Source organism: Pyrus communis, chromosome 12 (genome assembly GCF_963583255.1).
Source record: "Pyrus communis chromosome 12, drPyrComm1.1, whole genome shotgun sequence".
NCBI lineage: Eukaryota > Viridiplantae > Streptophyta > Magnoliopsida > Rosales > Rosaceae > Pyrus > Pyrus communis.
In genome coordinates this window covers 3,701,551-3,841,648 of record NC_084814.1, presented here as the reverse complement: position 1 = coordinate 3,841,648, position 140,098 = coordinate 3,701,551, and the positions used below count along the sequence as shown (strand labels likewise).

The 140,098-nt window shown below is 37.9% G+C and overlaps 14 protein-coding genes and 1 pseudogene across 22 annotated transcripts; 9 read left to right on the top strand and 6 right to left on the bottom strand.

Annotated features, from left to right (window-relative positions):
• Nucleotides 1–8,589: 8,589 nt before the first annotated feature.
• On the top strand, nucleotides 8,590–9,024 carry LOC137711331 (uncharacterized). Its single transcript, XM_068450561.1, has one exon. The coding sequence runs from the start codon at nucleotides 8,590–8,592 to the stop codon at nucleotides 9,022–9,024; it is 435 nt and encodes a 144-aa protein (XP_068306662.1).
• Nucleotides 9,025–26,062: 17,038 nt separating this feature from the next.
• LOC137711235 (tobamovirus multiplication protein 2A-like) lies at nucleotides 26,063–31,782 on the top strand. 3 transcript variants are annotated; one of them, XM_068450460.1, is made up of 7 exons: nucleotides 26,063–26,220; nucleotides 26,759–27,018; nucleotides 28,262–28,361; nucleotides 28,536–28,616; nucleotides 28,703–28,807; nucleotides 30,868–31,083; nucleotides 31,378–31,782. In XM_068450460.1, the coding sequence occupies exons 2-7, from the start codon at nucleotides 26,780–26,782 to the stop codon at nucleotides 31,477–31,479; spliced, it is 843 nt and encodes a 280-aa protein (XP_068306561.1). In that variant the 5' UTR covers nucleotides 26,063–26,220; nucleotides 26,759–26,779; the 3' UTR covers nucleotides 31,480–31,782. The 3 variants fall into 3 exon arrangements, with proteins under 3 accessions (XP_068306561.1, XP_068306563.1, XP_068306564.1); XM_068450462.1 differs by having other exon boundaries at nucleotides 26,065–26,220; nucleotides 26,704–27,018; XM_068450463.1 differs by having other exon boundaries at nucleotides 26,083–26,220; nucleotides 26,700–27,018.
• A 15,863-nt stretch (nucleotides 31,783–47,645) lies between these two features.
• Nucleotides 47,646–52,696, top strand: LOC137710983 (type I inositol polyphosphate 5-phosphatase 2). Of its 4 annotated transcripts, none has more exons than XM_068450168.1 (12): nucleotides 47,652–47,854; nucleotides 47,928–48,073; nucleotides 48,204–48,321; nucleotides 48,423–48,509; nucleotides 48,634–48,721; nucleotides 48,820–48,924; nucleotides 49,614–50,427; nucleotides 50,556–50,743; nucleotides 50,933–51,041; nucleotides 51,528–51,676; nucleotides 51,893–52,120; nucleotides 52,293–52,696. In XM_068450168.1, the coding sequence occupies exons 2-11, from the start codon at nucleotides 48,044–48,046 to the stop codon at nucleotides 52,104–52,106; spliced, it is 1,902 nt and encodes a 633-aa protein (XP_068306269.1). In that variant the 5' UTR covers nucleotides 47,652–47,854; nucleotides 47,928–48,043; the 3' UTR covers nucleotides 52,107–52,120; nucleotides 52,293–52,696. The 4 variants fall into 4 exon arrangements, 3 of the variants coding, with proteins under 3 accessions (XP_068306269.1, XP_068306268.1, XP_068306270.1); XM_068450167.1 differs by having other exon boundaries at nucleotides 47,654–47,854; nucleotides 52,349–52,696; XM_068450169.1 differs by having other exon boundaries at nucleotides 47,658–47,854; nucleotides 50,559–50,743; nucleotides 52,349–52,696.
• Nucleotides 52,697–53,696: 1,000 nt separating this feature from the next.
• LOC137710984 (peroxidase 20) lies at nucleotides 53,697–55,268 on the top strand. The gene is made up of 3 exons (XM_068450171.1): nucleotides 53,697–54,002; nucleotides 54,159–54,350; nucleotides 54,517–55,268. The coding sequence occupies exons 1-3, from the start codon at nucleotides 53,781–53,783 to the stop codon at nucleotides 55,111–55,113; spliced, it is 1,011 nt and encodes a 336-aa protein (XP_068306272.1). The 5' UTR covers nucleotides 53,697–53,780; the 3' UTR covers nucleotides 55,114–55,268.
• A 353-nt stretch (nucleotides 55,269–55,621) lies between these two features.
• LOC137711330 (S-norcoclaurine synthase 1-like) lies at nucleotides 55,622–57,373 on the top strand. Its single transcript, XM_068450560.1, has 4 exons — nucleotides 55,622–55,879; nucleotides 56,069–56,316; nucleotides 56,562–56,886; nucleotides 57,040–57,373. Exons 1-4 carry the CDS (start codon nucleotides 55,622–55,624, stop codon nucleotides 57,283–57,285), a joined length of 1,077 nt encoding a protein of 358 aa, XP_068306661.1. The 3' UTR covers nucleotides 57,286–57,373.
• A 4,043-nt stretch (nucleotides 57,374–61,416) lies between these two features.
• Nucleotides 61,417–67,266, top strand: LOC137711643 (uncharacterized). The gene is made up of 5 exons (XM_068450895.1): nucleotides 61,417–62,251; nucleotides 62,846–62,882; nucleotides 63,348–63,584; nucleotides 63,764–63,811; nucleotides 66,430–67,266. Exons 1-5 carry the CDS (start codon nucleotides 61,911–61,913, stop codon nucleotides 66,880–66,882), a joined length of 1,116 nt encoding a protein of 371 aa, XP_068306996.1. The 5' UTR covers nucleotides 61,417–61,910; the 3' UTR covers nucleotides 66,883–67,266.
• Nucleotides 67,267–68,759: 1,493 nt separating this feature from the next.
• On the bottom strand, nucleotides 68,760–86,147 carry LOC137709917 (ATP-dependent zinc metalloprotease FTSH 11, chloroplastic/mitochondrial). The gene is made up of 17 exons (XM_068448900.1): nucleotides 85,302–86,147; nucleotides 84,179–84,332; nucleotides 82,152–82,244; nucleotides 81,863–81,948; nucleotides 81,635–81,758; nucleotides 81,094–81,213; nucleotides 80,609–80,659; nucleotides 79,895–79,956; nucleotides 79,166–79,223; nucleotides 78,362–78,487; nucleotides 77,744–77,824; nucleotides 74,117–74,246; nucleotides 73,838–73,986; nucleotides 70,671–70,952; nucleotides 70,238–70,327; nucleotides 70,099–70,152; nucleotides 68,760–69,170 (listed from the first exon to the last, which is right to left on the bottom strand). The coding sequence occupies exons 1-17, from the start codon at nucleotides 85,964–85,966 to the stop codon at nucleotides 69,018–69,020; spliced, it is 2,478 nt and encodes an 825-aa protein (XP_068305001.1). The 5' UTR covers nucleotides 85,967–86,147; the 3' UTR covers nucleotides 68,760–69,017.
• Nucleotides 86,148–91,589: 5,442 nt separating this feature from the next.
• Nucleotides 91,590–95,621, top strand: LOC137710684 (protein IWS1 homolog 1-like). 2 transcript variants are annotated; one of them, XR_011064998.1, is made up of 12 exons: nucleotides 91,590–91,863; nucleotides 91,944–92,349; nucleotides 92,610–92,729; nucleotides 92,905–93,125; nucleotides 93,222–93,351; nucleotides 93,438–93,500; nucleotides 93,585–93,662; nucleotides 94,042–94,133; nucleotides 94,278–94,334; nucleotides 94,475–94,628; nucleotides 95,093–95,435; nucleotides 95,469–95,618. XR_011064998.1 is itself a non-coding variant. In XM_068449783.1 (11 exons), exons 1-11 carry the CDS (start codon nucleotides 91,844–91,846, stop codon nucleotides 95,189–95,191), a joined length of 1,440 nt encoding a protein of 479 aa, XP_068305884.1. In that variant the 5' UTR covers nucleotides 91,590–91,843; the 3' UTR covers nucleotides 95,192–95,621. The 2 variants fall into 2 exon arrangements, 1 of the variants encoding a protein (XP_068305884.1); XM_068449783.1 differs by having other exon boundaries at nucleotides 95,093–95,621.
• Nucleotides 95,622–98,334: 2,713 nt separating this feature from the next.
• On the top strand, nucleotides 98,335–102,198 carry LOC137710296 (syntaxin-22-like). 2 transcript variants are annotated; one of them, XM_068449228.1, is made up of 7 exons: nucleotides 98,335–98,898; nucleotides 99,393–99,486; nucleotides 99,689–99,828; nucleotides 99,996–100,070; nucleotides 101,356–101,513; nucleotides 101,597–101,697; nucleotides 101,903–102,198. In XM_068449228.1, the coding sequence occupies exons 1-7, from the start codon at nucleotides 98,705–98,707 to the stop codon at nucleotides 101,921–101,923; spliced, it is 783 nt and encodes a 260-aa protein (XP_068305329.1). In that variant the 5' UTR covers nucleotides 98,335–98,704; the 3' UTR covers nucleotides 101,924–102,198. The 2 variants fall into 2 exon arrangements, with proteins under 2 accessions (XP_068305329.1, XP_068305328.1); XM_068449227.1 differs by having other exon boundaries at nucleotides 98,337–98,898; nucleotides 101,842–102,198.
• Nucleotides 102,199–103,065: 867 nt separating this feature from the next.
• Nucleotides 103,066–107,033, bottom strand: LOC137710297 (uncharacterized). Its single transcript, XM_068449229.1, has 5 exons — nucleotides 106,926–107,033; nucleotides 106,568–106,693; nucleotides 105,496–105,585; nucleotides 104,410–104,677; nucleotides 103,066–103,471 (listed from the first exon to the last, which is right to left on the bottom strand). Exons 2-5 carry the CDS (start codon nucleotides 106,608–106,610, stop codon nucleotides 103,198–103,200), a joined length of 675 nt encoding a protein of 224 aa, XP_068305330.1. The 5' UTR covers nucleotides 106,611–106,693; nucleotides 106,926–107,033; the 3' UTR covers nucleotides 103,066–103,197.
• Nucleotides 107,034–111,964: 4,931 nt separating this feature from the next.
• Nucleotides 111,965–114,047, bottom strand: LOC137710826 (uncharacterized). Its single transcript, XM_068449961.1, has 4 exons — nucleotides 113,655–114,047; nucleotides 112,939–113,329; nucleotides 112,647–112,813; nucleotides 111,965–112,407 (listed from the first exon to the last, which is right to left on the bottom strand). Exons 1-4 carry the CDS (start codon nucleotides 113,817–113,819, stop codon nucleotides 112,111–112,113), a joined length of 1,020 nt encoding a protein of 339 aa, XP_068306062.1. The 5' UTR covers nucleotides 113,820–114,047; the 3' UTR covers nucleotides 111,965–112,110.
• Nucleotides 114,048–114,184: 137 nt separating this feature from the next.
• LOC137710827 (protein SAMBA) lies at nucleotides 114,185–117,223 on the top strand. 2 transcript variants are annotated; one of them, XM_068449962.1, is made up of 3 exons: nucleotides 114,185–114,406; nucleotides 114,633–114,751; nucleotides 116,711–117,223. In XM_068449962.1, the coding sequence occupies exons 1-3, from the start codon at nucleotides 114,235–114,237 to the stop codon at nucleotides 116,951–116,953; spliced, it is 534 nt and encodes a 177-aa protein (XP_068306063.1). In that variant the 5' UTR covers nucleotides 114,185–114,234; the 3' UTR covers nucleotides 116,954–117,223. The 2 variants fall into 2 exon arrangements, with proteins under 2 accessions (XP_068306063.1, XP_068306064.1); XM_068449963.1 differs by having other exon boundaries at nucleotides 114,633–114,743; nucleotides 116,711–117,219.
• A 1,991-nt stretch (nucleotides 117,224–119,214) lies between these two features.
• LOC137711455 (heat shock factor protein HSF8-like) lies at nucleotides 119,215–124,649 on the bottom strand. Its single transcript, XM_068450699.1, has 2 exons — nucleotides 123,967–124,649; nucleotides 119,215–120,568 (listed from the first exon to the last, which is right to left on the bottom strand). Exons 1-2 carry the CDS (start codon nucleotides 124,267–124,269, stop codon nucleotides 119,324–119,326), a joined length of 1,548 nt encoding a protein of 515 aa, XP_068306800.1. The 5' UTR covers nucleotides 124,270–124,649; the 3' UTR covers nucleotides 119,215–119,323.
• A 4,940-nt stretch (nucleotides 124,650–129,589) lies between these two features.
• LOC137711610 (uncharacterized) lies at nucleotides 129,590–132,030 on the bottom strand. Its single transcript, XM_068450867.1, has 6 exons — nucleotides 131,759–132,030; nucleotides 131,577–131,659; nucleotides 130,985–131,071; nucleotides 130,678–130,814; nucleotides 130,283–130,414; nucleotides 129,590–129,911 (listed from the first exon to the last, which is right to left on the bottom strand). The coding sequence occupies exons 1-6, from the start codon at nucleotides 131,796–131,798 to the stop codon at nucleotides 129,722–129,724; spliced, it is 669 nt and encodes a 222-aa protein (XP_068306968.1). The 5' UTR covers nucleotides 131,799–132,030; the 3' UTR covers nucleotides 129,590–129,721.
• A 1,816-nt stretch (nucleotides 132,031–133,846) lies between these two features.
• On the bottom strand, nucleotides 133,847–139,790 carry LOC137711329 (E3 ubiquitin-protein ligase COP1-like; annotated as a pseudogene).
• Between the last annotated feature and the right edge of the window lie 308 nt (nucleotides 139,791–140,098).

Genomic DNA, 140,098 nt, shown 5'->3' with positions numbered 1-140,098 from the left:
ACCATAGGGTCGGCAGCCGAACTCCTTACTTACAGAAGCAGATGAGTCTGCGTGACCACTTGGTTGTTAACCTTGGCTTTCTTTAATCCTTTGAACTGTGTGACCTACATTACAACATACTAAAGATTTTTGGGTCATGAAATTTGCTAATCTTTCGTATGAAAAGTGTAAGGAATTTTGTAAGTAAAGGTTTGAGATAACTCCTTGCTCTTATGTAACCAATTTTGTGGGTTATATAGCAAGTATCACAACACTTTGGGAATTAATGTAGATCTAATTACTCATTCCACACTTGGCAGAGGTGAAGCTTATCGACTACGTAGCATGTTGACACTGGATAAAGCTTCGTATATGCATGGTAGCTTGTTTAACCTTTCATAAGAATGTGCGGTTATATAAGTCTAGCGCGGCTTTACTGCTCAAAGGGCAAGCTGTAGGTAGTTTTCTGGAAACCGTAGGCTACCTTAGTGCACTCGGTAGCAGCTTTAAGGTTCTAGGGCAGCCATCCATGAGGCATATTAGGTAATGTGCCTCCTCCGTCTTTGAGGCTTGATTCCCCGCGAATTAGGCCAAGAGACCCAAAATCCTCTAGTTAGCTAAGCTTTGAAAAAGACCATTGTGGCTTTTTGGAATCCCGGCGTAAGCCATTGTGCACCTAGTTATACCAGGGCAGCCCGGCTCATCCACGTCTGGATATTCAAGGTGTAAGTTTATCCTCCCGCCTTGAAGAGCAGACCCATATGAGTGTCAGGGAATTGGTTTACCCTTTTGCACTGGAGAGCAATTAGTTTATCCTCTTACACTAGAGAGCAGACCCAGATGGGTGTCGGGGAAATTGTTTACACTCTCGCACTAGAGAGCATAGTTGGTCCTTCGGGGAGCGCAATTCCTGCAATGAGTCCCTAAGAAGGTCGCTGTCTCTTTTTAAAATGCAGGAATGATCAATTGTTGTAAACATGTAGCCGAGCCAAGTTGTAGATTACTTCTGAATGCCTCATTGAAAAATGAGTGAAACGAACAAGAACTTAGTTGTACGGTAGGAACTGCATAACAAGTCGATAGTCATCGACTTGCAAGGTGGTGTCTGTCACGCTGCTTGAGGCGGGCTTAGATGTGGCGGAAGGTCACACATGGTACTTCTTGTAGGCGTTCCACTACTTTTCGATCTCTTTGTCGTTCATAGTGGCAAACGTGTAACCACCCTTGCCGTCTGCTTTCTTGATCTTGTACGAACCTTCCCAGATGGGATCTATCTTTTTGGAGCCTTCTTGGCGAGTAGTGATGAAAGCTTTTCTTAGGACTAGATCTCCGGGTTGAAACTGCCGGATCTTGGCATTTTTGTTGTAGCTGGAGAAGAACTGATGCTGGTAGGCTGCGATAGGGGTGATGGTTTGCTCACGCTTCTCCTCTGCCAGATCTAAGTTTGTGGCCTTCTCCTTACTATTCTGCTAAATGTTTGGCAATGGAGTACTGATACTTGGCATGATGACATTTGGAATGAATGATTGTTTCTGAACCAAATGCCAAAGAGAAACGAGTTTCACTGGTGGCTCGTCGTTTGGTCGTACGATATGCCCATAGACATCCAAGGAGTTCGTCTAGCCACTTTCCCTTCTTATCAGAGAGGGATTTCTTAAGGCGGTCGAGAATCATCTTGTTAGATGGTTCGGCCTACCCATTGCTTTGATGATATCTCGGCATAGACATGTATTGCTTGATGTCATACTTTTGGTAGAACTTCGCCAAATCTTAGTCCATGAATTACGGTCCGTTATTAGTGATGATGGATTTGGGATGCCAAATCGGCAAATAATGTTCCTCTATATGAAACGCTATATGTTCACCGGAGTCGTGGTTGTCATGGGCTCTGTTTCTACCCATTTAGTAAAGTAATCAGTTACCACAATCATCATGCCTCTGCCCCCAGTAGCGGGCGGCATTGGCCCTACCAAGTCGATTGCCCACTACATGAATGGTGAATGACTCGTCCGTGGATGTAGCTCGCTATCAAACAGTGTTAGTACCGGCTTGTAGCATTGGTAGCGGTCGCATTTTTGCACTAACTCCTTAGCGTCTTCATGCATGGTAGGCCAGTAATAGCTTGCGTTAAGAGCCTTATGCGCTAAGGATCAGCCTCTAGAGTGATTTCCAGAAATGCCTTCATGAATTAAGCTTATAACCTTTAGGTCGTTGGGAGACGCTAGTAGGATCTTCGGGCGATAATGTCATTCCACATGTAAGATCTTTGGACGAGAATGTCTTTCCATATGTAGTAGTGTGCTACTTTTATTTGGAGCTTTCTAGACTCTAACCTTTATGTGGGGAATGTGCCATTGATTAGGTAGCCTATAATAGAACTTTGCCAGTTTGGAGTTATACTAACCTGTGACACTTCGACTGCCAGCTCCGCCTTAATGCTTGGTTTGTCTAGATACCTCATCGAGCCATTCTAGAGCTGAATTATGGAGCAAGGGTCGGTTGGGACCGTGTGACGCGCAGCAGGAACTGATGCCTAACTGCTTCCGAGTGTCCTTCTAGTGTTCGTCTACCCTTGGAGTGCCTTTTGGGTTAAGTTATTACGTTCGTAAAAAAACTTTGCACCATTAGTGTTTGCGCATTTGTCATCGTGCGTCTAGATTAGGTAAAATAGTGCATCATGAGGATGACTACGTGCGTGTAAATGTATAACTTAAGCTTTTGGGTTGCAACAACTGTCACCAAAGTTAGGTTTTGAATTTCTGGTAGTTGGTTTCCTCATCGAGGATAGCTTTTGAACTATAGAATACAGGTAGTTAGGCCCTCAACTCTTCTCGTATGAAGGTAGAGCTTATTGCTGCTTTAAATATGGATGCTCATCCAATCAGACCTTAAATCTCCTTCAGAGTAGTGGGGGACTTCATATTCAAAGTCGCTCAGATTTGCTTTGAATGTGCATCGGCGAGCCTCGTCCCAAATGACTATCTTTGCCTTCTCTGTTTTAAACCTATTCATATAGTCACAAAGTGACTCATTTGGGTTCTTTTTGACGTTTAAACAAATGGTCAGACTTCTTCTTAAATTTGCCTTTGTTTGGGGTAGCAGAGGCTGCCCCTAATCATGACCTTCTGGTCTAGGTTTCTTTTTCATATGTTTGACTTGTCTATGCCATAGTTGCAGTGCATGGGGTATGTTCATAGCAGGCGAGCGAGTTTTTCGTAGGGTGCCGGTTGAAGTTGAGTCGGCTTGAGTGGCTGATTCTCTCTGTTTGTCATGCTGCCTACCCCGATGTGAGATCGATGATGCTTTTTGGGGGCCTAGCTGTGAATGAACACTTCGCCTGGAAGGTTACTCATGTTGATTATCAGAGTGTGACCCCAACCGTGAGTGTATGCTCATCGGAGAGTGCACGCTCCTCCACGTGCTAAGACAAGAGTATATGCTATCTCGGGGACTTAGGAATGTACACCGTCAAAACACTCGATTTGTGACTGGTCGAGTGGTTGCTTTCCAGGACGCTCTTGGAAAGGTTTATCGTCTGCCCTTGTCCTATTTCGGGACATTTTCTTTGGGGCACAGTGCATCTCGGTACGTTGTAAGAACTGATTCACCAAGGTCGTCTGCTGCGCAAGGGTGCTTGTCAACTCTATAACTTGTCGAGACAAGTGTTGTTCTCCATTTAGGTTAGAAGAGCTTAAACGATATATGTCTCTTTGAGTAGTGAAGATGTAGTGGACTCTGAGACCGAGATTTAAGTTGGGATACGTCAAATTTATGGAAAAATAAGTGAAAATACGCCTGATTCAATCGTTGGTCTAGAAAGATGAAGTCGAGACGGTTGAACTGGTCTTGGATTGCTTGGATGGCCACAAGAGTGGGTTGGATCTCAAATTGGGCTACAGGAGCAGGTTGGGCCACTGACGTGGGCTAGGCCACGTGTATATGTTGTTCGCGTGCAATGCATATGGGCGCCAAGCCTGCTTCATCCTCAGCGCGGCTTGGGCCAGCTATTGTGCGAAGTGGGCCTGGGCCATGCTTTGAAAAATGGCACGAGCTTAGGTTTGGCACTGCTCTGTGGCGTGGGCCTGGGCGTGCCAGGCTTCGGCTGTTAGCGTCTAGGCCTAGGTTACTGAAGTGGCAGCAAGCTAGGCTGCCTTCAAGGCTTGCACCTAGGGTTGGGTTTAAAAAATCGAACACCAAACCGAAGTAGAAAAAAACTGAACCAAACTAGGTGAACCGAATTGAATTGAAATAGGTTGGTTCAGTTTTGATTTTCGTGGTCCAGAAACCGAACCGGACCAAACCGAACAGATTTATATTTAATTATTTAATATAATTAATTATATATTAAATATACAAATACTCAAAAATCTGAAGGCTAAAGGTTTCGAACCCCTTACACCTCTTGGTTGAGGGCGTTTGCTTGCTTGCTTCAGCCAACTTAACAGTAAGAATCTCTCTGACTTCTCACTCTCAGCATTTCATCTTCTCTGACTTCTCACTCTCAGCATTTCTCTCTCCCACCGTCAAGGATCTCTCTTCCACTGTCGAATTCTTGCAGCTCGAATAATTTCTTCTTTGAAAGCTCGAATGTCTGCAACTGTAAGTGATTTATACAAGGATTTACAACAATCTTCATCATTTTTAGGTGGGTCACCACTACAATGCCTGTTTCAAGAAGTTCAGGTTCGAAAACGATGTTCTTGTTATATCAATTTCATCGATTTTCTTCCCAATCTTGTAAATTTGTTTAATTTATGATTGAATGATTGGGTTCCGAATCGTTACCCTCTTCTCCATAACCCGCAGTAGCCCTCCCTTCACCAAAGATCCCTAATCTCTCTTATTTATCTGTTGATTTATGGGTTTTTATGCTCTTGTTTTTCTTGATTATGCATGGTAGTAAAAGGGTGAAATGGTAGATGTCAGCTGTAATGTATAATTCAAATTTCTTGAATGTAATTTGATTCACTTGGAAATTAAGAAATGCAAGGATTGTTGTTTAATTGCTGATGAGCAGCTTAAATCTCATTTATTTCCCAATGGTGCACTTAAATTTCTTGATTGGTTTAGATGTAATTTGCCAACAACCAGTTGCATATGTTTGTTTTTAAGGTATCTTATTAAGTGCATTTGAAGACCGATTGAAGAATGTATTCAATTTTTTCGACAATTCGGAATTCTTTTTGCAACTGAAGAAGAAGACGAAGAACGAAAGAAAAAAAAAAAAAAAAAAAAGAAAAATCGAACCAGACTGAAACCGAACCGAAAAAAAATTGAACCCAACCGAAATTTCGGTTTGGTTTCTGTTTTGGCAAAAAACCAAACCATTTCGAACCGAACCCAGCCCTACTTGCACCTTTTGGGCCGTGGCTTACTCATTCTAAGTTGGCTGCCTTGTGGCAAGGGCTTGGGCCTGTTGCTGCAAGGTGGCCTGCTCACCATGAGCAGTAGGCTCGTCGAGGGTTGATGTCGTGGCTGCTACCATGGTGGTTATACGGTGGTGCCCAACGGGGGTGGTGGCGCTCCACTCGTCATCGTGTTGAGCCTCGTAGATCACCATGGTCCAAATTCTTGAACATTGGAAATTCCGTTCGTCGTGGTTTCCAAATCTCTAATCATTGTACTTTTCTTCTACGTTTATTCAAAGAATTTTATAAAAAAAAATTCTAGGATTAAGAACATACGAAAAATCTACAAATGAACAAGAAATTAAAAACGTTGAATGCGAGAGTCTTCTTCGAGCATGTGAATCAAACTCTCTATGAAAGCACTAATTTGTGGATGCAAATATCCGCCTTCTCCCTCTTGGATGAAAATGCACCTACAAAACAATTAACACCTAAGGTCAAGGCCAAAAGCCTCACGCACCCACGATGATTTTTTTTTTGGGGGGGGGGGGGGGAGGTGGGGTTGGGGAGGGCTTTAGCTGAAGAACCTACGATGCTAATGTGAGAGATTAGGGAGAAAGTGTTTAGAGAAATTTCGAGAATTTTAGAAGAAAATTGGACTTAGGTTTTGCAAAAAGTGAGGGGCTATATATAGGGGTGTGGCCGGCCCCTATTTGGAGAAAAAGAGTCCAGCCACTTATGGTGGTTTTTGGGTGTAAGTGCAAAATAGTATATCAAAATAATATCTTGCAATCAATTAGGAAATTAATTAATTAATTAGGAAATTAATCAATTAATTTAGGTAATTAATCCTAATTTGAATGAATAATTGAGAGTTACCTTGTGGGGATGATATGATGAGGATGGATGAAATAGTTTTTGAATAAATACCTATTTTGACCACTTTTGACCTTGATTGAGTCATGATTGTCCACTGCTTGCGCGTAGGAGTCCTGGTGTGCTTCAAGGGTAATTTTATTTTTTTCACCCAAGAATCCATGTATTGCCTCCACATTTTTCTTGACCATTTTTTGCTCCACACCGACTACAACCAAATAGCCATGTACGAGCCCAACAAGTAGAAAACCATGTTCGTGATCGAGCGAGGCACCTACTATTACAACGTCATGCCCTTTGGCCTCAACAACGCATGAGCCATTTACCAAAAGTTAGTAAACATGATGTTCAAGAAGCAAATTGGAGTAACCATGAAGGTCTATGTTGACGACATCATGGTGAAGGGCAAGTAGCAATCAAACCACATTGGTAACTTGGCGGAAACTTTCAACATCTTTAAAAGATACAAGATGAAGCTCAATCCCGCCAGATGCATAGTTGGAGTATCTTTAGGAAGATTCATAGGGTACCTAGTAACCCCACAAGGAATCGAAGCACATCCCAAACAAATTCGAGCAATCCTAGAGATAAAGTCTTCAACTACCTTAAAGGAGATCCAAAGTTTGACTAGACCAGAAGCCACCCTCAACCGTTTTCTCCAGTGATCCACCGATCGATGTAAGCCTTTTATCAAGGCCATCAAGAGGGCACAACGAGACAAATAGGATGATGAGTACGAAAGAGCTTTCCAAGACCTAAAGAAGTATCTCACATCACCTCTCTTACTATCTAAGCCGGAAGTAGCGGAGGATTTATACATTTACTTAGCAGTCTCAGAAGTAGCAGTAAGCTCTGCCCTCATATGAGAAGAGCTAGAGGCCCAACTGCCAATATTCTACACTTCTAAAGCTCTTCTTGATGAGGAAACAAAATACCTAAAGATCGAGAAATTAATTTTCGCGCTAGTTATTGCTACTTGGAAGCTTAAACCATATTTTCAAGCTCACACAATCATCGTCATGACTACGATCAATCATATATAGACCAGATGCTTCTCAATGAGTTATGAAATGGGTGTTGGAACTTGGCCAATACGGCTTAGTTTTTCGACCCCGCATGGCGATAAAGGCCCAAGCTTTAGCGGACTTTATAACAGAATTCACGCCTAGCCTAGGCAATGCAACAGGGCAACCTAATGACGCCCCAGAGGCAACTAAGCACACCTTAGCCGCATCTGCTTCATCTAATGGAGATTTCTGGCATTTGCATGTCGACGGCACATCTAACTACAAGGGTTAAGGAGCAGGCGTGGTCCTTGTCGCCCTAAACAGTTCGATGTTCGAGCAGGTAATCACTCTATGCTTCAAAACATCCAACAACGAAACAGAGTATGAGGCCTTACTAGTAGGCCTCAGAATGGCAAAAGACTTGAGTGTGAAGAAGCTAGCAATTCATTTCGATTCTCAACTAATCATTAGCTATATTACTGGGGAGTACACAGCGAAACATCCAAGAATGGCGCAATACCTAGAGAATGTGCAAAAGCAAGTTGAGGCATTTCAAAGTTATACTCACTCAACTTCCTTGGGCAGACAACACTCAAGTAAATGCGCTTCCTAGCATAGGCTCCACCCTTAACCACCAACTCAATCGCTCTATTCCGGTGGAGTATCTAGACAAGCCAAGCATAAAAGTGGAGTCGGCAACCAAGGTGTCACAGGTTAGTGTAACTCCAAACTGGCAAAGTTCCATTATAGACTACCTGGTTAATAGCACACTTCCCATGGAAAAGTTGAAGTCTAAAAAGCTCTAAACGAAGGCAGCACGCTACTACATATGGAACGACATTCTCGTCCGAATATCCTACACAGGTCCACATCTTCGCTACCTAGCACCAGTCGACGACCTAAAGGTTCTAAGTTTAATCCACAAAAGGGTATGTGGAAATCACTCCAGAGGCCGATCCTTAGCATAGAAGACTCTTAACACAAGCTACTAGTTGTCTACTATGCATCAAGATGCTAAGGAATTAGTACAAAAGTTCAACAGCTGCCAACGCTAAAAGCCGATACCAACACTGCCTGCCAGTGAACTACATCCGCAGACGAGTCCTTGGCCGTTCATGCAGTGGGCAATCGAATTGGTAGGGTTGATGCCGCACACTATTAGGGGCAGATGCATGATGATCATAGCAACTGGTTACTTCACCAAACGAGTAGAAGCATAACCTATGACAAAAACAATTTAGACGGAGATAAAACATTTCATATGAAGGAACATCATTTATCGATTTAGCATCTCTCAATCCATCATCACAGACAACGGTATGCAATTCGTAGGCAAAGATTTGGCGAAGTTCTTCCAAAAATATGGCATCAAACAACACATGTCAACACCGAGGTATCCTCAAGGCAATGGGCATGCCGAAGCATCCAACAAGACAATCCTCGATTGCCTCAAGAAATCCTTCTCCGACAAGAAGGGAAAATGGCCAAATGAACTCCCTGGATACCTTTGGGTGTATCGCACAACTAAACGACAAGCAACCGGTGAGACTTTCTTCTTTTTGGCATTTGGTTCAGAAGCAATCATTCCTCCCAATGTCATCGTGCCAAGTATCAGCACTTTACTCCCAAGCGTCGAGCAAAATGAAAAGAAGATGACGACTAATCTAGATCTGGCAGAGGAGAAATGCGAAAGGGTCATCACCCACATCACAGCTTACCAGCAGCAGCTCATCTCTAGCTACAACAAAAAGGCCAAGATTCGACAATTCCAGCCCAAAGATTTAGTCCTAAGAAAAGTCTTCACCACCGCCTGAAGAGAAGGTTCCAAAAAGATGGATCCTATCTGGGAAGGTCCGTACAAGATCAACAGAGTAGGCAACAAGGGTAGCTACACCATCGCCACCATGAATGATAAAGAGATTGAAAAGCAATGGAACGCCTACAATCTAAGGAAGTACCATGTGTGATCTCCTGCTACATCAAAACCCGAAGACTTAAGCAATTTAACGGGCACCATCTCGTAAGCTGAGGACTATCCAGTTGTTATGCAGTTTCTACTTTACAGCTAAGTTTTTGTTCGTTTCACTTTTTTTTCAATGAGGAATTCAGAAGTAATTTACAACTTGGCTCGACTGCATGCTTCAACAATTGATCACTTATGTACAGCTCAAACGATTAAAGAAAGCCAAGGTTAACAGACTAGTGGTCACGCAAACCTTTGCTTACGAAATTCCATACAACCGTGTATTTTTTATACGAAAGGTTAGTGAATTTCATAACCCAAAAATCTTTAGTACGTTGTGATGCAGACCACACAGCTCAAAGGATTGAAGAAAGCCAAGGTTAACAGCCTAGTGGTCACGCGGACTTGTCTACTTTTGTAAGTAAGATGTCTGGTTGCTGATCCTATGGCTAACAACTTTGCAAAGTTCTACACCAACACCCATGGCTGCATATGCTATGCGAGCCTGTCTGCTTATTAAAAAGTAGCACGTCTACCACTAATCTAAAAGTTAAAGGTTGAGTATGAACAAAAGAATCGAAGATGAAGAAAAGCGAATGAGGCAAGTTTATTAAATTTTCTAGCAAAATTGATAAACAACTAGCAAAGGTCGAAAAAGTTCAAGCAAAGCAAAAAGTAACAAGGAAAACAAAGAAAATCTTAAAGACTATCTAAGAAGACTACTCTTCAGCAGCTTGGATATCCCACGACTACTTGGTCGCCACACCTTCAGCAGCAGTGACGTTCTCAGCAGTGGTATCATCCGGCGCTTCACCCCCAGCTGCTCCAGCTTGGGCACCAACTTCTCCGACTACTTCACCAATGGAAGCCTCAAAAGTAAAAGCAAACAAGTCTTCCGGAGAAATAAAAAATGTCTTAAAGTCTTTCCCAGCAAACTCAAAGCCAAATGGCAAGAGATAGTCTACATAACCCAGCTTGTAGAAATCGGCTTGACTCTGAGCAAGCGAGGTCTCTTACCTAACCTTATCACTCTTCAGCTGCCCATTCTCCTTGAGCAGGCTAACACGGACGCGTTGCAGCTCTTCCACTTCCTTCTTTAGACTCTTGTTGATCTTCAAAGCACCTTGGAGTTCCAACACTTGGGGTTCAAGCCTATCAATAACCTTTTTGAAGTGGATCACTTGATTATAAGTAGAGATCAGCTCTTCATCCTTTACGTAAGTAGTAGAACGAATCTCATAAATTGCACGCTCAAGGTCTTGAATCTAAGGCATATAACACCCATTCTCATTCTCTGCACTTTTATACTTAACTTGGATCACGTCAAGCCTAGTCTTTAAATCTATGATCTCTTGGCAAGCGGTCTCAAGCTGCAGAGAAGTGAGGGCAGAGATATTAGACCCCTTCAAAGCAGCAAGCTCAGATTCCAACTTCTTGATCTTCTCGACTAAGAAATAGGCTTGGGCCGTCATAGTCTTTGCCACCCCCTTGGTAACCTTGTTATCCTCTTGATCAAGGAATATAGTCTCAGCTGCCAGATCACCGTTTTTTGCATCATGGCAAGCAAAGCAGTCTTCCCATACTTGGTCATATGTTTCACAAAGGAACTTGGGCAGACAACCCCTTTAACGCCATCAATAAACATGGTATATGCATTTATGCCTTCAAGCAGATCTGGTTTCAAGAGTGCACAAACCTCAATAGCTTCCCCGGGAGCGGGCTTGGTTGATTTCTCATAATTTCCTGCATAAGCAGTCTCCTCACTCTTAACAGGCTAATCAATCTCAGCAACAAGATGAGTGGGTTTTGGTGCCACTTTAGTATATGAGTTCACCTTGCTGCTCTTCATAGTAGCAAGTCTCTCCAAAGATGAACCAAACTTAGCCCTAGACAGATGTTTTTGCACAAACTTCAAAACTGGGGGCACGGTGGAACTTCTACGCTAAGCAATCCTATCAGCAATCTAACTCGCCACCTTTGGAACAGCAGACATCAATGGCACAAATCCAGCAGCCTCATCTTTCTCTCCTTTGGAAAAAGTCAAGTTAATCACAAGCCTGAGGGCAGCCGGGGAACCCTCGCGAGCAGCAGAAAAAGTCTTTAGTTTCTTCTCAGCCGGCATCTCTTGAGTAGGCGGGGAAAATCTCTTTTTCCCACCTTCATTTGTTACAGGCTCCACAACGGTGATCGGGCAAGCTAATGCCTCTACCTTGATCCGATTTACCTCCTCTCTCAGGAGCAACCTATCTTTCTCCCGACGAAGAGGACTAAGCAGCCAATGACACTCACGATATTCAGAAGGGATACCTAGTGTAACATACACCTTCTTCATATATGGAGAAGTTTTAGGAGTTAAGCCGAATTCCAAATCCACAAGAGCAGAGGAAGACAATTAGTAAATCAGAAAGTAGCTTAGCGAAAATGCAAAGCAGCTGAGAGATTGAGCAGTATACTTACCGAAGATAAAAATTGTCGAAACGCGCAGCTCTAGGGAAGAATTAGACTCTCATTCTCCACTTATCTCCAAAGTCTCCTTGGCCCAGTCATGATCTACCTTGCTCGAGTGATCAAAAAGCCTATGACGAGAACGTAGCTGCTCAACCCCTTCAATGTGGCCTATATCGAAGAAGTACCTAAACTCGTTGACGGTCAAATCCAAGTCAAAGAATTGGCTTAGATTAAAGAATCCCACCATCACATAGATCGCATTGGGAGAACATTGAGCAGGGGCACATTTCATGGAGCAAAGCACCTTTTGGAAGAAACGCGGCATAGGAAAAGTAAATCCCAACACAAAGTAGTAGGGTTGAAATTTGATGGCTCTTCGAGCCCTACTACATGGCTCATAGCTGTTACCTTCCTTTACACACTTCACGTGCACCCCCGATGGAATGGCATACCTATAAGCCTCAAGAAAGTCTTTAAACGAGTCATCAAAGCTAATTTTGAAGTGAGCAGCCTTGAAATAGCCCACCTTACTCAAGGACCCACCTTGACTATACAACGGCGGTACACCATCATCACCTTTATGACTTGAAAAAGACATGCTCAAAGAAATTCTACAAAGACGCAAGGAAAATTTGTTAGACGGTTGCATAAAAAAAATTTAAAAAAAAGTTGAAGAGCTCAGTGCGATAGGCTCCTTAGCCCAAGATAATTCCAGCCCGCAGCTCTCCCTCTTCTCTCATGCACGGGCTCGAGCCCAGCATTAAAAAAAAACAGATAAAGGAAAGGAGGCCCGTGCCTCATCAGCCCAACCACCACACTGGCATGGGTCCAAGCCCAACGTCCCAATCCGAATGAAGGGGGCGCGTCCAAGCCCAACGGCCCAATTTTAGTACCCCAACAACTCACACACCTGGCCCATACCAGGCCTGACCCCGCGACCCACGCCACTGCACTTGAACCTTGGCTCGTGCCGAGTTGCCACTGCACCAAGCCAATGGCAGCCAACCACCCACGATAGCCATGCCGTGGCCTCCTCCAACCAACTTTTCACATATCCTCGACCCCCAGCAAGCCAAATTTCAAGCCTCGAGGCTCCCAAAAATTACGAAGACAAGGAAAAATCATCTTTTCTTACCTTGGTGCGGCATGAAGATGAAGAAAACAATGAAAAATGGTCATTTGCACTGGTAACTGTAGAAGATTGCTAGGGGAAAATGAATAAATATCCTCTAGCTTTCTCTCTCTTGTAGGGTAGAATAAATTGCTCTCTGAAGTTTATTTAATAATCTACTTAAGGTAGACTTAAATAAACTTTAGAAGTAATTTATTTCCCTTTCCTAGAAGGATCTAATTTCTAATTGAAGAGGGAATCTACATCAAAATAGGAAACAATCCTATGTTTCCTAAAGAAGAGAAGATCTCCACACTTGTTGCCCTTTCCTACGAGTAGCCCAACATGTGTGGAGGCATTTGTGGAGCTAAAAATAATCAAGAAAAATATGGAGGTAACACATGGACTTTTGGGTAAAAAGACAAAAGTACCCTTGAGGCACACCAAGACTCACACGTGCATGCAACGGATAATAACGGCTAAATCAAGGTTAAAGGTCATCAAAATGGTATTTATTCAAAACCTTTTTCATCAATCCTCATCAAATCTTCCCCACAAGGTAACCCCCAAATTATTCTTTTCAAATTAGGATTGATTAGCTAATTAATTGATTAATTACCTAATTGATTGCAATTACACTCAAATCACCACCATAAGTGGCCGGTCCCTATTTCTCCAAATTAGGTCAGTCACACCTTTATATATACCCTATCATTTCTCCAAAAACCTAAGTCCAATTCTCTTCTAAAATTATCCAAATTTCTCTAAACAACTTTGGCATCGAAGGTTCTTCAGCCAAACCCTCCCCTCCCCCCCCTAAAATTCATTATGGGCACGTGAGGCTCTTGGCCTTGACCTAAGGTGTTAATTGTTTTGCAGGTGTATTTTCTTCCAAGAAGAAGAAGGCAGAAATTTGCATCTACAGTTGACGTCTCTGTCATCACACGAGGTGGAGGATGGGCTGCTGGTATCGGTGAGGGCGGCGTTGTCATGCCTAGGCTTGTGGTCAATAGGGTCGTCGCCATGGTTACTAACAGCAATAGAGATACTAAACTGTGACCAATTTGTCAATTGCCAAATGGAGATTCCAGCTTTTTCTTCTCAATTGAGGAAGGCAGCATCAGTCATCAATTATTTTATAAGGATCAATAGTCAGTCATGAGCAATACAACTAGAGGCTACTGTTGTCGATGTGGACCCGTTTGATATTCTTAAAAGATAGCATCTCCAACAAAACAGATTTTTCAATGTAGTGGGTTTCGGTAGAGTCCAGATCCTCTTTGCGAGGATCCTAGAGATCCATGAATCGTGTCCGTTCATCATACATTGTGCGGTCAAAAATCATTTTAAATATTTTTATTTAAAAATAAACATAAACAGTACTTGACAAAAATTGACCATACGATGAACAAACACGATTCGCAGATGTAACGACCCATCCCCAAATATTTCAGTTTTTATAATTTTAAAGTGTGAATTTACAAAATTACCCTTCGAGGCAAAACATTGACTTTTGTTGATCGTTTTGCCATGTCGCGTAAGATTCTTTTCCTTGGCGTATCTTTGTAGTACTTGTCGTTACAAACACGTGGGCGCAAGCAGAATTGAATTTGGAGCTAAAACGAAGATTGTATGAAATTCAAAACATAGGGGCATTTTGGTAATTTTCCTAGTAAAGATATTTTCCACCATGGATCACTCTCGGGCTAACATGTGGTAGTTTCTCCCCATTTTCTGGAGTGTTCTTTTTGGCCCATGTGTCCCCCTCCTATGACATCTCTCTCTAGAACCATTTCTCTCTCTCAAACTCTCCATCCCTCTTATTATTCTCTCTTTTTCCGTGAGAGTGGCCGAATCACCATCACTGTCAAGAACTCGCCACTCCGACGAGCTCTGCCACTATAACCCAAACTACCACCTCATCCTTCACCTTGCCATCTTCCTTCACTCACTTACTTTCTCGTCTTTTTCCTTCTTGGTTCACTGATACACAACACCACCGCCACTCAATCTCGCAAACTCCGGTGAGATTTCCAATTCTATGATCAAAGTAAGCTGCGAATCACCTTTGCCGTTCTTCCTTCATAAGTTAGAAACAATGTTAGGATGCAAAGTTTCTGATTTAAGGATATTGGACACAGAAGCAACAAAGGTGGAAACTTTTCTAGTTTCCAGCGAGGGACCGTGAGGTTGCAAGCATTTTTCTGGCCATTTTTCGGCCACCGCTGTGAATCAAAATGGTATAAACTGAATCTCTATCCTCCTAGTTGGTTTTTAAATGGTGAATTTTAGTTGAGATGTGAAGCTAAACGGAGCTCGGGAGTTTCCTGACCATTTTTCCAGAATTTAGCAAACCCATAACCTAAAATTGGGTCGACCTAACCTATAGCCTAATCAGATCTAACCAAGCCCAACCCAAAACAAGTCCAACCTAGTAACCAGACCCGGTCCAAACCCCTGGGCCATTAACCCTAACCTAACCCAACCTACACGTGGGTCCACGTGGTGGCCGGCGCATGGTGCACACGTGCCTCCTCCACCGTGGCGACAACTTTTCTGGCAAAATTTTTGGCGACCCATCTCGACGCATAACGGCACGTGCAGTGGCCCTATGGCGGCGTATAGGGGAACCCAAGGTCCTTCTTTATGTTTTTCGACGTGCCGAATTTGAATCCACTATCCGTTTTCCCAAATTCTATCGTTTTGGTAGAGTTTTATTAAATGATCTCTATTTGTGTTTAGGTGTGTCGATTGGAAGTGACCCATCCTCCCTAGTTTGAACGGCTCCCCGGGCAATGGAATACAATGAATGGATCCCTTCTCAAATTGCATGTTTTTATAAAATATTAGGCTTGCATGCATTTCATATTTCATGAATCAAATATGTGTTATAGTATGTTTTACGGATTTTTATAAGTTATGATTTATTTAAATTGCTTGTACGAAATAGTTATGATTTATTGAATTTATGTTTTACTAAAGGCTATGAATTATGGAATTTTCATCTATGAAATTCTATGGATTTACGAATATGGATTAACATGGATTTATGAGATAAGACTTTGAGCTTTTAAGCTTCAGATTTGTGATAGGAGCATATTTATGCGACTTAAATGGCTTGTTCTCGTACATTTACGTTATGTTTCTTTAGTTATTTTAGTACTTTAAGCTATTTTCGTGTGTTTGTAGGTCCAAAGGGCTAAAGGAGCAAAAAGATGCATTTTGGAGACTTTTGGAGCACTTTTGGGCTAAGGACGGATAGCTTATGCTTGAAGCCAAAGTGTTGGACGAAATTGAAGACCTAATTGGAGCCAAAGTGTTGGAACCTTGTTCTCTTTAGTTTTAGGACATTTAAACCTTTCCTAATCCCAATCATGCCATGCATAACACACATCCATTCTAACACATTGTCATTGCACATGCATTTCCTTCATTAGTTAACCCACATGCACTTATCACTTATCATCACCACATATCATATCACTTAATCACTTATCACTTATCATCACCACTTAACCACTTATCATATCATAACCACATATCATATCACTTATCACTTATCACTTAACATATCATCCACCTACTTCACCTACAACATCCACCTACTTCACCTACAACATCCACTTCACCTACAACATCCACCTACTTCACCTACAACATCCACCTACTTCACCTACAACATCCACTTCACCTACAACATCCACCTACTTCACCTACAAATGACATAGCCATATGTTCCCTCCACTACTCCTATAAATACCCTTGCATTCATTCATTCATGAACATCTCATTTTCATACACAACACACCACAAACACTTCCATTCCCTCATTGCCGTGAGTCCCCCTTCCCTTATAATCCAAACACCAATCCTCTTCCAATTACACCACTCCTCATCCACTTCCATACTTCCCCAATCCATTCAACACACCAACAACATTCCTTAGACCTTGTGCTACAATAAAGAGGAAGATAAGAGGGTCTAAACGTTCATACAATTCAAGTTTGAGTTGTTGTAATGTTTAGGCGTTTCTTTGATTTCAATGTTTAATTTCAATTCTCTTTGTTTTATACGTATGAGGAACTAAACCCCCCTTAGCTAGGGGGTGATTCGAAATATATGTTTATGTTTGCATTTTGATTTGATTACTTCTAATTGCGTTTCATAAGTTGTGGATTCAATTTGTTTAACCGTTTGATTGATAACTTATTTATGTATGTTTATTGAGAATGCACACTTAATTTTCATGCATGAATATGACGCTAGAATACAAGTGAGTTTCACCTAATAGTTACGAACTTATATTCACAAGTAGTGGAGGTTGCTTATAAACAATCGCGTTAAACGAATTCTTGGCATAAGTTTCATGCGTATTCCATAGTAACGAATGCCTCGTCAAAACTTATAATCTTCATAGAGCGTAATGATTCTTGCTTGTATCTCTATTATGCAATCATGTAGGGGACTTGTGGGGAATGTTTTGGGTTGTCGTATGCAATCATCCAATTCAATAACGTTAGGAAGATTTGAAGGTTAATTTAAGCGGATCTAATTAACTTGGAGTGTTGAGAATTAATGATTTATTGAAACGCAATTGGAAATCATTTTATTATGCAAGTGTAACATGTGTGGAGATGAACCCCTTGGCTAGCATCCATTCATCCATACTTTCATCATATTCATATTTACATTCTGTCTAGTTTATTAACTTGTTTCGTTATTTCAATTTTCGTCAAGTCCTAAACCCCCCTTTACTTTCTTGTTCTTTAATGCGTAGAATCTGTTTAGTTTATGTTTTAAAGTATTTTTGAATTCTTTGAGTCTAGTATAGTGTTTTATATTGTGTTTTTACGTTTTTGAGTCAAATCCAAGTGATTAACAATCCCTCCTAATCCCCGGTCCAGAACGATCCCTACTTATACTTATACTACAATTGTCAAAAAGAGGGTTTAATTTGTGCGCGTATAAATCACGCATCAATTTGATATGAGACTTTTGAGATACGTTTTCGATGTTTATCTAATGGGTTATCATACAGCACATACACACAACTGGGTATGTAGACGTCTATGGCCATAGGACACAGTTGAGGATATTTATGACATACCCCTAGCTTCACTAGCCCTGGGCTAATGTCGGTGTGATTTGTTATATGTATATGTTTCTTCTCTAGCGTAACCCAAAGTTGTACAGCTTCACCTTCAGGTGATAAACCCTATGTTTCTTCTCTGGTGTAACCTGGAGTTGTACAGCTTCATCTTTGGGTGATGAACCCAGTACATATACATATATATACATATATCTCTTCTCTAACGTAACCCAAAGTCTTACAGCTTCACCTTCGAATGATGGACCATGATTTCTTCACTGGCGTAACCCAGTGTCGTACAACTTCACCTTTGGTGATGGTTATGCCTTCAGGCCACTATGATACCCCTAGTTGAGTACATCACTGATGTGATTTACGGAGATTTACGGATTTGCCTTCATGCGGCTATATTTCCATTACTGAGTACTGGTTTATACATACTTGTTTTATGAACGTTTTTCATAGCATGCTAGAGTTTTCAAAAAACCTACTATGTAGTACTATATATGTGTTTTTAGAACAGGGGGTTAGTATATTCAGAAAAACAATGGTTTTCTTATTATTAGTATTATTATTATAAACTTTGGTCCACTTAGCCTTTTGTTTTGCACCACCTTCAAGAGTTAGAATCGAGGCACACAATCCCGGCGTCAAGGCACTTCCGTGTTGGTATCTTCGAACTCCCATCTTGTAATAAGACTCACTTTCTTCATAATCTCATTTATTTTAAAATATTCATTTCGTACTTTTCTTGATTAATTGTATGCTCTAAACATATTCATGCAAACGCCTATTTCATTATATTCAAATTTACACATTTTGTTTATGTTCGTTCTTTCTTTATAACTTGCATGCATGTTTAAAATGGCTTCGTCACCCTCGTGTGTCGGCCAGCACGTGCCTATCTTGGTATTTGGACATATCGGAGTTGGAGTGTGTATACAAATCCCCATGATCCTCACCAAAGGGATCCGGAAAGGATCCTATTGGGTTCCGGTATACCAAATTTTATAAAATAAGTGATTGAGTACTTAAAAATAAAAAAAATGAAATAAAACTTTAATCACTTTTATTATAACACTTGGTATATAGACCATATTTGTGGAGACAAAAATAATCTCAAAAATCATGGAGGTGACACGTGGATTTTTGGATAAGAATGAGCACACCGGAATTCTCACTCGCATGCAACGGACAATAACGGCTCAATCAAGGAAGGGTCAAAAGTGATCAATATAGTATTTATTCAAATCAATCAAGGAAGGGTCAAAAGTGATCAATATAGTATTTATTCAAATCCCTCTCATCACTCCTCATCAATCCCTTATTGATTTTATTCAAAATGTAACACCCAAAACTTCCTATTTAATTTAGGAATAATTGCCATGTTAATTACAAAATATTATTTCACATAATATCTTGCAATTATTCTTCAATTACCACCATATATGATCGGCCACTCCTCACCCTAAGGGCCGGCAATTCCCCTATTAATAGCCCTATTATTCCACTAAAAATCTAAGCCATTTGCTACCCATAAACTCCGAAACACATTCTTTTCATAATTTTAATTTTGGCATCGAAGATTCTTCGGCCAAAACCCTCCCCGCCCCCCGCCCCCCCCAAAATTCATCGTGGGTGCGTGAGGCTTTTGGCCTTAATCTTAAGTGCTATTATTTTGCAGGTGCATTTTCGTCAAAGGAGAAAATGGCAAAAATTTGCATCCACAATATGTTTGCCGCATTGAAAAATTTATCCTCCAACATTTTCTTTAATGTGACTCTTGTAATACAAATTTGTTACCCACATTGCAATTTGAAAACTAATATTTACTAATTCATAATCTTGCTCCGACAAACTTTAAAAATCTTAGTAACTTTGTTAGTTTTCATCATATGAACTTTTTTCAATTTTTCATTTTTGAGAAAAATTTGACAAAACACATTATTGAAGAGTAAGATGGAGAGTCTCTAAATAACGGTTGTCTTGGGGATATATAGCTCAATGAAATGAGATGCATTACACCCCTTGGGGTTATTGAGTGCTTGGTCTAGGCCATTGATGTGACATCCCACATCGCCCAGGAGAGTGATCCTTATATGTATATTCCCATCCCTACCTAGTACGAGGCCTTTTGGGAGCTCACTGGCTTCGGGTTCCGTAGGAACTCCGAAGTTAAGCGAGAAGGGAGCTAGAGCAATCCCATGATGGGTGACCCACTGGGAAGTTGCTCGTGAGTTCCCAAAAACAAAACCGTAAGGGCGTGGTCGGGGCCCAGAGCGGACAATATCGTGCTACGGTGGTGGAGCGGGCCTGGGAAGTGATCCGCCCCGGGCCTGGGAAGTGATCCGCCCCGAGCCGAGATGTGACAATTGGTATCAGAGCCTAACCCTGGTCGCGTGTGTGCCGACGAGGACGTCGGGCCCCTAAGGGGGGTGGATTGTGACATCCCACATCGCCCAGGGGAATGATCCTTATATGTATATTCCCATCCCTACCTAGCACGAGGCCTTTTGGGAGCTCACTGGCTTCGGGTTTCATAGGAACTCCGAAGTTAAGCGAGAAGGGGGCTAGAGCAATCCCATGATGGGTGACTCACTGGGAAGTTGCTCATGAGTTCCCAAAAACAAAACCGTGAGGGCGTGGTCGGGGCCTAGAGCGGACAATATCGTGCTACGGTGGTGGAGTGGGCCTGGGAAGTGATCCGCCCCGGCCCGAGATGTGACAATTGATCTATTCATAGAGGCAAGTGACCGTACAATAAGGAATCTCTAAGCTTTACATTACAGGGAAAATGCTCTTTCGGGATGATTCATATGTCTTTGGCGAGAGCATATAACTAAATGAATCAATGGAATGTGGTTTACGCAAAGTGACATGGAATACCCTAAACAAATGACTAAAAATTGAGATGGACTACATTGCATTGTAATAATTGCAATAGATTCTCTCCTTTAGTTCTCTATTGACTTGGGAGCTATGACATGCGTCAAGATGTCACTTATAATCTGTGGGGCCCTTGTTTCACTACCTCATTAATTAGAACATTACGGATCATGCAGCCTAATTTAGAATCAAGGATTATAAAGTTTATACAATGATGGAATAAGTAATTTGATAATTATGTTGAGATTGAAATTAATTAATATTTATTAATTAATTTTTGGGTGCCTGTAATTTTTAAGTTTTAAATGGGCGTTGGAATGGTTTTGAATTCAAGTGGGCTCATTGGGCTTATACCCATTTAGAGAACTTAAGTCACTAAAGTGACTTAGCAGTAACCTGAAAGAAAGAAAAAAGGTGACCTGAAAGTATGATGGAGCCCAATTAAGGGATTAAAGGCCTAATGGCCGGATATAGGAGAGAGAGAGGTGAGTGAGGGTTGTTTTAGAATAGATAGTTGAAGTTCGATGTGGAATAGGCCTCACAGCTAAAATCTATTTTTTGGAAAAAAACTGAAATTCTCCTCCCTTAAAGGTCTTCTATATATATAACGTACTTACTCCTTTTGAGAGCAAGAAGAAAGAGAAATAGAAAACGTCTCTCGATCTCTTTACACCGAAATAAACCAACCCTCTAATAGCAAGAGTGTACTAGCCTCTCTCTCTTGTTCAACATCCATCATCCTTGTTTCTAGGTGTTGAAAGTAAAGGCACCATCACTTTGGTGTGAGGGAGTTCACAGATTCATTGGTTTGGAATTTTGATTTGCATGTGTGTATTTGCTTCCGCCCTCTAAATTTATTTTTGCATGCAATTGTTGGACCAAAATCATTGTGAAATTTCAATTTTTAAACCCAAGACCAACATACCGGCACCGAACCCCCATCAAGACTCAAGCCCTGGCAAACTTCATAGCGGAGTTTACTCCTTCTAGAATAAATGATCATCCAACTCTGGTCGGCTAACATGTGGTCAAAGAATGCCCAACGAAGGATCCAAAGATGACAATCTCAACCAAGTAGACTGTTTGCGCGACATGTTACGATTGCATGTAGATGGATCTTCTAACAAAAAGGTGCATACGCAAGACAGGTACTAGTCACCCCCGATAGATCTATGCTTTAACAGTCACTCTCGCTTGGATTTCAATGCCTCAAACAAAGTTAGAGTATGAAGCATTGCTTGCAAGTTCAAGGCTAGCAAAAGAAATATGAGTAAGATAGATAGCCATCCATTCCGATTCCCCCCTGATCACCAATCAAACAATCCACCGAATACATGGAAAAGCACATGAGGATGATTCGATACTTAGAAAAAGTTCAAGAGCTTCTCGAAGCCTTTCCAGTCTCCACTTTAACCAAATTCCCCGAGCAGATAACTTTCATGTTCACATCTTTGTCAACCTTTGATCTACCCTGAACCACAATTTTGAAGGTCAATCACTGTCGAGGACCTCGAATGAACTAGCATCGACAAGGTCGAACCTGAAGTAATGTAGATTGACCCTTCGCCTTGCTGGCAAGACCCTGTTATCAAAGGTTGGAAGATCGCAAACTGCAAAACGAAGCATCCATCTTTTACATGAGAAACAACACCTTATGTCGTTGAGGATTCACTGGTCCCGTCTTGAAATGTGTCTAAGGCCCACATAATCCGAAGTTCTATACATGATGACGACAATGGCAACCATCAGTGTGCAGATTAGGTAACACTCTGTTAACAGTTCAACGAACTTGGACTCTAGGGTTAACCCCTCAATTCTCTATAAGTAACCAAGACCAACCACTTTATTCTAGTAATCAAGAACTCTCACTAGACTCTTCGTACTTCCGACAATCTTTCTGAATTAAGCATTAGAGGCCCTTTGGTTAACACCACACTAGTGTTAGTCTAACTTTGTTGTCTCTTGTCTTTGATGTATAGGTTTTCGTCAATTAAACCATGACGAAAATTTGCTCTAACAAGTACAGTTTGACATACCAAATGAGGCCTTAGTATTGTTTAGAGTAGAAACATTGCTTATATTTAAAAAAAAAATAGCGATGAAAGCTACTTATCTTGTAGAAAATACTAGTTCACTGAAAAAAGAACAAATAACATGCCAATTTGCCACTGTGCCATTTCATACATGTTTTTTTTTTTTAATCTAATGTGTTTCGAGCTCAAACTATTCTCTCCTTTTAGTCTCGTTTAGAATCTATTTTAAAACCTAGTATCCCAAGTTGATATCACATGGTGCAACTAACAGTCATCTTATACATGCATCAATTCAAGCTTGTCGTGCAATGTTACTGTGTGACTGAGAATGTAATATTCGGCTTATCTATCTTGAGATGAATTTCATTCCTGATTGACAAGCTCCATCTTTTTGTAAGCATATATTATTGTCTGATTTTTCTAAAGTCTCTCAATCTCATGATATTATTTTGTAATTTCTATTTTGTCAAAATATTAGCCCCTTTTTTAACCAAAAAAACAAAAAAAAAATTGCACGTAAGAAAAAAAATTATTTTAAAATTAATTAAACTTTTTTTACAAGAGAGCATTATTCTAAAAATCTCCGCCTAGCCGCTTAGGCACTAGGCAGTTGGCCACCGCCTCGATTAATGCATATGTGTTTGAAAATTAAGAAACGGTGCCTAGACCTACTGAGGCGCCTACCTAGACAGCCTAGGCACCCACCTAGCCCGTCTAGACCCGCCTAGGTTGTGACTCACTTAGACAAAAAATAGATAACTTTTATTTTGTATTTTATTTTTTTCAATAAATTGTAAGGGACTTGTTGAATACTTAAATGAATACACATTATATGCATGTTTTCATTATGTTCCAATACTTCCTAATATATATGTCATTCTATTTTGTAGTTTATAATGAAATTATATATATTTTAAGTATAAACAAACACTTATTTACACGAAATATAACAGGTTTACTTAAATCCGCCAAGGCACTAGTCCCTAGCTCGCCGCCCGATTAGCACTTAGCATCTTTTAGAACCTTGCAAGAGAGTATTCTAAATTAGTATTGTTCAAGAAAAATGGAATCGAATTTAGATTAGAGGAGGCATATTGGCATCGTAAACTCTAATTGGAAGAGAAGAGATCCTCTCCAGATCGCTTCCACCAAGGTCACCGGATCAAGTGATCTGGACCTTTGAAATTTCATTTAACGGCCAAAAATTATTATAGCTATTAAGAGGTCAAAACAGGTGGGCCGTTGGATAAAATTTCAAAAATCCAGATCACTTGATTCGGTGGTCTTGATAGAAGAGATCCGGAGAGGATCTCTTATCTGATTGGAATTTGATAGAATGTAGTACTGGTAGGTAGGATTCCTACCTTCTATTAATTTGACCAATCTTGTGTTGACCTGTGGTTGATTGTGTCTTGAACGTCAGTTAGATTTAGGTCTTAGTATTGTACTACACTAGTAGCTTTTTTATTTTTTATTTTTCTCTTTAAAAAAAAGAACAACTAATGACAAATCACGGTTATTCATTTTTTTCAGGTGCGAAAAAGGCTATGGGAAATTAAACTTTGTCTGCGGCCACTCACCATTTTGAAGCCTAGAACCCGGAACCTCTCACATTTTTTTATTTATAAGATAGTCGCAATTCGCACCCTTATCATTGGATCACTGGAAGCATTGTTAGTGCCATTAACTTATTATACCAAATAATAAGAAAATTGACGGAAATATATATATATATATATATATATATATATATATATATTTTGTAAAAAGGGGGAAGGTATGACTTTTCTTATGGGTGATATCAAAAGCATTTCCATCTACTTTTTTGGGTGTGCCTCCCGGTTAGAGGAGTTTGTTTTTTTTTTTTTTTTTTTTTTTTATATATATTTTTTTTGGGAAAAAATAAATTTATTCAAAAAGAAATTTCAAGTTCAACCATTTTTAATACAATTGAACAAAAAGACATTTTTAGCAATAGTTGGTAAAGACATATCCCAAATAAAAGTATCATGAATGTAGTGTCCAATGCTAGTAATGACATTAGCAAGAAAATTTGCCTCCTAAATAATATGAGTCCAGAATATAAAAGAAATTGATCGTGCAAGTAATCCGATACCCAATGCTAGTAGTCTGATGTCGTAAGAAAATTCACCAACATACAGACATCTCTAAAACTTTTGATTTTTGCCAATTTCAGCACATCACATAAGACAAATGCTTTAGCAACAAATATAACGCGGCCCAACCAATAATAGTAGACCCATTAGTTGGAGAAGTTACTGTTTGCATGAATAGTGAACTGCCTTAACAATGATTAATTCACTCTCCAAACATTATCAATTACTATTCACTATAATATTTTATTTTTCATGTGTGATTTATAAAATTAGGTTAGAATCTCTACTAATTAATAAAATACTTATTGTCAATTAAAACTTTATGAAATTACCACTTTAACTCTCTAATTAAAACAGAACATGAATAAGAAATATGGGCAGAAATGTAATTTCACACAACCAAATTTTGCTATTTTTTTCAAAGTGTCACATCCGGTCTGGGTTGTGACACAAAGCTTCATTTACATGTAATCCTAACATATCTCTAATTAAAAAAATAAAAAATAAAAATAACTTCCCACTCCCGCATTATCTATCACTCTATTCCACTCTCCTTCTACTTCAAGAAAGAAAAAAAAAAGAATTATTGCACACTTTGTGTGTGCTCATATGCTAGTACGTAATTATAATTGTACTACATGTCCACATTTTATTTTCAATTAAATGAAATAAGATACATTTTTAATAGGTTTTTTTTTTTTCAAATTACAAGGTCAGAAAAATGTTACGTGGCAAAGATTGTGGCACCCTCACTAGTAGGAAAGATTTTTCAATTTAACCGAAACACGGGATGATACACTATATGTTATTATATAAATAGTGGAACATGTGTGTTAAAAAATTAATAACTTAAAAAATAAAAAATTTCATTACTTATATAAAAAAAATGTAATATACCAACTGCATTTCAATCACAATAAAAAATTTATCGACGAGGAGGCCATAGTGGTTGACGATCGTGATTTGTATTTATCGTTTCCTTTCTGTTCAAACTTTTCTGGTTTTTTAAATTCCATTTTCTCACAATAAAAAAAAAATTATGTTTTAAAAACCTATTAGTATGTGATTTGACCATATCATCCCTTAACGTCCCAACGGATAATGGATAAGTTCATTAACGTCATTCAGCAAATAGAAAACAAAACGGTGACACAGCACAAATGGGGAGGTGTGGGGTACAAATAAAAAAACGCCAGCTGGCATTTAGAAGAAAAAAAAAACAATAAAAAACCAACAACCTCACCGCCCTTCCTCCTTTGGCTGAGATCGTCTCTGTTCCTCTTCCTCTTCCTCTGTGGCTGATATCAGAATCCGAAGAAGCTCGAAACCCGACAAGCTCCTCGTACTCGTGACTTCTAAATCTGTAAGTCTTTCGATTTCTGCTCATATTTTGATCTCTTTAAGATTTCCAAACCATCATGAAACTATTCTTTTGGTTTTTTTTTGTTTTTTTTTTTCGTATTAAATCTGATATTTTGCTAGTCTGGATGGGTTAAAATTTCAGTTTTTGAAAAAATTAGATAGTTGAATAGGTTGGGAAATTGAGGTGATTACGTATCTAGGAAAGACTGGAATTTTTTGATGAGCTTGAGCTGAATTGCATAGATAGTTTTGGTTTTCTATTTTTTAAAAATAATTTAAGTTGATTTATTACCCTGATCTTAGAAAATGCATAATGTTGGAGAGATGGTTTATATGTGTAGTTTTTCTACACTTTCTAAGCAACCAAACACAACTCGATGTGTGAATTATGGAATTAATTGCGAACTTGTGGTAGTTAGTAATCAAAACTGTGTGATTGAGTTACTGATCTTCGGGCCAAATGTGGGTCTTTTGTCGAAGGTAGTCGGCTAAGTGATAAAATAGAAGAGACCCATTTGATTTGAATTCGGAAATTGAAGGGGTCGAAGAAGTTGTTGAGGATGGCCTGCAGGGGGTGCTTGGAGTGCCTGTTAAAGCTGTTGAACTTTGTTTTGACCCTTGTGGGGCTGGCCATGGTGGGCTATGGGATCTACTTGCTGGTCGAATACTTGAGAGCTTCGGACTCAACCGTTATGTCTTCAGCTGTAGGCGACGATCATGATTTGGTACAGTTGAGCCGACCTTTGCTCATGACTGTGTCTCTTTCAACTAGTACCTTTGATAATTTGCCAAAAGCTTGGTATGTCTACTACCTAATTCACTAAAATTGTTTTTTGACTTTTGAGTTATAGCTAGTTACACATTTATTTTATTCTGATTGAGGAAATCTGTTGTTTATTTTGATATTTGATGTGGCTGTAAACAGATAAGAAGTAACAAGTATTCTTGTGTTAGACTTACCTTCTTGCATTTGATTAATATTTTTATTTTTCATCAGGTGTTGTATCCCTTATGTGATTTTAGACAAATAGAAAGATAAAGAAAATGATCGAAATTCTTAGGAATGAAATCATTTCCTTCCTTTTTCTTTTTTTTTCTCCTCCTTTAAAACAACTGAAATTTACACTAAATTAGCTATCCTATTATCTAAAGAAGAGTTTGGATGTGAAATGAATGTTTAATTTAGAAACTTAGCTTTTGTCTGAGTAAAATTTAGATGTACACAAAATCTTGGACATTCTGCAAGGGCTTACTGCATTTCTGGATCGACATGGCTTCCTAATTTCTATTTAAACCAATCACCAAAATGACGTTAGGAACCTCACTCTCTCCCAAAACTCCACCACCACCACTCGCCAATAGTAAATAACCTCCTATCCTTTCCACAAACTATCCACAAGACAGTCATTCTGCAGTAACCCCACAAAATTCTACCCTCTTTTCGTCTACAGGTAACTTGTACCATCAGTCTTCTGTTTTGTATGTGATTTGCATTCTTTAATAGTTCAAGTTGTATAATGAAGGGTTGAGGTCCCATCAATATAGTAATCGGTTGCTGGTTGGCATCTCTAGAGCATTGAAGTAAATTTTTAGGACCTTCTGATGATTCTACTTGATAAATCTAATTGATCTAAAAGGCTAGATCTAATCAACTATTCAGTGCCAACCCCAACTATTTCTGGAAGCGATGTTCTTATCACTAAGTTAGCTGATGCACAGTGAAGATTGAGCTGACTTTTATTGCATTAAGTTCTCCATTTTATTTTTCTGAGTTTCCCATATTATCTTTTACAATCATTGTTTTACGTTTTTTCCCTATGCTTGCACTTTTCTTGAAGGAACCTATGCCTTACGTATGCTAGATCAATCCATAATCCCATATTAATGAATTTATTTGCATATATATATATATGTATATATGTATATTAATTATAAAGACCCGTTAAGGATTACACTCATATTGTTTGTTTTACATGTTGAGTTCAAGCTGCTATTTCTTCTTTCTTTTTTCCTCCAATTTTTTACACCGTATTCTTTTTCAGGTTCATATACTTGTTTATTGGCATTGGAGCGATTATATTTATCATCTCTTGTTTTGGTTGCGTGGGTGCAATGACACGGAATGGCTGCTGCCTGAGTTGTGTATCCTAATTACTCAATTCTTCTTGTCTAAAAGTATCTCTGATAATAGTGTCATAGCATATCTGTTATGTGATAATAGTATGCCTGTCATACTAAAACATGAATGTGCATGCACCTATGCTTTCTTCATTTTGGTTTTAAATTTAACAAAATGGGGTCCTTAAGTCAGCATAGTATTCGGTCCTGGTGATCCTTTTGATCTTGGTAGAGCTGGGAGCTGCCGCCTTTATATTCTTTGACAAAAGCTGGGAAGATGTAAGTGTTGTATCAACTGATGTTTTGAAATTTAAATTGTAATGGTATGATTGGCTATCTAATCAGTGTCATAAGTTTCTCTTTAGGAAATACCAACGGATTCAAGTGGAGATTTTGAGATGATATATGCATTTCTGAAAGCTCACTGGACCATTGTCAGATGGGTTGCTCTTGGAGCTGTTGTCTTCGAGGTAATTCTCACAATTCCAGAATCTCGTCTTGGCATCTTCTGTTTTGACATCTTTTTGTATGATTTTTATTAAATATTTTTTTGGGTGGATTTATGGCTATATCCTTTAATCATTTAAAGGAAGATTGCTTGGCATGACAGTCTCGTTTCTGGATGAAGTTCCCTCCCTTCCCCTTACTTTATTTGGAATTATATTTCTAACTCTTCATACCCGTATAGAAAGATATAAGATGAATAGAAGGTGGTGGACATGTTTTAGCAAGCAGTGCAGACACTGAAAGGGAAGCAAAATTATACTTAAGAGGCAAAAAAAATATCTTACCTGAAGTTTCTGCAGAGAATTTACCTCTGGTTTTCATTGACTAGATTTGAGTGCTTGCCACCATTTAGTTGGTTCTGGCTTGGCCTAATCAACATGTAGCATTAGAAGGAAAGTTCTATGCTTTGGATCTTAGCTCGTATTGTGTCTTATATGTTTGAGTTTCACTTTTTGGCTATCAGTTTTCAGTTTTTAGTTTTTTTTTTTTTCTTTTTTTCTTTTTGAAAACTAAAAGCAGTTATCGAATGAGTTTTCAGATTTCATAAAAGTGAAAACAGAAACTGAAAATGAAATAGTTATCAAAAAGCCCAAGAGTGAATAGTTAAGAATAAAATAGAAAATAGGAAGAAAAAGAAACTCCCTCACCTTTAAGTGTTAATGTCACTTGCAAAATAGTCAAGCGCAATAACAGTTGATTTCAGGGGGGATTTCCCTCTTCAAAATGGGGTTTCAAGTGTTTTTCACTATGAAAAGGAGTTTTGACTGGTTCATGCGTGAAAGCCTGTCCCTTTTTATAATGGCATTGGCATTATTCCTACATGACAATGATATTGAAGAAACTTTCTTTATAGATCAGTGCTCTAGAAGAATTGTGGAGATCTTGTCGCTGCTTCTTAACATTCTTCTTTTCTGTAATGAAATTATCTTTCTTACCACAAAAAAAAAAAAAAAAAAAATTATCTTTCTTACCACAAAAAATAAAAAAACATTGAGTTGTGTTTTTAAAAACGCCCCCCAAGGCGCGCCTAGGCGGCTTTTGAGGTGGGCCGTCGGTGAAATCGCCTCTGCCCAGTGGGAGAAGGCGAAAACTCGTTTAGACGCGGTCGAGGCACGGTGGTCAATTGGGCGTCTTTTTTGTGTAAGAGCTTTTGGAATCTGGATAATTTCGCTTGAATATGGAAGTTGCAGACGCACCAATGCCGCTTGAAGAATATGAATAGCACCGCGTAGTTTGCCACGCTTTCATTTGCTTACTTTTTATTTTTTTTAATATTATTTTTTTGGCTGAATCTATTTCTCTTTAAAGTGACTTCCAGTTGTCCAGCATCCTAATTTCCAACTTCCATCATCTCAAAGCATATTCTCCCAACATATCTATAAAATTTAATATTATTTTATAAAAATAATATTCATTAATAAGTAAGTGGCCAGCAAGAAAAATCAGCAATTATTTGTTTTTGTTTTTGTGTAATGCTATATTTTTTTTCTTCTTAAAAATTTATTCTTGTTTTTTCTTGTAAGACTCTTTAAGTATTCCACCAAAATATTATAATATACGTAATTATAAACAGTTTATACTAAAAATCTTAAGTCTTGTGAGGCCTCAAGGTTTTCACCTAGGCGGAGCTATCCGTAGAACACCTCACCTACGCCTTCGCCTTTTAATATATTGATTGAGAGAAATGTTTGCATGAGAGTCAAGAACAAAACCATTGAAATGTGATATTAATGTTGGTTCCAGAGACAAGGAAAATGACAGCAAGCTCCTTCTTGTTGTTAAAATTTTCTCGTGAACCTCTACTGCTTTGCCAGATATTGGTTCACTTCTCCCTCCTTATCTGGATAAGGGTTTTGTGCATTCTGTGTTTAGCTGCTGCACAAAAGCACTGCTAAGATGAGTGTTCTTGTGTTGTGATTCTTGAATCTAGTTTTAGTGGTTTGGATATCATCAGTTAAAGGTTTTTTCGGTTTTTTCTTGTGCCGATATGTTGCATATATAACGATTCTCCATGGAATTTCAGGCTCTACTTTTCTTGCTCGCTCTAGTGGTTAGGGCAGCAAACAGACCAGCAGAATATGACAGTGATGATGAGCTCATTGCTCCAAGGCAACAAATTAGGCAGCCATTGATTGCCAACAGGCAAGCTGTTCCAGCAACTGGTGCACCTGTTGCTGGGGCTCTTGATCAGCGACCACCAAACAGAAATGATGCGTGGAGTACACGCATGAGGGAAAAGGTGAGAGATTCCGGCAAAAAAATTTCCCTAAAAGTTTGTATGAGATGGTAGTGTAGAAATATAGCTATTGAAGTCTCAAAGTAAGACCAGCGTGTTAGTGTGCACGCTTTAGACTTTTTGCTGATTGTTCCAGTACTATCATTTTACCACATTTTGGTGATTAGGCAAATTCCGTTTGTCATTTTATTTTTCCTATCGAAAACATAAATTTGAGTCTATTTTTTGCTACAATCTCTTCGCCTATGATTCTGATGCCTGTGCTCTGTTTTGTCTGGTGACTTGCACGTAAATCAGTATGGGCTTAATACAGCTGAGTTTACATACAACCCATCAGAGTCACAGAGTCAAGTTTCAGCTCAACCACAAGAAGAAAGGAGCCGATGCATCATCATGTGATAAGGTGGAGTTAACCACAATTTAAACTTGGGTTCGGTTTCTGAAGGCCACTTCTTCGACCATGTTAGAACTGCAGCATTTCCAAAGGATGGTCTTTTCCTTTTTGTTGGGTTTGTGTACAATCATGAGCTTTACTTAATTCCCCGCGGAAGCGTGTTCTCTTTATATGTATTACCAGTTGGTGTGTAATTGTACTGCTAGTTAGTGATTACGGAGTGAGTAGTTTTATGAACGGAGTTACTTGAGACATTCTGGCAGTTACAATGATGTACTTGATCTATTGGTTTTAAGTTCTTTTACCTAGCATGGTCCGCATATTATTAGTTATCGTACTTAAGTGCTGATGAGCGCATTAAACTATCCGTGTGGTTGAGAGCCCTTACAGCTCAGTGGTAACGACACAATTGTTAGGGGAGTGCTCAGTATTGAGCTAATAGCCCGCGGGCGGGCCTCTCGTTGGATGCCCACCCGCGTCGCCATAGGCCACGTGTTGGGAGGATTTTGGATTATCCGAATGTGTTGGCAGGTATTCCAAGGTCTTTAGTGATCAGTGCAAAAGGGACCAGGGATGGGACCGGAGCTGAGTTGACGCATCATTCAGCGCTCGAGCTTCCCAGGAATGGCGCGCCCCGGCCCGGGTCAGGTACTATTTTATCAGCGATGTTATTATATTGTCGGCGATGAAGTTAATGTGGTATGTGACTATGTTATAAATCATTCGGAAAATGTAGAAGCTTTCAAACTTATTGCCTTAATACCCAAAAGGTCACTCTTGCTCTCCTAAAGTCGTCGTAAGAATCTGTGAGGATCAAATTGGTATTATTCACAAGATTATATTAATTTTAAATTCAAAAACTTATAATATTTGACAATTTAACAATGCAAAACAAGAAAATGAGTTTTCTAATGGTTCATGGGTTTTAGGTTGGTTTTGCATTATTAACAAATATTTCAAATCTTTTGATATAAACTAATATAATCATGTAGTTAATATGCATTCGGTCCTATCAAATTCTCAAAATAGACGGTTCTCTTATCGCCAATTATTGGGCAAGCTAGTGGATTTGGATCCTCTCCGAGGCAACTGGTCGGAATCCTCTTGACCAGTGTTAGTGGACATCCAACGGCTACAATTATTATAACTTTTAGCCTCCTGTTTGTAGCCGTTGGAAAAATCCAACGGTCCACTAACAGAGGATCCCAACTAGTTACCTCGGAAAGGATCCAAATCCCAAGCTAGTGTTTAGAGGCTAGTCCATAGCTTTTGGTCGAGGCTTCTTGTGCTCGGTTAGGCAGTCACGATAGCGAGAGATACACAGTTGTCTAGTGGTTAAATTGTCCGCGTGTGCGTGAGCGCGCGCGTTTGTGGTCCATAAATTTATGGAAAGTGAAAGTTATAGGAGACCGACAGTCGGATTGGGGTTTTGCTGCTTGTTTTAGTATTTTTTTTTTCTTTTTAGTTTTTGGTTGCTGGATTCACTGGATAGTGACGTGCCCTTTGAATTCTTCAGTGCGTTTCGTTTTAGGGGTTTCCTTTTTTTTCTTTCCTCCCATGCTTATGAGAGCTCCCTTTCAAACACTATTAATTTCACGTCTGTGTTACCCCGCCCCAAAGTCAAAAGATGTTTTTCTTTTTCAATCTTCAGACAAGGCTAATTATGATTTTTTTATCATCTAGTGCATGTAAATTTCAATTTTCTTTTTTGTTTTACGCATAAGCAACGACACTTGCATATTTGACGTGTATGTGAGCTCTTACCTTCATTTCTTGCTAAAGGTTTTGATCCACGTTATTTCTAGCTGATTACGAGATTTAACCACTTTCTCTCCTTCTTAATGTTAATATTATCGTTTATTAAAAAAAAAAATTACATAATCAATGTTATTGTCTTTTATCATTTTCATTATATTAATGGACAAAAAATAAGCCACTTAATATTATAATTTAGTGTTATTCTTCACATATATGTAAAATTTTAAAATTTGAATCTAGCTAAAAGTGGGTTCAAAACTAATCTATTTCTACACTAAAAGTGTAGCTATATATATTTTTGTATAAAAATTAAAAATAGGATGAGAAGAAATAATATCTGTAGATTTTTTAATAATAAATTAAGTGGTATAAGAACAAAGAACAACATTGTTGGAGATAGAGACAACTCGGGGGTTGGAAGGAATGGAATTGAAAATTTCACTGTTAAAATTGTGAAACATGTCCGTCGAAAACAATGTTATCCAGTCATTTTAATTAATTAATTAATCTCTGTCGACAAGAGGAGGAGAAGTGGCCAGTAGCCAAGTAGGGAATAGGCAGTACCCATTAAGATAGCGACATTGGATTCCGTCCGAATCCAGTTGGTGGGAATTCTAGAAATTCTTATATTTTAGTCATTTGTATAGTGCGGTTAGAAATTATGTAATTTTTTTTATTTAAAATTAAACATAAATAATATCTGACGAAAACTAATTTTACGATATACGATTAATAGTTAAGATGTGAGGATTTCTAAGATCTCTATAAAATGGATCGAGAGACGATCATTTTCCTAAGATAAACACAATATGAGGAGGAGCACCGCCAGTCAGAGTCATTCCTATTCTAAATACTTTGTAAAGGTCTTTTCTATAAAACAAAATAAAGAAATTAAAACTAAGGTAAGTATGTCAATCAAACTGTAGTAATAGATAGACGGTTTGTAATATTTTTATCGTTATTATCCATCTGTTCTTATACAGTTTGATAATTAAACAATTTTAGTTTTAATTGATTTTTTGCATACATGACTTTTATAAAGTGCTTTATAATATGAACGATTCTGATCATAAACACGAAATTCTGTGAATTGAATGCGAAGAAATTTTAGTAGAAGCTCCTATTCATACTTTGAGTAATCAAGTATTATTCAATTTTTTTTGTGCATTCAGAACAGAACCGCGAGTTAGCAGTATTCAATAGCCAATATGATAACAAAAACATTAGGAGAAAGAGCACTGCCAGTAATTTTAGAATAGGAATTTTTTTTTACATGTACTTAGAACCGAACCACAAATTAACGTGTAGCTAATAGCCAACAGGATAACAAAAATAGTAGGAGCCGTTGCCACCATCAATCATTTTAAAATGCAAAAATTTTACGTGTACTCAAAACAGAACCATAAATTAACGAGTGACCAGTAGTTTGTAGGATAACAAAAACTATAAGAACCGTCGTCACTACCAATCATTTTAATATAAGAAATTTTTTTACGTGTATTCAGAACAGAACCACAAATTAACAAGTAGCTAGTAGCTAGTAGGGTAACAAAAACAATAGGAGTGCTCGCACCGCCATTCATTTAGAGCAAAAGGATACACTCCCTAGTTTCCAAAAAAAAAAAGGATACACTCCCTCCATGTAATGAGTTCTTGCGTCGTGAGAAATGAGTGGCAATAAAATTAATGGGGAGTCCTCCTCCCTTCCATGGGAAAAGTCAAAAAGTCAATGCGAGCTGACTCTCCCACAGCTGCGACTCCACCTATAAAGTTGCATGATTACTAATGGATGAGTGAGTGGGTGAGGCCGAGCTGCAGTGCCGGTGACTCTTCTGTTTGTCTGTAACGTATTATACTGAGCTGGCCAGCTTAATTTCCAACCATTGCTAATCAAACCTTAATCCTAAACTACAGTAAGAAAACAAAATCATTAGCTTAAAAGTATGCATAAACAACTCCAATAGTAAATAATTTTCACGCTAAAAAAAGTTGACCAAATTAAATATATCTTATAAATATATTGAGTGGTAAGAGAAGTATAAAGTAGATAATTTTATAATAATAAGGCACTTATTTTTCACAATTATGCTGGATAATTAAATTCATTAACATAATTAGAGTGTTGTGGCACAATTGTAAATAGTTTGAAAATAATATGTATTTATTTGTTTACATGGTAATCTACTTCAAATTTGAGTTTTATTTGGATGTTTAAAATGAGATGAGTTTTTGTCAATAAAATAAAAGTTGTATGGACTTATATCTAAAAAACCCTAAAATTATCTACTTTATACTTCTCTTACCATCGTATGTTTCATTTCTTTTATTTGTTTGACATTCATTGTAGGTAAATTATTTTGCATGTATCAGGCACATTTTGTTAAAATTATATATATGCATGCAAATAATTTATCTATATTTTTTATGTAAAATAACATGTAATTAATTAATTTTGAATCAATTGGCTAAAAACATTTATTTATTTTACATGTATACTAGCCACATTTTGTTATTATTATATCGAGTGTGCAATCAATCGATATTCTTTTATTTTGTAGGTAAATTATTTTGCATGTAGGTAAATTGTATATTGTTATTGTATATATCTTGTGCAAAATAATTTACCTATGTTATATTTAAAATATTGATAATTTTGAATAAAATAACTTTTTTATTTGTAGGATATACTAATTGAATTGAATGAAATAATGTAAAATAAATGTAGATAATAAGTGAGAAACCCAAAGTAAGTGTTATTAGAGGTAATTTAGACATCCAAAAATAAAAATTTTGCCAAGTCAAACTTAATTATGGATATTGCTTAGTTGGAGCCTAGTCATTGGGTTTTTATTAGAGAAATTTACCATGATGGGTTTTAGTTAAAGAAAATTGAATTCCAAGGGGTGTACTCATATTTTCAGAAAATTTTATAATAATAAGGCACTTATTTCCCACAATTATGCTAGATAATTAAATTCATTAACATAATTAGTGTTGTGGCACAATTGTAAATAGTTTGAAAATAATATGTATTTATTTGTTTACATGACAGTCTATTTCAAATTTGAGTTTTATTTGGATATTTAAAATGAGATGAGTTTTTATCAATAAAATAAAGGTTGTATGGGCTTATATCTAAAAAATCTTTATTTTTATGTTGCTGCCTCGAGATCGAGTCATATATCTTGGTTAATATATAAAGACTAGATATATCTTGTTGCTTTTACCATGCCAAATGCCTGCCTATCTCAATTGAATCCTCATTACTTTTCCGTTGGTGTTCTTTGTTCGTCCTTTTCCTCCTTCTATCAACGTGAGGTGCCACCAACAAAAAAAGTAAGCAGCTGGCCAGTACAAGGTTAGCCCCTTAAATGTAAGGACGATGGAATATTGTATGAATGCACGCGAATATATTCCAAAGATAAGAATCTTCAAATAAGCTTACACCGACATCTTTAACTTGGAGAATGATTCTCTTCTTTCTTTTCTTTCATCTTCTTCCTTCTTCTCTTATTTAAACAGTCATGATTAAGCCACGTCAACATCTTATATTAATTTTTTTATAAAAAGAGAAAAATAAAATAAAGAATACAAGAGAAGGGAATAAAAGGGAATAGAAAGAGAATGGGAGAGAATCATAATCCTTTTAACTTTCCAATATGAGACAAAACACTTCGCATCCTTGTACACGGAATTGGATCATCTCCTGAGCCCAAGGAGAAGATCATCCTGACCAAAGATTTTGGACCGTTAAATTTTTATCTAACAGTTACAAACAGAGAGTCCTTTTAAAATTATAATATAATCGTTAGATGAAAATTCAACAATCCAAAATCCTTGATCAGGAGGATCTCTCCTTGGGCTCAGGAGAATATCCAATTCCCTTGCACACCAGTTGTTTGACATAGATACATCCTCGCATACCAGTTGTTTGACATAGATGAACGGTCATGTCACGAGTCTCCCACCCACGGTAAAGTAAAGCTGATTTGTGATGTTCACATTTCCATTCCCCAGAGGAGATTGATGCAAACTTCCACTACCTAGCCAGTAGCTAGCTAGCTGTCTTTATTCTGATTGCATGGAGGCCTTTTCATGCTCTCAAAAAGTCCATTTCCAAAAGTTCAATCCGATTTGTACGATTCTCCAGTTCGATAACTTCATTAGTGTTAAACTAGGGCTGGAATTTTTTTTCGAAAATTCTAAATCAAACAAAAAATATTTCGATTTCATATCGAAAAATTTCAAATCGATAAGATTCAAATTTTCAAGACTACATACTGAATCGATCCCAAATCTTTTGTTACAAGAATCGAGATTACATATTCAATAGTTAAGGAATTCTGAAATGAACTGAATATATATATATATATATAGGTTGCATGCATGTTAATGTTAAATTTAAGTAGTTTGATAGTATACTAAATATGAAATTAAGTAGTTTGGAATTTTGGAACGTCAATTTGACTTGGGATGAATGAATTGGTAGTCCAATTTGTGTGAAATTTCAAATTGGTATGAAGTAAAAAACTTAAATTTCAATTGATATCAAAATTAGACAACAAATTACAGGCTAAAAGGGTAAATTTCAGCTTACAATCCAAAAATCTCAAATTTTAGCCTAAAAGCTCAAAAGCCAAAATCCAATCCCAATATACCGAAGATATTTTAGGAATCCCAAAAATTGAAATACCAAAATTTCGGTTCAAACTAGTCTTCAAATTCCCATCCAAAAATCTTCGATTTGAGATTCAAGATCCCCTTTTCGATTTGAGACAAGGGATGCATTTTTTGTTTGGGATCTCATACCCCTACGTTAAACTGGATTGTCAAATTTAAACTGCTAATTTTTTATCTTTCTCTATCTGACATAGCACGTTATTTTTTTTTCTTAATCAGAAAAGATGTCATTTTCTTTTCTTTTCTGAAGTTGTGATTGGACAAACATAGAAAATAAAAACAAATTCAGAAAGAAATAATTAAAGAAGAAGTAGCTAGTGGGGTGGAGAATGCACATATTGCATGGCATTCAGTAATTTCAGTTCACATATAGTGCGGCAGAGTCCTTCCACACAGTGGTCCCTAAATGATAGAGATATATTCTTAAAGTGGGTGTCCTTCTCCTTCCCTGCATTTCCAAATTTCCATTTCCATTTCCCTCCCTCGCCTTATTAATATATATACACTTCCTTCCAGATTTTGCAGAAAAATAACAGTTTATGGTCACATGTCCCATCCCATCCCATCCTTCGTCCCGTGGTTCTACACACTACAGCTGGCTTGACTTCCTAACAAGCATGGATACGTGACTTTGTAGCGTATCTGATACCGAAAAAAAAAAAGAATATGTCCGCATTGAATATGACTCGATACAGACATAACATGAAATTATTTCAAATCTTTATGGTTATGGATCACTAAGTGTTGGGTACGAGAGATTAGGAAGTGCATCATAGACCATTAGAAAGGCATATAAAAGGGATTAGCAACTTCTTCTTGGAATATATCATTTGCAAATTCATCTTATATGCTCTTGTAGTGCTTTATGATGCATTTCCTAATCCCCTTATAATTTGGCTTTCAACCACGTAACTTACTTTCCTGATATAAATTTCAATTTCATATTTTAGTAACAACTATCTAGGTTAATCAATGGCAAATTTCATAATTTAACAACGTAAGTATTTCCTTTAGGTTCTTTAAAGATAGACTCTTACAACTTTAATTTTAGGCATATACCCACCCAATTCCAACCTTTAAACAAAATTCAATATTCAAATAGATTGTAGACAGTGACCTATTTTTATAAATTGTTTACAAGTTTCAAATCAATTATAGGCAAATAAGTGACCTATCATTATAAATTATTTACAAGTTATGCCACGACACCCTAACCAACTATTCACACTTTCATTACCCACCCTATTGGTTAACCCTTGCCCTAACGTTTGTGCCTTCAATATAATGCTAATTTAATTACCTAATAATATGTATATACAATATTTTGTTAGTTTACCTACACGTAAAGTAATTGATTTATATTTTACCAATTCACATATATTGCAAAGGAAATGTTGTTGCAAATACATTTGCTAACATGGACTTGTCTTCTCCAACTTTGGTGTGGTATTACTTTCCTCCCCAGCAGCTCATGCTGCTTTGTTTTCAGACTATGTTGGCTTGCTCAACTTCCACACCTCAAACTAATGTACATCTCGCCACGAAGGTATGTCTCCCTTTCTTTTCAAGTATGTCTCCATTTCTTGTTTTTTTTTTTTTTCCTAACCTTGTGGCGTTGTTTGACTTGTTCTGCAGGTTAGGTTTGACTGTAGAGGGGTTAGGCTTCATGTCCCCCCTTTTTTCCTTCTATCATTTTTGTTTTCATTTCTAGAAGAGTAAGATTTATGTCCCCCCTTCTTATTTAAAGATTTATGTCCCCCCTTCTTATTCATGTTCTTTTTCTCCTTTTCTTGGTATTATGAGGGGTAAAGTTTATGTCCTCCACTAACTAGGTATAACTTCTTTTTTTCGTTATTAATAAAATATCTCTTGTACATTCGAGATTTTCTTAAAAAATATATATGTAAAATATTTTACCTATATTTGGTTGAGGATTATCTTAACTTACATAATTACATGTACATTAATTAACCTACATTTTTATATTAATTTGCCTATATTTTCATGTACAATAATTTACCTAGCGGCAAACATATAGGTAATTTCATATAAAAATATAAGGAGCAAGAACATATTAGATACAACAACAAAAAAAACCTTATCCTATTAAGTGGGGTTCTGTTGACCCTAAAAACTATCAAGCCTATGTGGCGCCCAGGCCGAGTAATTAATAAGCTAACTACGTCCTTCAATTGTGTGCCGGGCGTGCCAACTTGTCGGCCGAGCTCGGTCGAGTAGTAAAATGTGTTGATGTCGCGTTGGGCGAGCTGCTGGCTTGATGACTTTGCGACTACGGCTGAGGAAGGAACACGTCTCGACCTTCGGGTTCTAGAGCCTGAAGACAAGGCTACTAGTTCTGCAAAGTTCAATATCAAATTCGGCTTTCAATTTGCCGAATGTAGTAACCTGTAACACCTCACTTCACCGAGAAGGCTAATAAGATGACCTCTGCTAATGAGGATTCGAAAATCTTTTTCGACCGAGGCTTGGATAGATAACTAGTCGGCCTCGACGCAGTGCTATTTATCTAAACTGAAGTTATTCCGTGGTCGGCTGATTCTACAGCAACAGTGCTGTTTATCCAAACTGAAGATGTGTTGGCGGGAAAAAGAAAATAAAAATCTCAAGGTTGTTAAAAGGTTTCGCGTAGAGCTAGAGTTTGCGTAGGGCAATTTGTGTGTTGAATTGAAGGGCTTTTCAATGATGCACCCTTATCTTATTTATAGCAGCCAACCTCGTCATGACCGAACCAGAACTATAATTGGGTAAGGATTCCTCATCTTAATCTAAACAGATCTCAGCCAATCCTTCCTCCATTAGGACTTTGAACCAACCTCTTTATCCGGCCACATTCACTTCTCAAACCTCAACATCTTCATTCCATTGAGACTCCTTGTACTACTAGGATTCGTCTCATTCGCTCCTACCATGATTAATCCTTCTTGTAACAGGACTTGGCCAACCTGACTGGGCGTCTTATGACCACTGGATGGCCTATAGTATTTTTGGAAAAGCTTTGGGCCGAACATAAACTTAAGCTCAGCCCAATAATATTATTTTGGGCCTAAACATTGCCCCCTCGCTTCTGAGGTCTTAGGCCTATAATTCTTTGGCCAAGTTTCGACCTTGAAGAAGTGAAATCAAACCCTCGACGTATCTCTGGAAGACAACGAAAAGTCCCGAATATACCATCCACTAGGGTGCATTTATGAAGCACGATTGCACGATTGAAATTTTGTCAAACACCCTACCACATGGCATCCTTTGAGCATGTTTTCTTTACTTGACATTGAAACGCCCACGCCATCATTATAACATTGATCCTCGAATTTTTGGTCTCTTTGAGATGTGCAGATACTCAAACGTCTCTTCCTAATTAAACTCGCCATCAAACACCATCGTGCAGTCTTGATTTGCGAGTTTCTCGATCCCTTCACCTGGATTCTTTGAATATTCATCATGATTACTAAATCCCGATTGGTCTTATCCTTTATTTGAAACTTTAAACCGTTAGGTCTTCCCCCAAAACGCCTGTAAATACTGATATCTCTTCATTCAAACCTTTGCGCTTTCAGAAATCTCAAATCCCTTTGTCATCAAATCTCTTTGCCATTTTCTCTCGAAAACCAGAAAACCCAAAAACTCTCAACCCAAAAACTCTTCGAGCCCTCATCAATGGCTTCCTTCATTTCCAAGCTTTTCGACGAGTGCAACAAATGCCAGGGCTTCATCAATCGAAGCACCATCAAGACTCTGTGCTGCGAAGGTGATTTGATCGCTTCCTATCAGATCTTGGGTCCACTCTTCAAGGACGTCGTGCCATTATCCATCACCACCCTCCTCAAGGCCCATTGCCTGGCACCTTTGTTGCAAAGGTTTGATTGGTCGAAGTGGGACCTAACCAAGCCCCAAAAAACCTGGCCTTTGACCACCGCAACCTGGGTAGCTTGGGTCAAACGGATGGAAAAGATATTTGGCCAAGAATGGAAGACTCTTGATACCTATAATGCCATTAAACTTTCGATCGTGGAAATCGCAATGAACAAATAGCTTCTTATGGCAGCTTTGAGCTTCTGGTGCTCAGCCACCAACACCATGGTCATCCCCATTGGCTCTACTATCCTCGACGTCTCAGCCATCCTTGGGACCTCCCCTTCTAGCTTCCCAATTGACGCCGCCCTTTCTAGGTACCTGTCTAATCTCGACCTCAAAGCATTATACGACGAATAGGCTGTCGAGACGCTGAGCAAAAAATGCCAAAAACCTTTAAGAGAAGAAATTCAGAAGCTACGCAAGAATTTCTTCAACTACAATAGCCTCATCCTCTATTTTGCTGACCTAGGGGAAGAAAACCTTCGGAATGGGGAGCATGAGGCCTTTCTATTTTACTGGTATAACAAATTTATTTATTGTACCAGGTCGAATAAGTGCTTGGTCGAGAATATGCTGGTGGCTAAAGCCCTGGCAAATGGTCACACCTTGGCCCTTAGTTCAACCATCCTCATCAACCTCCTGCGCTGCCTGGCCAAAATGACCATCAACAAAATCAATCTGCACCAATACGACCCTCTCTAGGTTTTCTAACTCTGGCTGCAAGTCTATTTTGCCACCCTTCGACCAGAGATCCCCAACTTCCAATCCATTGAAAACTCGGTCTTCAATTAGCATTTCAACCGGTACATCCTCATCGAGTCGAATAAGTTTTCAAATACCTCTTCGGCCTAGAAGACCTCTCTGACGACGAATTTCTAATATGTCGTTGTCAAGAGTACCCATCTTCTATTAGGCTTCCATCATCAGCATAGAGCAAAACTAAAGATGTTGATCTTCATCAAAGCTAGGGGTCGTTCGTGTTAACACGCGACCTTCCATTCGGCTGCGATGCTTGTTGAGCAAGCTGGGAAGTCTACCACCCTCATTTCACTGCTCGGCAACTTAGCTACCTCCAAGGTTGCCCAGTGCCTCTGCTCACTTCCCGCTCCCTCTTAAGCCAAAGACGCTTCTCTGGTTCTTTGGAGAGAGAATGCAAGAAGACAACACGTGAATTTCAAGAGAGGTGCAAAAAATTCCATCTCCGGCCGAATATCCGTGAAACCCTCAGTACCGACACCTTTGCCAACTAGTGGGAAACATACATTCATAACTTCTTTCACACACCGGTTGAGGACGCCATCAAAAAGGTTTTCGGCGACCACCAAAAGAGAGCCTTTGCCCCAAAATCCAAAGAGACAGCTCAAGGTATTTTTCCGTGTCTATTGTTTCACTTTAGCCGTTTGTTTGAACTCTCTTCTGATTTGATTTTAGATTTTTCAGGCAGTCATACGGATGCGGCAGCTGTGGCCAAGAAAAAACTTGACATTTCGCGAAAGAAAACCGCAACTGCACTGCCGACCTTACCGAGCAAACGGTCTTGCCCAGAGGCCGAAAAAGCTGGTGATGCTTCCCACTCTAAAATGCGCGTCAAGAACTTGACGAGAAAAAAAGAGCAAGAGATTCATGTTATCTCCAGCCAAACCACAGGAGCAACCCCTGAGTCTCATTGCGTTCCTATCGTTCAAACCTCGACAAACATGCAACCAAACCCTTCCACTGGTCAAGCACCTGAGTTCGTCCTATTCCCCACGTCGTGGTCAAGCTAACCGTTGCTCTGGTGGTTAAGGAAACTGCAGCTCCAGGGCCAGCCGTCGCTCTTGTCTTGGAGGAAGTGGCTACCTTAGCCCAGAAAAATCTCCCCCAGATCCAAAAAAAAAAAAAACCAATGGTTGTTCTGGAGGAAGATGTATGATTATGTTTCCGAAATATATATATATATATGATTATGTTTCCGAATGCTAACAATTCTTATTTCAGGACGACGACAACGATGAAATCCCACTAATGAGTCGTCATCGACCAACTAACCCTCTGCCACTAATCCCTCACCTGTGGTGGAAACGACTGACCAGGTCGATCCTCCTGCAACCGATCGCGGAAAAATGCCTCTTGTCGAGCCTGAAACGATGACAGAGACACCAATCCATCCGCAGGATCAAGACCTTGGCATTCCTCCTCAAGAAGTTACTTCGACTTTCGCAAGACTCGATTCCTTTCTCTTGTTATTTTTTTACTATTAGAAGTCTGAACTGAAAAATATTAAATACCAAGTGCCCGAATTTTCGTTTCACCGAAAGTTTTATGCGCCAAATGGTGTTATCTATATTTCCTGGCCACCTCAATGGCCGTCGAACATAGATAACCTTCATCGGCCACGTGAAATAAGAAGCAGCCTTAAACACTGGGCTCGGCCATTAAGCTCTCCAAGTTCTAGCAATGAACCAGGAGACATGGCTGAAGTCTCTTCTCGACAGGTGTAAAACAAATTCTATCTGCTATATTCCTTGGTGATTTTTCTCTTGCCTAAAATCATTTCGTGTGCAGCTTTTGTGGGAAGTCGAACTTGACGCTCTCATCTCAAGTACTTCTGGGACGGTTGGACACTTAACCACATCGGCCGAACCTGCTGTAACTACGATGGAACTGCTCTTAGGAACCACTTCAAGTGCTTTTTGAATCCAAAAACATTTTTGCTAAAAACGTTTTCATTAATTTAAAAAGCAGTTGTAAACAAGTTCTCAGTCGTCAAACAATGAACAAAATTGTTTAAGCGAAATCTAGTCATTAGGTTTTAGTACAAAAAATAGAGAGAAGATCCTTGATGGATCCTCTTTATGTTGATCCCGAGAATCCTCCAATCACATTCGTTCATCATGCATCGTACAGTTAGTTTTCGGTAAATACTGTTTATATTCAATTTTAAATAAAAAAATTTACAATGATTATGATCGCACAATATACGACAAACATATATAATTTGAGAATTCTCGGAATCCTCACAAAAACAAATCCGGCAAGAATCCTCACTCAAAAAAATAAACTATGCTTTGTCAAATTTTATGTAAAGACCATTTTAGAAGTAAAGTCATATTTTCATATTGTTAGGTTAGACAATGGATCGTTGACTGCCATAATCTAAGTGCCACGCGCCAACCCTATTTTGTTCAACTTGGTTGTTGAGTGATGGTTCTGTCAACTTTAATTGGTGTCTTAATTGTATTAATGAGATAAAAAAAATTAGCACATATTTCAAGCTCAATATAAATTGCCTGCAAGTTTCGCAACAAATTACGGCTTTCAAATTAATTAGTCAAATAGAAAATTGAATCATATTATTATTAGTTTATTAGTATAAATAATATCATTTGTTTAAAAATAAAAAAGAAATAAAAACTAATTAGTTGTATAATATGGTATTAGAGCAAGACTCGAAAAGCATTGTTAGCTAATTTCATGACAAATTAGAATTTTTGAATTTAACTAGTTGTCTAACATGGTTTCGGAACCAGAGTCTCAGCAGAAGCACTTGTTTAATGATTTGCAAAGTGAAGGGTGAGCCTAAAGCTTGTATAGTTGGAAGTCTTAATCAATGCTGTATCTTGGTTGATTTGTTATCATGCTTTATTAGTTTCTGCTTTGAGCAATGATTTGTGGTGGGAAATAGGCAATACCCATTACTGTTGTATTTTGTTGGTGATTGGTGAAGGCCCCTGTTTGCTTAAATGTCTCAACTAAAACTCTGTAAACCACCACAGGGTGGCAAGAGGTTGGAATGAATTGTAAGCCCATATTCCACACGACATATCTTGGGTTCAATTCTTGACGCTAATGAATCGCACGATGGTGGCCAGGAAGAGGTTGGTGCCTCTGTGAGTCTTTTCAACCTCCGAAAGGGTAGACTGCTGTGATAAAGCCATAAGCTGGTCCATTTTTAAAAATTAAAAATAAATAAATAAATAGCTGTTGGAATTTTCGTACTTTCTTTTTCTTAATTAGGAGCTTTATCTATAAAGGCAAAATATATTTTATAAATAGAACTTCACTAATTTTGAATCATTTTACAGAGAGACAAACAAATTTCAACAAACCTAATCCAAAAACAACCGAACCAAAATTTTGAAATTCCAACCATGCCCCCATTAGACTTGTCCGAAACCACACTATCTATAGAAACTTCAAAATTTGATTTTAGATTGCACTTATTCAAGATCAGTTTCAAAATTCTAGCAATCTTGCAAGACCATTTTCAAAATTCAAACAATTCTGCAATATTAGTTTCAAAATTCCAGCAATTATACAAGATCTTTTAAGAGTTTCAAACATAATAGGAAAAAATTGTAAATACAAAGGCAACCAGAACAACTCTAACATCACCTGCAACATAGATAAGCTTTCTCCATATATGAAATAAATAAATAAATTTGTCTCTCCACAATATAACTTAACTTTTAAGGGTGATTTAATTATGCACATTAGCAATATTAATTTAATTCACTAAAGGATAAATTACACAAAACTACCTCAACTATTGGTCGAACCACAATCTCATACCTCGTATTTTAAACATTCCAATGTCGTATCTCAACTTATGAATTTGTTGCACTGTCGGATCTCTATTAAATTTTTTGTCCATTTGACTATTAAATAATAACTTGGCAAAAAGGGGACCCGCTCTGTTGCCAACTGGAATAAAAAATTAATTAATTATTAATTTTATTTAATAATTAAAATTAATTGAAAAACTGAATTAATTATTAATTTTTTATTTAATAATTAAAATTAATTAAGAAATCTCTCTCTCTCTCTCTCTTTCTCTCCCCACATCGCCGGTCGTCTCCTCCCCTCGCTCCCTCCTCCTCCTTCACTACCTCTTCCTCATACCATTATTCCATCCCTAACTCAGAAAATATAAAATTAAACCACCTACCCACCCGAAACCGTCTCCTCCACCTATTCTCTTCGGCCAATTCCCCATCCTCACCTCACTCTCTTCCCGGGCCACCACTCACAGATCGGACAAACCCAAACTCCTTGGTCGACGGCTTTGTTTTGCGGCATGGAATGGACTTTCTCCTTCCCAATTTCATGAGCTTCCGCGCCTCTTTCCCTGCAAAACCAGAATTACAAGGGATCGGCGCTGGGCTCGAGCAATTTGTCGAGGATGCCGTCGACGATCAGAGTTCCCGGGGAAAAGAAGAAAGAGGCTGCGAGTCAGAGTAGGATTGAGTTTGGGATGGGATGGTATGAGGAGGAGGGAGTGAGGGGAGGAGATTGGGAATCTGAGAAGAAAGGGGTGAGAGAGGTTTCATTTAATTAATTTTAATTATTAATTAAAAAATCAATAATTTATTAGTAATTAATTAGTTTTTTATTCCAGTTGGCAAAGTAGTTGGCTCACTCCTGCCCCATCATCATTTAACAATTGAATCAACAAAAAATTTAACGGATATCTAATATTGCAACGAATTCAAAAATTAAGTTATGACATTGTTATGTTTAAAACATGAGATATGAAATTGTAATTCGATTCATAATTAAGGTAGTTTTGTGTAATTTATTTCTAACTAAACTATTCTATCATTTGGCACCATCTTCTTATTTTTAAATGAATTGTTTTTTTGTCATGAAAATTTGTATTATTGTTATTTTTTTATCCTTTACTCTTCTGTTTTGTATTATCCGCCCATTTTACAATCTGAAAATAATGGCTGCAGCATGTTTGTTGGTCTTCTTATGACTACAAGTTTGTCATCATGAAAATGACATCAGTCTCGTGGGTATCTTTATCGGGATTTAAGATTTTTCAGTATATATACGCATATATACGATATATATATATATATATTTATATTATATATATATATTTATATTATATATAAATATTCTGCTGTTTTACGAACCAGAAAAAATAAAAAAATACTGGCATGATGTGAGAGAAGATGAAGTGGGAGGGCCGTTGCGTATAGTAATCCTGTTTTACAAGTTGAGAAGAAGAGATCGTGGAAGTCTGATAAATATGTCTTCACCTTCTCTGTCCTTTTTGCTTTGTGCCTGGAATCAAACAAACTTGTAAACTACTTTACATTTTAATGGTTTTGAAAATATTTTTTTTTATTTTTATAATTAGTTTTAATATATATAGGAACGGAGGCACTTGGATTCCGTTGGAAAGCACGCGGCTTCCATAAGTGCTTCTGCCTTCAAAGTCTGTAGTAGGTATATATAAGTAGTCATTTGTAGAGTTTTTAGCTGGCAAGTATGAAAAGCAGAAGAGGAAAGCCCTCTGAGGTATGCTTTTCTCATGAACAAATTATGCTTTTTTATTCTGCTGTTGAATATATACTTTTATGAATCTCAAGATCGAGGACATGGTTTTCAACCGAGTTATTGATCTCGTTGAGTTGCATTTTTGTTGCAGGCCTTTTGGCCTTCACTTATGATGAAGAAATGGTTAAACATCAAGCCTAAGGAATATGACTTCAGTGCGGACGAGGTTGAAACCGAAACCGAAACCGAAACTGAAACCGAAGATGACGGTATGGTTTCTGGATTCGGCTTCCTACTTCCAACATTATATTGTTTCTCAAGTATCCTGTGGTTGCTTCATCATGTTTTTGCTGCTTTTCTTTTCTTCCAGCTTACTCTCATAGAGATGCAAGAACGCACACACGCAAGGATCATGGTCTTCGGGAGAAGCATTCGCTTGGCCAAAGTCCGATTTCAGGTAATACTTATCGCTCTTTCAGTAAATTGTTCATGTTATGAGTATATAATTACTACAATCTGTGCCTTGTGCTTCATACTTTCATAATCTCAACAAGAATTTAACCACTGTTTGATTGGCTCAGATCTACCGTCTATGGGTTATCAGTTAAAACACCGGAGAGGAAAATCAGAAACCGTGCGTGCTCAGTACATAAACACAAAGGATGTGAGGTTCGGCTGTTATTCTTATACACTGGGAACATTAGCCTAGAAGTGGTATCGGTATGTTTCTTACTCGAATGTACCTCCGGGGACATTGTTTTGTGTAGGGTGACAATAGGCACTTGGAATGTTGGTGGAAGACTTCCGGATCAAGATCTTGATATTGATGATTGGTTATGTAACGAAGAATCTGCGGACGTTTACATTCTTGGGTGAGTACTTTCTCAATTTGTTGGCCCTATGTCATTCTTTTGTCCTTGACATAATATCCTCTTAGGATCAGGGATCTTTCCTCTCTTTACCCCATCCCCAACAACTGCATTTTTCTGCTTCTATTTGGTGGCACGCTGTCTAAAGTTCTTGGAAGTAGCACTTCAACGTAAATTGCATGCTTCAAAACAACATGCCGCACCTAAAATATATGCATTCTGCTAATCAGCAGCAACCGATGGATTGAAGAATTCAGCTTTTTATTATTATTTCAAATTCCTGGTATTTGTGATAAATGAAATGGCAGTAGAGCAGAATTGGTGAAACTACTGATCCCGTACATCCTTAAGCGTTTTCAGCATTAAATCTCTAGTCAATTTTCTTTATTTTTGTCGCAGTTCTAATGTTTGGCATAGGTTTCCGGTGGTTTCTTCTTTTTGATAAGTGGTTTGCCTGGTATATGCTTGAGGCAGGCTCTCACCTATTCTATTCTATCTGCAAGTTCATTTTCTCCGATAGTATGTGCATCGTGTATTCTATTGCCAATTATTGTCTAAGCATGAAAACAGTTTGCATATACTTGACATCAAAATTGCAGCCTATCTGAAGGTTAATGCTGCAGTTATAACAAAAAGTTTTTGCTGCAGAGAAAATTTAAATGTCAATTTGATTGGTACTAATCATCGTTCAGTTTTCAAGAGGTTGTCCCTTTGAATGCTGGGAATGTACTGGGAGCAGAGGATAATAAACCAATACCAAAATGGGAGACAATCATCCGAAGAACTCTGAACAGATCCTTGGAACCCGAAAGTAAACACATAAGCTACAGTGCTCCACATTCTCCGGTTGCAAGAACTTCTTCTGTCCCTGATGTTCCGTTAGGCTTGCTGGGTAAGGAATATGTTGGAGCTACTGATGGTAGCAACTTGAAACAAGGTGAATTGACCAGAGCACTCAGTATTGGAAAGAGTTTACACTGGAAGAGAACTTATGGCCTTGATTGTGACAGTAGACTAGAGTGGCCTGAACTTTCGTTAGATGCAACCCCTCAAATTGTCTTAACCAATTCCAAATTGCGGCGGGTGCTGAGCAGTTCTGCAAGAATTGGAATAGGTTTGGTGGATAATCCTTTAATATTCAGTCCTCAAAGTTTTGCACCAAAATATGGTGGATTGAAACAATCGCATGGGAACCTGCTGAGGTCAATTTCAGTGGAGCAGCAAGGGATGCGTCCATTTTTTGACAATCTGTCTGATGTGTCTGACAGTTTTGGGGAAGAGGAAGATGATGATACTTTTCATGAATTACCATATGAACTAGAGAAAAATGGACTTATTGACGATGATGAGGGCGCGAAATTACCTTCTACGTATGTGCGAATTGTGAGCAAGCAAATGGTCGGGATATATGTGTCTGTATGGGTACGTAAGAAGTTGAGGAGACATGTCAACAATATGAAAGTATCTCCAGTTGGGGTTGGTCTAATGGGCTACATGGGAAACAAGGTAGTTCCACTTCTGCTTATGTTTATTTTTCGATCACGAATAATCTGGAGCAGATTGCATCGTGTTGCATCAATGTTGAATGTTCTTGCCTTAATGCAACTGACCATCTTAATTCATGGTTGCTGAAGCAGGGATCAGTTTCTGTTAGCTTGTCACTTTACCAATCGCGAATGTGCTTTGTTTGTTCTCATCTGACCTCTGGTCAGAAGGAGGGGGCTGAGCAAAGGCGGAACTCAGATGTGTATGAAATTGTACGGCGTACCTGTTTCTCATCTGTCTTTGATACGGATCAACCACTGACAATTCCATCTCATGAGTAAGCACACAGATTAACCACTGAATATGCCATCTCATGACATTTTCTGTTTGTCAATCTAATTGAAGCACACACGTTTTTGATGCCATCTCTTGATAGTGAATTTGGTGTAATCTCTTTATACACATATCTTTTGTCACAAAGTGCTTGAACCGTGATTTGATGTGATCGGGGTGCTTTTGTTGGCAGTCAGATTTTCTGGTTTGGGGATTTGAACTATCGGCTCAATATGTCGGACACGAAGGCAAGGAGGCTCATTGCTCTCAAACGATGGGATGAACTTATCAACAATGATCAGGTGTGCTCATCATTCTCTTTACACGATCATGTTCAGTATTCCAACATAGTTCATTTTTCCCCAGTATGTGAAACATCTGAATTCATTTTACCCTGGCAAGGATACAGGAATTGTGTCCAAAACTCAACAGTTTCTGTAAATGTTTGGGATTGATGTCTTCTGAGCCAAATACGAGATAGTTTCCCAACATTTTAGTCGAAATGTGGATTTCCTCTTTCGTATCTGTGACATACTGCAAACTGATGTTCATGGGACATTAACAGTTAAGTTGTCCACATATGAACTTAACTTTCTAGGGTTGATAAAGACTCTACTACGTATGAACATTATACATTCTCTTTTCTAGTATTTTCTGAAATTGCTTAAGAGTTTTTTTCATGAATAAGCTCCGCACCCTTCTGTCTTCTCTATTTTTTGAATGTTCAAGAAACAGCCCCAGTTTCTTGTATAATACACTGGCCCTTGATGCAACCGCTAAATGTGCAGCTAATCATAGAACTTCGTAGTGGGCATGTATTCGAAGGATGGAAAGAGGGATTGATACAATTCCCCCCAACCTACAAGTATGAAAACAACTCTGACAGATATTTTGGAGAGAATCCAAAAGAAGGAGAGAAGAAAAGAACACCAGCATGGTAAGTACAACTTCTGTCAAAATTTAAGCACACATAGCTGCTGGTGTTCTTAGGATATTTCATACAGTTCGTAATTCTGATCGTATATTTAGCTTCCGAAATTGTTCCTTCTTGTTTCTTTTCGTTGGGGAGGGGGGCGTTGTAAAGACCCTACTATTAATCTGAATCAAACAATTGATGAGTGTTTCCTATTATGTACTTGGTATAATACGACAGGTGTGATCGCGTACTATGGCTGGGAAAAGGCATCAAACAACTTTCTTATAAGCGGGCAGAACTAAAGCTTTCAGATCATCGACCGGTTAGCTCAACCTTCATGGTTGAAGTTGAAGTCCTAGATCACTGGAAGCTGCAACGAGCTCTCAATTGTACTAGCGTAGCAGTACATCCTGAGATATTCCTGGACGAATATGAGGATTTAGAATCTTAATTATAAGAGACCAGGTAACTTGCTCGAGAATGTCTTATTTTCTTCTTTTCTGAAGAGTATTGGTAACTCAGTCAATATGAACCAAGGAAATACTTAAAATCTTTTGTTCTGTAAACTGGTAAAGAAGTTTTAACCAAATGGTTGCTGACCGAACATCTTTCAGTTCTTGCTTTTTTGCGGTACAAGAAACATAATGTCATTGGTGTTGCACGCCCATTTTAACAGACATATCTTTCGAGCAGGGAATTGGGGATCATGCTGACAAGGTTGAAAAGTTGACACCTTTTTGGACACACTGGATTCAAGATGCTGCTCGCAAACACCATTACTGTCATACCAGTGTGCAAAAGTAAAACAATAGCTAGGATAACACCAAGTTACAGATATATACATCAAACATCAACGTAAAAAAAAAAGCGTATTTCTTTCTTAGATATTGAACTTAAACAGTGGTGTTTTTTTGTTCGATTTTGTGTAGATTGATTGGTCTACAGAGTGTCTGCGGATGTTTGTTTGTTCTCTCTTTTTCGATCGTTTATGTGTAGTTTGAACATTTGGGTTGTGATTAATAGAACATGGAAGTTGCACTATGTTTTTTCGGTTTGGATGCGTATCTTGGCTTTTCAAATCACCCGAATGTAAGAGGTCAACTGAGAAGCTGGGAATTCGAACCTGACCGTCGGGTGTGGGGGTAATTACTCGCTGCCACTTGAGCTACAAGTCGGTAAAGAATCATGCTTCTCTTCAATCAGGCACAAAAGAGCTACTGGTGACAGTACTAGGAATAGTATTCCACGCGTACTATTTGCTATTAGTGGGCTTAAACTTAATTGGTAGATCTAGGCATAGTCCAAAGTGCAAACGTAAAGTTGACGGTGTTCCAAATCAATCACACAATGTCATGTGAGAAAGTTAAAATACAAAGCAATCTTCGTCTAGGTTTCTTGGACACTCCGAAACCCTGAAGTGTCGGAGTGTCAGACACCGCGACATGCCTCAAACACATCCCCAACATGGTTTGGACATGGTCAAGACACATTAGGGGCATTTTTGTAAAATTAACAACATATTTTGGGGCATTTTTATAAATATCAAAACTTCTAAAACCTGAAGACGACCCCAACCCCTGCTCTAGACTTCAATCCTCTTTTAGTCTTCCTCTCTCGCAGCGCCTCCACTCAAGTCCTCTGTCCAGTCATCTTTTTAGTCCTCTCTTCAGTCTTCTTTCTCTCTATTTACTTTGTTGTATTATGATTTGAAATATTGTTTTGAGTATATGTAATATTTATTATATTTTATTCACAATGTCCTAGTTGTGTCTGTGTCTTTATTTTTTAAAATTTAACGAATCATCGTATTGCGTGTGATAATATCCTTGTTCGTGTCCGTGCAACCTAGACCTTAGGCGACCTTTGGAAGACCCTTGAAACAACTTGCCTAATGAGATTTGTTAAATCTTATGGGATACAATTAGGTAGAGTCGTTGCATCAACTTTTAACAAAACCTAAAAAGGGAATGTTTTTTATTGTTAAGTTGGTTTGAAAATATGGATAAGAAACATCTTGAAAAAAAGTAGAGTAAAACGTCACTGAAAGACCTAGCCACCGATTAAGCTAGTATATACATATATGCATATAGATGATGTTACTTGAACATTAATCCTGTTTTTTTCAATGATGTGGAGGATTTTCTTGAGTTTAGTACTGGCAGCAGTAGTTTTGCAGGGCACTGAACCGCTGAATGACGAAGATGGACCTCTTGTTCTTGACTACTATAGAGAACAGTGCCCTTTGGCGGAAGAGATTGTGAGCCGTAGTGTTGCGGTTGCAGTGGCTAAAGATCCTCGAATGGCTGCTTCCCTCCTTCGACTGCACTTTCATGATTGTTTTGTCATGGTTACACCTCTCTCTCTTCCTCCCTCTTTCCATCTCTTTCGCGGAGTTAAATATATGTGATGAGAGACATAGCAAATTACATGCATAAGGAAAGACAAAATGTTTACGTACTTTTTGCCTTCTTTCTATTTTTCGTTAATGTTTTCGATTCTTTAGGGGTGCGATGCATCTGTTCTTTTGGATAGCTATGGAGGCATAACAAGTGAGAAACAAGCCGGCCCCAACCACAAGTCTTTACGAGGATTTAAGGTTGTTGATGAGATAAAGTATCTCCTGGAAGAGGCTTGTCCAGGAACAGTTTCATGTGCTGACATTCTAGCCTTGGCTGCCCGTGATGCTGTTGCACTGGTACGTTCCTCTCTTGAACAAATGTTGTAATACGTAACAACTTGCAGTAAATTTTAGCGTGACCGATCAAAAAATATAGTCAGTAAATGTGGTACATGTAGCATTACACTGTTTCTCAAACTGTATTTCTTTCGTTACACATTTTCCTTTTTCTTCTCATGAAAAGAGAGGCGGACCACGGTGGAATGTGTGGCTAGGCAGGAGAGACTCGCTGGAAGCAAGCTTCAGCGGTGCCAACCAGTTCATCCCTTCTCCGAATTCCTCTCTAGAAACTCTCATTGCCAATTTCAAACAACAGGGCCTTGATATAGGAGACTTGGTTGCCTTATCAGGTAGCCACACAATGGGAGAGGCACAATGTTTGAGTTTCAGGCAGAGGGTGTATGATGTGCAGCTGAGAGGAGAATATGAATTGCACGATAAATACAAGCGATATACAACCTTTCGAAGAATCTTAAGGTCCATATGCCCTGAATCGGGGAGGGACCACGACCTAGCACCGCTTGATCATCAAACACCAACCAGATTTGACAACCATTATTACATCAACTTACTCCAAGGAAAGGGCTTGCTGGGGTCTGATAATGTGTTGGTCACACAAGATGATGAAGGGGAGATAGTAAAGCAGGTGTGGGCTTACGCATCCAATGAGAAATTGTTCTTCGCTTCGTTTGCAGAGTCGATGATCAAGATGGGAAATATCAATGTACTCACTGGAAGCCATGGAGAGATCAGAAAGAATTGTAGGTTCGTCAACACCTAATTAATAAGAAATGCATGGAGGTTGAGGGAGCTCAGAGGCTCAAGAGTGTTTAATATTAGTTTACGTTGTATTTCTACTATTTCATGCTGATCTATGACTGTGTTTATGACTTCTTAGCCCCTTACAACATTTAAATAATACTCGAATTATAATGATGTCAATCGTGTGGTCCGACTTGTAGGGTCATCTGGTAAGAAATATATTGCCACGCTGCCGTAAGTGTGGTCGAATTAACAAAAATGTTGGGGTTGTATGTGTTTGCGAAAGAGACAGGCCGGAGAAATTGTCGTTTTTGGCCGAATATAGATTCTTTTTCTGTGTTGTTTTTGTTTGAAGCATCTTTGTTTCTTTCATGAAAACAAACTAGCAATCCACGAATTGCAGGCCATATGTAGACAAGCTTTCACAAATTAAATAAAAAGATCCAAATAAATTATAAATGCCGTCCACAAAGTACATAATTTATATACACAACAGAATTTGAGAGTTTCAGATTAGTGGTGTGAGAATGGAAACTGATGAGGTAGTATTCAGCAGAAAAGACTTGGGCGGTTCTCTACCAGTTGAGAATGTTCAAGCTCTTGCTTCCAACACCTTGAAAGAAATACCACCCCGATACATCCGGCCTGAAATCGAACATGAGCCAGCTTCCGTTGAGGACTCGCTTCAAATTCCAGTTGTTGATATGAACAAGCTTAATGATGATGATGATGATGATGAATTAGCTAAACTTCATTTGGCTTGTAAGGAATGGGGTTTCTTTCAGGTATACATATTCTACAATTCCCATCTTTAAATTCATCATGATGCAAGTAGTTGAAAAGCATTCACTCTTGCATCTAAGATCATATGTTCAATACTCCGTTAAAACCAAAACTTGAGTTGTCTTGTATTACTCGTAAGGTTTTACAATCGCAATTCAATTCATTGATATAAAATTGCGTCGTTGATGCAGTTGATCAATCATGATGTACCAGAAGAAGTGATTAAGAAAATGAAGAGTGACACTGAGGAGTTCTTCCAGCTGCCACTAGAAGTAAAGAAGACTTATGCACAGCTGCCAAATCATATTGAAGGTTATGGCCAAGCCTTTGTAGTTTCTGAAGACCAAAAACTTGACTGGGGAGACATGCTCTTCCTACTCTCACAACCGCTCTCCGTCAGAAATCTCACATTCTGGCCTACCCTCCCCACTTCTTTCAGGTAAATCGTGTAAATCTACAAGCAATTTTGACCTAATCAAACATTCAATCACGAAACCTTCGGTGTAGTGGTAAATGCTCTTATTTAACCACTTGAGCTACGAGCCTCTTGCATCTATATTTCGTTAAGACTCCATCAAACTTCAAAACCTGAAACAGAAGAACATTCAACTCTTTTACTTTTACTTTAGGTTTTTTATCCATTGAACTAAATGTACTTCTTCCTGGTCATATTGCTAACTTTAGGGAGACACTGGATAAGTACTCGGAGGAACTTCAACAAATCACACTCTATCTATGGAAGTTGATAAGTAAGAATCTGGGGCTCGATTCAGAGGAGCTGGCAAGCATGTTCGAGGATGGAACGCAAGGTCTAAGGATGAATTATTATCCACCCTGTCAGCAAGCTAGCAGGGTTATGGGTCTCACTCCACATTCAGATTCTGTGGGTTTGACTCTATTAGTTCAAGTTAACGAAGTTCAAGGTTTACAAATCAAGAAAAATGGCAGATGGGTACCCGTTAAACCGGTACCCGGTGCATTCATCGTCAACATTGGCGACATCATTGAGGTATACGATGAATATTGAGTGGAATACTATTATACGACACATGAAACACATTTCTTTACTGCATTATAGGACGAGTTATGTGTAACTGAATGTATAACTACTGATTTAACGAGTAGATTTCACTTAGCATATAATATTACTTTGTTATTGCAGATAATGAGTAATGGAGAGTATAAGAGCATAGAGCACAGAGCTGTGGTGAACACAGAAAGGGAACGGCTTTCAATTGCAGCGTTTCACAGCCCGAATATGAGGACCGCGATTGGTCCCTTGGCAGATCTTGTCAAGGATAATGCAGCAAACTACAAGACCGTAAGCAGCGAGGAGTATATTAAACACGTCGTAACCAGCAAACTCGACGGTAAAAACCTACTGGAACATATGAAATTGAAGGTGTGACATACTCAAGACAGCAAAAGGAGTGAACTAGATAATCTTGTAAGAATGACTTTTGAGTGTCATTAAACCATAATGTAGATGTAAATATATTAAGTAAAAAGATTGTATTTCATATGGACTCAATAATATGGAATACACCGGATTAATACCATATTAGAGGGAAACTTAAGGTGGTTATCAATTTGAAACTACAGCAGTTGAAACCCAAGCAAACTGATGGCAACCGCATCTTTGAAAGGAAGATGTAATTGTGAAATACATACATACATACATACATTCATACATACATATATATATATATACACACACACACACGCACACAAGCAATTGCCTACACACTTTGTGTGTATAAACATATTTTTTTAGAAACTAAGGAGGGAATGAGAGAGAGAGAGCACGTGGGGTGAGTGGAAGGTTTTTTTTTTTTTTTTTTTTTTTAATATTGAAGATATTTTAACATCATCTGTAGGTGAGACTTCAATAAAAAATAGTAAAATTTGGACATGTGAAATTACATTATTGCCCATCATTTTTTTGTGCGATAAAAGACTAAGTAGTCTTTTCATCCTATTTTGATTGACAAATAGGGTTTCATTAATTAATAGAAAAGAGATGATTGGTCTCTCCTATCGGGGTTGTTGGTTCTTACTGTGATATACTAGTCCTACTGAGAATATAGAGATCCTTTTTCGAATCCAAGAGAAAAGGAGACAAAATCATGGCTTCGATGTCTTCTACTACAAGTAAGTGATCTCCATTAGAGTTATAAACCCTAATATGCATGCACTGCAATAAATGCTACAGTATATGAGTTCTATCATCCTCTGCTGTATATATAATTTTCCATGGTTTGGTTGTATTCGATCCGTAATATGGGTTTACAAATCCTTCCGTTAGTCCACACTCCACAGTCCGGAGGTAAACTATATGAAAGTTATTAAATAGTCAATCACACATTGGAGGAAACGAAAGAGTTAAAAATACAAGGAAACTGCTCTCTCATATTGTGGGTGGCCAAACCTCTTCTCATTTCATTTTGTGCTGCGAGCCACATTGATCCCTTTTTAATCTCAAACTACATGGAATAAATAAGTTAATCAAATTCCACTGACTGCTAAGAAAGGAAAATGCCTGCTCTCTTGTGATCGTTTCCTGGCTTTTTCTGCTGCCTCTATTTTTCCGTCCCTTTTCTTTTTCTTCTTTGTTGCCTTATCATTGAACAAATCTAGCTAGTCCCCTCCTCCATCCTCCCCCATCTCTGATCTCCTCCTCTCAGTCCCTCTTAACCTAGCTTGTCCACTCCCTATTTGCACCAAATCGCTCACTTGGAAGACCTATACTTTCATCTCTCCTCTCGTCATGGAGTCACCCACCAATGGGGTGGGCGTAAAAGCCGTGGAACCGTGAATCGAATCGCAACAAAATAAAGCGTAAAAAGCCACGTTGACAAAAAAAAAAAAAATTCAACTTAGTTTCTAGAACCGAACCGTTCAAATCAGTTTCAGTCCCGGTTCATGCATTGTGAAAACTGTATGAACCGTGTATTACTTATTTGTTATTATTTTAATATTCAATTAATTTAAACCCATCTTATACCATAATTAGGCCCAATATCAATAAAACTCAATTTAAGGCCAACAATCCAACACCAACACAACCCCAAAAACCAAAAATCTCTTTTTAGGACAACACTCTGGCTTAGCGCTCGAGGTACATCGTTATATCTGGACTCATCGAGAAAACCGGCCACTTTTTCTTTATAGCTCATGGGGCTTTGCTTGGGTTGAAGTGGTGTTCTACATCTTTTTGGGGTGATGGTCTAATTGCTCATAGTAGGACTTTATTGATTTTTAATGATCTTAAAACGATCTCGTATTAACATGTTGATATTTGTACAATTTGCTGTATTTATTTAATTTATATTGAATAAAACTTAGTTCCGATTGTTGTTTCATCAACAATATGAAAATTGACATGTAACGCTGAAGATAAAAGGTACAACGTCAACAACATTCTAATTGAAAATATAGAGTTGCTCATGAACTGATATGTGTCACTCTAAATCACATATGAAAAATGATTAAAGGAGAAGATTTGGCACGTTGACAAAATCTAAATAGGAAATCTAGAAAGTTCATGAACTAGCACATGTCACTCGAAATCATATTGATAAGTTGTAATACCATGATTATTTTTAAATATGTAATTTAGTTATGACATTCAAATTAATTGATGATTATGAAATCCAAGTGAAGGGAAATGTGAAATCTCGTCCCTGGATTTTATTATTAAATTAAGTATTTTGTAGTTGTATTCGGAGTTAGGACGCATTTATATTACGGCTTAAGTTTGTTTGATAAGTGAAAAAGACAAAAATGTCCCTAGTTCGCTAAACAAAATTATACAAGGACGTAATTTATCCTTATATGTTTCACCGTTTTTCTTGGCATATTTGGATAGAGGTCGATCCTATGAGCATGTAGGCAAAAACCGTTCGCCAAACGGAGTTATAACGAAAGAGATCTAAACGAGCAAAGATAAGGGTAAAATGGTCATTTGACCATTAATCTAAAAGGCTTCTGCTTTGTTTGAGCAGCCATCTAGGGCGCCACATGTGTGGCTATGATGGAAAAAGGAGGAGAGAAAAGAAGGAAATGAGAGAGTCGTTTGCCCAGTAGGAAGAAAAGGAAAAAAGGGAGAAGGAGAGAACCAGATCCACCCTCGACCTATTTCCCCGTGCGACTCAACCTGACAACAGCCATGAAATCCAACATTTTCCTGGGCTAATTGCATCGAGCCACCACCTAGAACCAAACTCCACAACCCTCCCTTTTCCATTTCCACCCAAACCCGACTAGGTTTGGCTTCCATTTTGAGAAAAGAACGCAGTCAGTGGCTCTGAGGGTTTCATGGCGGCGATTCGCTGTACCTACAACCTTCACCGTTGATCACCACCACCAAAGGACTCCCCTTAACTTCAAGAACAAGACCCATGCACTAGTTGAGGCGTTGGAGTTTGTTTTGGCGTTGAATCGGGAACACCTATTTCTAGGGTTTTCAATAGATCAAGGGCAATTTCAGGTATTTCCTGGGCGAATTGGACTTTGGCCTAGATATGAAAATTTTTCCCCTTGACTTGTTCTACAATCCTATAAATTTTGGTAATTTTTGGAGTTAGTCGGAAAATTGAGTTTCCGTTTGTCGGAAACCGCCGCACGCCAGTGAGTTGAGTTTGCCTTTTTAAGTTAATTTCGATAGTCTTATTTCATATTTGATGTTCGATTGATGTGATTCGATTGTTTGAATCTCGTATTGTAAAAGTTCGCCACTTGAATATTTAAGTGATAAACGGTTTAAATATGATTGTGAACGACTAATGGCTTGATCTCGTTTGAGGGTACGTAGGCAGTCTAATAAGAAGATTAGATGCAACAATAAAGTAATCGAAATAAATTTTATGAGAAATCAATTATAGACACTAATATAATTAGATCTGTTCTTCATAGACAAACTTGGGATTTGCGATCCCAAGTAAGATCGATTCAGGATTATAATTGTCGAATAATAAAATTTATTGTGGTTAATAGTGTAAAGGTTAACCATGGTTGTATGTTTGGTGTATCCCCATAATTAGCTTCCAATTATTTTGGGTCATTACATAAATGATAAAGATGCAATTTATGAAAAATGTGTCACTTGGACTAAAATTTTATACGAAATCTTACTACATAACTCTCAATGTTACACATGTCAATTTAAAATATTTGTCTCCAACAATAGGTGCTAAAAGTATGGATCTTATAAATTTATTCCAAAAATTATATTTAAATAGTACAAAATTGTAAATTAATCATATAAATAAGTTAAATGTGCGATAGATCATAGATGTGTCATAATATTTTTCTTTTAGTAAAGTATCGAAAAGGTAATAAAAATGTAGGCGGGCACCATTGGTCAACTTAGATAAGGGATTACAAATCTAAACAAACAATAACGAGCATGGGAGCCGTGTAAAATTTTCAAATTATTTTTTTACGAGTAATAAAAAGAAGAGAAAAAAAATTTTGAATCCAAAAAAATAAATTAAATAAATAACTTTAACCACCAGAACAATTTACAGTTTGAGCCGTATCAACTTAAAAGAGAGAATAAGCACGAGTCCTCAAAATTGACCGAAAAACGAGATGTCGTGTAGCGAGCAAGCAAACCAGTTGAGATACAATATTGACCTCTTTCGCTGCCACTGCAGACAACAGTGTCCAGCTGACAAGCAATGAAGTCATGCAATTTAATTTGACTCAGCTTTTTTAACTTCATCTCTATCTCTCTCTCTCTCTCTCTCTCTCTCTCTCAAGTGTGTTGTGTACTGTATCAAACAGAAACCCCCAACTAAGTTTGCACTATTATGTACTGCCCCACCACCACTACCACAACCACCGCCACCCACCACCACTTCCACCACCTTAGGCCTTTATCATTCCCTCTCCACCTTAGCTTCAAAAACTAGTTCAGATAGAACCTGGGTGGGTGGGAGTCTCTTCACACATGCATTGGATTGGATTAGATTCATAGTAAAGAGGGTTGGGGGTGGACTGTGATTGGAATTTGGAATATTGTTGAATGGAATGGGGTGCATGTTGTCTCAGGTAGCAGCGAAATTTGCCTTCTTTCCGCCATCTCCACCGACCTACAAGATCCAAAAGCGGGAGCGCGACGGCAAGCTCAGCGCAGTAGCAGCATCGGCCACCACCAACACCACGTCGTTGCCGGCTGTTCCGCCTGATAACAAATCCTTGGACGTGTTGGTGATTGACACAAAGCGGGGGAACAAGATCGTTGCTTTTTATCTGCGAAACCCTTACGCCCGCCTCACTCTGCTTTACTCCCATGGCAATGCTGCTGACCTCGGCCAGCTCTATGACCTCTTTCTCCAGCTCAACCTCTCTCTGCGCGTCAATCTCATTGGGTCTCTCTCTCTCTCTCTCTCTCTCTCTCTCTCTCTCTCTACACTTTTTTTTCTTCACTTTTTGTGGGGTTTTTATTTATTTTGAGGCTAAAACAACAATAACACTTGAATCAATTACTTTTATTTACTGCCTTGCCTTTCCTGCAATCAAATTTATTTACTTCCATATGGTAAATAATTTTTTTTTTTTTTTTCTGGGAGTGATTTCTGGATGGGGTTTTAGATCTCTAGCTATTACCTTTTCCCTTTCTATAAAGTCATTAATTTGTTTTGTTTGGATGGATTGGATGGAGACGCAGCAGCCAGCTGTACTGGTTTTTTCTTGTTGGCTTTTTGTGCCTTGTCTTTCCGGCACTTGAGATTTATGATCTATCAATATCATTGGGTTTCTTTATTTTAATCTCTGTGTTAAAAGGGAATTGCTTTCTGTGATTTTCATTGACGAATTATCTGCGTTTTCTTCGCAATTATAAGACCGTGAGAGATGGGATTTTCAGATTTTTAATGCCCATTTCATCAACTCTTGTTTTTTTTTTTTTTTTTTTTTTTTTTCCCCCCCTTTAATCGCTCATCTGATGTAATTTTTTTATGCAGGTATGACTATTCTGGCTATGGAGCCTCTACTGGCAAGGTACTGCAGTCATTTATGTGAAATTTGTTCTTGTTCCTCCTTGTTATTAAATTCTAATGCCAATAGTTTGGGATTCATTTATCGCCCGAGGAATCGGATATATCAATAATTTCAAAAACAGTTTGGGATTCAGTTATCTGTGACCATCATTAGTATGGCTTAGCAATGTTGCATTGTACATGTACCTACATTCAATTATTTATATTTATGCATACATGAGAGTTGGTAGCCACAATATTTAACTATTGATGTATTAGAGTGGATTGATCTTCTGGATTTTGTTATGCTTTTGTTTCTTTCTTTGGAACTTATGGGTTATGCCAACCCCACTTAGTGAGATAAGGCCTTGTTAGTTCAGTTGTTCTAGATTTGCTTGTCATCTTATATAAATCCCGAAAAGCTCATATTCGTTGAGTGTTTGTCAGCACAAATATTTAATTGTTTCTTCTTACAAATGTAATCCAGCCTAGTGAAACAAATACATATGCTGACATAGAGGCAGTATATGAGTGCCTTGAGACCGAGTATGGAGTTAGCCAGGAAGATTTGATCTTGTATGGGCAGTCAGTTGGAAGTGGACCAACATTGCACTTGGCAGCTAAGTTGCCAAGGCTGAGGGGTGTCGTTCTGCACAGTGCAATTCTTTCCGGCCTCCGTGTTCTTTGCCATGTGAAATTCAAATTCTGCTTTGACATTTACAAGGTACAGATTATATCTTGCTTAACAGTCTATCAACTATCAACTATGCTATTTTTAACTTATTATAATGACTCACTGACGTGGTGACGTCCTCATAGACTGTTAGAGTGATTTAATACTATGTATTGCTAAAGCTCGTTCTGTTTCTATTCTAAGCTGTTCACTATTCTAATGGTGTGCAGAACATCAATAAAATTAAGAAAGTGAAGTGCCCCGTGCTAGTAATACATGTAAGTATTTCTTGTCTTCTTGAAATGTTCAAAAATTATATTAATCAAAGATCCCTTTCAGTTTTCCATTGTTCTTGTCTGTTTGAATTTCTGTGAAACAAAACTATGTGAATGCATATTGTTCGTGTGCCTAAAACAGTAGTAAGCTAGATCTTTTTTGAAGGCCTGGCCCGCTGAAGTTACAATATCCTTCCACTTGAATTTATTCATTTGTTTATTTTTTGTATTAGCATATTTTGCAGCACACCATCATTTACTTGAAAAATAAAATTAGGTTATATGCTAGTACCTCACTGACCTCTGACCCCATTGTCATTTAGCTGAGTAAGGACCTTTTCTCCCCTTAATCAAATATGTCAATGCTTTTGAGCAAATATGGACTTTTCTCCCCTTAATCAAATATGTCACTGCCTTGTTTTTTGGGCCTGGAAAACCCTATTTGGCTGGTCAACCACTCTTCTTGGTAGTGTAGGACTCCTCCGGAATCAGATCGTCAAATTGTTTGGTATAATCTGAACTTCTGGCTTTATGTGGTGATTCTTGATTTTAAAGGAAAGATGCACTCTTTTAGTTGTATACCTTGGATTTTTACCTCTTCATTGTGTGTCATGGCTTAAATTTAACAGTTGCAAGCCTGAATGAAGGACGTTGTACTTTATACATCATAGGCCAGTGCAAAACTTAGCTCCTTTGACAATGCTCTGAGAAAATAAAAGCCTCTTTGGTATCCTTCTTGGATCCTAAACCCAATTCGTCATAAATGAAATACCGAACAACCTCTAAACAGCTTAGGTAGAGCCGACCCCAATTAGTTGATATTAAAATGTATTTGAGATAAGTTTGTGGGCATTTAAAATATATTCAAATTTAGTTGGTAGTTATATGGAACATCAGATAATAGATTTGATTGGCAACCTGCAAAATATTCAATACCAACACAGCTTTGGTTCGGATACGATGCAAGGGTCTGATACTGGTATACAGGACTAATAGAGAACTATCAGAGAATGCATGGGAGGTAGAAAGTTGTAGATAGAAATTATGTGTCCTCATGGCTCTCGTGATCTCATCTAACTGATGCACAAAACTTTTTTTCTGGTAAAGATAAGAAGTTTATTAGAGGTAATGGGACAATTTTGAGTGAAAGTCTGTGCAGCATTTAGCGTATAAGAAAGCGATCTACTGCAGTTAGGCACATCAAACACTTAGGGTTTTTGGGGTATAAGTTGATAAATCCAATTTCTTGATGATCTGTGAAGGACAGTATAGTAAGTGCTCAATGAAGTTTGAGGACTTAAGAAGGCAAAACATGGAAGCTAGAATGAATTTATTCCAGGAGTTTAAAAACTTCTCAAGAAATCCAATTTTATGCGCCATTTTTCATTTAGATGCATTGAGTATTATTTAATGTATATAAAATCGTAGTTCCTCTTCTATCATGCTCCTTTTTTGAATTGCATCTTTATTTAGTTCCTCTTCGACTATGTAACCTCTGATCATTGGCCATGTGTGATAATTTTCTCTTTGTGAGTTTCTTACATTTTCTCTCTTTAAAATATGCTAAAAACTCGATGAAATAACCTAGCTTCTTAAGGACCAAATAAACATGTCCAATTAGTCTTGCTTCCGTTTCCTCAACGGAGCTGTTGAATTACTTGAAAAAAGAGCTTTTCAAATCACCAGCAGATTAAACAAGTGAATATGACCTTTTTAAGATTAATATGTCATGTCTATTTGGACCTGTTCTTGAGGTTCTATTTTTATCAGAACACTATTAACTTGTTTGTTTAAAGCAAAAACTGAGTGTCCAATGAAGAAGGAGATGCTTCTGTGTGCCCTACACTCCTACTGTGTTGATAATATACAGGGAAAGTGTGGTTAAAATGATGTGATCCGTATGTAGATACGTATTTATTCCCACATCGGAAAGGTCCGTCTAGTGGTTAAGGCAACTTGGAGAGGATCCCAAGCTATCAAGGTATGGAGATTGTGATACCCTGAATCTTGTACCGGAAATGAAATATTGGTACTTAAGTAAGGTCCATGAGTTTAATAGTCACCTCCAGCTAGCACTTTTGGGTTAGGTCTTGGGTTTTTACAACGTTCGTATTCTAGATATATTTGGGTTAAGCAGATGAAAGGATGGGAATACAAGGGACACGTCAGCGACTCAGCATGGAGTGCAAGCATTGGGTTTGTCCCCAAATTTACTTGGTATTTGATATTTGCTTTTAGCTTTTCCCCTTAGACATAAAGGGATGTGATTTCTTTTCATTTTAGAGGGTATATAGAACCAAAGCCATTGTATGTATTAACTCGTGTTTACTACATTTAACAGTGGTATCGGATCTAAGACTGGTCATTGTTCTTGACTTTTTCCACCCTCAGTTGATTTTTCCCTCGCGCATACATTCCTCCGCTGAATTTTCTTTGATTGTCTGCTAATTCTGTTCTGGCTCTCTCGTGTATGTTCACAATCTTTGTACCTTTTAAAGTAAGCTTCTCACTATTTGTGTGCCGCATATGATTATCCAACTAGTGCTTTAACTCAACTGAACTCATCTGATTTGTTTTATTATGATTATAATTTGAAATGTGTCGAAAAATTCGTCTTCCAGGGTACAGACGATGATATTGTGAATTGGTTACATGGCAATGCGCTGTGGAAAATGGCAAGGGATCCGTATGAGCCTTTGTGGATTAAAGGAGGTGGACACTGCAACTTGGAGCTTTACCCTGATTACATCCGCCATCTTTGCAGGTTTATCCTAGAAATGGAGAACATGACCACAGAAATCCGTCTCAAAAAGATTCGGCAGAATATGCGTTTGCAGAAGAAGAGATCATGTGCAATGTGTGCAAGCATGTGTTGTAGTATAAAACTCTGCCGACCTAAATGCCCTGAATGTTCAAGACCAAGGTGTCTAAAATGTCCTACATGCTGGAAGCCAAAGTGCGTAAAATGTTGTTGGCGACCTAAATGCCCAAAATGTGCAGGATCAAGCTGCTGCTTTAGAAACGTTAACTGGCGGTGCTGTGGTAGTGGTTTAAACGGCGAGCAGGATGGATGATGGTAACAATGTGCTTGTATAGGTTTCTGAACTGCTAACACCCCATCTCTTGTGCAGTTTTGTTAGGAACAGGAGCAAGTAGCTGTCAGGTTTTGGTAGTACGATTAATTGTCTCTTGATTCGGATCTTTTTATTTTATTTTGGGATTCAGACTTGTTTTTGGATCAATGACGGAGGGTGACGAACTTGGAACCTCTTTTAACGTCACGGTAAGTCAAGTACGACTAGACCAAAAGGTAGTTGGTTATGCGTGCTTTCGTAGAACCTATTTAAACGTCGGGAAGTTAAGTACGACTAGACCAAAGAGTAGTTGATTTGTGTCCTTTCTTGAGAGATTTTGAGAGTTTATATGATATACATCCGCATGTCAATGGTGGCTGAGTGATTTTGGGAGTTTATATGATATACATTCGTACTACAACCTGTTGGCCGTGTTGGCTGTATGCCCAAAGGTCAATCATCAAACGACAAACCTTTGACAATCGTAATTAATAACGTGGTCCGAGACCACCAATTGGGGATTAAGAAACTAATACGGAATAGTGGATCCATAATACCAACTCAGTTGGAGAACTCATAGGAATTCTGGTGATAGAGACCCTCTTAAGTATGTGCAATCCTAAACTATTGGCGATGATAGGATTATATTTGTGGATATCTTTATTTCAGATAGATCGATACGTACTATATCCTCTCGAATAAAGAATGGTGGGTCTCTTGCCATTAGTGTTATACACTAAGATAAGTATGTAAGTGCTCAATGGAGATTGAGTACACCAAACGCGATCAAACTAGCCAAGTTCTTGCATAGAGTTCTATCGACATGTCAAATGTGTAAACTAGACCTATAAATGGGTCGGGTTTATTGGGTTTGAGTTTAGTTTAACCCGACCCTTCAATTTAACGGATCATTCAAACCCAACCCGTTAAGCTAATGGGTCATCTGTATCACCAGTTGAACATTTTTTTTTATTTTCAATCGACGACAGGTTGACCCCGAGCTCCTCCGCCTTGGACAAAAGCCCAGCCTTCTCGATGTTGCTGAGGACCTTCCGCTTCTCCAGCTTCTTGAAATTTACGAAATTCACATTTGCAAACAAACAAAAGGGTATTTGTAAATTAACCAAAAAACAAAACGGTATTCGTAATTTTATATAAAGATACTTTCTTGGTAGCCAAACAGAAGTTACGAAGCATGAGTGTACCGTTCATAACTTTGTGATTAGCCAAATAGAAGATATTTTTTAACGTCATCCTGGACCTCAAAAATCTCTAAACCGGCCCTGCATATGAATAAGTCCATAACTTTGTGATTATGCACTACGCCTCTAAGTGTACGAGTGTATCGTTCGGGTCATCCACTTATTCGTGATGACATGTGAAGGTCCAAAACTTCGTTACTATGATCCTGAAATTCTTCGGCCAGAATGTCAAGTGTTTTCGGTAATAATTATCTAATTGACTTGAGTTTGGATCACGAAAGTAAAGCGATTAATCACACTAGGGGTTTCACATTATTATCCGCACCTATTAAGAAGAATCATATTGCATTATAATTTCCATTGAATAAGTTCTATGTACTTGTTTTACATTAACTTCGGAAATAAGATATACAGCTAGGTATCACTCATAGTCGTGAATTATCCTTGAGCAGTGAGTTATCATTCTCACTATAAGGTGGTGAAGCCATATGAACTCTGTTGATACAGACCTTTTACCATATGTTACCCTCAATTGTTCCAAAGCAATTGATTGAGAATACAATCGGTACATATTGTTTTCTCAATCATCCAAAGCAATCAACATAGCTTAGTACAAAATAATGCATTTCATTGTACAAAATTCAAAGTATAAAAACAATTCTGCCAAGATTGTGGAAATATTCTTTATTTGTGTTTATTTGTATCCTCCTTCAATTGAAGTCGAGAGTAAAAGTGATGTTCCAAACTAAATGGGCACAATTCCTAAAACGCAGTGTGGATGCTATCGGAAAAGTTTCGTAAGCAGTACTGCATCAGATACACTATACAACCCCCGCCGCCGCTCCGCCCGCCCCAAACCCCACCCCTCCTTTTCCCCTTTTTCCCGAAAAAAAAAAAGAGGATAAAATTACATCAAAGAAAAGGAGATGAAGTTTAAACCAGTACAAGATCCCCCTCTTGTTGCTCCTCTTGTTGCTCGGGTAGCAAGCCATCCTGATACGGAAGAAGAATACGCTTGATTTCTTCTGCACCAAGGGTTTCGTACTCTAAAAGTGCATTTGCCAATGTATGCAATGCCTCTTCATGCTGAAAAATGTTATTAAAAAAAAAAAGGAGAGTCAGCCAAGTCCAAGCAAAGTAACAAAGCAACAAACAAGAGGTGCAATTTTCAAGTGTAAAGGCAACATAAAATGCTTAACGCATCAAACTATCTTGTGCGGTAATGTTTCTAGTGCCAAGGCAACAGAATGACTGCATCATAAAAGATTTTGTACAGATATAAAATGTTCCCCGAAAGAAGTATCTGGATATATGCCATGTAACTTCTTGACATACTAGAATTTCAAGTATCGCTAGGAATCAACTAGAAGAATAGATGATGGATACAGTCAGGATACCGTAAGGGTTTTCGTAATTTTTTTAAGTGAAGCTCTATAGACTCCTCTAAATCTGCTGAAATCACTCCCCACCTACAAAATATCATCAAAATTCCTGTTTTATCCATATCCCTTGTTAAAGCCACCCACTGAAATTAAACCCCCCAAAACATGGCCACCCAATCCACCCACTACAACCTCCACAACAGCTCTCCCACCGGCAACCTCCTTTCCTTGTCCATCTTTCTTTCTTTCTGCTCCACTCTCCTCCCCTTCTCTTCTACCAAAAACAAAAGAGGCAGGGTCTGAACTATAAAATTGCATTATAAAATTGAAAAGCATCAATCAACTTTTTTATTTTTTATTTTTTGCTTCCCTTATCCACCATCTGCATCTATTTGATTGATATGAATTTCTAGATTGGAAGCCTCGTCTCATGATGACATATCCAAATTTCAAATCGGGTTTACCATTTGTGTGTGTGTGTGTGTGTGTGTGTGTGTGAGAGAGAGAGAGAGAGAGAGAGAGAGAGAGAGATTTCCAGTTTTTGGAGATGTTCATATTGTTTTATGGGACCATATCCCATATCCTGTTCTACGCATCTAGTGCAAAATAAATCAATAAAATATCGTACAAACCTTCTTCAGAAGTGCTTTTACACGATCGTATGCTTCTCTTAACAGTTTCACCACCTGTAGAACAATTTAAACCAAATTTAGGTCCCAAACTAATATCATAATCATTTCATAATGATCACCCAGGATTCCGAGAACATACTTCAGCGTCAATACGAGATTGCATTTCTGGACTCGGACGATCTTTGATATGAACTGGCCCAATGATGTTGCTCATGCCACAGTTTGATACCTTAATCACAAAGTTGACAACAGCATTAGGCGATTAACATAAAAGTGCTTATTTCTGAGCAAAAGATGAAATTGAGAAAGGACTAGTGCTTCAGTCACCACAAGATGGAAATTCTGAAGGCAAACATTACAAAAGCAGAGCATATATTTAATAACTAAGCAAAAGATGAAGAAAGGCCATTTCAAACATACAATTGCATTGACTGAACAATTTGCAAAGCTATCCAAGGAGCAGATAAAATTAATTTGGAGGAATATTAACGTGTTTACATCAATACTTTTAAGGGAATGAATACTGGATTTGAAAAATATGAATTTTTACATAAGAGGAAAAATAGAAATACCATATAATGGGCAAGCTCTGTAGCTGTGTGAAGATCACTGCTTGCTCCAGTTGTGATATAATCCTGACCGAAGATGATCTCTTCTGCCACTCTTCCTCCCATACAGACATCAAGACGGGCTAACAACTGCCTCTTGCTAACTGATGTCTCATCATTTGATGGGAGCTGGGTGACCATTCCTAAAGCAGACCCACGAGGCATAATTGTTGCCTTGTGAATTGGATGTGCCCCCTCAGTATTCAAAGCAACAATTGCATGACCACTTTCATGATATGCCGTGAGCTGAACGATGGGTAAGCATATTAGCAAATAACAATGCAAGGTCAAACTGTAAGCAGACTATTTGTAATAACTAAAACGTTTCTGGACGCAATGGTCCAAATTAGAATCTGCACTAGAATATAGAGGCAAAACAGATGACAATATGACTACATCACCTACATACATATATTTAAACTCTTTACTATCACTGAAAAAACCAAACCAGGAAAAAGGAGGCTGCTATCACAATCACTGACTCACTACTGCCATTCCCACAACAACATATGAACAAACTCACAAATTCAATCTGTTTTGCACATCCAACTTCATTCTCTTCTCAGCTAAGTCCGACAACCCTTACTAATATTCCGTCTACAATAACATTTGTCCGTTCTTTATTTAAAGCTGGCATCAATAATTTGTCATGATCATTGTCACCAACATAACGTATCAATTTGATGCATCCATTGACACGCTATTGATGCATTATTGATATAAGGTCAAAGCACGTCCATTCCAAAGATAGACAAATATATACATTATGTATATACATGTTTTCTAAGATATGGGAGACTAGTTGTGGGGCCACTCCACATTGAATTTCAACGATCCGAACTATCTATTCAAGTTTCACTTCACGGAACACCCTTGCAAATATTAGCAAAATCAGGTGTGACTGAGGTATCTAATTGTGCTCAAAGAAATTGACGAACATTGTGTTCAAAGAAACATTCAAATTTGCTCATAAGAATAAAAAAGGTAATGGTTTCAAATTGATTTGATTTCTTGCAAGGATAATCTATGAATGGAGATTTGAAAAATAAATGGTTCGCATCAATGTAAAAGAACATGGAGTGTACCCCAAAACTAGTCCCCATCTATATTGTATTTCAATAATTTGAACCATCTATTTTTACGTCTTCCCTCAAAGATCATCCTTGGAAAAATACTCAACCCCGAAACCATTAACCCACTTAATTAGATGATTGTCCTTTCAGGGTTCTTGAAACACCTTATTTGTCTATGTTTTTGGGGGTACAAATAGATGGCTTAGTGGTTTTGGATTTGTCTAATTTGCAAGATTCATCGTTAAGGGATACCTAAAAAAATAAATTAGATTGTTGAAACTTGAAATAAAATCTGGAGTGAGTACACAAGGTGACAAGGTGTCCCTTAAAATAATTATTCAAGGGATTATCCAATGTGAAAGATTACAGGTTCAGTGGCTTCAAAAACTTCGTTCTATTGTAACAGTGAATTGAGGTTCCCTCACTTGGATGACCTCACTTCTTGAGTTAATACTTAAATGATCAGATTCAGAGCTAAATTGATGTAAACAGTATAACAATGGCTAGGGAAACTAATGGATTCCTAACATGAGAGTTGAAGTAGAAAAGAGAGAAACAAGAAGAGAAAAATTAAGACAGGTAAAATTAGGGCACGGCAATCGAGGAAAGAGAGAGAAGAATGCAACTATCAACTGTCAAATTGTTATGGTAATTTGAATTACTTTATGATAATGGGTTCAATCTCAACCATTGAAAGTACTTTAATCCAACAGTCTAAAATGTCTGTTAAGATGTGTCAAAAAATGTCTCCCGATCATGTCTGTTAAGATGTGTCAAAAAATGTCTCCCGATCATGTGTGTGTGTGTATAAATACAACACACACACACACATATATATATGGTAGTTCCCAATCCATTCCATAATGGACAATTCATCATTCATGATCATCCTAGCAAAAAATTAGACAGATTCAAAACCGTTTAGACATTCATTTGTAGTGAAGAAAATGGCTGCCACTAGTTTCGGGTTTGGGTTATTATTAGCAGAGATGATCTGAAAGAGATCTAAAAGATAGACAGTTGGGCTGTTGAAATACCTTAGGGTGTACGACCTAAGAAAGTGTCAAAATGTGTGTCAAGCTACTGCCTTCTTCAGACTGAAACATAGAAGAGAAGATATACGTGGCATTAACTGGTAGGTCTCAAGAGAAAATAGAGTTTCGAAACACTTAAATTGTGGGCTTGGTTCTCTATCAGGTGGGAGAGGGAAAAAGGGGCTGGATCATTACAGTAAACAAAACAGCAGTCTTTTTTTTATTTTTCTTTTTTCCCAAAGCATGACTAGATAAAATGCAGCCCTTAATTAAAGTGCAAAGAATGTTAAAACCAATAAACAACAAGGCACTTTTGTCGAAATTGTTTGTGAGGCATCCGTAAAGCAGACCCTTTTTCTTTCCTAATTAGTGAATATACTAATGACTACAACAAGGGCATCCCCTCTAGAAGGGTGCCCAGTGTACATGTTTTTAAACAGATGCTCCAATCATTTAAACAAAGCTCCTTGTCCTTTGAAGCTTCTTTTTCCTTGCCCAATTAGGCTTCAGGTTCAGTTAGGTTATGGGTATCGGGGTAAAAAGTATAGCCTAACACTGGACGCCACACTCTAAAATATAAACCATGTCCCAACAGTTAAGAAGCAAGTCCTAAGCAAAGATCTGTTTTAGATTGTCACACATGTGAATGTGTGATGCTCGGGCCATAATCTTTATCTTTGTTCTACTCATATAAATTCTCATACCGTTACCGTTATCATATGCCGTATCTCCTAAAGAAAATCTGTGTCCTTAGATCTTTTCCAATTATACTATTCTAGTCTTTTCAATCACATGTGTGGTCAGAGTACCCAGATTTCAAGAATGATTTCAAAAGCAGCACAGGTTTGAACTGGTTCTCAACATGAAATTGAACTTTAAGAACACAGTTTTATCATCATGCACGTGTAAACTGAACTTTAAGAACACAAACAATCATCAAGCATAACTTCAAAATGAACAAAACGTTCAATACAAACGGAGGTTGTAACATTAAATTCAATTTACATGTGAAGGATATGAATACCTTTTTCGAATCCTCAGATATGAACATTGTTTTCCTTTCAGTACCCATAACAATCCTGTCCTTCGCAAACTCCAACTGTGAAGCAGTCAGCTTCTCAGCGCCATCAACAGCAGCTTTAATGGCAGCAATATTTACCAAGTTTGCAAGATCTGACCAAGTAGAGAACGAAAAAAGAAAATACAGAAATGGAGAGGTTCAGGCCAGCAGACACAAACATTGAGACAAAAACACAATTTTCTATGAAAGAAATGCTAATTTAATAGAATGAAAGGACTTGACCTGCCCCATTGAATCCTGGTGTCCCACGAGCAATAGCTTTAACATCTATATCATCACCCAATGGTTTGTCCTGTAGATAGAGCTCCAATATTTCTTGACGACCTCGCACATCCGGATTAGGAACAACAATCTATTCAATAATATTTGTCAGTCTACTATCTTTCAAAGCCAAACAAAAATTTCTACGGATAAATTGATTATAAAACCTACATAAATCTAAAACAAATGTCATGAACTGATTTTCTAAGCAGACTGAATTTCTTTTACTGAGAAAAGATGAAAATTATACGTGCTCATGAAAACTGTCACCAAACTTGCATATCAGAGTAAGCCTGGACAACAACTAAGAATAAGCTAATCTACTGCAGCATTTCAATAAAGCTAAGGGCAAGGAGGGCGATAGATGAAAAGATTAGTTCCTAAACATGGAACAATCCCAATGCAGCAAGGATGGCAATTGTTGAACTCTCTCCCATTGGTCGTTCAAGTTCTGGAATGTACAACTTTAAAAGTTCTCCTATTCCTCTCCAACCAAATAGCCCAATGTATTGCCAGCACAGCCTATCTTCCTAGCACCAAACCCCTTTTCTATCTTCAAGAAAACTTTAATTCTTCAGTTAATAATACATCGCAAGTAGATGGAATTGCCAAACTAAAAGTGGCCTCCAAAGCAGCATTAACATTAACCACAACGAAAATACAACTCAAAAGTGAGAAGAAGTGGTTGGTTCAAACATTTCAGATCACTTTTGCACGTTGCACATGATTGAATATAAAGGCACCAATAAGGTGAGGAAACCTTATTGGTGCCTTTATATTCAATCATGTGCAACATGCAAAGAACAATCCCAATGCAGCAAGGATGCCAATTGTTGAACTCTCTCCCATTGGTCGTTCAAGTTCTGGACTGTACAACTTTAAAAATTCTCCTATTCCTCTCCAACCAAACAGCCCAACGTATTGCCAGCCCAGCCTATCTTCCTAGCTCCAAACCCCTTTTCTATCTTCAAGAAAACTTTAATTCTTCAGTTAATAATACATCGCAAGTAGATGGAATTGCCAAACTAAAAGTGGCCTCCAAAGCAGCATTAACATTAACCACAACGAAAATACAACTCAAAAGTGAGAAGAAGTGGTTGATTCAAACATTTCAGATCACTTTTGCACGTTGCACATGATTGAATATAAAGGCACCAATAAGGTTTCCTCACCGATACCAAAAGGTATTCACCTTCCTTTGAGCAATAACCCAAACTAGAACCTTGACCTCAGGTGGTACTTTAGCCTTGTCCATTAGCCTTTGACTTACAAGAAGAATCTTCTGAAGATTCCAATTCATTCTTTATCCTGTCTAGATGGATCAGCACAATAATTTCTCATAGAGAAAATAGCTCAGTTAGCTCCTCCTGCTCTACGTCATTCAAATTACTGCGCCCCAAAATCCAAAGATAAAAGGAAAGGGGATGAAATACAAACCAGCCATGGAAGTATTAAAAGATTCAGCCTTTTTTTCCAAGCATAGTTTTTTTCCTCTTCGCCAAGTTTCCCACCCCTAAGACACCCGTCGTTTACTTGAGCTATCACATTCCATCTTACCACATGATCCTTGTTTCTTTCATTTACCCATCCCACAGAAAATTTTGCATCATACTCAAGCCTTTTAGCCACATTTATAGGAATCCTAACAATGAAAAACAATAGATTGGCATGCTACTTCCCATAACACAACCCAAAGGCAATGGTAAATTTCCACCTTTAGAAAGAAAAAAAAATTCACCATCTCCACCCTAATGGAAGACCGAAGTATTTATAATGCCATCTTCCCATAACACAAACCAAAGGCAATGGTAATTCATAAACCAAAACTCCGGTATGTTATCCCTGCAATTGAACAATTTTTCTTATTCATTTTCATCCCATAAAAAATACCAAAAACTTTCAGAATCATGAATAAGTTCCAAACTCCTGCTCCTTCACAAGTAGAAAATATATAGTGTCATCTGCAAAGTGTAAATGTGAGATCTCCACCTCATCCCTATACAAAGTGTTCCCAAAAATTGAATTGTATAAAATAATATAGCAGTGACTTTGGGACTGCCTGGTGCACAAAGAGGAGTGGAATCTTTTCTTGAGGTATTCGAATATGGCACATTTATTCCTCATAGAAGACTGCTGATACATCAAACAAAGCAAGGTTGTTCATTTGAGAAGTGGTCATATTACATAGACTTCCTCAATTACATCTGGTCATGATAAAAAGTTTCTTGGCCTTTTCTTACCTTATGGAAGGTGTTTGGCATTACGCATCCTAAAACCAATAGCGTCACCAGTTTATGTTTCTGTTCCTAAGCATGTTGTAGATTTAATGAAGCTTCCCAAAGTCCATGGATTTAGTTTGACAGCTAAAACCTTTGGAAAGGTGTAAAAGTAATCCAAGAGGATGTTAAAAAGAAGTTAGAGGACATGAATGTAAAGTATAAAACCGGTGCAAATTTACATATGAAAAAGCCAAGGTGTTCATTGAAGGGACCATGTGATGATTGAATGATTCCTCTAAGGAATGAGAGATTCCCTGTTGGTACTTACAATAAGTTGAAGTCTAGTAATTATGGCCCTTACAAAATCCTCAAGAAGATTAATGACAATACCCATGTCATTTACCTGCCATATTATTGGGATGCCATTGTATGCAGTAGGGAATTTGAGGTCAAGCTTTTCCCTAGTGGAGGTGGTGATGGACTACAAGCTCGATTAAGATGATTATCCTATAAAGACTTCATTAGTTTTCCTTTTCCTATTTGGTTTTTCTTTCCCCTTTATTAATTAGGATTTTTCATTCCAATTCCACTGTCCTTGTTATATTACCAAGAAGGATTAGGTTATGGTGGCATTTTAAAAGCCTAGTTTTCTGTTGTAATATTCAAATTCCAGTCCATCATTACAAAGTTTGAGAGTTTAATTAGTATGATGGATTCAAATTGTTGTGTTCTTTGGTTTAGATGCTGCTCTATGGCGTTCCTATATTTTCCGCTGTGTTAGATATTGGGAATTGGTACTTCTAGAGAGATCTTGGTTGGAAGTTGATGTTGAAGGATTACGAATTTACAAGCCATGTTTCTGGTTTGCGTGTCAACCTAGTGTTTAAGTGGTCTTGATTAACAAGGCTTTCAACATCTTATAGGTGATTGGAAGTGGAAATTAGCAAGGAGACCTTGATCGTTGCTAGAAGAAAGTTTTGTTGCTCACTAATTTTTGTGGCTTCAGTTTCTACAAATTTAAAGGAAGTAGTAGAAATAATGGACAACATGTTTACCGGAGCAGAGATCTAGGATGCTCTAAAACAGGAAACCAAACTGCATCACCAACCTTAATTACAAAAAGAAAACCAGTAAAGAATACCACAAACAATAAACAACAGGTATATTCAAATTCAGAAAATTCTCAAAGAAAGAGCTATCCCTAAGTGATCTTACTATAATGCCAACATAACAAAAGGCTTTCATCTGCACTTGCAATCTCCAAACCATTTCCCAAGATAAAAGATAGTGTAATGAATTGATGCTTATAAAATGAAATGAAATCATAAAAATAAAATAGTGTAATCAATAGATGATATAAATAACTTACATGCCTATCAAATCTACCAGGCCTTGTCAATGCTGGATCAAGAATATCAGGCAAGTTTGTTGCAGCCATCAGAATTATTCCCTTCACAAATTATAACAATTTAGATATATCAAATATGAAACCATCAATACAGGTAATGGCTGATGTAGGACAGTAACAAGAGATGGGAATAAATATAGGTTCGGACTCGCTCCAGCCTTTGGCATCACCAAAGGTGTATCAAAATAATTCCATACAGAAATTAGAAAAATTCCGGCATCATACCGACCACACCGAAGGTGCCTTGGAATCACTCCAAGTCAACTGATGCCGCACAAACAAGCAGGAAATAACAGACCTTGGTTTACTAATTCAAAATTTATAAGCTTACAACCTTTTCTAGGCTAATTGGTAAGAAACAGGAAAGATCCACATTAATATTCTTAGGAACTCTGACATATCCACACTAATACACTTACGAACTCTAAGACATATTTAATGACACCTTATACATTAATCTTATAGAGAAACCCCAAACAATAAATCTGCAGATAAAGGTGTAACTACCTTTAAACTATATAAACTAGAAAGACTTCAATTATTAAACCTTGAACTATGCTTGACAGTGCTTTAATATACCTCATTCTGCTCAAAACCATCCATTTCTACAAGTAGTTGATGCAGCGTTTTCTTCGTATGCCCTTCCCATTGTTTCCTAGTGGACCCAACAGCATCTATTTCATCAATAAAGATGATGCAAGGAGCCTGTGACATTTTGAAATCTTACAATAAATAATAAGAAACACGTGCAAAGAACATAACAAATCATTTGTATGGCAGCGTGCACAATTTTAGAAAATAATAATAACAAATTCTGAGGAATGCTATTACCCTATGAAAACAAAATGAAGACTATTGTGTGAGCGAAATGGGGGTTAAATGACGAGGAGCATGAGAATATTTTATGGTTTCATTATGGAGGCTGAGGCTGGATTGGTTCCTCTTCTCTCCTTTATGGGCCCTCGCAACAACTGTGTCGAGAATCAAGAACATTGCTGTCAGTTGAATTTCGTGGAATAACTTATCCATTTATTTGGCTATGTGATTCTCATTTCTCATCATCCCACCTCTAGAAGCCTTACCTACCATACTAAGATCCTTTTCTAAGTGCTTGTAACTCCATCTCTGTAGTCTCTTCTCTTAATCTCACATAGTTTCTTTCCCTAGCCTGTCCCGCTTTACACAGGGAATACCATATGGGCACAGTTGTGATCATTTTGTCTCTATTTTATGTATGTGCATGCCAAATTATTTCATCTTTTTTATTGCGGTTCTTTCATGATGACTAGTTGCCTCAATTAAAAGTTTCCAATCCATATTCTAATAAAAAAGTTTTCCATGCGTGCCAAATTTTCACCAAAGAATGCCTCATCAACCACAAACCTTTTTTTTGGCTGCTTGGAATAAGGACCTTACACGGCGAGCACCAACTCCAACAAACCTGTCATTCAAATAACATGAGATCACTATGGACATGGTAATATTAAGTAATTCCCATATCAAAGCAATATCAGTTCACACAAGATAACTAAGGAAAGAAAAAAAAATACTTAAAAAAAGTACTGAAACAATTTAAATAATGAGCAAGGGCTACAATTCAATTTTCAGGTACTGACCTCATAATAATGGGTTAGATAACAAACAGTGCAGGAAAAGGTTTACAGAGATGAAATTTTAAAAATAAATATATAAAACATTTAATAGATAAATGGTATTTCATTGGTGAGAAATATTACAAGGAAATTATGTTTTTAAAAAACCTGAGATAGATGACAGAATATAACTTATGATGAACATATGAGTTGTACTGCATAGGATAATTGATTTTAACCATCTCCAATAAATAGTATAAATTATTTCACCAGTCCAAAACACCAGTACTTCAAATTATTCTCAGTAGAATCTAGCTTAATAGTAAGCAAACCTACTTATATAAATAAAAGAAAATTGTTTCTTACACTTTTTAGTGCATCCTACAACCCAAGCAGAGAAAAAGTGTCGGAGACACCAAAAAAGAAATATGGGAAACCATAAAGCTTAAAAAAAAAAAACACACTTAAGGTTGACATATTTTTTTATGGAAAAAAAAAAATAAAGTCAAAGATGACTTACATTTCTTCAAATTCAGATCCTGCTCTATAGAAAAATGGTACACCAGCTTCTCCAGCAATAGCCTTCAAGGTCCAACATAAATCAGATTATACATAATTTGCACATTACAAGAAAAATAAACTATCACAATAAACATTTAAGATAGGTGTTGATGCACAAAACCGGGTTGACTTTGGAACAGCGGCAAGTGTCAAGATATGACCCTTGCTAGGTTGCTTTAGTCACCTAGTGAGGATAGTATGTAAAGAGACAAGAGATAAGGGAAGCAAACACAAGATGCATGTGGTTCACCCTAAGTTAGGCTATGTCTACCAGCATAGAGGAGTTCCCATTATGTAGAATTTACATGAACAAGGGTTTAGACATCATCATCATTTAGTGAGTTCTAATAATGGATTAAGTAGAATAAGATAATCCCGGGTAAATTGTGGGAGAAAGATCTCCTTTTGTAGATGAGGAGAGTCCCCTGTTTTCGTCTGCGGTCGATAAGGGACTCTAGAAGCTTTATTCTGGTGTTAACATGTGTTACATTAAAACCAAATTTAAAACATCTTAACAAAATGCTTGTCATTTGGCAGCAGGAGAAGTTTGGATATGAATTCTAAGGAGCATATTAATTTATAAGTGTCAAAAAGCATTACTGGGATCAAATATAACATTTGATAACTCCAACCATAAATTTTCAAGAAAATTGAGGATAATAAATCAACTTACCTTAGCAAGTAAAGTCTTTCCAGTTCCTGGTGCTCCTGTCAAAAGAATTCCCTGCAATTTAAGTATATCTTAGACCCGTATGTTATATCAAGCAAAAAATGAATAAATAAATAAAAATCGCTCATGCATGATCCCGATTAAATTGTCGATGAAATATATATGGGTCGAAATTTACAGATAAATCAGTGGAAATATTGACATCAATGAAACTTTCGTTTAAAGCATGAAGGGCCTGAATAAGACTTCGGATGTTAAACCAATCAATAATTCATCAATGACACATGCAAAATTAGAATACAACAACAAAGTATGTGATTTTAGTTAAAACATGAAAAAAGTATGTGTATGTGTTGGAGGGACAAATACTAATGTATTACAGCAATTCTAAGGAAACAAGATTCTCCTTGCAGCTTTTGAGTAGCAAAGAATATAAAAGTATATCTACCGAGAAGAATGAAACATACAATCCAAAATCTAACACAAACCTTAGGTAACTTGCCCCCAAGGCGAGTAAACTTAGTTGGGTTTTTCAGGTACTCCACAACCTCTTCAAGTTCCTTCTTTGCATCATCACAACCTTTTACATCTTTAAATGTTTTAACATTCTGCAAGAAAACAATGAAAATGGTTTGTCAACCAGTTTGAACTCCATGACTGATTCATAGGCCCCTCCAAACCAAAAAGAAAACCTCAATTAATGCATAGACTACCAAATTTTTAACTACAAAATCATGACAGTAACAATTTGAGCATTCATTTTTGTCTTGATGAGTACCAATCTAGTTACTAAATAGCACACAACTCGCAGCAAAACATGAGACTAATTATCCCATTTAAAAGGTTAGCTTCTCTTTATTAAATTCTATGTTAAATTTTCTTTGCAGACTTTAAGCAATCAGCGTATATTACAACATTAATTCCTGATTCATGGAACCAAAAGAGAAGAGAAGAGAAGAGAGAGAGAAACTAATTGTAGAAAGTCTTAGATACTATCAATAATCTGATTGCAGAACATTAAGCATCTACCTTCTCGGGAGTCACTTCTTTATTCAACTCTTTTGGGGCATAGGAAGAACTTGAGCCAACACCAGATGTACCTATCCCACCCAAGCTCCCTATGTACTTTTGAAGAGCAGCAGCACCCACGAACCTTACCAAGTTCCACATTAAAGAGCATGAACACTTGAGATTAAATGCAAGCAACCAGTAAATACACAGAGAGGGAGAGAGACTACGAAAATGAAATGTTCATACCACACTAATCCAACAGCAACTGTGAACAAGATAGTTGATATAATCTCTTGTGCAAAACGAGATTTATTTGATACTTTAGGTTCAACCTAATAAATGAGATGTGTATTAGGATTCAGGAATAAGGATTAAAAGAGAAGCAAGGGGGCGGGGAGAGAGAGGGAGAGGGAGAGGGCGAGAGAGAGAGGGAGAGAGTATGTAATGAAAATCAAAACAATGCAAACCAGTACAAAAGAACACAACGCTGACAACCTTTGTCTGCACCAAGATTACAGTTCGAACTGAAACTTACCATCACCACATGCAATGGCTGCTTCTCATTTATGCCAGGGCTCAGAAAGGGATCGTCCATGTTGCCTGATGCACGCTGCTTCAGCTCTTGTAGCTGCATATATACTCACTCATTCAAATAAAACTACTATATCACAGGGGACACAAAAAGAAGATAAAGGCATGTCCAGAGAATGAAAGTACCAAACAAAGGGAAATATGCCACAAAAATAAAAATTAGGAAGAAATTAAATGTTGCAAGAGCACAGTTAAGAGTAATAGAAAGGTGTGGGGAGCTTTTTTTCCCTGAGGTTACTCGAGTACAGCAGGAAATATGAGTACAATTCTAATAAAAAAATGGGAACTTTAACGAAAAGCTCCCAGTATTGTTCACTTAAACAAAAAACCAAATTTTAAAACTAAAAAGTCAATCATGGTACTATTCACTTTACCCTTTATTTTGTCCTTATCATTAAAACTTAAAAGTTTTCGAGCCCTTTTCATTAGTTTTCCTTAAAAAAATTTGATACGGAGAGAATTTTATTAGGAGAAAGAAAAAGGCACATGGAGAGGGTAGTCCAGCAGACCAGCCCAAACACCACAACAAAAACAAAGAACAGAAAACCAACTAACAGATCTATTAATGATTGACATTATGTAGTTAACAAAAAGTTTCATTCTGTTTTGCCTAAATGTCTCTACTGAGGTTCAATAAAGATATCTAACTATTTCTTGAAAACAAGAAGAAGATGCTTGTTGTGTGGACCTACTCTGCATTGATTGTATTGCTTTAATCTCTCTAATTTCCGATGCTAATCATTTGGAATCTGTTCCTACTGTGATTAAAGAATCGGTCTTCCAGTCATAATATCGGTGCATCAAGAGCTTCTAATTTTATCTATTGTGCAGGAAGTGACATAGAACCATTACAATCTTGTCTTGGTAACATTCCAACTAAAATGTACAGACAAGTTACTGTACATATCATTCTTATACAATGACTGAGTTTATGCAGTGCTTTATTTTGGCAACACACACTCATCTCACGTAGAATCTGAATGCATGGAACACCGTATGAATAGCAAGTGTCCATGGGAAGCTCCTGGGGTTAAAATAACAATCCTACTTCCGCATTAATGAAATGAGCTTATATATGCTTTGACCCATTTTCCAATCTTTTCAAGCCTACTCTAATATATATATATATATATATATATATATATATATTTTTTTAAACTAGTGCCTCCGAGTCTTTGACCCGACTAATCACTAGGCCCCCCCGCTAGACCCCACAACATTTGGGGAGCAAGAAACTCTAGCATTTGCTAGGTGGGTACCATGGGAGAGAGTCAAACCCCAGACCACTTGGGAGCAAACCAAGGGCCTGACCAATAGATTAAATACCCTTAGGTAGCCTACTATAATATATGGATCTACAACTACATAACCATCAGGACATTTATTTACCCATTAAATATTTCGATCCGAATTAATTTCATAGGCTAAGGCCTTTCACAGTAAGACAAAAAAAGTGAGTGTAATACCAATATATTGAACTCATATAGGAATCACCGCCTACATTTGGCCAAAAAATTTGAGTGTGATACCAATGTATTGAACTCATGATCATTATATTAAACTCATGAGTTTGATACTTATAATTATGCAAAATCTAATTTTATAAAAAAGAATATGACTCTTACAGTTATTGAACTTGCACTAGTGTAGCAGTAGTGTTATAAGTAAAACTCAGGCTGCCTGATTCCTATATATAGTTATAACACTCACTCAAACTACTGTGAAAGGCCTTAGTGCCTCTTTTCGTTTCTCCTCTAGTATATTAGTGGTTCATTCATATAATTTGGACTTTTATTAAACCACGAAAGGAAGTGACACACTAAAGGATCAGTACGTAAGAACTAAGAACCCAAAACAGGAAGATAAGGGATGTGATATTATAGTAGATAAAAACAATAAAGAAGAGTTTTTTTCCTTTTAAGAGAGGACAGGGAAGAGCTACAAAAAAATAATGCAGGACAACATGATTACCAATAAAGGAAGGCTAGACGGCTTTCCGGATTCGTCGTCTGGAAGATAATCAGAAATAGCATCAGTGACCACAAGAGCTCGAAGATACTCAGCAACTCCTTTACTGTCCACACTATGATCCCTTTGTTCAAAGCGCTTGATGACAGACTGAGGACTGAAAGAAAATACCAAAAGATTAATTAACTGGAACAGTGCTAGGCAGGGGGGAGAATACCCAAAGGTTGACTAACAAATAAATCAAACCAATTGCTCATGTGTTAGTCCTCCAAGGAAGATGAAAAATTACAATTATGCATAAGTATTTCGTATATATATTGAAATATGAAACCAAATCTATTTTGATAGAATCAAACATGACGCGGAAGTAGAATTAACTAAATGGTAACTAAAGTGTATAAACATGAAATCATCTTTGGATTGCCAAAAATTGAAAATCTATCCTATTCATTCAACAAAGAAAAAGGTTTTATATTTTAATCTCCAGAGATATGAATAAAAAGTTAAATCAATTTGAAGCCTCTTAAGTAATTAGTTAAGAACTTCATTCTCTTTTCCTTTACCAAGTTTCCTATCAATCAGTAAACATGAATAAAGAACAAATTCAAAAATTGCATGCCCAAAGAAAGGACAAATTCAAAACACTGATTAAGTCTAAGTTAACTCCCAGTCAGAAACTTCCACTCCAAAAATTACGCCTACTGCTTTCCAACCAATGAGAGCACAAAAAGTACCCAAGAGGATAATCTTTCAAGACTTCCAACAGCCCTATTATTCCTCTTCACAAAACCTCCACTCCATGAGCATAGCCACTCAACAAAGAATATGAAACTATCAAAGGGAACACCAAACAAAGAAAGGACATAACCGCACAGCTCTTGGAACACCAAACTACCTTTTGTAGTTTAATGAGAATATTTACACAGTTGAAATCTTTCCATAGCAAATGGTTTCCTTCCACTATTGACTGAGACTAATACAGTCGTATGGTTCACTTGAATTGGTTATCCCATTATATACGAACAGCAACATAACATTATAAACTTTAGAAAATGGAAAACTTATCTTTTCACGAGTTAATAGAAATTATAACACAAAGTATAATTATTATACTCTATGGCTTAACCTGTGCTTGTTGAGCTCAGCCAGCAAAGCACTCTGCTTTACAGCGTCCTTGGGATTGGCATCAGCCTCTGCAATCAAACGCTCCAACCGCTTTTCCTGCTGCGAAAATGGCCACCAACTGAACCAATCGGAAGCCAACACCTTCGAGAACCCACTTCTTGTAGTTGCCCACAACCCCATCAAGAACACCACCAATGGCATCCCATTTCCATTCTTCTGCCCAACCAAATTCCCACTCTTTCCCTCCATTTCCGCCACCTTCTCACTCTTTCCGTCCCCATTCTCCAAACCCATTTCCCCAGACGTACTCTCCACCTCAAAATCCAACCTTTCTCCGCCAAATTCCTCAGTTTCCGGCTTACCCACATTGGATACTGAATTATTCCCACCACTAAATTCATTCAAACTCGATTCTTCAACTTCAGAACTCACCGCCAAGTCCGATTCTTGATTCGTACTGGCATTGTCAGGGTGCAATGTGCAAGAAATCGATAAAGTACGATGGACAAATCCGAAACTTTGACAACTTGGAGGCGCAGCTTGATAAAGATTAGGGGTCCAAGTAAAAGAGGCGGAGGAGCGGGAGAGCTGAAAACGTTTGAATTTAGAAGAAGGTGTTGGAGAGAGTGAAAGGCTGAGAAGAAGCGAAGCTTGTAGAGTAGTCATGGTTTAGGGTTTATCAGAATGGCTTTGTTTCTCTCCCCCTCTCTCCTCTTTCTCTTCAGAACAGAAGGGCGTGGGTGGTATATCAAGGAAGGAGATTGAGAGCCACAAAATTGCGCGAGAGAGGATTAGAAGAGGGAAATAGAGAACGCAAGAACCTTATCTTGGGATTGAAATTGGCGCCGTCTTCTTTTGTTTTTGGTCGGACGGCTGGCCCTCTAGTCCATTTGTCTCATGCGGTAACAATGACAACAATTTTGAGCCTATGACGCTGTCACATGTGAAAAATTAACCGAGTTGTTAATGAATACTCGTTAAAATCTATTTAGTTTAATTTTATCTTATTTTATCAATCTCAGTTTTATATTATGTCATAACGTCATGGGCTGAAAAATCTCTACTGTTAATGGCAACTCATTAACATCTTAATGGGTTGATATGTCACTAACATATTATAGGACAGTGAAGTCATTCCATAAAAGTTACTCACCTTATGCATTTTTTTATTTTGTTCTATGAACTGAAAGAGAAATTTATAACTCTTTAAAAAGACAAAATGGTTGTCACTCAGTACAATGGTCTATTAGTATTCCTCAAGTGAGAAGTATTAAGTTCAAATCTCATATATGGCGAATTTGATACCAAATTAGGTTGTCTATTATGTGGCTTAGCCGAACTCCCCTTCCTCTTAATGTAAAATATCGTTCTACTCAGAAAAAGACAAAATGGTTGAAAAACCCCAAAAGGTCCCTGGTTAGTAAAAATCTCAACAAGAAGCAACTAAATATAATAGGGCCAAATTAGTCATCCTAATAATAGTTTGAAAATTCCAAAATTGCCATTGACTAATGAAAACCTCATGAACTAAATATGTTAGAGATAAATTAGTCATTTCAATAATAAGTTGTTGGGCTTTTTTTGTTCGAGGACTTTGTTGGACTTGTTTAAAGAACTAGACGAAGCTTTCGTGCCCTCTGCTGTGAGTTTCCAAAAACTAGGCCCAAAGCATTCCGGTTAGAGAACAAGTCCTAGGCAACGCTTTTCTCCGTTGGGATGCTATGTTGTTCTTCTAGCGGCTCTAAATGGTTGGTATCGGTTTTGTTGAAATGCTTCTGATGGGGCAGTTGTGGATTGAAGAGCTTCCCGCGTGAATTAAAATAAATCATACGGCGGCTTAAAAATAATAAAGTTGACACAGTTTGTAATTTATAATAATTGAGAAATGTATTTAAGCAATAATATAATCCGACAAATGTATTCAACCTAAGATATAAATGATCTAAGTTAGATTAATGAGATCTCTCTTATGTTCATTCGTAAAATGTTCCTAGCCATAAGATTGTCAATTGGGCATTGACAAGCTATTAAGGTTAGTATGTGTTATGTTAACTTAAGTGGGAGTATGACTAGTATCAAGTCATTACATGTTAGACACTAAGACAAACACATAGGTACTCGAAAGGCTATTGAGTACACTGAACAACAATCAAGAGAGAGTTCGAACATTCATGTCAAGTAAGGACTCATAAGTTGCAATAACGCAAAGTAGTCCTTTGACCTAAGGCATTAGGCCATCTTCAACCGGGCCGATCATAGGGCCATAGGCCAAATGATAGCCCTTTTTGACACAAAACTCATCTCCAATTGAGGTCTGGGCCAAAAAACCCAATCCAGCCATATGGGCAACGGGTTGGCCATTCTTAGCTAGCCAACTAGCCCATTCAGTTGGGCCCAACTGGATTTTTTAATTTTTTTTTAAAGACAAATTTTTTAAAAAAATTATAATTTTTTTCGTATAAATACCTAAGACATTTCTACACCATTTCTCATATCATTTTCACCCTTTCATACTATCTTACCTCATTTTATTTCAATTCTTCTAATTCTATTCACCTCAAACACTCTTTTCCTACACACCCATCTCTTACCTCTTCGAATAATCTTTCCTTTAATTTTTTTTCAATAATTTTCAAATGACCACATCTTCAAGTGGCACTAAAAATATGTACGAAAATATTATTTTAATATAGTAGTTTAATTCAATTAACTAGTAAAATTAGAGAACAAACTTAAAATAATAAATTATTGAAGGGGCTAAAAAATAGCCCATTTCGATTAGAGATGGTATATAAATATGGCTTGGCAATGTTTTTTAAAAAATAATTTCATGCAAAGCTATAAATATGTTTGTACCATACTTGACCAATCCTGAAACTACCGAGCACCGGTCAACATCATACCTTCAAGGACCCACTGAAGGGTTTATGTTGAGGCACCCTGCCGAAGCACAAAAGTTTCCCTCTAACCAAGAGGTCAATCACAGCAACCAAGAGGTCATTCATAGCGCGACACATGTCAACGTCAGAAAAAAGCTCATAAAGTCCCACATCGACCTCAAACAAAAGCTAAAAACTCTCCTCAACTATAAAAGGAGACCATTCTCCTACAATTAATCCCTTACTGTACTTAAACTAGTCATTAGAACTCACTAATGATGATTATATTTGAACCTATGTATTTGTGTAAACCCTTCACTATTAATGAGAACTCCTCTACTCCATGGACATAACCGCCAAACTTAGGGTGAACCACATACATCTTGTGTTTGCTTCCCTATCTCTATCTCTTTACATATTTATCCTCACTAGTGACCGGAGCAACCGAGTGAAGGTCACAAACTTGACACTTTATGGTTTTCCAAAGTCTCACTGATTTTGTGCATCAACAATTGAGGGGGCTAAAAAATAGCCCATCTCGGTTGGAGATGGTATATAAATATGGCTTGGCAATGTTCATTAAAAAATAATTTCTTGCAAAGCTATAATCTAGACGGAGGCTAAACATAGCCCAGTCGGTTGGAGATGGCCTTATCGTTGTCTAATGGTTAAGCTACCTGATCATGTAGGCATGTGAATACACAACAAAATATCTTTAACCTTCCATGGTGGAAGGAGAATACTTTGAGATATGGTTCAAGAGTCTTTGGTCCAAACATATGAATGACATTTAGGAAGTACATTCCAAATCACATTCAATAGAATCATATAGAGAAGTATCATATTAGATAGTAAACATGAAAAAAACTATCTAGTTTCAATTCACAATCAATTGTTAAGAGTTACAATCGCACACTGCCTCGATTATTGGGATAATATGAGATGGATAAGCAATTAAATAGTTTAATTGATCATGGTCAAGATTAATTGCTCAGCTAATTAATCATATGAAAAGTTTGTAAAGGCTTTTAAGTTAGTTTAAGGTTTCAGGACCTAAACGGGTTTTGGTCCACTTAGCACAGTTGTATGACAACTAAAATGAAATGAGCAATTAGGCCAGCTAAACAAGGATGGTCACCCAAGGTAAGAGGAGTGGACTTATTACAAGTTTGCCAATCAAATGAAGGGATGTATAAAAGTGACTATAGCATTTCCTTCATTAAGGTTTCTTCAGGGCAAAGAGAAACATTTTCTCTCTCTACATAGAGGTTGGCCACTTTAAGGAGTTTTACTAGCATCAAAGCTCATCCAAGTAATCCATATCTTCTCACACCATATCCTTGGTGTGGAGACTTAGAGGTTTGCAACCTTGCAAACTTTGGAGTTCCTTTCCTTAAATCCTTAAGGAGCAAATAAGAAGCAAAGAAGCAATCATCAAAGGAGAGAAGAACACAAACACAAGGAAACATTCGAGGAGTTAGGAGTGAACTTGAAGGTCATCCACTTGGGTGAATCTCTTTTGTAATCAAGGACAAGCTTCAAGGGTAATGAAAGCTCTAACTCTCTTTTCTCTTTAATTGGTAAAGAGTTTTATGGTTCACCATTCGCTAGACTTCGAAAGTCATGAGTTATAGAATTGTTTAGAGTGCATGCCTTTTTTAAAGTGTTAATACTTGTATGCCAATACTTTTGGATGTTTTTACTTAGGACATAATTTTTCCTTCATGACTCTTCCAAGTTTCCTTATGGCTTGAAGCCCATGAGTCACTCGTCAAGCATCCACTATATGTCTTCAAATTGGATGGGTTATCTTCTTGCTTGCGCCTATGTCGCTCTGCGGTTTTGCGGTGATCTGCATTTCGCTTCCTCCAACAGTTGGATTAGAGAATTAGTGGAGCCTGCTTCCACTGAATCGACGTGCTACCTCATATTCCTAGATGGTTCAATGACTTAAGCCTTTTTCATTACGAACACTTCCTTCGAGATTGAGCCGAGTTTGGACACTTGCCTTGGACTTAAGAAAGGTAGGCACGTCGGAGTGGAGTCCTAGCTTGGAATAAACACTTATGGATGTTTCGTTACTCGATCTCCTTCTCTGTCTGTTGGAAGTTCTTTAAGCTCTTGCTTCTATTGTTGATAAATGAGAACTATGTCGTCAGCGACTTATTTTCCTGGACTTCAGCAAAATGGGGACTCCTACTCAAACTCTTTTGAATTTGGTAAGCCAAGATCAAGGTCACTAACGAGATTAGAATAAGCAATGATTTGATTGAGAATCCTCGTTGCTAATGAGCGCCAAGTCTACAACTTGCAAAGAAATAATTTCCAGATGGGTAGATCCCAAATGTTCTGCTCTGGTGCAAGTCTACTAGTAAACACAAGATACACTGTGGGCAAAAATCCACCGAAGGTTGCAATGATGTGCTAAAGCCCATGAGAGCTAGGGTTTCTAAATCAACGGGCTTGACCGCGAAATTGATTTAGTTAGAACCACCCTATAAAAAAAAATTCAGCTGAACCAGTGGCAGCACATCGGTAAATGGTTACCTAACTGGTGGTGGCTGTTCGTCGGTAGCCGGTCGAACCAACTAATATCGTAGTGACCACGGTGGTGGCAAGATGACCATTGCGGTAATAATCATAATGGCCATTTGGGCCTCGACGAAATCGTGGCAATCCCGTCTCATGGTTAAAGTGGCTACAATCCTCGAATAAAAGGTTTTGGTGGGGTCAATAATCAATGAAAGCTCCAGATTCACGTTTTAAGGCCTCATAGACTGCATGACAATCCCATCTTGCTAGGATTGGTCATTATTGTTCTTGCTCGCAGTTCTTCGCGTATCCACCTTAGGTGTTTGATGTGAACAAGAACAATGAGCGAATAACAGAGAACACTGAAGAAAGCCTTTTAGGGTTTAGCTTGTTTACTCAAATCTTTAAGCACGCATTAAGTATGTCTTAATTTTTCACTCAATGAAAGTTCCAACTTGTAGATGCAAATTCTTACACAAATTGAACTGACGAAAATCCACTTTCAAGAGAATAAACACCGTTAGCTTAATTAACTAACCCCCCGAAAAATGGAGCACAATGTCCGCCAAATGGTCTCCGATGCCTGAGTTAGAAAAGTAGTAGATAGAAGAAAACTTGAGAGAGTTATGAGCAGTAAGTGACGATTACCGTTTCCTTTGATTGACTTGGCTATTTACAAGGAAAAACCGTAGTAGGTATCTAAAAACGGAAGTTGAAGAGCATACTTGGAAGGCCTGGATGATGCAAACCAGTCTCCGCAATCCTGCCAACTAATAGTCGTGAAGGTCATTGTTAGTAAGAGCAGATGTGTACCAAACACCACAAGACGGGTTATGGGTGGCTTGGAGAGTCCAATTATGTGTAATGGACGGCCCGAAGAGCTCATGATCCGCACCGTGGGTGGCCCGGACAGCCCATGGTAAAAAATTCTCGGTTTTCTTTTCAGGCGTTAGATTTTAATCTAACGGTAGCCAAATTTTCTATCGGCTCATGTGTGTGCGCACGAGAGAACAACTCAAAGAGAAGGAGATCGGTCGTGCAATTTGGGGGTTCATGTTCTGGTAATCACTTTTCCATCGCTCGTGAAATCTCAATCTCGCAGTTGGGGGATCCTGATTCCTGACACCGCACAATGGCGTACGAAGACAATCCGTAAGCCCCTCTCTCGCAAACTCACGATTAGGTTAGGGTTTTGTTCGATTCCCTGCACCTAATCATCCTTATTGTTTCAGGTACCGTGACGAAGATGGGGAGCCATTGATGGACTACGACGACTTTGGAGCTGGTCGCGACCCGTCCCCCGAGCCCCTCCAAGATGACGTCCTGGAAGATAACGACGATTGGCCCGACCGAGGTCGGTCCCAGACCCCCGTCCACGACGATCCATCGTCGTTGAAATCGAAGCCGAGGAAGCGGCTGATCAAGAAGGGCCACGTGGGAAAACTGCCTGTGAGCTCTGATTTGGTGGATGATGACGGCGATGGCGACGAGGGCAATCGGAAGAGGTTGAAGAAGGAGAAGAGGCATAAGGGGGAGAAGAGGGGGTCCAAATTTCCCAGGAGATCCTCATCTGAAAAGGCGGCAACGGATGGTGAGGTCAAGGAGATGTGGGACACCATCGCCGGAGGCGATTCTGAGGTTGTCATAAATAGCAATTTGTTTTACATACTTGTTCGATTGTTTGTTTTTAATTTATTTTATGTTTGAATTTTATGCACTTTTGCAAGATTAATTGTTTATATAGAAAAATGTATTGGTTCTTGCTTTGCCATTTTCAACTGAAATTTTTTCCATTCGAAGTGCGCTAAACGCAATTTGTCAGTATGAATCTGAATTTATAGCTGTATTATGCTTCCTATCGGAACTTCCTAAATGTTTTCTGCTCTTTAATGGAATAGGATGATCAAGAGGGTGTCAGGAATTATGATGACGACAACTTTATAGATGACACTGGTGTGCATCCTTCTGATCGGTATGGAAGTGACAATGAACCACGTTCTCCTAGTCACCATCCTCAGGTTTGTCTTTTTTTCTTTTCTTTTTTCCCACTTGTTCTTCTATCTATATGTAATGAAACAATGCCGTGTCATGGAATTTAAATGCAAGATGCAGTAGAGCTTCGGTTAATTGATTATTCCCATATGTTTACCAGATTGTGTAATTCCCATATGTTTATTGTTTTAATTTTTCTAGGCTGAAGAGGGTGAGGAAGATGATGAAATTAAGGATATGTTTAAGATGGGTAAGAAAAGGAAGAAGAATGAAAAAAGTCCCGCAGAGGTAGCTTTCCTGGTTGAGAAAGTCATGGCTGAGCTCGAAGTTACAGCAGAAGAGGATGCAGATTTAAATAGACAGGGAAAACCTGCCATTAGTAAGCTCAAGAAGTTGCCTCTTCTTACAGAGGTCCTGTCAAAGTAAGCTGGCTGCACGTGATCTCTCTCTATCCAGACTTGCACCACATATATTTATAATTAGTAAGAATATCCCCTTAAATTTTACTGTTTGTACAGGAAGCAGCTTCAACAGGAGTTTTTAGACCATGGAGTGTTAACTCTACTGAAGAATTGGCTTGAACCTCTCCCAGATGGAAGTTTACCAAACATAAATATACGTGCAGCAATTTTACAGATTTTGACTGATGTATACACTTCTGTCGCCTTTGTAGTATGTGAAATTTTGTAAAGGTTGTCAACAGTAGGACCTTAATTCTTGTATCTGTTGTGCAGTTCCCTATAGATCTAGAGCAGTATGATAGAAGGGAACAACTGAAAAAGAGTGGTCTCGGAAAGGTTAGATCATTTTGCGTTGAAAAAGCATATAAAGATTTGTCAATCCGTGTGACAACTTTGATTTATTTACTTTGTTCTTGGCAGGTTATTATGTTTTTGTCAAAATCTGATGAAGAAACAACTTCCAACAGAAAACTTGCCAAGGAATTGGTTGACAAATGGGTAATTTACTAATTTTATTCGTCCTCTAGTACTTACCTTCTGTTGTTCTACAATTTTATCTTTCTCTTACAAATATGTGGCAATCACCCCCTCCCTTTTCTACAAACTTATTCTCCTTAGTAACACTGCATTAAAAGAAATATATGTGTGTGTGTGTGGGGCACTAATCTGATATATCCTACTGGAAGGGGCAGTGATTGAATAGTTTTTCTCCTTGCCCGAGGATCATATATAGGAGATCTCATTTCCATTATTTGTTGATAAATTTGCCTCGAGATTCTAATTCTTATTCCTTTCTTAGTTAATGCTTACAAAATGAAATTCTTTTGTACTGCCTTGAAAGACTTTGACATTTTTTTTTTATTGCACATGACTGCAGAGTCGACCTATATTTAATAAAAGTACAAGGTTTGAGGATATGAGAAACGTTGACGATGAGAGGGTTCCATTTAGAAGGCCAACAATGAAAAAGTACTGAGACTATTTTTTTCATCACAATATCTTATTGCTACTATGGATTTACACAAATCCATGGTGAACTCAATATAAATTTCTCTAAATTTAGCTCATTACTGGTTGGTTTTCATATATTATCCTTTGTATTTTGTTACACAGGCCAGTGAGTAATGGCACAGGAATGGAATCTAGAGATGATGTGGATGAATTTTCAAGGTAAATTTTGAGGATAGATTAGGCATGCTTCAGTGTTCATTTTATTCCCGGTGAATTCAGCTTCTATTGCTGGCTTATTTGCTATGCCAGTTCTGTCTAAGGTGCATTTCGTTCAAATTTTAATTTTGACTTTGGTACAGGGAAAGAAAATCTGGCCAATCATCTTCTCGGCAACATGCCTCAAGGCCAGAAGCGACGCCAATGGATTTCCTGGTGCGGCCACAATCCAAGATCGATCCTGATGAAATTAGGGCCCGTGCTAAACAAGGGATACAAGATCAGCACCGTATGAAGGTACGTTTTTTTTCTTTTTTCTGATTGGTAACTATCTGAAAATTTTGAATAAAAAGGATGTGCTGATTAGTTGGCATTTGAGTGCGCATTATTCTATACATTTACTAGTGCTGCCAACGATCTGAAATGGAAATCTTTTATGTATAAAAACTTTTCATTTTAGTGGTTGAAGTTGATGCTTGAGGTTTTTATTCATATTGCGCTGAAGTTAAAATTGAATGGAGCTTCAATTGTAATTTTCTCCCAATTAGTTTAAATTTTGGAGACGAGCTTTTGCCCTTGTTTGAAATTTTCTTTGAGCTTCAATCTTCATTCTTTCAACGGCCGAAGGATTTTCCCCCATCTTTGTTTGTTGGTTTATCTCAGTTTTTCTTAAATGATTTTCCTTTCTGTTTTGAACTTTTCTTTGAAAAATCTTCATTGATATAATAATTGAAAAAAGGTTATTTTTATTTATTTGGCAGATGAATAGGAAGTTGCAGCAGTTGAAAGCACCAAAGAAGAAGCAGCTACAGGCCACAAGATTAAGCGTGGAGGGTCGTGGTATGGTCAAGTATTTGTGATTTTACCAAACATTCAGATATATTGCTTTACTCCGCCACCGTCCAGGGTGCAGTACAATACTGCAAAGTGCATTGTGCCTACATACTTTTATATGTCACAAATATTCGCATTTCATTCGCTTGAAGGTACAAAGTTATTGATTAATCTTTTTAACTGCGAAGTTTCTAGTTCTTTTTCGCTTTTCAAGTTTTTATCCAAGCCAGATGATTTATCCACTGGCAAGTAATTTGCCAAGACAAAGCTGTGTAGCGGCGTAGAAACTCCCTCGTACTCCAGGTATAGGGCTCATGATGGGTGTTTCCGGTCAGTTCATTCCTAGTGTAATGACAGGTTTCAAAGAAACCCCACTTTCTGGTCAATTAAACCTGTTTCTATCTTTTCTTTCGTAGTGATTTATGCTGTACTTTTCAAGGCCTAGCTCATCTCTTGGACTTTTTAAGATCTAGCACTTATCTGGGCAGATAATTCAAATGAGAGCTGGGGAAAAGTATCCAGTCGTAGATAGACTTGAAAATTAAACCCTACGCGGGTTCCATGTAACCAAGTTGATCAGGGCAATGAATTGTGAATCCACGTCGTTCGTTCTCTATTTATAGGTTTTTTTCTCTCATTGTGATGGTAACTCTTAGTAAGTCAAGTAAAGATTAATAATGAACCACCACGGGGTGGTCTAGTGGTTGCAGACGAATTCTAGGACGGTACTCGCACGGCACATCCTGGGTTCTATACCTGTTGCTGGTGAATTATACGATGGTGGTCAAGGGAAGGTTGAAATGCCTTTGTGGTGTATTTTCGGCCCTTGGAAGGTGGACTATTGTAGCAAAGCTACTAGCTGGTCATTTGAAAATAAATAAATAAAAGTAAAGATTAATAATGAAGCTGATGGAGCTTGCTTGTTAAGCAATCAACCATTTTCTATAGTCACCAACTCCCATTTCTTTCCTTTTAGTTTGGTTGTTCATCGAAACACTTGTGCTAGATTTCTTGCTAGATTGAGCATGCAACGCGCATAGGCTTAAGTTTAAGAGGAAGTTGTCTTCTCACTCTAACAAGTAACAAAGTAAGCTGCTTTTGTTGGTGAATCGTTAAATATCTTCTACTTTATTATTGTTGGTGAAATGTATAAAGCTTCTAGTTCTATATTATTGTTAAGCAACCTAACATTGGAACTGCACCAGCAGTGCCTATCAATGGTGGATCTAGGAAAAATTTATTGGAGGGTTACGTGTAAAAATTCGTAAACATTTTAGAGACAAATGACGTCACTCATAATTTTGAAATAAAAAACATTACAAGTTACAATTGTCTCGATGGCCTCCATCTCCTTCAAATTGGATTAAAATCGAATGCTGCCTTTGAGGATGCTGGAGCCGTGGGTGGTTTAGGAGGTGTTTACACCATTTGCAAATCTTGTTTGGGCCTGCTCGGGCGGGGTTGGGGGTTGGGTTATTTTGGAAGAGAGAGAATTATGAAGAGAAGAGATGAACAAAGTGACTTGCATATATGTCAACTTTGCGCATATCAAAAGTATCCTGGCAAGTAAAAACAAATTTGCAAAAAAGTAACTTGGCAAATAAAAATTTTGAAAATAAAATAAAATTTGTAAGTTGCACATGATTAGAAATGGGTGCAAAGTGGCTAGTTTAAATGAAAACAAAATTAGTTTTTTGCTACAACGATATATTCATACTATAGGAGTAGATAAATAAATTGGTTACGAACTCATCATTCTTGCAATTTGAACTTTTATTTTGAACAAATGATATTATCTACACTAAGGTGGAGAGATGAGCTTAGCCTCACAATGGGGGAAGAAGAATATCATTAGACCATAATACTAAATGATTGAAATTCGAATTTAAGACATTTCATTTACAAATAAAAATACTTCCCCATAATACCCTCACACCTCACATTCTCAATATACACCTTACATTTTCTACATGCACCTCATATTTTCTATGTACCCCACATTTTCAAATCTTATAAAGCTTTTAATTTGGACAAAAAATGTCGACTGGAATTTTGACAAAAGATGCCATCTGGGATTTAAAGCATATGTGGGTTGTTTTCAATTCCACCATTAAACCCATTTCGTATGTTTTTAATATTTGGTGGTAATTTTAGGTGTTTAATTTTTCATGTAATTCATTTGATCCCTAAAAGTTGAATACGAACATAGAAGCATGAATAACGCAACAAAAATAAGATTAAATAATTATCGATGTCATCAAAATCACTAAAACAATAGAAAAATATGAAGTCAAAATCACTAAAACAATAAAAAATATGAAGTCTTATCTCATGTGCAGCTTTCGAAACATTGATTTCATGTTTTATTCGTTAAAAATAATTTTTCTCAATCAACATGTTTGTAGTTTCATTGGTTAGGGTTTTGTTCAACAATGGAGGGTCGGAGGGATTTTAATAGTCGAAGAAGATAAATAATACGTTAAAAGTGATTTAGGGTGCATTTAGAATTTTTTTTTATTTTTTTTAACCTAATAAGGTCAAAATTATCATTGCATAGTAGGGTAAATAAATTATTTAATATTAAATTTTAATGTGGGATGCATTCAATATTTTGTGGGGTGTTAATATTAAAGGCCAATAAATAAAGAAGAATATCACTAAGAGCATTTTTAAAATAGATGTCAAAATATCCAAATAAGCAATAACGAAAAAAAAAAAAACAACAATGTTTTCCCACTGAGAAGCCAAATCTAACGTGGCATCACATGGAATGACATCTCTCTCCCTTCACTACCAAGTTTGACAGCAACTTCAATTTTTTTTAAAATTAATTAGTAAATACTTTTTTATAACTTTTTATTGGTTTAAAGCCTTACCTTTTAATTTATTTTCATTACCAATACAATGGTTAAATATTTTTATACCTTTTAATTCATTGTATTTTTAGCAATGCAAAGAAAATAAATATGAATTTTTACTTTTTTGTTTTAATTTGAATTTTATATTTAAAATTAAAAATAAGCTGTCAAATTTAAATTTCTTGTTTAAAATCGAAGATGGTCGAAAACGACAAATAAAAAAAAAATATATCAATAAGACTAAGCAGATAAAGAAGAATATTATGAAAAAAATAGTTGAGCCGTACCAATTATGTGCACATGAAGAATGTTCTTGTTGGTAGATAACTATACAGGAATTGAACTCAGCGTTCCCTTCAAAAGTTTGACCTATGAGCGCCACCCACGTGTAGTACAATCAACGTGCCGGCACCGGCTTCCCTTCCATAGCTCCACCAGGTAAAACCACCTCACCGCGTCAATAATACCTTCTCTCTCTCCTCTCTCTCTCTCCCCTTTCTCTCCCTCCCTCCCCAAAAATCGCCTGGTGCATAGCTGCCCTTTTCGCCCCAATTCTCAATTCGCATCGAGGTCCTTGAAGATCCCTGTACCCAAACACCAACTTTCCTTCTACGTCCTCGAAATTCGCGTTGGGATTTTCTCGGGAAAGTAAGGGCTAGGGTTTGGGAGGGAAGCAACAAGATGAGCTTTCGCGATCTGGAAGCGGGTCGGGGTTCCAATTATTCCCGGCGAGGAGACCTCGGCAATGGAAAGCAGGACCCCACCCAAGCTGTGGCCTCCGGCATTTTCCAGATCAACACCGCCGTATCCACCTTCCAGAGGCTCGTCAACACCATCGGCACCCCCAAGGACACGCCCGAGCTCCGCGAAAAGCTGTGAGTTGTTTCTTCACTTTCATTTGTCAATTTTGTATCGTTTCTTGATTTCTGTTTGAATTGTGGGGTTTTGATTTTCTGTTCCATGATTGAGTTATTGATGATTTTGTGTTATCAAGGTTGAATTAATTGCGAGTATCATAATAATAAGCTGGATTTGATTGTTTGGAATTATGGGTTTCTGGATGCTGTGTAATTCCATGGATTAGGATTATCTGTTTCGCTATCGTTTTCGGGGGTGCATGTAGGATTACTTAAAATTTGAAATATTTAAGAAAAAATAGCTTAAGGGCTGCTATACAACTTGATTGTGACCCGATAATAAGGAAGAGCGACATCCTGGATAGCAACAACGATTACTTCTTTCAAGTTGTAAAATGTCATTTCTGGTCATTATTCATTCTCTTTTCTTGTGAAAGGTTTCAACAAAATACCTGCTTGCATGATAAATTCCATTGTCTAATGCTCTCCGTATTGACTTTTCCTGATTGCAGGCACAAGACGAGACTACATATTGGGCAATTGGTGAAGGATACTTCAGAAAAACTTAAACAAGTCAGCGAAAGAGATCATCATACTGAAGCTAATGTAAGTCTCTGTCACTTTCATCCCTTCTTCTTCCATCCGTCCCTCACACAGACACACACACCCAAAATTAGAGAGCATGTCTATGGTATTTGTTACAAATACGAACATTTATTCCTTGACAATCGTGCAAACGATAGGGTTGGTCTTTGAAAATTCAAACTTTTTGGTGTGATGATCTTGGATGTCATCAACTTAATTGCAGGCAAGCAAGAAGATTACAGATGCTAAGCTCGCAAAAGATTTTCAAGCAGTGCTGAAAGAATTTCAGAAGGCTCAACGACTTGCAGCTGAGAGGGAAACAGCATATGCTCCTTTTGTTCCTCAAGCTGTTCTTCCTTCCAGGTAAATTTTGTTGGAGGAAATATACAATCAATTCCCGTCTTTTATTTGTCTGCACTATTTATGTGATATCTTCCAGAAGATATTTTTGTTTTGTTTAGTTTGCATTACATCTAGTGTTGGAGGCCCTCAATCTTAACTTGTATAATTATTCTTAATGTTTCACGCAGTTACACCGCTAGCGAGATAGATGTAAACTCAGAAAAGAGTCCGGAACAGCGTGCTCTCCTTGTGGAATCTAGAAGGTGAGTTTTACTTGATTTTGATACGGAATTTTAACTGTTCTGCATTAGTCGAATTGCCGTTGAAAATGAAGAAAAGACAAGGGACAAACCAGTGGAATCTTGCATTTTCAAGTAGAAGGAAATTGAATGAAATTATGTTTAATGGGAAGACAATGAGTTATCTACCATAATTTGGAGTCAATCAATGATATATAAATGAATGTTTTTCCAAGTCCAGTTTTAGGCTTATGGTGGAGGGATAGAGCCTTTGGTGGGAAGTGGTGAAGTGTAATATGGTTCATAGAAAATGGGTATTTTATCGGTAGTCATGGGATAGGGTGTCAGAGACTATTATTGGTGGGTTGCAATCCCTTTGGAACAAAGTGCAGGTCAGACCATGAGATTGAGTGAAGTGTTTGATGTGTGCTGTGGTGTCGGAGCCGTGTCTTGGTTCTTCTTGTCTTTTGGTCTAGGAGCTGTCTTTGAAATTTTTTGTGTCTTCATTGTCTAGTCTAGATTTAATACTCTCTCTTCTTCAAAAAAGACAAAACATAAAAAACATAATCATCTCTTTTCAAGGTCGAAAAACTTAAAAATGGTGGAACCACTGTAACCTTTTCAAAACTGCCATAAAAAAGTGAACTGCATCAGCACTAACCTCATTGCACCTTCATTTCTTACTAGAAAAAAATTAGATACCAGAAGACATCTATTCCTTTCTTAGTAGAAAGGCCATATGATATTTAGGAGTTAGGAAACGATATTGTGGCATTTGCAATGACGAAGGAAACGACAGAGGAGAACAGTCGGCCAATTTCAACTTTTAATTAGCAAGGGAAAAAGTTTATGAAGACTTATTACATTTAAGATGGTAATTTGGAAAACAAAATTTAATTAATTTAAGCATAAAATGCATAAGTTTAGGTACAAGAAAATTGACACATGGCATGAGGAAAAGTGAGAAGGTACATATGAGAATGTGGCTAGCATTCCTCCTCCAAATTATTAAAATTCGTGACATCCGAAGCTCACATTAATCATGCCACACCCAGCATGTGGTTTTCTACATCAAAATGCTAATGCCTTTTTCCTGTCCTGAAAGATTCTCTTGTGCACAAAAATAGTTGGCACCGGGAGCCTTAGCATCAGTAGTCTTTGGTTTCGTTGCCAATTGAGAGAGCAGATCTGATACCTTCTGCTAGTTGTTTCCAAAATTTTTATTGTTTAATTTATCTACTTCAGTTTTAAACTCTTTTCAAGGTTGGATTTGCCATATATCTTTGGTTCTAAGTGAGCTTTGCTGCAGACAAGAGGTTGTGCTATTGGACAACGAGATTGCCTTCAATGAGGCTATCATTGAGGAAAGAGAACAGGGAATACAAGAAATCCAGCAGCAAATTGGTGAAGTGAATGATATTTTTAAAGATCTTGCTATACTGGTTCATGAGCAAGGAACCATGATTGGTAACTTACCTTCTCCTTACTCTCTTGAAGGCACTTATACTTATCTGGCTTGTGTTTTCTTATCGGTGATATCTGCTTTGTAGATGACATTGGCTCCAATATTGAGGGTGCTCATGCTGCAACTGGGCAGGCGAAGTCTCAACTTGTGAAGGCGTCAAAGACCCAAAGATCAAATTCGTCTCTGGTAATTTATTCACATTTATTTTATGACATTTTACATATATTTGTATATATATTTTTCCAAATGTTCTCTCAGTTCCTTTACAAATATTTTAACTAATCACTTTTAAGTTTGTTTAATCATAGTTGTCTTTTTTATTTTTTGCAGAGTTGCTTGCTCTTGGTAATATTCGGAATTGTGCTTCTCATCGTGATAGTAGTACTTGCAGCTTAATCAGAAGATTGTCTAAACTCAATGACAGCGAACTCAAGATTGTGCTACGCATCCCTCTGCTATTTCTGCGATGCCTGACTTGAGTTTGCCGTTGTATTCCATGTTCATATATCCTTTGCAATTTCTGGTTGCTGTTGGGTGAGGTGTCTGTTCTGTTCTGTAAGTTGGTGTCTGGGGCTTCTGATGGCGTTCTGTGTGCGTGTTGTTTTTTGTTTCTTCTTCTTTAAATATTACGGTGTTCGTTTACACATATACAAGTTAAAATAAAAGTCATAATTCTTTGGGTTTTCACTATTTGCTCATATGTAGTTTTCTGCTGTTTGAACTTGGTTAATCGGTCGGTCTTGGAGCTGAAAAGGTATTCTTTCGACTAACCGATCAAGGTTAGGGTCGGTTTCTCCATCGATTTTTTGTGGAGGGGCAAACACATTCTGGTTAGCATCTTGTTCTATTAATCTTCTCACATGTTGCCAGATTGGCCAGTTTAACGAAACTCTCCCAGATCGTACTGAAATCGAACAGGTACCCACCTTCGGTTCCACCCCATACCGTACTGCACTGGTACCGGACTTTTGTCGAGTTCAGATTCGGTTCCACCCCTATCCTGAACCGTACTGTACTGTGTTCGCCTCTAATATTATGAATGATGAATTGAAATATAGATAGTTCCGATTCTTGAAAAAAGTCTGAGCAGACGTACAAAATGTGTGAAAAAATTGAGTGTCTCCCATATCTTATTATTTTAATTATAAATAAGAAATACGCAAAAAGCCTACTTACGCCTTCGCCTCTAAAACATTAATTTGTATGCATGAAATTATTGTATCCTTAATGGGTGAGACGTCAAAACCCACAGGCGAAATTTCAATGACATCCACCACCTGAATTTCCCTGCTGCCAATCATCACTTTTTGTGAACTCCCTTCAATTGGTCCTCTCTCCTCACTTCCAACACCATCTAATCTAAGCCTTCCATTACCCTCCCGGTTTTCAGTCCCAGCAGACTTCACATTTCTCAGCATCAAGACGAATTACGAATTGTGTAAATCTCCTGCCCAGGTTTCTTTTCGTCTTCTGGGTTTAGAGCCAAGTAGCGGCTTCAAGAGGATGAGCATTTAACCAGGAGCATATTAGCTCAAGAGATGAACTTGATATGAGTAGGCAAGTTGATAAACTCACTAGTAGTAAAGCGAAACCGGAACCAACATGTTAGATTCTGCATGATTTACAATGAAATGACTTATCTCCATCAAATCTTGGAGGAAAAGATTACACAAAAGCCTTGACATATCATTCGGCGTCGGAACCATGTCTTCTCTTCTCCTTGTGTTTCTTGTCTTTCCTCCTCTCATCTGAGGGGCGTTTCCCATGCTTTTCACGCCTCTCATGTTTCTCCTGCTTTCTCTCATCACGCCTCCTCTTCTTTCGACTGCTTTCATCCTCTAGCTCCTCTTCAACTTTTTCTTTTGGTGGTGAATTAGGAACATCCGACTTTCCCATTTCAGGTGGAACATCCTTCGCTGTTGGATGAAGAGAACTTGACTCATCCCAAGGGCAGGGTGCTCTGCAGTAAGATTATAAATTAATTTATTTTTGGACAAAATGGATCAAGCAAAATTACGCTAAGCAAAGAAAAAGATTATGGGAGGGAGGCAAAACATAAATTAGTAATCATAGATCACAAACAAACTACACAGCAGGCTATTCGCACTAAGTACGAATATAAATATATATATATATATATAGACACACACACACACACTACAAGCTCATTAATTACTACATTAATCACGCCTAACAAATTTATCAAGTATCTCATTAATTCCTTTCTCAAAGTATCTCACTGCTGAAACAAAGACATACTAAACCATAAACCCTACTACTTCCCCACCATCCATGTATTCCTTCTCCAATGGCCTACATCCCCATTTCACATTATGGGAATCCAAGAAAATATGACAGTATTCCATCACCACCCTTGGAATAGCTCTACACAATTTTCTTCTTTCGCCGTTCTATACCATAATTTTCTTTAGAACTCTCAGAAAATGGTTGTTACGAAAACCCACCAACATTTTTTTTATAGTACACAAAATTATTATATTATATAATTGGAGAGAAGATTCAAATTATACCAGAAGTCCACAAAAATAACTCCCATCCCAACTTATACTAGACAAAACGGTCAAAACCAGCAACATCATTAATTTTCAATCTTTAAAGAGATTGATGATATAGAGCTCGTTCGGATGTGCTTTTGAAATGACTGAAAGCGCTTTTGGTGAAAATGTTTTTGGAATCAATCCTCAGTAAAAATGCAAGTAAATCCTGGAAAAGCACTTAAAGTGCTTCTTGGAAGAAGCACACGCCTTCAATCATTTTAAAAGCACATCCAAACGAGCTCATAAGTGGCTGCGGATTATTGCAATTAAGCTAGGACTACATATCAAAATGGGAGTAAGGAAGGTACAATTTAAACCCTTTTTTTGGGGTGTTACGCACCTTGCAAATCCAAGACCATGCACACGTGCTGCTTCAGCGTGCCCTTCACCTACGTCCTCTGCAGTCGAGCCTCGTTTCACAAGTTCCGAAAACTCATGCTTATCAAGCCGACTACCTTGAGCACGGCTTGCACGCTTAGGAGCTAAGCCAAGAGCCTCCCTCATAGCCTGCTCCTCCTCTTCCTTAATTCTCTTGATCTCTTCTTTTGCAGCATCCATTTCTGCCTTCTGAGCTTTTTTGTCTCTAGCATACCAGTGTAGATCTTTACCTGTGGAAGCATACAATAAAAAGTTGAGAAAATCTTTTAATAACTGCAAAACCTTTCATACATGGGAATGAAACAGGGAAAAACATTAAAATCAAAAGAAAACAAAACTATGTAAGAATCAGTATATACAGTATCTTTGCTAGTAGGTCCAACCAGACAACCACTTCAATTTCTAGAGATTAGACCTTTGTATAAAAGAAATTAGAAACAGAATGAAAAAGACTACGCAACTTTTATTGGACAAGGAGACTTCTCTAATACATTTTTCACCCATGGCAGTGGATCAGCCTTATAAAGAAAACGAAAGGCATCAATCGCTTTTATAAATTATAGATTCAAATCATTTGTAGAATAAAACTGGAATTAATTTCCAGACAACATGAACTTAAGATACTCTGCACGAACAAATTCCCAATAGCCCTACAGATTCAAACAAAGTCCATTCATGCCATACAATGTGCAAATTTGCAGACAAGAAGGAACTCGGACTATAACATTAAGAGAACCAGAAGTTTACATTTTTTCATCTTTCATGAAAAGATTCCAATAACCAAAGAGTAGAAAGATATAAAGAACGAAGAAATATGAGAGTAAAGACCTACAGGAGTGAATTTAAGGTATCTTAGTCTTTTCATTTAATAATTACCTAAATTTATAATTTTATTCCATTCAGTGGCTTATCTTTGAATTGGAGAGGGTTTGACTATTTTTCAGAAGAACCACAGAGCTACTTGCAACTTAAAACCAAATTGAATACTTCATTTGAAATGAGAAAAACGAATGATTATAGCCAAATATGAAGGAACTAAACGGGTCACCTTTTTGCCATCTTCCCACAGGCGCCTTGATGCTGTGACCAAGATAGTTCTCTCGATGTTTATCAACCTTAACATCATCCCAACTGAATTCTGTGCGTCAAAGGAGAAGCAGAAAGTTGATTAAATAAATAAAAAAATTTAAAAGCCTCCCAAGATAAGAATGCACCTATAGCTACAACATACAAGGATTATGTCCATGATTTACACATAAATATGCGATGAATATTCATATTATTTAGGGTACCAAAAATATGATATTTTTTTTTTTTTTTTTTTTAACTACTAAGTTCACTTTCCTACGACTATCAGAGTTTCATTGTAGGTATTAAGAGTTTGTCGTGCTTCAACTACCTATTAAATAATGGGCGTTATTCTAAACTACTGAATTGAATTGAATGTTGAACACTAAAATCCTACAGCCGCCCAGGGATGGAGGATTGAGAGGGCAGCCATGTGCCATTGCCCACCTTAAAATTAGGGAGAAGAAAAATTAGGAAAAATGTTGAGAGAATAAGGGAATAAATGAAAGACCCTCTAGTAACCAGCCACCCTGTTGCTCCCTTGTTGTTTTTATCCTCTACCTTCTTACTTTTCCTATCTTCTCCCCCGCATCAATATGTTTTTACATCAGAAGTTCAAGTTTTTCTATGCACTTTACAGAATAGAATAATAACTGCCTCACCAAGTCACTATCTCCGGAACAAAACCAATATTTCATGAATTCTAGTTGTGAGCATACGATAAGCTACTCCACATGCAATTATTTTTTTACAGCTAATTGGGTGATAATAGGGGGAAAAACTATCTTCGTAAACACCAAAAATCAAACACAGATCTGTATCAAATTAGTGGACTTTTCTTATTAAGTAAATAAATTCCCCTCCAGAGAAACTTTATCTTTACGTTTAAATTCTACCACACTGTTCATTATTGACACCATAAGAGATAAATGAAAAAGAACAGCCAGAGAACAGATTACTAAAGCATGAATATACAGAAAAATGTTCACATATTTATATACATGTGTGTGTGCGCGTGCGTGTATATACGATGAGAGAGGGAGAGGGCTTACGATCTCGACCGCCACGAACACCGCCTCTAGTGGGATGATACATATTCGATCGAAGTGTATACGTGTGTTGTGCGTTCAGCAATCAGAAGGAGCCTCCTTCCTATGGTTGTCTGGGGATCCGGAATTCTGTCGGAATCAATCAGCACAACATCAATCAGCTTCTCCAATTGAGCTCAAGATTTCAATTGTATACAAAAAAAAATCCCAAACTGTACGAAATTAGGGTTCCCATAAACCCTAGGATTACAGACTGGAGACTATCTCAAAAATCTTCCGTTAATCGAATCATGCTTAATTCATAAAACGAAACTCAAAAAACAAAATCAATAGAAAATTAAATCATCTGGTATTGATCTACCTCGTATTATACAACTCTTTCTGAAACCAGAGCCACCCGTACAGGAGGGAAGAGAGAAAAGAGAGAGACGAGAGAGAAGGCAGATCCTGTGTCTGGATTAAATACCGCCTTTACTGAATTATTGGCGTTTTCATTGATCGCACCTACTTCTTATCCAACGCTCCATGTTTTTTCCACGTCACCACATATACATTTAATATTAAAATGATTGCTGTTCTTTATTTATTTAGTTTTTTAACTCGCTTTCTAAAGAAAATAAATGATATTGTTTGTGCTAGGTGGAGTAGTGGACTTAGCTTCACAATAACCAGCAATAGTATGGTTTAAACTTGTTTTTAGCGAGAATCGAATCTAAGACCATCTCCAACCGACTCTGCCAACAAGTTATAAGGCTAAAAAAACTCGGAATGACACGAAAACTGTCTCCAACCGAGGGTTAGGCCAAAAGGTTTGTGGGCCCCATTGGGCCAAAACACCCAAATCAGGCAAACGGGATGGCCATTTCCAGCTAGCCCACTTGCCCTCGAACGAATACTTGGCGTCAGCATGACAACAGCTAGCTGACATAAAGTTATCGTTGGAATTTGTTTTTTTTTTTTTGATGATTTTTTTTTAATTCTAATTTTTTTCCTATAAATACCTAAGTCATTCCTACACAATTTCTCACATACTTTTCACCATTTCATACAATCCGAAAAATTATTGAGATTATATAAAGATAAGAAATTCGGAGGATTATTCATTTAGTGACAAGTAGCACTCAAAATATATCCCAAAATCTTATTTTAATATGGTAATTTAATTTAATTAACCATATTAATTCAATTAAAATAATAAATTATTGAGGGGGGCTTATATTTGGCTTATGATCCTTTAGCCCTCTCGGTTGGAGATGAGTTTTTTGTCAAAGGGCTATATTTGGCCTATGACCCTTTGACCCACTCGGTTGGAGATGGTATAAAATATGGTTTGACACTGTATTAAAATATAATTTCTTATAGGGTTATAAGGCTAAACATGGCCGTTTGGCCCTCCTTCGGTTGGAGATGGCCTAAGGCCTCTCACTTAATGAAGATGAATACTACTAAATCATAGTACTAAGTGAATGCTTTTTAATGAAAATGTTAGAGTGATGCTACAAGCCTAAACCCATCCCAATGTCATATTTCTCTACCCGCATTATAATTTCACTCACCATAAAAAAATTAAAAAATTAAAAAGTTATTTTCTCATGACTATCATTACTAAAATAACTTCTATCATATATCTAAATTCTTTGAAAAAAAATTTAAAGCATAAATATTACAGTGCTGATAAGCCCAACCCAACCTTGATTCACCGATAAGGCCTCTTTTCCAATTTTTATTCCAGTTAGCATTTCTACCCTCGATTCGATTGTTTTCCAAGAATGCTCGTCAAGCCAACTTTGCTTTTTGGGAGGTGAAACAGCGGTTGAAGCGGACATTTCTTGATCACTTTCTAGATCTTAAGCCAATTGAAACTTTCATCCCTTCACTCTTTCCCGACCCCCCAACTCAACCCCTTCCCCCCTCCTTCCAGATTCCATGACTAAGCCTCATGCCGCATTTCTAGAATTTCATTCTCATGCCCCATTTCCAAATTCGCGAAAACCAAATCTCACCCCTCCAAACCCAATTCCTACTTCTGATCTCATATTTTATTCTTCAAGTGTTTAAATAATTGTTTCATTAGTAAAATGTTTTGAACAACTATTATATATGATTAAACTAGAGGAATAGAAAATGAAGAAAATATTATTTAAAGAAATTGAAACAATTGTAGAGGGGGTGAACAAAAAAGAGAATCATTATAATTTTTTTCTCTTTGATTCTTTAGATGTCAATTTACAATAGCGTAAAAATGGTACCAAGATTTCTATTAAAAAAAATTAGGTAGGGAGATAAACAGTTAGGTGGGTCTATCAACACTCAATGTTATTACGTTAATGCCATGTTTATCCTTTTGAAAATGACTTATAGGCCCCTATTTATAACTTTATGGAGATGTGGGTTGAATAATTTGAGAATTTTCTATTTTTGAAGACGTTATGGGTTGAATAATTTGAGAATTTTCTATTTTTGAAGAAGTTGTATATTTGCTTTTGAAACTGAGTGAGAAAAAATTGATCAGATGAAAAGTTATAATATGAATAAAGGAGGACAAGCCCCAAACCACTTAAGTATTTCACGCATCTAGAAGAAGTTGACGGCGACAGTATACTTAAGGTTTTTGTTTTCTTTTGTTTGTTTTAGTTAGAGGTGGGTTGAAAAAACCAAAAACCAAAAACCGAAAAAAATTGAACCGTAACAAAAAAAAAAAAAAAAAAAAACTGAATTATAAGTGAAAAACCGAACCGAAATGGTTTGGTTCGGTTTCGGTTTTTGGGGTTCCCAAACCGAACCGAACCGAAGTGTGTATAAAATGATGTTGTTTTACCCTTAGATACGCTAATGTCGTTTTTACCCTTAAGTTAGATACGCTAATGTCGTTTTTACCCTTAAGTTAGTGTCATTTTGGCTATGCTATTAACACTAGAAGAGTTTTCTTCCCCCCGTGCCTCCTTCACTCAGTCACTGTGTCTCTCAGCCATCACTCCCTCACCCGTCACTGCCGTTCTCTAATCTCTCTTGATGCACCTCCCTCACTTTGTCTCTCAGTCAGCCATCATTTCACTCTCACAGCTGGGAGCCGCGCAGCCTTGAAGCCGTGCAACTTCTCAGCCTTGCAGCGCCTCGCAGCCCCACAGACCTGCCGTCGAGCACTTGCCCGCCTCACTGTCTCGACAATGGACAACTGTCACAAAGGTAAGTATTCTGGGTGGGTGGGTGTTTGTGAAATTACAAAAAAAAAGGAAGTAAAAAAATTGGAAAGGAAAATCGAAATGTAAAAAAGAAAGTGAGAAATGCCAAACCTCTAATTCTATCCCTTTCTCCCTAATATCTGTTATTCCGTTTATGAATTGTTTTGCTGCATATTAATTTGAACCATCCGTTTCCTTCAATTTGAGTTAGGGTTTATAGGTAATTAGTTACGTAGAAATACCACAACAATGCATGTTTCTAGTTTTTCACTTTCGACCGTCATACATTGCACTATTTTAAAAGGTTGGTTGGAGGAACAACTCGTACTTTTCAAGATTTGGATTATCTGTTTGAAGATGTTTTGATGCTAGACCTTAAACCACCTTTGAGTATGTGAACAACCATCATGCTTTAAAATTATTAGTGAAATTAAAACTTAATGATGGTACCAAAATAGGCATTTTGATAATAATTCGTAGTGGCAGTGAACTTGGTAGTTCATTCCAGATTTTACCCCACGAGATAAGCATCAAGGTTTTATAAATGTAGGTTTTCTTGGAAATATTAACAGATATGGGTCCAAAATATGAAAACTTTGAATGACATGTTGGAAATGCTTAATTCCCTAATAATACAAGTATAAGACTAATAAACTTCATCAAGTCCCATTAATTTGTTATGATAAGCATATGATAATGGATAAGTTCTACTGAAAAACAATAATATGTGTGTGTATATCTATACTTGTATTTTTAAAGGGGCCAGTATTATCAGAGTATAACTAAGATCTAAAACGTGGGTTCGATTAGTAGCGTGGTTGTTCAAAACGAGGTTGTGTTCTTCAATGAGTAGAAGGATCCTCAGCACACAATACATGCCTCAAAGTTTTAATCACTAAAAGAAGCCAAATATCCCAATTTATATGCAATGCAGAACGAATGTAGAACCGGCCGAGATGAAAATATCTTCAACAGGGAAATCGGATACAGTTACGAAATTAATTCAAAACCATTCCACTTACTGGATATCGTGCATGCAATGGAAGCTCTACGTTGATGTTACACTCTTTATCGTACCTCAACAAGAAACCATGGCCAATATCCATGTGAACCTCGACAGCAGAATGATTGGAAAGAAATGAAGGCAGTTCTAAATTTGCATCTCCAAACACAGCTATATTGCTGTATGCTGCATTAAATGGACAATCCGAAATACAAGAAACGAAATCAGTGCAATATCTCTAGATTACAGGTAATATGTAGTATTTTGTTTCCATTTGGGGTGCGGAGGGAGGAGCAGAAACAAGAAGGAATAATTAAATCATCTTCAATTGATTTGCGTACAGAGTACAGACTATATATGTGTTATGTGTTCAGCAATCAGCAGGAGCCTCCTTCCTATGGTTGTCTGGGGATGGATGTTCCTGAGATGCTATCAATCAGCTTCTCCAATTGAGCTCAAAATTTCAATTGTGCACAAAAAATCCCAAATTGTACCAAATTAGGGTTCCCATCAACCCTAAGATTACAGACTAGAGGCTACCTCAAAATTCTTCTGTTAATTGAATCAACTAATTCTCAATTACATAGACAAGAACAACAACAAAGCCTTATGGTTGGCTATATGCAGCCTAGAACACCATTTTTCTCGGTTTTGTGCCAATTACATACACAACAGATGAAATAAAATCAGATAACCTACTTAATTCATGAAACAAAACCGAAAATTTTGTTCAGAGCATAGAAAATTAAATCATCTTCAATTGATTTACCTCATTTTAGGGAGAACTTTCTGACGATCCCAAGGGAGAAACAGTTTCATAAATCCAACTTTTTGATTGTAAGATGCGAATTTATCAAGTTTTTGAAGAAAATTAAAGGTTTTCTCTGCCTTTGACACACATAGTCAGAGAGAGAACCCAGATGCTGTTTCTGGGTTTAAATCCCACCTTGACTGAATAATTGGCGTTTTCATTGATCAGCATCCTACTACTCATCCAACACTCCATGTTTTTCCCACGTCACCACATATTTTGGTTAAAAAATAAAAAATTTAACAACAAAGGTTAAGAACCTTTTTGATCACTGTGTTTCAGGTCAAAACCTATTTTGGTCGTCGTGCTTTTAATTCAGCCAATTTGGTCATTGTAATTATGTACCCGTGCCATGTAAATTGTTCAGCCCACCAACCTCCAATGCCTCTTCAACCAAACGGGTGAACATCAATATCATAAAGTGAGAATGGGAAATAAGTCGCTTAAAAACAAAGGATGGATCGAAAGGGGGAACTCGGTGCAAGTTATGAAAGCCAATTCATATAAATGAATGCTAAATGACGGTAAAGCAACATACATGTTTAATGAATTAAGATTCTTTCAAATGTTTGCCGGAGGCGACGCCTGAATGAAAAATGGATGTAGCAGCAATTGCAATAGCCGAAATTAAGGCTGCAACGAACGTGAGAGTGGATACGATTCCAGCATGTGCCTTCATCCCAGAAGGGATTTTCCAGACAAGTTTAGCGTATCCTAATTCAGAACCATTGATCTCTGGCATCTTATACAAACAGCTTTGATTTTGTGAAGTTCCCTCGATGCTACAACGCATGAACAAATCCGGCACACCAAATTTGACTTCCCAATAGCCGCTTTCATCTAGAGGCTGCATTCAGAAAAAGAAAAAAAGCAAGGTCAAATGATACAAAATAACGAATATATCAGGTTTCAGAATCCTCAGCGCACAACACATGCCTCAAAGTTTTAACGACCTAAAAAGCCAAACATCCCAATTTCAAATCATATATGCAAATGCAGAACGAATGTAGAACCTGTCGAGGTGAAAATATCTTCACAGCGAAATCAGATACAGTTACAAATTTAATTCAAAACCTCTCCGCTTACTGGATATCGTGCATGCAATGGAAGCTCTATGTTGATGTTAGACTCTTTGTCGTGCCTCAGCAAGAAATTATGACCAATATCCATGTGAACCTCAACAGCGGTACGATTGGAAAGAAATGAAGGCAGTTCCAAATTCGCATCTCCAAACACAGCTATAGCGCTATATGCTGCATTAAATGGAAAATCAGAAATACAAGAAACGAAATTAGTGCAACATCTCTAGATAACAGGTAATGTGTAGTATTTTGTTTTCATTTGTGGTGCGGAGGGAGCAGAGCAGAAAAACACTTACCACCACGCTGAAGGAGATGTTGAAGCTCAAATGGATCCGCAAATACCCCAGATGGCAGTCTCTCAATGATTATGAGCTCACAATGGTGAGTTGGTAGCTCATACATGGGCTCTGGTTTGATGTTAACTCTAATGGATGAGGTGAGATGACGATGCGAACCTCTGCCTATCAAATTGCGGTGCAAGATTGGGGGTCTAACAACAAAACTCAGATCATGTGGCAGCACCTCACACAAACCAAAAGGAAGCTCTTGTGCTACAAAATCTTCGAAATCTGAATCGAACAAGTTTTCATATTTTTCGTAGTAAGACTGCATAATATACTTGTTGAATCTAGAAAAGGCACTAATATTAGAGCCACCACCATCATAGTTTGAATCAGACGTTCCTGCCTGAAAAATAAAAAATATACGTCACGGATAAAAATCATTAGAGAAATCCTGCAGACACGAAGATGCAGTTCACAATTTATGATAGTGTTACTTTTCTTATCACTAAAAAATTGAGTAAGCCATGAGGGGCTATGCTTATTAAACAACACACCATGAACATGTAGAGCTCAAAATTTCTTAACACTAAAAAATTGTAATACTTCTCTCCCTCCATCCAACGAAAAAAAATATGTGATACAAATCTCATAAAATGTTGGTAACAATTGCAAATTTGCAATGAAATTAAGTAAAAAAATTGAGGAATCTGAGAAAACCAAGCACTGACCTGAAGAGTTGAATAATGTGCAGAAGAATGTGTGCAGAAACCAATGGCGGAGAAGAGTACCAAGACAAATCCCAGAAGGAAGGAATTGGAGAAGGCAACAGTGGCTGATGGCTGGGATGTTCTTGCCTTCATGTTTTCTACTTTCATGTTAGATTCAGATCTCATTCGGTCGAGGGGCGGTGGCTGGTGGTGGTGAGAGAGGACAGTGGAGGGCGCCGAGGAGAGCACATGTATTATCAGGTCTGGTGGTCGGATTTGCAGAGGAAGGGAGGCGAAGGAGGAGAGAGGTTGGAGGGGACGACGGCGGAGTCGACGGAGGAGGGAGGATAAGACGGGGATGGGATCGACGAAGGGCAAAGTTGGAGGAAGAGAAGGCTTTTCGGATTTGCAGGGACAAAGGTCGAAGAAGCTGGGCAAACTGGACACGTGTTAGGATTTTATTGGATCACGTATCATGGTGAGTAAACTGGATACAGACTTCTTTTAAATTCAGGGATTTTAGGGTCGTTCTTTCAGAAATTCCAAAAAAAAAAGAAAAAAAAAAGACATTTCCAAATCTCTTCCTTGTGCGACAGAGAGAATGAGTAATTCGAATTCATCGCCGGCACATTCGTCGATATCGACGACAGCGATAGCCGGAGAAAGAGAACGAAGCAATTCCAACCCTGCCGCCGCCGCCGCTCTCTCCGACGACCTCTTCTTCCCCTCCGACCTCATTTCCATTCAAGATCGCAAACACGAAGCATTACTTGGTTCGTTCCTCTCACTTTTCGCTTTCCAATCTCACTTTCCAATTGTTTGTTTGTTTATTTGTTTCCACTGTTACTGGTTCAAATATTTAATTACATGATTTTGGTTTCTTGTTTCTGTTGTCATCAAAGAAATCGATTGATCATTGAATGCATCTCTGCTTTGTTTGTTTTGTTTTAATGCGTGTATTTTATGCGAAATCTGAGTGTTTACTTTTCGACATTGCAGTTATAAAATCCGATCTTATGGATGCACTTAACAAGGTGGTTAAATCCCTTGAAGAAGATAATTGGATGTTCGAAGGGCCGCGCCATCGCGTTATCCCTATATCAAGACAAGGTTTGTTAGTTATGCTTCCTAACTAGTTTTGGTTCAAGATAATTCAAAGTTTCGATGTTGAATTTTACCGCGTCTTTTATGCGCCTGGGTTTGGTGTCATCTGTAACTTTTGAATTTTTATCAAGAACAAAATAAAACAACAATGTCCTTGATTTTCAGTGCGTTTCAGTAGGTTTTTATGGTGTCAGCTTCTCGTGACATTCAGCACAACTACAGTTAGGATTTCTCAAAACATAATTAGAGTACTGTAACTATATATATATATATATATATATATATCAGTTTGGTAGGGCTGGTAACTCATAGAAGACCCGCCTTATCTAGTTTCTTCCACGAGGTTTCAAAACTAGAGCTTAAATGCTTTGAAAACTTGGACAGCTGTACAGTCAATTTGCATACGTACAAAGGGGATTAGATCATTTTCTCTCTTTTCATCTCTTTCAACAGTAAACCTAAAGTTGATGCTCATGTCCTCATCATGTTGATTAGACATCATATTTGGCACTCAATACATAATCCGATGGGATCGGTTTTGTTGGCTTCATAACACCCAACAGTCGACTAACTTCATATAGATCGCGTACTAAATTTGTAACTGAAACAAACCCACAGGAAGTAGAGTATCTGAACCAACTTGGTCAGCTCGAGCCAGTTATTTGAACACCTATAGCATAGTGTTTGAAGCAATTTGCATTAACCGCCTTGAATGGTTATGCAGCTTTTGATGTAGAAAGTAATCTTGGATGTGGCTAACTGTTTTGGTACAGCATGCCCAGTTCATTTTCTCTGTTGAGTAACGTGCGCATATGGTATTCATTTTCTCTGCATGCCTTAGTTGTGCTTGTTTATGGAATAAATGGTATTTATTAAAGAACATGTAGACATTGTCATCATAAAAAATAAAAAATCTGCCTTTATATGTGTTTCAAATTTTATTAATTTGCTTCATGTACACCATGAATCTCTACCGTTTGCAGCTCTCTGTTTTTCACAGACTGAAAATGTGCTATTTAGGTTACAGAGGGGAATCATGCTGCATTGCTGCTATTGTTTCTATTTCCTTGCTAAATTCTGATTTTTAATTGACTTCCACTTTGGTTCCTACTAGTTTGCAGTGAAATGGTTATGCATGTTTTTTGGATGCCCCAAAATTAGGACTTTCCATGTAAAGTCATTTCCCTTCCCAGATCCTATGCCCGTAGCCACTTTTGTGCTTCGAAGTTCTAAACAGAATACCACCTAGGGTCTTTGTTCATGTTGTAAGAAGATATAGCATGATTCATAATACATTGGGAAGAAGATGTTAACATGTACACCCTTTCTTTGTAAATCTGTGATGGTGTTAATTGAGTTTGGGAGCACTTATGAAGCTAACTAGTTATACCTTGAAACGAAATGAAGGGAAGCCATACTCTAGAATCTTTCTCATCATAGTTTGCTTTTTAGTACCTTCCAATTCACTGACATCCATTTTGTGCAAGAGGAGATAATGAACATCCACCGTTGTCATTTATTTTGAAATGCGGGCAGGTAGTGAACACAACACACCACTTGCCAGAAAACACGGCATGCCATAAAAGAATGCGTAGTCATAGAAGCATAACTCCGATTCCCGTTCTCTGATCTTGCTCCCACACCCCACACCCCTTTATCTGCCAACCCATCTAGTGATTATCCCTCTAACTTTGGAGACGGCAGAGGCATGGAGGTGACAACCTCTGGACATTGGCGACAATCGGCTATAATTTTTTTCCTGGGGATATGAGGATTTCATTTGGGTGGGTTGAATGCTTGATTTCTGGAACCAACAACTTAGGAAATGACTTCCTGTGCTAGGATCATTAATTTAGTTTCGCATGCCTGTTTGAATTGTGGTGACTTTCATTCTGGTGATGCTCGCTCGCTCATCAGTATTTGAATTGTGACATCAAATGGTTGGTAACATGCTGTTATTTTTTCTTAATCAGGCGGTTTTCTCCAGAAGCACAAGGAAGCATCAAATAAATGGACTATGGCACCACCAAAATGATTTTCAGCCAGGAAGGATAATGCGTTCTTGCATATGTACGGTGTTAACTAGTACGAGGGCTCCTGGATTGCTGCTTTGGTACACGACTACAAACATTTTGGGTTTTCTTCTGTCTGTTTGGCAAATGAGTCAATATACGAGAAGGCAAAGCAATTTGGTCGTCATTCTAGGATTTATATAGCCGACTCCATTTAGTGGGATAATGTTCTGTTGTTATGTCAAACCCGAAGGGGCAAGCTCTCGAATGTCACTACTATGCAGTTGTATCGGATGTGAACTCAAAATACAATACTGAGAATTGCAATGTTGGCAAAAATTGAATACACTATTGGGCTTTTACTTTTTATCACAAATGGTCATTGGGTTTCCGCCAACTCCTAATTTTAGTTGATTCGTGTTTCAAATTCATCTATTTGGTGTTTAATGAAAGTTCTATCTGACCCAAAAGTAAGAGAATAAAGTTTTATGCTCAACTGTTTGACAGTTCCATTATCTTACGCAAGCCTCTTTGCATGAGCACGTGCGAAGGACATTATTTTTTTTAATCATGGGCACTATGTGCTCCTAAAGATGTGTTGTGTTACTTGTTTTCTATTAGAATTTTAAGAGATTGATGCGAAATCCTTCTATAAATTGAGTAAGAGTGGATCCACCATATATGTAGCTTGTTTGATGTGTATTTAACCAAGAGTTTACGCTCTTTAACAAATAAGTCATAAATATTACAAAAACAATAAAATAAAATAAAAAGATTGACATATGAGGTAAGAATAGAAAGTTTTTTCGCAACATCAAATTGCCGTATAAATGTTTTGCATTTAGCGTTTTTATTGGAAATGCTCTAAAACGGTAGGTCCCAAACGGTCAAAACAAAACACAAAATTAAAAACAATTTAAATCACTAAAATGGAACAGACAGATGACTATGGAATTGCCACAAAATTGAAAACAGACCAACACTCGAACACAAAACTATAATCGATTTATAATGACAAGTAGAAACAACTATAACACTGACATTTTTTTATAAAAATTCATGACAAAAATCACAACCTAAATTACAAATGAAAAGAAAAATCACAAATAAATATGAAATTAACATGGAATTCGAAGAATAATGCATATACCAAAACACTGAACAATGTTGAACCAAATCCACAACCAAAACCAACACCAAAATTTGAATTTTTTTCAATCTAGAATCAAAATCCGATGCGAAACACAACTAAATTCAAAATCTAATACAAAACACGCACACACAAAGCAAGCCAACGAGTACGTTAAGAGCACTTCCAGCATGCTCTTTAGCCCGGTGGAGAGGGATCTGAAGCAACCCAATCCCCTCCCAAACTAGCTCCAGCCCATTCAGGCAATTGGACTAAGGGGGAGCCCATGGGAGAGGGCAGGCAGGAGTTCAAGGCCCGAGCACCTGAGGGGGACTGATGCAAGGCTGACGTCAGCATGACATTAACCATGTTCTAAAAAAATTTACGTCATGCGCGTGGGGTGCTTCTCCGACACATTTTCAGATGATGAGACTCGCATGTTAGCCCCACTCAATTACCTTTGAATCTGGACCGTTGATTTCCAGATCAACGGTTTAGGTTTTTAGGCTTTTAAAATTTAAAAAAAAACAGAGAAAAGAAGAAAAAAATCTGAAATGTTTTGGTGGGCCACATGTCACATTCTGGATTGGTGGATTTCAATATATATATTTTTTTTGTAATCCAACAGTCCAGATTAATTAAGTTAATAAATTTAAAAAAAATATTAAAGATCCTAAAAATTTCAAACAAATTTTAAATATATATATATATATATATTTTTTTTTTTCTATAAATACCTTATCATTTTCTCCCACTTTTCAGAATATTTCAATATTTTCAATGATTCTAAACAATCAAGAACATGTCGTGCGACGGAATTGATTAAAAATCTTATCGTGATCCATCTACAAAAATTTTACTTTCAGATAATGACATATAGCGTGACGAGATTGGTTAAAAATCCTATTCAAAATTTATAATTATTTTTTATTATTTTATAAAATAAAAAATACTAATATTTTATTGTGTATTGTCATGACTACTCAGTTTAAGGGTAAAGATGCAAAAAACAACTACTGTTCATTGAAGACGGTTATTATTCAATGAAGGGGATTCAATTGCCAATTGTCATGGAGGCCTTCCTACTCTGGAAGTGCTCTAATGCAGAGAAAGCGTTCAGTGATCAATTGCTTCAAATAAAAGGCTGGTGGTGTCTCTAACCCTACATGGAGCAGGACATCAACCTCCATAATCGGCATGTCCTTTTCTAGTTTCAATGAACACTGACAAGAAAAATAAAAAAAATCAAAAGGGCATTGGAAACTAGAAACTCTAGCCGCATAAGATTTGCAAAATAAAGAACGAGATGTACTGATACAGATGAAGGTACAGCTGGTTTTCAATGGGGCCATATAAAGGACCCGATATCAAAATACGATCATTAGTATGTTGTCTGTGGTGTTTAGATAGTGATGTGACTTATGTACATTAGCATATAAACAAGATCATACCCCTTTGGTATCTGATGTAAGAAGTCCCATTTTTTCAGTCAGATTATCCATATTCTGGGTTTTCTCTCCATTCTCTGTTGGCTGCTGCTCTTCATTTTCGATACGCAATCCTACTTCCGCACAAGTAGAATCCATTTCATCTGCCCCCGGGTTTTGTATAATATCATCCCAATCCTTTAGAAATGCTTCGATGTCTGAGGAAATATTATCAAAGTCTATCGCCAATGACCCATTCAATACCTCTGGAGTGGGGTCAATATATCCATCACCTGCTTCAGATGCCATGTTTTCAATAAATCCAACACCAGTGTCTTCACCTGCCATGCTTTCTTCAGGAATATCCACTAAGCCTTCGGGTGGCATATCTGGTATTTGAGATAGCTCCGGGATAATTACATTTGTCTGAGGTATGGGAATTGATGGGGACTCTTGTGCTCCGACAAGGGCATTGACATCTGAGAATAGAGATCTCATAACTGTTCCAGAGTTAGTGACCCGTGGAGAAGAATGTTTTTCAGAAATTACAGAAGGCAGGCCATGCCCTGAAGTTAGCGGGACCTCTTGAAGAGTCACTCCTGATGTGCGGCTTGAAGAACTCCCACTGTTTACTGCACTGGATGATAATGATGAACCATCACCAATAAGGAAGTTATTAGAAGATTCCAACCGAGAAGATATATCTCTATTCATGATTTGCCTGAGCATTGCCTTTGCTGCTTCGTTCATGGGAGGCTGATACTTAACAATCTGTCCATCAGGAGTAGTAGAATGCTCGCTCTCAGCAATACCTTCCTTCTTAAGTCTCCGTTTTTTGTTGACTTCAGTTATGCGCCTACTGCTCTCATTTTGCTGTACAAATTGAGTGAATAAACCAGGGCTATGCATAGCCTTTGCAAGGAATGACACCATCTGTTGTTGCCGCTGCTCCATGCCCTGAAGACGCTGCAACATTGTTTGTAGCTGGTTATCAGTATACTGTTGCTGCTGCCTTAACCTGATAAGTTCCTGCATAAGCACATTCTTGTCCCTTTTTAGCCTCTCAACCTCTTCCTCGAGGCCAAACTTCCCAACTTCTACACACGCACCCATTGAATTCTGTCCATGTGATGGCTGTGGCTGTTGATGACTATGTCCATGGGCAGGTTTTCGCCGGTTGATGCTCTTAAGGAGATCTTTCTGACCCCTCAAAAATCCCTCATGAGCAAACTCCCAGCGATCTGGATCAACCTTCCTAAATCCCTTTTTGAATAAAAGTGAAGGGGTTCAATCAACATGATGGAAAAGGAAAAAATGAAGGGACTTTTTCATGGTTTAGCAAAGGAATGAAAAAAACAAAAACAATATCAGAATCAGCAGACAAACATTGATGAAGACAATGGATCAAACACCTATCATTTATGAGAAATGCAAATTGATCAATGTAGTTGAAGAGAATAATTATTTAAGGCTACTTAGTGTATCCCGAAATTAAGCAAAGAAAAAAAAAAAAAGAACATTAGAAGGTTTCACGACCTAGCTCAACGTGAACTGAAGGGACTCTCACTCAAGTTGAATCCCTACATTTAGAGACTTCTCCACGTCAAAATTTTTAAGGAACGAGTTCCTTCATCCCCCAATACTACCAGAAGAGTACAACTCAATTATCCACTCCACGAACAAAATATGTAAACCAGCCAACGCAACCTGCTCAAGCAATGTTTTCTGAAGAATCTGGCCTTGCAATGCTTTCCCCATTTGATTTGGAGATAGCAGAAGAGGTAACTCAGTGTTACAAAAATAAATAGATGTGGATACATTATTAAGGATCAGATTCCGAGTAGATGTGGATACATTATTAAGGATCAGATTCAGAATAGATGTGGATACATTATTAAGGATCACATTCAGAAAAGATAACCTATCATGTGAAGCCTATCCGAAATTCAGTTTCCAATCTGTCTAGTCCACAGGAAAGCATAAACCATAAAAAGGTTCCAAAACTAACTTCATAGAGTTAGTTATTCCGTGCAGTCTCTGACTCACTGCATGACCATCTTAGACATGTAAGGAACCAAAAGTGTTTCATAGCCAGAGTCTAAGTCACCCCACTGAAACCATTAGCAAGTAAACTCTCCAAAAGCACCAAAAAGAGTCTTACAGATAGATGTCACATTTCTCCACATCCACAGACAATGAAAATTTCCAGGCCATGTCCACAATGCATAGTGATTTCAAGATGAATAGCAAAAGAAGACGCTCACAAGTTTTCCATCTCTGATTTTCTATACAAACAATTTTGAATGCAGTATACAGATAATCTTTGAGTTTGAACTAAACTAAATTTTTCATAGAATACTATTTGAAATATGGCTCAATAAAAATAACAATGAGTGCCATGGTGGCAAATATCTAATTGTTCTTTCTAAACATGTCTTACATGCTTTGCACGCAAAGTCACCATGGTCCAAAGACCAACCTTAATCAAACAGCCATAAAACAGGATAAGAAGTATGAGATCCCTTGTCTCACATTTCTAGCCAGAAAGGCAACAAATTCCTTTCACTATAGGGAGATGGAAAATCATAAGAATGAATGAGGTAAACACATAGAAAGACAAAGGAATTATCCCTTTTTTAAATCACAACCCTTTTTAAATCAGTCAGATGTCTGTAATTGTAACCACTTTTCTATTTGTAATTTTGTATACATATTTCCAGCAACCTTTCCGTAAAAGAAATAGTATTATTTCTACCAACAGTGATATCTTCAACCATGATAACATGGCACACAGTGATGGCCGTTACAAACCCAATTACACTCTGTTAGAGCCCAAATGAATTAGCCATCACAGGTGCAGATATTTGCTATCATAAGACAGAATAACCATATGAAGCTTACAGCTTAGCAAGTTACGATGTCTAATGCGTAGACAGAATTATGACCCAACCTACAAGGATACTAGAAACCTTAAAAGGAAGTAAGTTAGCATGTCCAAGTCATAGATCTAATAAAAGCTATCAAACCAAATACTTCATGGTTCAAAGGACAGTCAAAAGGTCACATTAGAAACTTAAATAACTGGCACAAAGTACAACTCAAAAAACACAAACACCATACGTGCTCGGTGCTCCAGACCCAATGAAATTAGAAACTCAAAACTGTCCAAAACAACAGATTTTCTGTTAAAATATTCTGACTATGATGTTCTTATTCAATCAGTAATAGGAAACATAAAGAAACATATCCGCCTGCTCTATCATTACCTGCATAAAGGTTTGACTAGCCCTCAACCGGGTCAGTATTGCATATTCAACAAACATATTTAAAATATCTACATTTATAATTAACCTTGTAATCATGCACTCACTTTCTTTCCCTTTTATCCCACTTCTGCTCCATCTGGTTGCTGAGAAAATGCAGGAAGAAGAGAGATCAAACTTTCAAATTGCACATTCTTATTTCTTTAAATGGTATAATTGCCCGAAAACAAAAAAACAAAAAAAAAACAAAAAACAAAAAACAAAACAAAACCAAAAGCTTCGACTCCCCAAAAAGAAAACACAAAAGAAAAAAGCCCAACACTCCATACATGTTACGCTAAATTCTCTGAGCAACCAAATGGAGTATTCTAGTCATCCATGGAAAAATGGCACACAGTGGTGGTCGTTACACTCGGTTAGAGTCAAATGCATTAGCCATCACATGTAAGCGAATATATTTGCTATCATAAGACAGAATGACCATTTGAAGAATACAATTAGCAAGCTGCTGACCAAAAAGAGGAGGACATATAACCAAGGCGTAGAGAAAACTACGACCCAAACTACTAGGATACTAGAAAACTTAAAAGACAGTAAGTCAGTAAGCCTATGCATAGATCACATAGCAGCTAGCATACTAAATACTTCATAGTTCCAAGAACAGACAGTCAAAAGGTCATGTCAGAAACTTAAAGACTGGCACAATGTACAACTCAAAAATAAACAAACAGGCTCAGTTTTGATGTTGAAATATTCTCATTAAGATGTTCTTAATCAATCAGTTATACAAAACATTAAAAAACACATCCGCCAGCTCTATCATCAGCAGCTAGCCCTCAGCCGGGTCAGTATTGCATATGCCACAAACATATTTAAAATATCTACATTTATAATTAACCTTGTAATCAGCCCTCACATTCTTTCCCTTTTATCCCACTTCTGCTCCATCTGATTGCTGAGAAAATGCAGGAATAAGAGAGATCAAACTTTCAAATTGCACATTTTTTAAGTGGTAATTGTAGCCCGAAAACAAAAAACCAGAGTCAAAAGCTTCAACTCCCAAAGAAGAACAAACATAAATGAAAAAACCCAACACACCATACATGTTACCCTGAATTCTCTTAGAAACCAAATGGGGTATCGTAGTCATTGACCCAAAGACTTAACCAGAAAATCTAGGGTCTTTTCGGCACAATTATACGCCTAATTGGTTCACATTTGGGTAACCTGTATACAACACTAATCCCCAGATAAGACCAATCTCTGTCTCCACCAATCACTGACCAAAATCAATCACCATTAAAAGCATGTCTTTAAACAGTGAGAAATATATACACTATATATATAGAGAGAGAGAGAGAGAGAGAGAGAGAGAGAGAGAGAGAAAGAGAGACATACGTAGGTGTTCAACTGCCTAACAAAGCTAGAGAAGTTATTGTGCTTGAAGTACTTGGGAAGGAGGTCCCTGGCGAACTCCGGCGGTTTCCAAACCACAAAGCTATTGTTGGTGGGGGTCCACGACACGACCAGGTCGGTAGCCGGGTCGTCCACCATGTCGTACGTCTTACACAGGAACGGCGGCGGGGCGTTGGATTTCAGTAAGGGTGCTGGCGCCGGAGCCGAACTTGAACCCGAAGCCGCCTGTTGTTCGCCGGCGGCCACTGATATCTCGTCGCGGTTGTTGTTATCAGCGCCCCCCATATCGCCGTTGAAGAAATTGATTGTAGAATTGAGAAATTAGGGTAATGAGAAAGAAATGAAGACTATTGGATAGGGTTTTTCAGAAGCCATTTCCATCCATGGTTGGCTTTAAAACCCTAGGCTGCTGCTTCTATGAGAGAGAGAGAGAGAGAGAGAGAGAGAGAGAGAGAGAGAGAGAAGAGTCTGTGTGTTGTGTACGGACAGTGGGTGGGACCGGTGAAGAATAGGGTGGGGAGGTGGGCAAAAGGGAGACCGGCGCACGAAACGGGCAGGATTTGCCTCCTCAGGGGTCTGGGGACGGATAATGTTCCTCCACAAAATTCCAATTAAAAAAATTAAAAACGGTTGGAGTAATTAAATATTGAGAGAGGGACGGCGAGACTGTCAGGTGCGTTTGTTGCACCGGACTGTCTCGGACTGGATTAGCTTCAGGGACTAAGTTGGACTGGCTTAGACTAGACTAAGCTGGACTAATTTAGTGAAGCGTTTGATGTAGTGTCGGACTAATAAGCAGGATAATAAGAAAAATGAAAAAAAAACCCATGATATATTACAAAATATTTTATTTTCTTCAACTTCAATTTCAACCAAATATTAACGTTATTACTGTTAAACATTTCATCTTCTCCATGTTCAAAGTTTGTTGGTGTCACTCAAATAGCGTATTTAATCCAACCTCCTTTCTTCTTCTAGCAATTGCCACCAGTGCCATCTACCATTCTAGATATTGCAAATTCTTGAGATTTCAAAACCAACAATTGATAATTTGTTTCACATTTAAACAAAAACCCATCCACAACAAAGCAACCCATCACAATTTTTCCCCAAAAATATCAAATTTACACAAAAGAATCAATGTGGGTTTTGCGAATAAGGAAATATACCAACAAGAACAAATAATACAAAAGCCATACATCAGATCTAGCAAAAACATATACATACATATATGTGTGCGTGTATGTATATGTGTGTATATATACATATATATACAAACCCAGAAAATGGGGCTTTCTATAATCTCAGCTTAAATTAGAAAGAACCACCATTGCAAACACCATTAAACCAAACGGAACATATTCAAAAAGCTGAAATTCATATTATATTACCAAAAAAATAAGCAAATCTGAGGAAGATTGAGGATATATGTCATTACATCTTTCCATCTGAAAATATCAGTTCCTCGTGCCCAGATGGACTTCGTGGCCAACATCATCTGAATTCAACCTGCTTCTGAGCGAGCTAACGCGGTGCTACGGCGGTGGTGGCCATCGTCGAGACTTAGATAGAGAGAGCGGGAGATGACCTTGGGAAATGGAGTGGGGTGGCGCCGGCATCGATCTGGGCCTCAGATCGAATCGACCCATCGGTGGGTGCTAATTCGATTTTGGGATTTAGGGGTGGGTGGTAATGAGATAGAGCAGGGAGAGAAAAGAAGATCCATGCAGGGAAGGAGTGGAGGATTTGACGTCGAGGTCGTTGATTACGATGAGCAGTGAACAGACGAAGCAGACGAAGGAAAGGCTTAGCAGTCCGCTGCATTTTGGGGGGTTTCGCTAAGAACCTCTAACGAGGTCTCTAGTCGAGGCGAATCCCGTTTAATCCTACTAAAACTAGTCCCTGGGATTACCAAACACGGGACTACACTAATTTTTAATGTAGTCCAATCCAGTGAAGGTTAGTGAACCCAAACAAACACACCCTCAAGGTTATGACCAACCCAAACTGGGTGTACTACAAAATACTTTAGCTAAGTTCGACAAAACTCCTCTTGAAAACTATCAATGTTGCAAATAAGATAGTGTAGGCAATCCAACTCCTCCGACAAACTTCGGGAAGGTAGACTTCGGGCATGACTTTGTGTAGAGATCAGCAAGGTTGTCTTGACATGAGATCTTCTTGACTTCACTTTTCTTAGATGCCATAAGCTCGGTATGGTCTCCTTGGGTTAACATACATGGCATAGTCTTCATCGATCGTTGTGGGGACTCAAAGATGAATAAAAATATACAAGTGCTTCGAACATGCTTAATATGAGCTCTCAACTGTGTCTACTCACATGTGGTGTAGTGAGGCGTAGCGTCGTAATGAGGCACGGCAAGCTTATCAAGGTTCGAAGACATCGCAACTAAGCTCTATTCAATGGACCTCCAAAATATTAGTGTATTCCCAACGATAAAGGCATAAAACGTCTTTGAAAATTGCCTTGTGAGAGTTTGATAAGGAACTCTATGTCAACATAACTAACAAGGCAAGCATCACTCTAATGATCAGGGACTAGATCTAGAGATGCTAGGGATAAACAAGCCCAAAATTCGTAGTTCCACAAAGATATAAGGAAAAAACGTCTTTCACCAACCTAATGGTGGTATATAGGCGCATCGAAAGAGATGTCCAACCTAATGCAACGAGCTAAGTACAACAAACTCCAATCGTACTTAGATATGGAACTTTGGATTCCATAACCTCTTCAAAGGTGTCACTTTGGATCTAGCGTACTGTTTGGACCCAGATTTACACAATCGGCCCGTGCAATCAAGGGTGTTGAGTGAGCATAGTTTGACACCGTCAGATGAAAATTGAAGATAATTCATTTTGTTATTATTATAGGATAATGTTTATGGTGTTTTATTGTAATTATCTTTTAATAATAATGTATTGTAAAAGATGAGATACGTATTTCCAACTGGAAACATGACAACACAATTCAAGCTGATTTGGATGTTTTGGCGTGTGAATGTGTGGGTGGGATCAGTTTGGTTAACTGATAAGTGGTGTGTTGCAAACTGATTATTGTCCATTCAAAGTATGGTGGGGATTAGGATGCATGCATTGGTAAAGATTATGGAGAAGCCTAGATAGGTTTGGTTTCTGATGTGATGTGATAAGCCTAACTTTTTTTAGGTTTGAAAGGTCAAGGAACAAATGCCATAGATTAATTTGAAGGATATGCCTTGGCTTCTGATGCAGATCAAGTTCAGTTCTGCAAATTAGAATTGCAATTGGACTCGACAAAGTTATCAGGCCGTGACAAGCGAAAGACATCCACTATAAATACAGAGTCGCATGCAACATTTGAAGGCCTATCCAATTCAACACATAAACTGCCTTACGCAAACTCTCGCTCTACACGAAACCTCTTAAAAACCTTGAGATTTTTATTTTCTTTTTCCACCAACACATCTTCAGTTTGGATAAACAACACTGTGAAGACAACCGGTGACATCTTTAGTTTGGATAAACAACACTGTTGTCGTAGAATCAGTCAATCGTGGAGTACCTTCAGTTTGGATAAACAACATTGCGTCGAGGTCAACTGGTTATCTATCCAAGTCTTAGTCGAGAAGGATTTTCGAATCCTTATTAGTAGATGTCATCTCATTAGCCTTCTCGGCGAAGTGAGGTGTTACATGTTACTACATTCGGCACATTGAAAGCTGAATTTGATATTGAACTTTGCAGAACTAGCAACCTTGTCTTCAGACTCTATAACCCGAAGGCCGAGACGTTTTCCTTCCTCGGCCGCAATCGCAAGATCAAGAAGTCAGCAGCGCGTCCAACGTGACATCAACATATTTTACTCCCCGGCTGTGCTCAGTCGATGAGTTGGCATTCCCTGCACACAACTGAAGGATGTAGTTAACTTATTGATTACTCGGCCTGTGTGCCATGTAGACTTGGTAGTTTTCAGGGTCAACATGTACAAATGATCATGGGTAAATTGATTGGTGACTAGGATATCATCAGAACAATGCTTGAACCTCATGCCGAGACATGAACAAGTTTTCCCGAGATTCTTCATCTTAAAGTTCGACTTAGGGTGTGAGTCAGCTTCTCAAACTCCTCCAAAGTTTTAGTGAGATTCATATCAACGACATAGGCTGTAACTCTAGCATGTCCAAAATGACTTCTTTACAGAACATGCAAAGGGCTTAATTTATTCACATTATCCTTGACTGATCAAATACACACTTTAGAGAATGAACTCTTGATCGAAGTATAGAAGGTGTTATGTGTTCTAGATAAAACCAGTCTATGCAAGTTCCTTTGAACTTCTATTGTCGTATCATGATTGATCCTCATGATGTAGGCTATAACAATATTCATGTTTTGTTTTCTTTACGAATACAAAGATATATTACACTAAGGGGGTGAGAGACTTAGGCTAAGCAACATAATGATCCAGACATAATAAAATTTGTTCAAATACGCCTTCAACGAGTAACAAACCTAATGCCTCTCACTTCCAAGAGAGAAAGAATACTAATAGATTGTATTACTAAGTGACAAACAAAGTTAGAGTTTTAAGAAATAAATGTACATCTGCCACCGCCACCTTGCCATGGCCATCATAGCGGGCACCTCAATCACTATGTTGCCACCACAACCTTCGCTACCGTCACATTGTCACCACATTCCACCAACATCACCGCCATCACAACCACCACATTCTCTACTGCCATCACCCTTCCCACCATCGCCACCACCACCGTTACATCTCACCACCATCGCCGTCACCACCACTACCACCACCACCACCACCATATTCTTTACTGCTGTCACCCATGCCGCCACCACCATTACCTTTCAGGCCACTACTACTCGGTGTTCTGAAAAGGGGCCTAGGTGCCCACGATTAATGCCTAGGCATTTAGACAATAGGTTATGACACTTAGGCAGAACTGCGCATGATAGGTGACTTATTTGGTTTTATTTTTAAATGACTTGGAGTTGCGAATCATTCTTTCTCGGATAAAAAAAAAAAGGAAACCATACCCTCTCTATGTGATTGAGTCCGTCTCTCTCTTAGACGAAAATAGCATGTGAGATGTGCAAAATCTTTTTCAGTTTATTAAGTGATCTATTTTGTCAAGCACTTGGTGCTTGTGTAATCATCAGCCGAATAATGTTGTAAACCTGTCGACATGTATCCGTAGCTTTCGAGCAAATCTGTCGATAGATGCAGAGTAAATCCTACCGAATTTTTGTCGAACAAGATTTCATTGAGCACTTGATGGACACTTTTAGGTCCCTATTATACAATCGGAAGGTCTTCAAAAGACTATCCCATGAGTTTTATTTATTTATTTATTTTTTATTTTTTTTAATTTTTTATCAAAACTTTGTTTTGTCCATATTTTGTGTTTGGATGGTGCTATTCATACATCAATTTTTACCTCCCACACCCTTGTTAATTTTTGGCCATTAATCTTTTTCAATTCATTCAATTCAACAACCGAAAATTAAGAGGAGTGTGTGAGAAGTAAAAATAGACGTGTGGTTAGCACTAAAAACAAGGATGGCTAGACATTGCAAAAGTGCAATTAAAAGGGATTAAAAAATCATTTAAGAATCAAGCAGCGTGAACATCCCAAATGCAATGAGCCATAATCACTTGGAACATCTTTTAACTTACAATAAATTACCACAAATTCGTAAAATGGGATCAAATATCCTACGACTTTATGTTATCTTTGATAAATTGCTCCACCTGGGAAATTTCACCACCAAGGTCAGAAGCTTCTCCAACTGTAACTTTGTTTTGACGCTGTGAAAATGCAAATCGTTCTCCAGGTGCTCCGAGTGTAAACTCATTTGTAATATCAGCTGTTGATACTGCACTTCTTGATGCTCGTAATTTGTCACTGTAAGATGTTATGTCACAAATATATCAGGGTTTCGATATAAGAATCAGAAACAGGATGAATATGAATCATAACATCACAGAGCATTCTTGAGCTAATGAACACTTGCAGAAACAAGGGTTAAAAAAACAAGAGAAGCATTGAATGAAAAATTTGTCCTGAATGTGATGCCAAATAGAAAATCACAGCAAAACTGTTACTGCAAACAATATATTTACGGAAAACCCGGATGTTATCAATATAAAATATATTCCCAATACAAAGACGAACAATATAGTTATCTCATTAACACCACTTGAAAGCTTGCGTTACAAGTTTAAGATCAATCAGAGAAAAAAAAGACACTGATGTTAAAACAATTCAAATCTTACATTTCCTTCTCCAATTGTTTTAGAATAAATTCCTTGCTATGTGCCGTCACTTTGTCTTTCTTATTGCAGAGAATACGAACTAGAATTTTCTTCCTCACCACACTCGCCTTGGTCAAAATATCATACAGGTACCTGGTGCAAATAAAACTCCAAACATCATCCTCTACTGTGAAAAACTTGAGCTTCATGCAAAGTAAGCATCTATATGCTTAGATCCCAAATTTTGGGTGTCTCTGTCTGTTATGATCATTTTTATCACTCTACGACCTTAGACCCGTAGGGCTGGCATTGTTTACCACCAAGTGGTAAAATGGATGCAAGCATAATCTTGAAGGCAAAATAGTCATTGTTCAATATCACATTCTAGCTATATACTAAAAGGGGGAAAATGTTACTCTGAAGCAGCACGGCAATTTGGTAAGAATTCCACAGCATCGACCACAAACACTATACCAGCAGCTTGAGGTAGGAAATCATCTAGGCGAGAATTCCCAGGAACATCAATAACATGAATAGGATTTACCTTTCCATTCTGTCAGGGACAATGAAAAGAAGGGTGAGCATCATCAAGTGCCTGAAGGACAATCAACAAAAACAACAGTAAAAAGAAAAGCAACGAAATTGTTTGTGGTTAGTGTCTTGCAAACATCAAAGGGATATAAATACATAAGATCTTACATGATCACAAGAAGCTAAATACACCTTTGATTTTTCAGAATAAAGCACAAAAGTTCCGTCATTTGGTTCCATAGACGTGACAGTACCTTGATGAAAAGAGCCATCCCGACGCTGGCATGTGCATCAAGTCATATCACAAAAGTAAGATCCACATTGCAATGTAATAAATAGGCCATCAAGGAAACTCAAAACAGGGGGAAAAAAGAACATAACAAAAAAGTATTCAGAATTTCTACCAAGATAAAATCATATTAGAAACAAGCATCGAGTACGGAAAGTATATAAAAGGAAAAGAAAACCAAATGATACAACATAAGCAAAGGACCAACATAACATCTCAAACGCACGACAATCTTACAACGTTGACAGAAAAACAATCCAATACGCAAAACCAATTTGTAGAAAGCTTGCACAATTTTTATCCTATTAATTGGCCTAACATAAATATTATATTGCATTACATATCATGGACCAAGCATGAGACTAGTGAGCTCTAACGAACGATTGTGAAAAGCAGGTCAATTGGTGAATCTATCTTCTATCTACTACACATTAAGTCATATGATACTGTTACTAATTTAACGAAGAAAATCGAATAAGCTGCGAAAGTGCTTACTTGATAGAAAAGCACAGTCTTGCGACTGCCGCTAAGCCCAGTCACTAGTATCGTATTAGCTTTTGGGCGCTTCAACAACCAAACTGCATCACAAAAATATATAAACAAATCAAAATAATTAAAATTACAGACAAGTTCAAGAACTAAATTTATACAGCAAATACACATATATACATACATACCCAGTAAGAGCAAAAACGTGGTGAATAGCAGTACGGCCATGACGGTATAAATATGTTGAGGCGGAATGAGATGAACGTAGTGAAGGGATTGAGACCACCATCATTGTGCCTGTTTCTTCTATTCCACTTCTAATCCTTCCATTTTCTTTTCGGACCCTCGACACGAAATTAAGCTCAATTACGCTGAGATTGAAAGGAAGGGTAGGGAATTGGGGGTTTAGGGTTAGGGATTTGACAATTTAGGGATGAAGGATTGGGCGTTTGTGTTCCTCAGAGCTACATGTCTGGTTATAACTCATAGTTAATCCCAGCCGCAAAATCTCATTAAAACAAATCCTACGACTACTGTTTCTTTGTTTTGTTTTGTTTTGTTTTTTGTTTTTTTGTTTTACAAATGATACTATCCACGCTAAGGAAATGGGAGATTGGATTAAGTACAATCTCCACCATGCAATCCAACGGAAAAGCAAAATCGGGCGGAAAGCGGAAGCGGCCGTTCCTAGAGTGTGCGTTTTCTAAAGAATAGTGTTATTCACACATCTATTTTTACCTTTCACATTCTTGTTAATTTTTTATCATTCATTTTTTTCAATTCACTCGATCTAATGACAAAAAATTGAGAGAAATGTGAGAATTAAGAACGAGTGTGTGATAGCAAATAAATGGAAGGATTAGAAGCAGTTAACACGACATGAAATAAGTTCTCTCTGCATTGTGTTAACAGAAAAAATTTCTCTAAAAACATAACTCCAAAAAATATTGAAAAATGATGGAGCAATCAACGAATGCCTTCAATAATAGTCTTCAGTGGCCATATAATCCCCCACTTACTCTATATAGCATTACTAACAGTAGTGAAATCCCTAAAAAATTTGAATACGAAATGGTTATTAAATGACCTTTAAATGTATTGAAACAGTGAGTTATTGAATCCAATCTAATGCTAGACACTAAGAAGTCTTTTGATAACTATGTCGGCGCATTCAATTTTTATTATTTTTGAAATTTGAAAACTAAAGAGTAAAAACTACTTTATTAAGTTTTCAAATTTGACTTTTAGTATTTAGTTTTCATCTTTTTTTTGCCCAAAAAAAAAAAAAAAAAAAACTAAAAATTCAACGTATTTACCAAACGAATTTTCAATATTCAAAAAATAAAAATAAAAAATAAAAACAAAAATCTAAAAACGAAATAGTTGTCGAGCGGTCCCTAAACTAGCAGTTGTATTTGTTATTTTTTTTTTATCACAAACATTATTTTTATTGCAATAAAAAACTAGTACAAGGCCCAAAAAGAACCGGGTGGACAACTACAGAGAAAGTAAAAGGCCCAAACAAAATGAGAGCGGCAATCCAAGAAACAACAGGAGACCCATACCAGCTTAGGCTCGAAGGCTACAATAAAACAAACAATAAAAAACCTTACTATCGAGCAGCAAATACAACATTGCCGCCGCCATCACATCCTCAGAGGAAGCCAAATTCCAAACCGAGAAAATAGATCCCAGATCCAACTCCCCTTCACAGACCTCTGCAAATATATACAAACAAAGTAACATATGCTAGTTGGGGGAGGGGAAGTGAGGGAGGGAAGTGGATTTGGTATCCAATTTTTTATCGGAGCCCACCAATCCAAACACATGGTGGGATAGGGATGGAGTATCACAACTAGGGAGAGGAGAGAAAGGAAAAATAGAAGACAGAAAGCAGTAAAAGCAGGCGAAAAACACCGAATAAGGGGCATGAAGCTCGGGATAGTTGAGACTCGACTTAAGGAGAACTGAGATTACGCTCAGCGGGAACCGAGAATAAAAAAGAAAGGGAGAAAACTGGAAAAGGCGAAGAAGAAGAGGAAGGAAGCTGGGAGGGGGAAGGGAGCAAAGGAGATGAGATGGGAGGAAAAGAGGGAGAGGGCAAAGGAGAGAGAACCACCTTCTTTGCATTCTCCGATGCCGACTGGCTGCACCGATAGCAGACGGTCCACTACAGGCTTCTGCATATTCCTCGGAAAAACTTACCGACCTGGGTTTCACCGTTAATATACGATTTTCAGTGCTTATAATCTTATGTTAACATATTATTACTCTTCCTGTCTAATATCTAATTGGTTTATATCAATTTTTTGATATACGCAATAAGCCATTGGCTTAGAGAACTCAAGAAACGAAGACTTGGGGCATAAAACACAAGTTTACTCGCAAACCAAAGCTATTTTTGCTCTATATATATTCACCTTCTTTGGCACATTTAGTATCTTTTCTTTGTATAACAAATAATGAAACATTCACTGGCATTGCATCTCAATCCTAGCATTTACACTTCAACAACCGAATATCGAACCGTAGAAACAACTCTCTCTCTCGCGAAACCTTCTTTTAGTTTTCCATTTAGTTGTCTACGCCGCAAGAACCAACACTTTAATGGTTCCTTGACTGTTAGCAGTTAGCATGGTAGGGCTATCACTCTTCCAACATACAGCACTGATGAAGTATGACTCCGCATCATCATCGGTGTCATCCAAATCAAGCGACCCAAATTTATGCCAAGTCACCGGTTTAGAGATTTCCTGAAAAATTATACCCTGAAATTTTACTTAATCACTAGGTAACAAAAAGCAGGAATGGGTTAAGTTTGAATGCCACTAACCTTATGATACACGAACACTTCATTTGTTTCACTGCCACATGCAAGGTATTCGCTGTTTACTGTAAGACCTACAAAGTTCTTCTCATTTGTGTGACCCTTGAAAGTACGAACCTTCAAACAAAACACAGATGAAGAGCACAACTTAGTTAATCGATAAGTAAGTTTCATAACATGATGTGAATAAGTCAATTCTGTTCTATTTTCTCAATTGGTTTTATAAACCACGTAGATTAGAGCATATAATAACTTGTTAACTATTGAAGTGTACTAAACTGACTTTGCTTCATGGAATAATCACTTACTGGAATATTATCCCTCACATTCCATAACCGCAACGTGCTATCGGTGGATGCAGAGGCAAGCTCATAGTTTGACAAGAACTTTACATAAGAAACAGCTTTCCCATGCCCAGTGAACACGTGGAGTGGTTCGCTCGGATTTCTTAAATCATAATAGTGGATATGATGGTCTGCTGAACCAACCTGGAAAAGGAAGCAGAAGAAGAAGGTTTCAGCTTACAGGACAAATCATGTATATGACTCTTATATGCACCACATACCCCACCCACCACAGGATGTCAAAGCAAAACTTAATAGATGTGTGCATGCACACATTAGCGTATGCACATGCCAGCTGAAGGCATGTTAGTCCAGTGCATTTCTCAGGCACCGTACATTACCGCAAATTAAGCAAGAAAACTACAAGGTTGCCCTCAAATCATTTCAGTACTAAACATAATCAAACAATGAAGCAAATAGTGTGCCTTAAAGTTTCTCCAATACAGGCAATGAAAGGTGCATACCGCAATGCAGTTGCCAGATCCCGGATTATACTTGACGGAACATATGTTGGCTTTCATGTCAATATCAATAACGCTAGCTTCCTGCCTTGTGCACCAAAGTTTTACCTGATTTATATACAGGGTATAGAGGATGTGGTTAGTTTATAATGATCCCTTCCTTGAGCATCAAAAAAGGAGAAAGCAAAAGTACGTGTCACTCAAAATTGCTCACTTAAATCCCGAAAGTCAGATGGTAAGCTGTGAGCGCAACCTCAAGGTATATAAAGGGGGGATCTAATATTGTTTGGCATTGTTAAAAAAGACATATTTACTGGTATTTCTAAAAGTTAAAACATAGGAAACAGTTCCACAACCAATATGCATCGTCAAAGGGCACAAGGACACATCAACATTGATGATGTCCTGTATATAGTGCATAAATCAGATACAAGCACACATCAACTATTTTGTTAGCCTAAACCAGCCAAGCCAACCTTAAGACAAGCATAGCAAATATAGCATTTGCCTAAACCCGAAAGTCGCAACAATATATATTAGCATACACAATAGCAATTTGCCCCCTTGGGGTGTTCTCAGAAATTTCTTACTAATGATTTTATAAGTAAAAAATGGTGCACACGGTAATAATATTTCATTGCTTTTCCAAAAAGAGACTGGTACTACATTTCTGGTCACGTAAGCATAATAAAATACTTGGTTTAACATTATAAAGATTTTGAGAGTACCTTACAATCATCACTACCAGATACAAGCCTCGTGGGCTCTGTGCATGAAAAATCAACACTCCAAGCACGTTTTTCATGCTCTTCATATTCCATGAAACTCTGTCGAAAAAGTTTAAGCATGAGCAAAAAAACTGAAGGTGATGTAACAAGTATAAAAGTTCAAATCACGCATGACACATCGATCAGAACAAGTAACATCACATACCTGCCGAGTATTTGCATCCCAAACTGTTACTATTCCCTCATAATCAGTACTGGCTATATGGTTTTTAGTAAACTTGTTCCAGCTCAAGCAACTAAGCTTTGAACGTGTAGGCATCTCCACAACAGGACAGTGCACGTCAGCTGGATCATTCAAAACCTGTTAAAGAAATATCATTAACAATCAATATCAAAATTTCCAAAAAGCCATATACAGTAGTCAATGAGATGTCAACTGATTGGCTGGCTTCATAATTTGAGTGTGTTTAAGAAACCAACCCCCTCACCAAAGTGTGGACGTTTTAGTTGTCTTCGATCTATCTTGCAAAATAATGGAGAATTAGATGGAGATCTCAACCATAGAATACGAGCTGGATGGATGAAGTGGAAGAGTGGATCCAGTGTGTTGTGCGATAGTCGTATGCCATTGAAGCTCAAGTGATAGAACGGCAATAAGTCCAATGATGCTTTATGGCACGAAATGTTGGACGGTCAAAAAGCAATACGTGCAAAAAATGAGTGTAGTGGAGATGAGAATGCTTTGTTGGATGTCTGGGCACAAAAGATAGGATATGATTTAGAATGAGGATATTTGAGGTAAAATAAGAGTGGCCGCAATTGAAGATAAGATGAGAGAAAATTGGTTAGATGGTTTGGATATGTAAACCCGAAGACTTATAGATGCTCCGGTTAGAAGATGCGAGACCCACGGCAAAAGGGGTAGATGAAGACTTATGAACACTTTTAAAGAGACTATAAAAAATGATATGAAGTACTTGTAACTAACAGAAGACTTGGTGCAAAACCGAGCACAATAACGTTCTAGGATTCATACTGCCGACTCCACTTAGTGGGATAAGGTTTGGTTGTTGTTGTTTTTGTGTCATACCATCAACAAATATTCTTCATACTCCAGATCCAGAAAAGAAAAGAAAAAATAAAACATAAATTATGAGAGATTTTTTAAATACCATACATGAATGTTTATGATTCAAGTAATTTTCTTTAAATTGGCTAATTGTTCAATGGTTAATTCTATTTGTTCAAATATACCAAGTAAAATCAACTTTTGTATTGAATCAAAACTATATGGATATGTTAGAGGAAGTCATTCAAACAATAAAAAAGATACAGCAAATTGTCTTTGTTGAAAATATCTGAACACCCTTTCTTCTAGTATTTGACATTTTGACTAGACGATGCACTCAAGCAACCAAAAATATCTCAACACCCTTGCTTTTAGAAGTTGACAATACCGACTGTAGGTAGAAAAATAAAGTTGCTGGAAGTAATGGTAAAAACAATCTTAAAATCGAAATCATACCGAAGAGAAGTCAAAAACTTTTATGCACCGTGATACTCCGGGAGTAGCGAATAACTCATAATCACAGTCAAATTCAATGCTGCAATGAAAATGAACATATGAGGTTAACATTACCAGTTACAACTTCTCCAGAACATAGTTCATCCATAAGGAATCGAGAGATTTAATTCTGAAATTTAGACAGTATATGCAACGTAACTATCACCTGGATACTATATTGGCGGAGTGAAATAGATCCCCATGCCTAAGTTCAGCAATGACCCTCATTCGACTGTTTCATAGCCAACAAAAAAGAATGGTGATTATAGTTAATAAAATCGTATATCTGACTGTTAACCCAAACAAAAAGTAAAATTCTGTAAGGGATCCAATATCTGTGATCATACCTGTAACGTGTTAACGTAGTGAGTACTGTTTGAAAATCAGCAAGACCTGCAGTATAACCTTCTCTTTGTATTACACCTTTGCCCTGTTCTTGCTGGGAATATGGTTGGTTCACCATCTGACGCCGCTTTTGCAGGTAACACTCTTGAAGTTCACCAAACTACATCCAGGGATGGAATGAGAACAAACCAAGACAGTCGTAAAAATGAGGAGGGTCTAGCTTACCTTACATTCAAGTAAATTGACCAATACGGGAGCTGACACTAAAAAAATTCATTCTTCACTCCTTCCTAATGGAATAAAAAAGGTAAGGAGGAGTGCGGCGCAACTATTTTGGAGTGCTAATAACAATTCGCTAAAAATAAATGTAAACTCAACTAAAGTGGAGAAACCCCATAACCAAAACCCAGTATAAGTATCGATTTCCTGCCAAGTTGACAAAGAGGTATATTAATGCATTTGTAGGGTATAATTGAAGTGGCTTTTGTTGAGGAGCAAATGAAGAAATAGGTTTTGGATGATTGAGAGGGTTGCCTTTAAATAATAGCAAAGATCCCAGGGGTAGTATATTCATTATAAAATAGAAGCACACAAAGTGCAAAATTAGTCTACAATCATTACAGGACAGCCACTGACCTGTGCATGGACCCGCTTTTTTCTGGCTATGGCAACACCAGTTTGAGTCATATACTGGGAGTCTGATGCATCCTTTCTCGGAAGATTCCAAGACGACATCCCTCCTCGTCCACTAAGTGCACTGGTATTGTTATCTGTAGAGGAAAGCCATTGCTTTCTTGCCCCATAAATAGAATCATCCGCTCCAAGCATCCGCAGCTTGACAGAGTATTTGTCCCTGGCACGGTATAACTCCATTCTACGTCTCTCTACTGCACCTATGTCATCTTTGATAAATTGGAGATGGGTTTGCACCTGCAATATCGAATTGACTTAGTAACAGATACCATTTAATTCAATTCAATCAAATATATTTCAACTAACACCAATACGAAGAAACCTCATTAAGCTCGTCAACTTTTTGCTTCCTTAGGCAATTCAAGAAGTCAAGCAGTATTTGCATGTTTCTCTCCGCCTCTTCTTGTTCCATTTTGCTCTTCTTCTCTGCCAGGAGTGCCAACAGGGTGTCTACCTCCTTGATTGACACTTCACATCCCTATCACAGCACACCACCACATTCAGACAGCAAACGACAATTCATATATTATTTTACTTGACTCATACAGCCAGACTCACCTGTTGCAATGCCTGGCGAAAATGCTCTACAGGGGATGCACTTTTGGAAATTTGACGAGCCAAGGTCTTCTTCAGAAGCTACAGTACACGTCGTACAACAGTAAGCTGCAGTTCCAAGTATATCATTTTTCATCTTTAAGGAGTGGGAATTTGAGGAGACCTTGTCCAGCAAAAAATTAGGGAACAATTGGTTGGTGCTGAGGAACTGGGCGCAGCAAGGGCAGTCGCTCTTGTTGCTGAGGTGGGTCTTGATGCACATGTAGCAGAAGCTATGACCACATGCTGTGAGGAAGACGTCCTTTACCACCTGCATACAAATTGGACATAACAAGTCCCTGTCGAGCTCTGCCAGTCCTTTCTCATGCACCTGACGACCCATGTTACCGCTGCCTGGATCTGCCAAATCCCCGAGCTTGACCCCTTTGGTTCTGGTTTCACTGCTGGGACTAGAGCCCCGGTCGAACACTCCTCAATTCTCTATCTCTATACCTTTTCTTGAGCCCCAATTAACCACTACTGCTCTTCAGAGACTAGAAATCAAAACTGTTACATATTTCTTATGTGAACTAAGAAACAAAATGTGTCGATTCAGGTATTATACTCAAAGATGTAGTCATCTGGGGCAATTCTAACATTTATGGCATATGTTACACATTTTACTAAATAATCAAATAGCAGGCACTTCTATGACCTTAAGCATGCTTACAAGTTCTAAAATCAAATACCCGGAAAGTGAAAAGGATTTCAAACATACATCCCCCAGTAGCAGTAAGTATTGCAGAGTACCAAAAATATTCAAAACAAAAGCAGGAAATTAAAGAGATGCAAGTGCTTGAAACTTACCAAATGACCAGTGGTGCAACCTGCAAGAATAACGCTAAAGAAGGAATGCCTCTACTTCCGCCCTTGTCTTCCGTATCCAATCAAATTGGCTACACTGCAACTTCAAACAAGTAAACCCAATCAAATCAATGCAAAATTGCAAATTAGCCAAAAATATCAACAATT

Excerpts from the sequence above, each read along its gene's own strand:
- LOC137710826 (XM_068449961.1), bottom strand. The coding sequence starts at position 113,819 with ATGAGATCTGAATCTAACATGAAAGTAGAAAACATGAAGGCAAGAACA. Across the intron at positions 112,814-112,938 it reads ACATCTCCTTCAGCGTGGTG|CATATAGCGCTATAGCTGTG; the intron begins GTAAGTGTTTTT and ends CATTTAATGCAG. Across the intron at positions 112,408-112,646 it reads CATTGCATGCACGATATCCA|CCTCTAGATGAAAGCGGCTA; the intron begins GTAAGCGGAGAG and ends TTCTGAATGCAG.
- LOC137710983 (XM_068450168.1), top strand. The coding sequence starts at position 48,044 with ATGAAAAGCAGAAGAGGAAAGCCCTCTGAG. Across the intron at positions 51,042-51,527 it reads AACTTATCAACAATGATCAG|CTAATCATAGAACTTCGTAG; the intron begins GTGTGCTCATCA and ends CTAAATGTGCAG. Across the intron at positions 51,677-51,892 it reads AAGAAAAGAACACCAGCATG|GTGTGATCGCGTACTATGGC; the intron begins GTAAGTACAACT and ends ATAATACGACAG.
- LOC137711610 (XM_068450867.1), bottom strand. The coding sequence starts at position 131,798 with ATGGCCGTACTGCTATTCACCACGTTTTTGCTCTTACTGG. Across the intron at positions 131,072-131,576 it reads AGACTGTGCTTTTCTATCAA|CGTCGGGATGGCTCTTTTCA; the intron begins GTAAGCACTTTC and ends TGCACATGCCAG. Across the intron at positions 130,815-130,984 it reads TTTATTCTGAAAAATCAAAG|AATGGAAAGGTAAATCCTAT; the intron begins GTGTATTTAGCT and ends TGTCCCTGACAG.
- LOC137709917 (XM_068448900.1), bottom strand. The coding sequence starts at position 85,966 with ATGACTACTCTACAAGCTTCGCTTCTTCTCAGCCTTTCACTCTCTCCA. Across the intron at positions 81,214-81,634 it reads AAGAAGTGACTCCCGAGAAG|AATGTTAAAACATTTAAAGA; the intron begins GTAGATGCTTAA and ends GTTTTCTTGCAG. Across the intron at positions 80,660-81,093 it reads TTGGGGGCAAGTTACCTAAG|GGAATTCTTTTGACAGGAGC; the intron begins GTTTGTGTTAGA and ends CTTAAATTGCAG.
- LOC137711455 (XM_068450699.1), bottom strand. The coding sequence starts at position 124,269 with ATGGGGGGCGCTGATAACAACAACCGCGACGAGATATCAGTGGCCGCC. Across the intron at positions 120,569-123,966 it reads TTAGGCAGTTGAACACCTAC|GGATTTAGGAAGGTTGATCC; the intron begins GTATGTCTCTCT and ends TTATTCAAAAAG.
- LOC137711330 (XM_068450560.1), top strand. The coding sequence starts at position 55,622 with ATGGAAACTGATGAGGTAGTATTCAGCAGAAAAGACTTGGGCGGTTCT. Across the intron at positions 55,880-56,068 it reads AGGAATGGGGTTTCTTTCAG|TTGATCAATCATGATGTACC; the intron begins GTATACATATTC and ends TCGTTGATGCAG. Across the intron at positions 56,887-57,039 it reads ACATTGGCGACATCATTGAG|ATAATGAGTAATGGAGAGTA; the intron begins GTATACGATGAA and ends TTGTTATTGCAG.
- LOC137710296 (XM_068449227.1), top strand. The coding sequence starts at position 98,705 with ATGAGCTTTCGCGATCTGGAAGCGGGTCGGGGTTCCAATTATTCCCGG. Across the intron at positions 99,829-99,995 it reads CAAGCTGTTCTTCCTTCCAG|TTACACCGCTAGCGAGATAG; the intron begins GTAAATTTTGTT and ends TGTTTCACGCAG. Across the intron at positions 100,071-101,355 it reads CTCCTTGTGGAATCTAGAAG|ACAAGAGGTTGTGCTATTGG; the intron begins GTGAGTTTTACT and ends GCTTTGCTGCAG.
- LOC137710827 (XM_068449962.1), top strand. The coding sequence starts at position 114,235 with ATGAGTAATTCGAATTCATCGCCGGCACATTCGTCGATATCGACGACA. Across the intron at positions 114,407-114,632 it reads CAAACACGAAGCATTACTTG|TTATAAAATCCGATCTTATG; the intron begins GTTCGTTCCTCT and ends TCGACATTGCAG. Across the intron at positions 114,752-116,710 it reads TATCAAGACAAGGTTTGTTA|GCGGTTTTCTCCAGAAGCAC; the intron begins GTTATGCTTCCT and ends TTTCTTAATCAG.
- LOC137711643 (XM_068450895.1), top strand. The coding sequence starts at position 61,911 with ATGGGGTGCATGTTGTCTCAGGTAGCAGCGAAATTTGCCTTCTTTCCG. Across the intron at positions 62,252-62,845 it reads CTGCGCGTCAATCTCATTGG|GTATGACTATTCTGGCTATG; the intron begins GTCTCTCTCTCT and ends TTTTTTATGCAG. Across the intron at positions 63,585-63,763 it reads TCTGCTTTGACATTTACAAG|AACATCAATAAAATTAAGAA; the intron begins GTACAGATTATA and ends AATGGTGTGCAG.
- LOC137711235 (XM_068450460.1), top strand. The coding sequence starts at position 26,780 with ATGGCCTGCAGGGGGTGCTTGGAGTGCCTGTTAAAGCTGTTGAACTTT. Across the intron at positions 28,362-28,535 it reads ATGGCTGCTGCCTGAGTTGT|TATTCGGTCCTGGTGATCCT; the intron begins GTATCCTAATTA and ends AAGTCAGCATAG. Across the intron at positions 28,808-30,867 it reads TTGGAGCTGTTGTCTTCGAG|GCTCTACTTTTCTTGCTCGC; the intron begins GTAATTCTCACA and ends ATGGAATTTCAG.
- LOC137710297 (XM_068449229.1), bottom strand. The coding sequence starts at position 106,610 with ATGTATCATCCCACTAGAGGCGGTGTTCGTGGCGGTCGAGATC. Across the intron at positions 105,586-106,567 it reads TGTTCGTGGCGGTCGAGATC|AATTCAGTTGGGATGATGTT; the intron begins GTAAGCCCTCTC and ends TTTGACGCACAG. Across the intron at positions 103,472-104,409 it reads CATGGTCTTGGATTTGCAAG|AGCACCCTGCCCTTGGGATG; the intron begins GTGCGTAACACC and ends ATCTTACTGCAG.
- LOC137710984 (XM_068450171.1), top strand. The coding sequence starts at position 53,781 with ATGATGTGGAGGATTTTCTTGAGTTTAGTACTGGCAGCAGTAGTTTTG. Across the intron at positions 54,003-54,158 it reads TTCATGATTGTTTTGTCATG|GGGTGCGATGCATCTGTTCT; the intron begins GTTACACCTCTC and ends TCGATTCTTTAG. Across the intron at positions 54,351-54,516 it reads CCCGTGATGCTGTTGCACTG|AGAGGCGGACCACGGTGGAA; the intron begins GTACGTTCCTCT and ends TCTCATGAAAAG.
- LOC137710684 (XM_068449783.1), top strand. The coding sequence starts at position 91,844 with ATGGCGTACGAAGACAATCC. Across the intron at positions 92,350-92,609 it reads TCGCCGGAGGCGATTCTGAG|GATGATCAAGAGGGTGTCAG; the intron begins GTTGTCATAAAT and ends TTAATGGAATAG. Across the intron at positions 93,126-93,221 it reads CTTACAGAGGTCCTGTCAAA|GAAGCAGCTTCAACAGGAGT; the intron begins GTAAGCTGGCTG and ends CTGTTTGTACAG.
- LOC137711331 (XM_068450561.1), top strand. The coding sequence starts at position 8,590 with ATGTCAACACCGAGGTATCCTCAAGGCAATGGGCATGCCGAAGCATCC.